Source organism: Capricornis sumatraensis, chromosome 20 (assembly GCF_032405125.1).
Source record: "Capricornis sumatraensis isolate serow.1 chromosome 20, serow.2, whole genome shotgun sequence".
Lineage (NCBI taxonomy): Eukaryota > Metazoa > Chordata > Mammalia > Artiodactyla > Bovidae > Capricornis > Capricornis sumatraensis.
Window position 1 is genome coordinate 39,837,448 of NC_091088.1, and position 132,288 is coordinate 39,969,735.

Below are 132,288 nucleotides of genomic sequence, written 5' to 3' on the forward strand. Positions count from 1 at the left end.
ACCCCCAGCCCTTGAGTGGAGAGTCCACTCTGTGGCCCCATGAACATCCTGGCTACTCCTCCTCTCAGTTCTCTGGTTGATCCCAGAGTCTGACTGTAGCAAGTGCTCAGCATCTGACAGCTAATCTCAGTTTTAAGTGCACAATCATTTTATATTAATATTAGAGTGGGCTTCCCTGGTGGTTCAGAGGTTAAAGCATCTGCCTGGAATGAGGGAGACCCAGGTTCGGTCCCTGGGTTGGGAAGACCCCCTGGAGAAGGACGGCAACCCACTCCAGTGCCGATTCTCTTGCCTGGAGAATCCCATAGAGGGAGGAGCCTGGTAGGCTACCGTCCATGGGGTCGCAAAGAGTCAGACACGACTGAGCGACTTCACTTCACTTGACAAGAGGGCATCAGCCTCAGCTTGAGCACTTAATGTAGTACTGGTAACAGCAGCAGTACCCCAGCTTTTGCTGAGCACTCCCAGCTGGCAGAGTTTTTGTGTCTCCCCCTCCCCTGGCAGTGGGTTCTCAGGGTGACCTCATCCACCTCATGGTACTGAGACGTTTCCATACACTGTCAGTCCCCAAATTTACGTCTCCAGCTCCAGACTCATACATTCAACTGTCCACCCTGTATCTTCACTCAGATGTCCACTCAGGTGTCTACAGAGCATCTCAGATGGAACAAGTCAAAACCTTAAATCTTGACTTCTAGTCCCCCACCCAAGCTACCCATCATCTTCCCCATCTCAGTAAATGGCAGCTCAGTTCTTCCATGTACTCAAACCCCAAACTTTCTGAGTCTCTACTGCTCTCCTTTCTCATCTACCCCAAACCAATTAATCTGAAAATCCTAACAGTTTCACTGTGAAATCTGACTCCAACTTGCCATCTCCACCACTAAGCCCCAGGGCCAAGGACACCATTGTCATTACCTGCACCACTGTTCTGGCCTCCTAACTGACCTCTCTGCCACCCTCGCCCCACTCCAGCCTATTCTGCCACAACCCTGGGAGTGTGGGAAAGGGAAAGATCTAGAGACTGAGCCTTCAGTTGGTTTCTGTATCTAGAAATCTTGCCAAGCAAGCATGATCCCTGGAGTTGTCACCCAAGGCGCCCCAAAGCCAAGTACACTGGGGAGGATTACCTGCAAACAGGAATGAGTAAGGACACTGCCATTTCTCTGCCAAGGACTATACTACATTAGCTATCCTCCTGTACCTGGAACCGTGCCTAGGGTGATTAGGAAAGGCTGGTCATCCTCTGTGACATCACCACAGAAGTGTGCAGGACCGCGTGCTTCCCAGTCAGGAGAAAGAAGCCCCAGGAGCGAAGTCACATGCCCTGTGGGCCCAGGGACCACTAGAGGAGGTGGCAGCATTTAAAAGCAGAAACTTCCAGGCCCAAGCTCAGGGCATTGGCCACACTAGTCCCTCTGAGAGCCTGATACATTTTCACCTCCTAGAGTTCCTTCTGTCTGCTTCTCTCTGCATTTGAGGTACCATGTCCTCTATTAGCTCTGGTTTCATCAGCTTCTAAGGGCTGCTCCCTCTTCCTACCTGGACTCCATATCTGTAGGTGACCTCCAGGCCTTGTTTGAAAAAAGAGTCATTCCAGAGCTTTCCTCTGCCCATCCACCAGGCCCTTCAGCCCCCGGATAATACTTGTCTCCCCTAGGAATGGGGCTAGGGCTAGAGATATAGCCGATTACAGTAAAAACAGCAAGAGCTGAATGACACAGGTTCAAAAACCATTGAAGCAAATGTATTTAAATCATCCAAGCCTCTGCTATTCAGCTATGAAATGGATCATGAGACCCGCTTTCCAGGGTGACTGAGAGCGTAGTGAGCACACAGTCAGTCAGGAAGGCTGTGTTCTATCCTTCTCCTTTGGCTCCTCTATCCCACAGTGAGAGGAGATCTTCCTGCAGGGTCCTCCCAAGACTGTTTCAAGGGGAGATCACATCTTCCCTCTCCGTTCCCAGCCGGGCATGCAGATGCAGCATGGCATACTGGGCCGTACTTCATCTGACAGGCTCTCATCAGGGGCTAGCCAGGTGCCAGCCTTTCATCAGACCCCATCACAGGCACATAACAAGGCAATGCAAGAAAATGGGTTCTCCCGACCTTCTAGACTGGATGTAAGAGATCCTCTGCTGACCGTATGGGACTTACCCAGGGACTCGACCCCAACTGCCTCTCACCAGAGATGCAGAAACTGAGATGCATACTGGGGACTGGACCAGGTCGCCTAGCGTGTTTGCAGCTGAAACGCTGATGCTCCCAGCATGACTCCACATGAAGCGCTCTTTCCACGAGGAGCCTGCTCTCCTCTGTTCCCAGGGAAGACAAACAGCGTAACTATGACCCAAGCCATGTCTTAAAAAAAAAAAAAATTAAGACCTTATTTCTACATGGGGAGGGAAATCCTGAGATGGAGCAGCTGTAGGGCTTTAGTTTCAGTGGTCAGAAATGAACATCACTGAGGACCCAGGTTCTTTCCATCTTCTTGCTCCACTGTAAAATGGCCATTGTAAGATGGCTCCATTGTAAGACTGCTGCATTGTAAGATGGCCAACATCAACCCAGGCAGTGACACAACTTTTCCCAGAAGTTCCCCAGCATGAAGTTCCCAGAAGACCACCCTCATGTCTTACTGGCCAGAATTTAGTTGCATGTCCACCCCTAAGCCAATCACAGTTCAGTTCAGTTCAGTTCAATCGCTCAGTCGTGTCCGACTCTTTGCAACCCCATGAATTGCAGCACAGCAGGCCTCCCTGTCCATCAGGGAATGGTAATACCAGGACTGGCTTACCAAGCTAGTCTTTAAAAGGACAAAGGTTGTTAGAACCTGGTTCCCCCTCAGTCTAAAATGGAGGCAGTGGACAGTCAGGCCTACAAAACCTTCCCCTTTGGCCTGCTCAGTCCTTGTTCTCTGGGCCTCAGGTCTTCCGGAGGACCTCTAAATATCTGAAGTAAGAACTGAACTGAACTGAGGAGTCCCTTTTATGGGGATTCTCTAGGGTTAGTTTTGTTTGTTTGTGTAGTAGAGAAATACCAGCTCACAAGAGTGAGTAGCTAAATATTGAGCAGATTAATGACCCATTTAATCATTGGTAGCCAGCCTGAAATCCATCCTGATGGGAGTTCTACACTGTAGAACTGGCAAACAACACTACAAATCAGGAATTTTTTTCTTTTTTTTTCCTGAAAAGCTGGTTTGCCAGCACACCACTGTATAAAACACACATACAGAAATATGCACAGATCATTAGTGTGCAGCTGACTCTTCACAAACGCAGCACACTCAGATCGAGAAATACATCATGAGCTGCAGCCCACAGCTCCGGCCATGTGCTCCCCCAGCCCCTGCGCCATGCCCAGCTCAACCACTGTCTTGACACCTGTCACTATAAATTTTCTAGGTTTTGACCTTTATATGTTTGGAAGCATACAGGATATTCTCTTTTGGTCTGGCTTTTTTTGCTCAATATTCTGTCATGAGATTCAATGACACTATTGTGTATAAATGTCGATCACTTATTCTCATCACATTGTGTATATTGACACAATGGAATGTATACTATTCCATTGTGTCAATACACCACAAATAACTTATCCATTCTACTTTATCCATTCTACTTTAGTGGACATCTGAGTACTCTTCAGGTTGAGGCGATGAATAGTGAACGTTCTAGTAGAATGCTGCCCAACAGAGCTTTCTGCAATAATGAAAATGTTCTATATCTTCACTGCCCAGTATGATAGCCACTAGCCACTTGTAGCCACTGAGCCCTTGAAATGTGACTAGTGCAACTGAAGACTAAATTTTTTAACTGAAGTACAGCTGATTTACAATACAGGTAGTTTCAGGTGTACAGCTTACTGATTCAGCATTTTTGCGGTTTATACTCCATTATAGGTTATTACAAGATAACGGGCACAACTGCCTGCGTTATACAGTGTATCCTTGTTGCTGATCTATCTTGTGTATGGTAGTTTGTATCTATTAATCCCACATCCCTAATTAGTTCCTTCCTCCTCCCCTTTGGTAACCATAAGTTTGTTCTCTATATCTGTGAGTCTATTTCTATTTTGTATATACATTCATTTGTATCATTTTTAAGATTCTACATATAAGTGACTTCATATAGTATTTGCCTTCCTTGTCTTACTTCACTAAGAATAATATTCTCTAGGTCCCACCCATGTTGCTACAAGTGGCATTATTTCATTCCTTTTTATAGCAGAACAGTATTCCATTCCATACCCTTTTTAATCCAACTGTCTGTTGATGGACACTTGGGTTGCTTCCAAATCTTGGTAATAGTGAATAGTGCTGCTATGAACATTGGGGAGCTTCCCTGATAGCTCATTTGGTAAAGAAGCTGCTTGCAATGCAGGAGACCCCAGTTCGAAACCCCTGAGTTGGGAAGATCCACTGGAGAAAGGATAGGCTATCTACCCCAGTATTCTTGGGCTTCCCTTGTGGCTCAGCTGGTAAAGAATCTGCCTGCAATGTGGGAGACCTGGGTTCAATACCTGGGTTGGGAAGATCCCCTGGAGAAGGGAAAGGCTATTCTGGCCTAGAGAAATCCATGGAGTGTATAGTCCATGGGGTCTTTGTGGTGCACATATCTCTTATAATTAGTGTTTTCATTTTCGTCAGATAAATACCTAGAAGTGGAATCATATGGTAGTTTCATTCGTAGTTTCTTAAGGACTCTCCATACTGTTTTCCACAGTGCCTGCACCAATTGATATGCCCACCAGCACTGAACTAGAGTTCCCTTTTCTCCAAATCCTCTCCAACATTAGTTATTTGAGTTTCCTTTTGATGACAGCCATTCTGACAAGTGTGAAGTGATACCTCATTGTGGTTTTGATTTGCATTTCTCTAATAATTAGCAATGTGGAGCATCTCTTCATGTGCCTGTTAGCCATCTGTATGTCTTCTTTGGATAAATGTCTATTCAAGTCTTCTGACCATTTTTCTATTTTTTTTTTATTGAACAGTATAAGCTGTTTATATATTTTGAACATTAATCTCTTTTGGGGCTCATCATTTGCAAATGTTTTCTCCCATTCTGTAGGCTGTTTTTTCGTTTTGTTGATGGCTCCTTTTGCTGTACAAAAGCTTTTAAGTTTAATTAGGTCCCATTTGTGTATTTTTGCTTTTATTTATTTTGTTTTAGGAGACTAAGCCAAGGAAATATTGCTACAATTTATGTCAAAAAGTGTTCTGCCTATGTTCTCTTCCAGGAGTTTTATGGTTTCGGGTCTTACCTTTAGATCTTTAAACTCTTAAAGTTTATTTTTGTATATAGTGTGAAGGAATGTTCTAATCTCATTGTTTTACAAGAAACTGTCCAGCTTTCCCAGCACCACTTGTTGAAGCGACTGTCTCTTCTCCTTTGTATATTCTTGCCTCCTTTGTCGTAGATTAACTGACCATAGGTGTGGGGGTTTATTTCCAGGTTCTCTATTCTGTTTCATGGATCTATGTATCTGTTTTTGTCCCAATACCATACTACTTTGCTTACTGTAACTTTGTAGGAGAGTCTGAATTTGGCAGAGTTGTACTTCCAGCTTTGTTCTTTTTTTATTTATTGGAGTATAGTTGATTTACAATGTTCTGTTAGTTTCAGGTGTACAGTAAAGTGATTCAATTATACATACACATTCATTCTTTTTCAGATTCTTGTCTCATCTGGATTATCCCAGAACGCTCAGTAGAGTTCCCTGTGCTATACAGAAGGTCCTTGTCAGTTATCTGTCTTATCTGTGTGTACTGCCAGCTTTGTTCTTTTTCCTCAGGACTGTTTTGGCAATTTAGGGTCTTTTGTGGTTCCATATAAAGATTAGGATTATTTGTTCTAGTTCTAAAAAAAGTATCATGGCTATTTTGGTATGGAATACACTAAATCTGTAGATTGCTTTGGATACTACGGCATTTTAATAATATTATTTATTCCAATCTAGGAGCATGGGACATCTTTCAGTTTCTTTGAATCATCTCCAATTTTGAGGAATTGAATTTTTAATTTAATTTTCATTAATTTAAGCAGCTACATGTGGTTAGTGACTACCATATTGGACAGCACTGTTCTAGTATGTGAACATATTGATGCATTTCTGTTGGAGGATTCACTCTGCCCAGGAATGGAATTTCTGCATTATGGGACATCCATATGTTTGGCTTTAATAGATAGGGCTAAACACTTTTCCAGAAGGGCAGTACCAGTCCACTCTCCTGTCATCAATATATGAGTTCTAGTTGCCCTCCATCGTCACCAGTGCTTGCTCTGAATTTTTTCACTTCAGCCATTCTGGAAAATAGTAGAAATATCACCTTGTGGTTTTCCTTTGAATTTCTTTAGTTATTAAGTACAGTGTACTAGCACCCTGGATATCCTCTTTTGTGAAGTGATTATTTAAGCCTTTTGCCCACTTTTTTTTAATTGAGTCTTTTTAGTATTAATTTTTAGGTGGTCTTTATATATTCTGAATACCAGACCTGTGTTGGATATATTATTGCAAAAATCTTCTTCCTCTTTGTGGACCGCTTTTTTATTTTAAGATTTTTTTGAATCTGTTCCTATATTACTTCTGTTTTATGTTTAGTGTTTTTGGCTGAGAAGCACGTGGGATCTTAGCTGCCCAAACAGGGATCAAACCCGCACCCCAGCATTGGAAGGCAAAGTCCACTGGACTGCCAGGGATGTCCCTGGAAGATTTTTTGACTCTTATAACCATGTCTTTGCATTCAAAGATATTCTCAAATTTTTATATAGAGAGTATTTATCAAGTCTTACATATAACTGTTTGCTTTATTCATATTTAAGTTTAAAATTTATAGAAAATAAAATGATATAGAGCATACAGTTAGGGGATACCCTCTTGGACTTCTTAGGAGCAGAGGATCCTGCTGATGCACTTCAAAGAATACATCTTTATAAATGTGAAAGCCAAGGTGGGCACCTTTTAAGGTGGATGGCAGATAGTAATAACGAGTTTTTGTCTATTATTGAAATTTTAGGTGTTAGGTTAAATGAAATTTAAAGAGACTGCTTGTGAAATAACTTAAACTTTTAAATTTTTTCCTTATTTTTTCCAAGATACAAAAGTACCTCTAACACTAAAATAATGACTGTGAGCCCAACAGTTTAAGGACAATTACAGTACACGCGGCTATATACTTACACAGCAAGTCACCAACACTCTCTAAACAATAAGAACAGTCACACTGGGGCACGGCTCTCACATTTTCCTTGCCAGAAAGCACAATGATCAATTACACCTGAGCGATGCTAGCACACTGCCATATCCACCAAGCGTAAAATCCAATTATCTAGGACAACACGACTATCACATTCCCAGCCAGTATGGAATTTCTGAGTCCATATATTCAGAAACCTATGGCGTCTTCCTTAAATTCTTGTAAAATAGGAATTATACTGAGCATTAAAAACACTGAACTAAATAGTCCAACCACCACAGTGGCTGAAATTCAGTGTCTGATTTAACAAATGTTTACCTACCATTTCAAAATCAATTTCTGCCCAATCCTAGCACAGCCAGCACTTCTGCAGTGGCATTTATGTTTAATTGCTCAAGAATGAAAGGCCCTGCTATATACCATAGTCTTATTACAAGAGCCACAGGGAGGGTGTGCCCATGGAGCACACACAAGAGAAAGACATGCCCACCATCATCCCTTTGTTCAACACTGGCTTTGATTTAGAGGAGAGGAGAATGCAAAAACATATCATAAAAACTGAATGGAGATCATGTTTAGTAGGTAAGAAACTAAACTGTTTCCAAGTTTAGTAGGTAATCAAGAGTTATACTTCCACTGCAAAAATCTTTACAGGATTGAAAGTACTAAAGTGACACTACTACTGAAACATAGGTAATCAGAGGTAGCACAGGCTCTGGCGACATGAGTCACCATCAAAAGACAGCCCGGGTAAATATCGCACATTTCCTGTCAGCTGCTGCGAAGACTTGCATTTTTCGAACTGAAAAGGAATCCTGTGGGGCTTTTTACTTCTCACTGACTTGAAGAAAGGCTGTTTTGTTTTAGGTCCCCTCATTGAACATGAGACCAAGATTTCCAAATGAGTTTTCCTCTATCATCACAAGATGCATTATACTCAGTTACTACTGTTTGACATTGAACTCCTGTAGGTGACAGTGTGGCTACTCTCTTGAGTATGCCACCAAGAACTATTAGAGTGAAAGAGCTAATTGTGCAAAAATGGAGGATCCCATAAGAATGTGAAGGCGGAGCTTTCTGTGTCTTGAGATCTATTATGTGGTTCCAGCCACCTGTACAGGCAGGTTCCTCCCTGAGAAGCATTCACCAGTGTCCCAGGGCAGGTTACAAATTATTTAGAAACTCTTTCAAAATCTTCCCCTTGCTCTAGCTATGTCCTTGATCCTGTTCACATCTCAGTCCCCATGCCCCTTGCCCACCTGGAAGCCCAAACTCCCACCAAAGATCTTTATTTTAATATAGTACAATTTACCCATTGTTTCACAGTCAATATTAATACCTTTGTATCCTGTTTAAGAAATCCAAGGTCATAAAGATGTTCTACAGTGTCTTCCTATTGAAGCTTTACTGTTTTGCCTTTCATATTTAGCACTATGTCTAGGGAATGTTTTGTTAAGATTTTAAGGTTTAATTGTCATATATTGAGCACCTACTGTGTTCCAAGCATCCTGCTAAGCAGTGTGCTTTAATTAGCTCAAAGAAATTGCTGTTCCCATTGGGCAATTGAAGTGCTAGAACCTCAGAGGGGTAAACTGCCCAGAGACCACCTGCAAGAGGGAGGGCCAAGATCTGCACCCAGGACTCTGTGACTTGGCAAGATCCAAGGACCAGTTGCATGTCAGCTTTGGTGGCAGAGCTCTGGGGTTCCCCCCACACCACCACTGCCCTGAGGAAGAAGGCTGAGGAGTGACCCTTCTCCCAGAGGACACTAAGCCCATTCACCTCAGACAGTGAATGCTGGTGAATAAAAGGCATTAGGACCGGGGCTGGGGTGCCCCAGCTCAGGGCTGCAAAGCAACCTTGGGGACTGGGGGGATTCAGGACTTCTCCACAAACACTCCATGTTTTTTAGAAATCTACATTCCATGAGCCACACGCTGAGAAACTACGCCAAAGCTCCACAGTTCAGTGTGATGCTGTCAGCCATTTGAGATCATTCGTATCCACTGTGGCCAAGAAGTATGTATCTTTGCCTGGTCTAGTAGTTTTCCTCATTCTACCTACTGAAGTGACATGTTACATTAATAGATTTCGTGGTCTTAAACCATTCTTGCATTCCTGGAATAGGTCATTTCTCCTCATAATGTATTATTTTTAGTACACCGCTGCCCTGGTGGCTTCCCACATGCCCTTGTAAATTCTAGTTGAGGGAACTACTGCAGAGCAGGGGACAAAGTCCTGTGATATGTTCCAGAATCAGAACCCGCAAAAGGCCAGAACAAAACCAAGGATGATAGTACTTGGGGTGGGGGCTCAGCCATTTTGGCCCAAGAACACTTCTCTGGGTTGGCCCAGCCTGGGGGACAGTTGATGATAATTTGAAGCATTCATGAATTTAACATTTATATATCAATTATTCATGAACTTTCTGGAAAGACCACATTGTAGTAAATGGTCATTTTCTGAAGCCACAATTTTGAGGCTCATAATGCAAATGAGGGAGAGGAAAATGGCAACCCACTCCAGTATTCTTGCCTGGAGACTCCCACGGAGAGAGGAGCCCGGTGGGCTACAGTCCATGGGGTCGCAAAGAGTCAGACACGACTGAGCACAGCACGATGCAAATGGGGATGTGACAGCTAATTCCCTAGCTGATGGGTGGGCCACGCCAGCCCCCAGCTCCCATCCAGCTGCTTCTCCACACAGTTCCCCTATGTCCTACACATCAAGCAAGCACAGTGACTGCCGGTGTTATTAAAGCCTGTGTCCTCCATAGAAAACAGCCGAAAAGCCAACTGTAGGTGATGATGGAAGAGTAGAGATAATGAGTTCAAGGCCACTGATGACTCTAGCAAGAAAATGAGACTGGTGGTGTGGGTTCAAGTTGAAAGTCTCATTCTGCTGTGGTTTGATTTTGTAATGTCAGCCAGTTCACCACTTCCTCTGCAGAAACAGGGAAAAGTGGTCTGTGATACTGTTTCAGTGAGTTTTCCAGCCAACAAATAAATTGTTCATCAAACTGGAGATAAAACTTTAGTGAATGATGACAGGATGGTAAGCTATGGAGTTTGGATACGTAGAAGTACACGTGAGTTAATTTTGGTGAGTTTATTGAAATGGCAGAATCTATCTTAATAGTGGAATAAATCATTCTCATATTTATAGAATCATGAACGGCCTGTGGGTGGTCACTTTTATTTTTCCAGTTATATTTTAATGCAGTGGCTAAAAATCTTCTACTTGGCAGTGGAGCACTCTCCTATTAACTCTGATGTATAAACAGAGGGAAGCAGGGCTAGGGCTACTCTGCCTAACATGAGAGCAGAGAACTCCATGATCTACCAAGACTTTCCCCCTGAGCACTGGGGTATTTGTGCTTTCTACAGTTTGAGAGGTTCATTTTAGCTGATTCACATAATGTTCCTAGTGCCTAGCGTGTATCCAAGCAGAGAAGCACTTAGTGAGTACTGGTGGGTGGATGGATGGATGGGTGGATGGATGATTGAATATATGGATGGATGCATGGATGATCAAGTGGATCCTGAGTAGATGCCTAGATACATAAATACATGGGAGGGTGGATAAACGGTTGGTTGAGTGAATTAATGGAGGGGTGGATGATTTCACATTCTAATCCTCAGTTTCCACTATGACCTGCCCCACTTGTAATGCCTCAAACAGCCAAGTGAAACATGTCAGGGCCTTGACATCTTGCAGATATACATTTCCGTTGTAAGAAGAATCCTGAACGCCAAGCAGCCATTTCCCCAGCCTCATAATGCCAGTGTTCATGTGGCAGCCCACAGCCTCACCCCAGGAGCACCTCCTCCTTCCCTGAGCTCTTCTGCGACCTCACCCTTCTGTACTGCTGCCCAGGCCCCTTCCTCCCTCCCCTGCTCTCCTTCTGCTGGTTTATCCTGCAAGACCCAGCCCCTGTGTGGATGTTCCTGACCTGCCCCCAGTGCCCTAATCTCTCTCCATCACAGTCTCCTGGTGACAAGAGGATAGGTATCACCAAGTGGGCTGAGAAGTTGCCCAAAAAAAGAAGGGGATAGGACTCAGAAGCGCCCACGTGTAGTGAGCCTGCCCTGCCGTGTCCCCCTACCCTAGCTGGGAGGCTGGGACCAGCCATTGATGAGCAAAGAAAAGACAGCGCCTGAATCCTCTTCCCCAGATTTTCTCCAATGACTTCACAGCCTCACCCTGGTGGCTTCAGCAGTGGAGAAGAAGTGCACTTCTGAGGCCAGACTTAGGGAAGTGGACCCATGACAAATGTGTTCAGAATTTTCTGTGACGAGGACCATCAGTCAGAACTCTGTCCGTAGCCCCCTTCTTCCTCCAGCCAGCATCTCCAAAGATATGGGCAGAACTGGAGAACTAAAGACGGTGGCTCAGCACCTTCGGTGCCTCGGTGCCCTTCCTTTGCCAGTGGTCCTAGGTGGCTTCAGACTGCAAGAGCAGTCTTCTGATCTCACTGCCTCCACCATTGCGTTCACTGGGCTCCCACCTGCTCCCCTACCCCTTTACCCACCCTTCAGGAAGAACAGTTAAAGATCCAAGAATAAACATCGTTCAGACAGTGAGCAGGTCCAGAGAGAGCAGAGAACATGCCCAAGGTCACACAGAGGGTAACTGGCAGAACCAGGAATGTAGCCCAGTTCTCCCAGCTCTGCCACAAAACCAGGTGGACAAACTTCAGCCCACCAAGATTCAGTGTCCTGTAAATGGGAGTGGCCATGATTTCACACAGAGAGGAGGCAAGCGCCAGACTCGGCCCCAACCCCAGGCCGGGGTCACTGAGGGCCTGACTCACCAGTGGTTCCCAGTCGCAGCCTGGAGCAGAAGTCCGGAGGCGCAAGCGCTGGCTTCTGCCTGGCCCGGCGGCGGCCCACGGACCCAGGCACCATCCCAGCCCCGACAGGAGCCTCAGGACCTCATGCGCAGAGTCGGGAGAGCACCAGGGCTGTTTCTGCGGCGTGCTCACAGTACTTCAGCTTGGCGCGGCGGAGGAACTCTCTCAGGAACAGCTCACCGTCAAGAGCTTTCAGTCGAGCCTGGCTCCACTCAGAGCCCGGGAGCCTGGGCTTCAACCTCCTCCACGCTCCACCCACGCTCCACGCACGCCCCACGCTCCACGCACGCCCCACACTCGCCCACTCACGTTCCATGCTCCACGCATGCCCTTTGCTCTACACGCCGCTCCACCCTCGCTCCACGCTCACTTGGAGCCTGGCAGCAGCCTTCGTGTGTTTATGACATATCCCTTTCTTGGGAAGATTCCTTGGAGAAGGAAATGGCAACCCACTCCAGTACTCTTTCCTGGAGAATTCCATGGACAGAGGTGGCAAAGAGCCACGACTGAGCGACAAACATACACATACACTATCCCTTTCTTCAGCCAGAGGGCGCCCCTAAAACACTTGGACCTAGGCCCCTGGACGTCTCCTCTTTGCCCTGGAGATAAAGGACAGCCTTTCCCCCCAATTTAGATCCGCTTGGTCTTAGTTGCCGCACATGGAATCTTAAGCTGTGTTATCTAGTTCCTGACCAGGGATGGATTCTGGGCCCCCGCATTGGGAGCATGGAGTCTTAACTACTGGACACCAGGGAAAACCCAAGAATGGTCTTTTGATTTTCTAGATCCTCTAATAGTGGACCCCTGCCAGCCCCTCAAAACTTAGCAATATTTGTGCTCAGTCGTGTCTGACTCTGCGGCACCATGAACTATAGCCCGCCAGGCTTCCCTGTCCATGGGATTTTCCAGGCAAGAATACTGGAGTTGCCATTTCCTTCTCCAGGGAATCTTCCTGACCCAGGGATGTTTAGCTATTTAAAGGCTTAGTTTAGCTAACCATGACATGCAATGTTTAGTTGTTGATATACTTTCACCCTGAATAAGACTTAGGTCATGGTCTACGTTGCTACATATAAGGTGGCCAGGAGGAAGCAAAGCTCAATTTAAGGGAGAGGAAATTTTCACTTTAGCAAAATCCCAAAAACATGAGTTCTATCTCACAGTGCCTGTTAGCCACAGACTAGCGTCTTGCCTAAGAGCACAGGGCTTTGGCTGCCCACTGACTTGGGTCCCTCTGTGTGGGCTGTGTGACATTGGACAAATCACTTAACCTCTCTGAGGTCCAGTTTCTCTACCTGTTAATTGGAGTTCCCATCATGGGCCATCATAAGAATTAAATGAACTAGTACATGAAAAGTACCAAGCATGGTGCAGGACACACAGTAAGTGTTCAGCAGAAGTTAGCTAGTCATGCTGGTGTGTGGAGGAAGGGCCACATCTCAGGGTGCAATTTCCTCTTGGTCATCAGCACCTTTGTAGAGGCTACTTGGGAAGAAAATCTAGGCTAGAGGCAGAGCTTGCCTCATTCTCTGTCCTGTTGCAGCTGGTATGGGGGACAGAGAGCCAGAGGGGTGGGAAGGGGTATTAGCATCATGTCATTTTTATGCAGTCATTTTTATCTCGTTGATGAAGTGGACCCTGAATTTGGAAATTGGAAGAATTTCCCTCATAATTTAAAGCAGCGCCTACCTCTGCCGGTCACAGTGACTGGAAGATTAATTTCTCACCAGCCATACAGGCGGATGCCTTCCCAAACTGGCTTCATGCAGGTGCAGGTGTTGCCATCTCCACGCCTGGCTGGTAATGAGCCCAGCACTGCCAGGAGGGTGAGGCTCCCCTTAGCAGCTGAAGCAGGTGGCAGCAAGTCGTCTTCAAGGTGACCTCATGGGACTGGCACCTCGGCAGAAGGCACTGCATGCTGAGCAGGGCAGGCATGCATGCACACACATCTTGCCCTAGGTTTTTATTCTGGGCACCCACAACCTTGCCTTGGCCAGCTTTCTAGTAATCCATCTGCCTTGGATCATGGGGTGGCCAGCATGTCCCAAGCCGTCGAAGCAGCTGGGACATACTGAACCAGTCGAGCGTGGACTCCATACGCTCCTATGCTCCCCAAGGAGGACTGCCTGTCTGACATTCCCAAGTCCTGCCATTGGCTTCCAAGGGGGAGAGGCCACATGGTAGATGGGAAGATGGTGACATTGGTTGGATGGCCAATTGGCTTGTGCTTTATTAGAGATAATATGGTAACAGAGTGGCCACTGGTTCAGACCTAGTCCAAGCCAAAGCCTGATCATTGGCTCAGCAGTGGCAGCACTGTGGACTAGATGAGAGGTGGCCACAAGCTTCGCTTCATGACCAGGGTAATCACTGTGTGAAGTGCTATGTTGGAAAGGATGTTTTAAAAAAGGAAAGGATGCTGAGGCTGGCTCCTGGGCCAAACAAAAAGAGCATGGTTATTAATTAGCCCTATACTGGCTATATGATTGCAGTGGGTCATTTAATATTTTTGAGCCTCAGGATCCTCACCTCCAAAATGGGGAGAACATAGCTTCAGGGATGAAGTAAGCTCTTTAAACAGACCCTACACATAGCAGGGGCTCTCAAAACAGTGGTGTGTGTTTGGCCCCCAAAGAATCCCAGAAATTCACATACCCTGACATTCTCATATCACAGGGTCAAGAAGCACACATGCCCAGCCAAAGCCAAGGGTCTCTCCCTCTCCCCAGTGAATGCACCTGCAGGGGAGCAGCTTACAATGAACTTCAGCAGGCAAAGGCTGCTGAAAGTAAGGCTTTCAAGCCAGCCCCTCCTAATGAATGTTAGTAGGTTTCAAGAGCTACCAGCATGGGCAGAACTGCTGGCCGGGCATCTTCACAGCACAGGCAGCAACCCCGAGTTCCTGTTTCACCTACCTGTCCCTGCCATGGGCTGAATGTGGGAGAGGCTTTTGGAAATGGTGCTGGAAAGGGATAAGAAGGGACAGATGGCCACAGCTGAACTTCCAGCTTCTGATTTGCCTAAGTCCAGGCTCTCACCTGGGAACAAAGCCCTCCTAACAGCATCCTCAGTACAGTATCCTCAAACACCCAAGACAGAGACCTCATTCCCCCGAGGGAGCTCAGGGCCTCCCTGCCACTTCTTTGTCTGGTCTCAAGGCTGGAGCCACCCATTCAATACATGCCTTGGGCACCTTTGGTAAACTTGGACCCAGGGCTGAGCTTGAGGATACAGAGGGCACTCAGACACAAGCCCTGGTAACCGAGCATGATCATACATGCATGATCATACATGACAGATGCAGAACAGGGCCTGGGACCTTGGCTCTGGGAGGGCAGACAGAAGGACCTCTTTCAGAACAGGGCCCAGGAATGCTTGCCCTGCCCCTGTGGCTCACCGAGTGTCTGCAGCTCACTCCCTCTGGGGAGGTGGGACCAGCATGCCAGGGACAGGGACACAGAGGGCAGTGAGCTCTGGACTTCGAAATTGGGGCCTGAGTTCTTGCTTGACTTGACCACAGAGTAACAGAATGACCATGGGCTGGTCACTTACCAGTCCTGAGCATCAGTCCACCCATCTGTAAAAGAGGAAATCCACACCCCAACCCAGCTGAGTGGGAGGGAATTAAGGGGCAGTCTCAGAGACTCACTAATGAGGTGCTTGTTTCTCCCTGGGCAGAGGCCCGTGGATGCTCTTGGCTGACTCTAGCCCCTCCCTGGAGCTCCAGCCCTCGGGGCTCCATCATCTTATCCAGCGGGAGGACAATGCCATCATGGCTCCCAGAAGCCCCCTCTAGTTGCGCTCTCAGGGACCCAGCTGTTGGCCCTAGAGAAGGTTCTTTCATCGTCTATACTCCTGCCATGTCACACCCCTTCCTAGAAGCCCCTTCTTACCTCTCTGCACCTTTGCCCTTGCTCTTCCCCTGCCTGGAATACCTCCAGACTTCTCCGAGAAGTCCTCCCTGATCAGATCCAGCCCCCTGACTTGTCTGGGTTGGTTACTGCCCACAGGCCCAGGCCCGCCTGATTTCCCTGGTGTCCCATGCGTACAATTCACCCCCGAAGCAGGAGACCAGTATGGTTTGTCCTCAAACTCCAATGCCTGAGTATCCTCCATCCCTTCCCAAGACCTTGGCAAAGTCACACTGACCTTCCAACCTTGTGCCTTCTTGGAGGAGAGTCCTGGTCTAGCACTGGATCTTGGGTTCAAGCCTCAGCTCTGCCACTAATTTGCTGTGTGACCTTGAGCAAGTCCACTGCCCTCTCTGAGCTTCCTTTTTCCTATCTGTGAGTTGGCTGAGCTCCCAGGGCAGAGGTTTCAGGGGAGAGGAGAAGAGGTCAACTCTCACTAGTAGAGGCTCCTGTAAATGTAGAGGGGCAGGATGTGGGCAGGGTGCTGCTCCCTTCCTCCCTGGCAGAAGCAGTCAGGATAAAGTCCATGGGCCACAATAGCCTCCATTTACCTAGAGATGAGGGCTTCCCAGGCGGCGCTAGAGGTAAAAAGCCTGCCTGCCAATGCAGGAGACTCAAGAGACACAGGTTTGGTCCCTGGGTTAGGAAGATCTCGTGGAGGAGGGCACAGCCACCCACTCCACTTTCCTTGCTGGAGAATCCCACAGACAGAGGAGCCTGGTGGGCTATGGTCCAGAGGGTCGCAAAGCGTTGGACATGACTGGAGTCACTTAACACGCACACCGAGGGAGGGATAACTCACAGGGCAGCAGGGAGGCAGGAGGAAGGTGTGGGGCAGGATGTTTGTTCAGTGTCTCTCTCTGTTCACAGTAGCTCGGTACAACCGCACCAGTTACTTCTACCCCACGTTCTCGGAGAGCTCAGAGCACAGCCACCTGCTCGTGTCCCCCGTGCTGGTGGCGAGCGCAGTCATAGGCGTGGTCATCATCCTCTCCTGCATCACCATCATCGTGGGCAGCATCCGCAGGGACAGGCAAGCCCGGCTCCAGCGCCGCCACCACCGCCACCGCCGCCACCACCATCGCCACCACCGCCGCCGCCGCCGGCGCCATCGAGAGTACGAGCAGGGCTACGGTGAGCTGCTGCCCGTCCCCGGGCACCCCCAGGCCCCCTGCCCGATTGTCGCCCAGGTGGCAGCAGGGAGGTGGCGGCTCTGCCATGGGCGGGACAGGGTGGTCAGGCTGCATCCTAGAGGTCCTGAGTGATCAGGAAGAGCCCAGAGGCACTCACCATAATGCCTCAGTGGCGTGGGAAGCCCAGCTGTCTGCCAAGGGTGAGGCTGAAGGTCAAAGGGTGGTATAGGGCTTCTTCTCAGCCCTGGCCACCGTGAGACCAGGCCTGCCTGTTCCTGCCCTTGAAGCACCAGCCTGACCCTTGAGGAGCACAAGGCTCCTGCCCAGAGTGTGCCCACCTCCAACAAGGAGCCCAGAACCACCCTCGGCCTCTCCCACCCCAGGACGGAGCCAGTCAGGCCCAGGATGGCCAGCCTGCCCACCTCACAGAGCCCGACCCTTGCCCTCTACTCTCCCTGCTCACCCACCCAAGACGCCTCCTTCCTGCTCCCTCCTGCCTCTGCATGCGCTCTTCCCTGTGCCTAGAATGCCATTCCCCACCACCTCCCCATCTGACAGAAGCCTGCTTGTCCTTCCAGAGCTGGCACAAATGCCTCCTCCTTTTAGAGCCTCTCTGCCCCTCCTCCCGCCCTCCTCAGGCAGGGGTGGTCCCCACTCCCAGGACTTCCTGAGCACTGCACCCACCCCCAGCAGTGCCCTGACGCTGGGCAGCTGTAGCTCTCCTCACACCGAGCTCACAGCCCAGCACGGGCCTAGCCCAGAGGGACCCACTCCACAGCAGAGGAAGTCACCTCCCCATCGCATTTTCCCAGCAAAATTTGTGGTAGCCCATTTTAAAGACCAAGAGCTAGAGGGACTTGTTGAGTGGCTCGAATGTGCCCGAGCCTAAGCCTGGGGACTTAGAGCCCAGGAGAGAGGGCCAGGGGAATTTCCAAGACTGAGTGGAGAGGTCGACCTTGGCCTTGAGAGAGAGAGGCCTCAGGGCAGGCTAGTCCGTCCTGAGTGCGTGGTGGGGCCATGGGGCCAGTGTCACATGAGCAAGTCCCCGGCCCTGACTTCAGAGCAGGTGGGGTGACTGCAGGCCGCCGCCAGGCTGCTCTGGGCTCAGGCCTTTGCTGCCTGATGCTGACTCACTGCAGCCCCACGGCCCTGTCACCGTGGAGACCCTGCTGTGGGGTTCCCGCCTCCCCGCCCTCTCCTCTGTTCTCAGCTCTGGCTTTGGCATCTCCTTGGGGCCTCAGCAGGAGGCCTGGAGGTGCTGATGCCCTGATGCCATCCCCTGGCCTTCAGGGGGTACACCAGGGACTGCCAGAGGCTTGGAAAGAAGCCAGGGGGGAGGGGACACAAGACCCACGACGCTCTGACGAGCAGCAGCCTCCTGGCCGTGGGGGACCCTCTGTCCTTCAGATGCCCTCCCTGGCTCCAGTGACTCAGCCTCTCCAGGTTCTCTCCCATCGCTCTGGTGGCTTCTTCTCAGACTTGCTGGTAGATTCCTGAGAAGAGGAATCTCGAGGTTCCTCAGAGCCCCACCCTGGGCCCTGGGTCCTGAGAGAGGACCCACCCCTGCTCCATCTCACACACCCTCCAGCTCCAGGCCCCACCCATCCTCCTCACCCGATGCCCCAAGGCTCTTACGTCTCAGAGGCACCTCAGACCCAGGGTCCACAGCAGCCTTCATCTCCACTTCTTACCAAGCAGCCTCAGGAAAGTCACTCAGCTCTGTGAGTCATCTATACAATGGGTACATGGGGACCCGCCCCAAAGTTATTGTCAGGTCTAAAATAGCACAGCGGCTGGTTTATGAGTACGTGCCCAGTTCATGTTAACTATTTTCATTATCTCTCCCCCTTGAGACAACCTGCTTCGGGGTCACTAATGCTGCAGCCCCCACAGCTGCCAGCCGGTGGCCTGGTGCCTCCAAGGCCTTCTCCATGGGACGAGCACCATGACTGAACTGTGACCTCTGCTCAGTGCCATGCAGCAGCTCCCCGTTGCCCTCGGGGCAAAGTCAGTCCTCCCCTGCCTGCCCACAGGGCCCTTCTGCAGGCTGGCCAGGTGCAGAGAGAGGCGCCAGTGAATGTCTGAGAATGAATGAAGGAGTGAGTGAATGAAGGAATGAGGCAGAGAGACTGGGGAAGAAAGGTGGGAGGAAAGAAGGAAGAAGAGGGAGAGGAAGAGAGAAAGAAATTTGTTCTCTTTCCGTAAGATGGAAAGATCCTGAGTTTGAGCTTTAGGAGATGGATCTGGCCCTCTCTCACTTGCTGGAGGTTTAGAGCAAGTGACTTCACGTCTCTGTTTCTTCATCTGCAAGAAGGAGGCACCCACTGTGTCCCTCTCTCAAATCCCTGTGAGGGTGAATAAGATCCTGAGGCTACTGCACAGTGAAGCTTATGGATGCAAGTTCCTCCTCCCTGCTCTCTGGAGCCTGTGTAAGGTTGCTAACCTTGGACTGGGGCTGAATAATGAACAGAGGTATACCTTAACTTGGGTAAACAAGGGGGGAGAGAGATTTGGGTCTCCCTGGACTATCTGGGTGCGTGCTGATGAGGAGAACACAAAGGAGGGTAAAGGAGAAGGGAATTTGGGGAGTTCAGGTTGGGGGAGTGGAGTTTCTTTCCAGCTGTTCCTTGAGAGCTCTGCCCACCTGGATGTCTGGGGCTGACCTGGGTCATCGCAGGACTGGGGTCTGGGCTAGGTGAATGCCTCAGGGTGACCTCAGTTTCCCTAAGATGCTCAGCCTGTGGGGGGCCCAAGGAAAGTAACCCCAGGGAGACAGAGGTGAAGAGCAGCGTGGTTCAACCCCGTCGGCCCTCAGGCGTGCCCACCAGGAAACAGCCTCAGCTTTCCCGAGGTCCAGACAGCCCTGGCTGCCCCCCGCCCCAGCACACAGTGGATAGGGCCATGCCCGCCAACTCTGGTGGGACTGGGACCCAGCACTGGAGCCCAGTGGCCAGCCACTGTGCCACTTCTCTTCTCACCCAGTTATTTCATGGTCTCCTCTCTCCTCAGTTTCTTCCCCAACTCCTTCCCCAAATTCTCATTCTTCAGCTTGTGACCTGAAAGGAAACGAATCTCATTTCAGCATCTTCTCAGCATGTTATTGAAGTCCTTTTTCCTAGTAGAAGCATAATGTGTGATCACTGCGGAAAACCTTTAAAATACAGCAAACATAAAAAATTAAGGGTTCTGTTCCTGTCCTCCAAACAGAGCCACTGTTTGGAAAGTTTTCTTCTGAGAGCTTTCGTGATGTCTGTAGATAATCCTGGGATTGTACCCGCAGATGGAGTTTTGTGTCCAGATTTTTCCACTCAACATTGTGTCAAGAGTGGAAAGAGAGTTTGCAGAATGCGAGGAGCAGTCTTTGGGGTTGTACAGACTATGCGTGAATTCCAGCTGCACTCTCTACCAGCCACAGGACCCTGAGCTCTTGGCTATAGAATGGGAAGGGGAACCCAACAGTGGTGTTGACCTCAAAGAAAGGTCGCAACTCCCTCCCAAAGGAGACAAGCCCCGCCTACTTCAGGCCCCACCCTCTGAGGGGAGGAGCTACCTGGGAGGCCAGGGCGGTCTGGAGACCTCACATCTCAGCCATCTTTGCAGCTCCCACTGTCCTCCAGCCTCTGCCAGACCTATTGGAAACTGGGAGGTGGAGAGCTTCTAGGGTTAGAAGCCAGGACATCCAGTCACCCTCTGGCCCTACCAATAATTTGCTGTGTGGCCTCTGTCAAGTCACTGATCCTCTCTGAACCCCAGCTGTAGAATGAGAAGACTGTACTCCGTTGGCATTTCCTAAGCAGTGTTACTAGGTCTAAGAAAATAAGATTCTGTTGGTAGATGCTGCACAAGCACAGTTAAATATGTTTCTCAGCTTCAGGACATTTCAAGAGTCTTTGATGTACTTGTGCGATAAAAACAACAGAAGACAGTGTCGTCTGTGAAGTCACCAGGATTCATCATAGAAGCCCCGTTTTCTCCCTCGGAAACCTAAAGGGAGGGAGACCTAACCCCAGAGACCTCTGCAGTCCTCATTCCCCGACACTTCCTCCCCGTTTGTCATGCCCCAGCCCTTCTCCACAGCTCAAAGCATCCTGTTCACATTACAGTCTTCTTTCTCATCTCCCCACACCCCCACCGCCCTTGACCTTAGCTGTTCTGTTCCCTCTGCCAGGCTTGCCCCGTCCCCCTGGCTAATTTCTAGACAAGATTCAGTTCTGAGAGCCTTTCCTCCAGGAAGCCCTCCCTGACCTCCAGGCTGGGTCGGGCCCTTCTCTGCTCCCACAGCCCTAGTACGACACCTATCAAAGCTCATGATGTGCTTGCTCACGACTTGGCTGTCCCCAGGACAGGCTGCTCGGCACCCTGGGAGCCCCACCAGGCCCGGGCCAGCTCTGCTTCCTCTCTGTGACCACTGCCAACACACACCCAGCAGAGCACTGGCATTCATATTCTGGGGCTCGCTGAGGGGATGAAGGCAGCTCTTCATGGTGAGGGAGGGGCAGGATAGTGAGCTGGAGAGAACAGAATCTCAGTGGCCGCAGGCAGACTCCCTGGCGCCGGCCTGAGACCCAGGCCGAATGTCCATCCATTCCCTGCAGTGTCCGACGGGCACACATACGGCCGCCCGAGCCACAGGATGCGCTACGCCTGCAGCCCCGCCGAGGACTGGCCTCCGCCTTTGGACCTTAGCTCTGATGGGGACGTGGATGCCATGGTGCTCCGAGAGCTGTACCCAGACTCTCCACCCGGGTAAGGAGGCCACGCAGGGGCGGCAGGAGGGCCTGAGAGGGCGGGGCTCCGGACAGGAAGCCCCGCCCCCACGGGGACTGGCAACACCCCAGATGGTACAAATGCAGAACACATCTGCTCAGTGGGCGTGGCCATCTCCTCACCCTCCTGACCGAGTGAGGTGGGGCGTGACTCAGCAGATGTCACCGAGGGCCACTCCAAAAGGCGAAAAGAAGGAAAGTTCAGTTGCTCCAGGATGGGTGAGGAGCTGAGGTGGAGGGTCCAGCCCAAGCCCCTTGGTTGCTGCTCAGTTGCCCAGTCCTGTCCGATTCTTTGCGACCCCGTGGACTACAGCACACCCTACAGCACACCAAGCTTCCCTGTCCTTCACCATCTCCCAGAGTTTGCTGAAATTCATGTGCACTGCACTGGCGACACCATCCAGCCATCTCATCCTCTGTCACCCTCAGTATGAGCCCCTGAAGTCCTGATCACACCCACTGGGACAGGTGTCACTGTCTCCAGTTGCACTCATGGCCCACCAGGTGGCCCTGTCCTGGGGGGCTTCTCTTCTGGGTCCTGTCCTGGCAGCCACTCTCAGGCACCTCACCCACCACTTGCTGCTGCTAAGTCGCTTCAGTCGTGTCCGACTCTGTGCGACCCCATAGACGGCACCCCACCTGGCTCCCCCATCCCTGAGATTCTCCAGGCAAGAACACTGGAGTGGGATGTCATTGCCTTCTCCAATGCATGAAAGTGAAAAGCGAAAGTGAAGTTGCTCAGTCGTGTCTGACTCTTTGTGACCCCACGGACTGCAGCCTACCAGGCTCCTCCGTCCATGGGATTTTCCAGGCAAGAGGACTGGAGTGGGGTGCCATTGCCACCCACCGCTTATGACCTGGAAGGAGCACTTCCCATCCAGGGGACCCCCTTGTGCCCCGCACACAGCCCAGTCCTCCCCATCACCTTTTCACTCTTTACCACCACCACCACCCCCCCACCCCAGGGTCACTGGGAGGGATGGACTTTCCCGGAGGATGGGTGATTTTCTGCCCTGCAGCTTCAGGTTCAGAGGGCCCCCAAGAAGTCCTCCCTAACCCTTGAAGGAGCACTTTGGGGTGACCTGAGACCAAGGAGTGTCTGGCTGCCCCCACCAGCACTCCCCACCCTGGGAGCCCCACCTGGAGATGCCTTGGCAGTGGCAGCTGCTGTTCTAAGAGATCTGGGAGCCAGCATTTGGTGACTCACTCACTTGTGTTCACAGGGACACCAGGGCTGAGTCAGGGCCAGAATCCAGGTCTCAGTGTGCTTGGTGCCCCTCCCCAGGGTGTGGCGGGGTCTCACTGAAGTCAGTGGGACCAAGGCCTGGCCTGCTTCACTCCAGGGCAGCCTGTCACTGTGGCTAGGCCTCTAGCCCTGGGGGGAGAGAACCCACTGCCTGCCACTGGTGCCAGCTCACACAGGGCCTGAGGGAGCTTCTTCTCTTGCAGTTACGAGGAGTGTGTGGGACCGGGCGCCACTCAGCTGTACATCCCCACGGATGCCCCGCCCCCCTACTCACTGACCGACTCCTGCCCCGAGCTGGACGGCGCCCTGGATGCGGGCAGTGGCCACAGCCCTGGCCGACACCAGCAGGCGCAGAGGCCGCAGGGCCAGAGTGGCCTCCGCACTGTCTCCATGGACACCCTGCCCCCTTACGAGGCTGTGTGTGGGGCCAGCCCCCCATCAGGCCGGCTGCCACTGCCTGGACCACAACCAGGCCTGCAGAGCTCCCAGGGTTCGCCTGCCCCAACCCAGGCCCCGGCCTTGGGCCCAGAGCGGATCATGTGAGCAACCTGGTGGTCAGGTCCTGCCGGCCCCTCAGGGCTGAGTCACATCTTTCAGGCACACAGAGGCGTGTATATACACACACACACACACACACACACACACACACACACGTATGCTCACATTGCACCCCCACATGCACACATATACACACAGCTTGGACAGACACACACTGACACACCCATGTGCACACACACATCCAGACATGTCCCTCACGTGTGCAGGCGTGCACACACACACAGGTCTCCCCCGCCAGATACACAATCCCACCTGTGAAGGTTTCATTGCAGATGAAGCTCTCCTGACCTCCAGTCTCCTCCCCAGCCTGCCAGTGACGCCCCTGCAGCCAGTGCTGGGAGAAAGGGGGCAGAGAAGGGGCTGGGGTTCACTCTGCCCTCTCCCCAGGCTGTCTGCCCTGCCCTCGCTGGGCAGGCTGGGCCTCAACACTGACTCTGCCCCCCAGAAGCTGCTCAGCCATCCCAGGTCAGCTGCCTGCCCAAACTCACCTCCCCACCCCCAGGAGGCAGCTGGTCCTCCCAGTTGGCAGGACAGGCCTCAGTGAGGCTCAGCTCCACGCTGTCTCTATGTCCCCACCCCAGGCCAGAAGAGCCACAACACCTGCCACTTAGGGTGAGGGACATGGGACTGGGGACCCAGGGACAACCTGGAGACCATCGCTTCACCCTGCCCCATCCCTAGCCCAGCACCCTCCGTCTGGTGGTGCTAGCGGAGTTATCTCCAAAGCCCCCACTCCAAGCCACAAGTGATGGACAGGGCCCTCAGCGGGCATGCGGTGGTGGTGGGGGGGGGGTGGTAGTGGGTCACGGCTGTGTCCATGTCCGTCCAACCACTGCCTGGGACTGAGGGTCTTCAAAGAAGATGGGGTGGGGCCTGCCTGGGGACAGGCGCTGAGGCAGAGGAGCAGCCCCTTGCTAGGTGCATGCCCTGCCGACCATTCATGGCCTAAGCTCAAGTGGGCTGGAGACGGACCCCAGGAGCAGAGCTGGCTCTCTGGGTGGGGGCTCAGGGTTGGGAGTTGGGAGCCAGCACCTTCTGGTCTGCCCTCCACGGTGCTGGCGCAAATGAAATCAAGGGGATGTGGGCCCCACTGTGCCACCGCGAGAGGACCAGTGGTTGCATCTCAGCCTTGCTGCTGGGGCTACCGCAGAAAGGAGTACATGGGCCTGGTTGTAAACAGACTTAGACCTTGGCCCCTGAATCCCAGCAATTTCCATCAGAGACCGCGCAGGTAACAGAGCTGATAGCTGCAGACCCAGCCTGCACGAGGGTGGCAGCCCTGCGCCCGTGAAGAGTGTCCCCGCCGGCACCACCAGCGGCAGCCCCCCAACCCGCCCCACCTCCCACCCCACCCGCTCCTTACACTGCAGCACCCCCAACCAGCCTCCCCCCCACATTTCCATTCCTCCAATAAAGGGCTAAGACAATTTAGTAATCCCTTTCTTAAGAAGAGAGGTGGCGAGGAAGGCAATCGTGAATCTTATTTTCTGTAGAAATAGCGTTTCTTCTGGTGCAGAACTGAAAGGAATCCACCCAGAGGTTCTGTAGCATCCTGGCGCCCCTAACTCTGCCCGGGGAAGGGACCTTGTTTACACGCCACCTTTGTGGTGTACTGTTCTGTCCACCTTTGTGGTGTACTGTTTTCTAGGCAAAAAAATAATCTCTTGTCTGTTGTACTGTATAGCCTTTAAAATGCACTCCAGGGCTGAGGTTCTTTTAAGAAACGCACCTTGCTTCTGCAACCCTAGAGAGTGCCAGTGTTGCGGGGGAGACAAAAACCCCCACATGCTCATCAGTGTTGAAGGGATGGAGCCCAGCAGCTTTTCTTGTCCCTGGATTAAGCGCTAAATAAGCAACAGTGTATCTTTTCTGTGTTCAAATAAATATATCAATAAAAAATGTTGTAAGAAGTAACCTGAATAAGGAGCCCATGGTGGGGTTGGCACCATCTGACACTTGTAAGGAAAGGGTTAAATCAGCACACTGAAAATGTTACTTTTCTCAAAATCAGCAGTCGCTGAAACCTTTTTATTCTTCTAGGACAGCGATATTTGGGTAGTCGGTGATCTACACCAGTTAATTTTTTGTTGTTTAGCGGTTAGGTTGTATCTGACTCCTGGCGACCCCGTGGACCAGCAGCCTGCCAAGCCCCTCTGTCCATGGGATTTTCCAGAAAGGAATCCTGGAGTGGGTTGCCATGTCCTCTTCCAGGGGAACTTCCCTGAACCAAGGATTGAATCCACGTTTCCTGCTTGGCAAGTGGATTCTTAGTGGATTCTTTAAGAAGCCGTAATTTCTTTTAAACCTCTCTAAAACATGGCATCGATTCTCCAAGACTTGGCCAGTGTAACTGCCGCCAAGACAAGCCATAAACTTGCAGGACTTGGCTCCAGGAACACCAGAAGACTGGCATTTCACTCCACACTCTGACAGCTTTGACTATCAGGAAGCGGTGGGGAAGGCGTGGGGGAGGAAATTAGGCTGAAATGACTGAAATAAGTCATTTTCTCCCCCTCTCAGAAATTTTGTCTCTGCTTTCTATAAGACTTTGCTCTTGGTTGTTGATCCGTTGTCTGACAGGTTCCCTTTCTCTGTCACTCTTCCCTCCTACTCGAATTCAGGTAGAGTCCATTAGCATAGTCCTAAACCCCCAAGTGCCCTGAAAGTGGGGTGCGATCCTGAAGGACGGTACAGCCCTGTCCTGGGTCCCACTGCAAGCCCACACTGCCACCTGCTGGCTGCCTGCCGCCACTGTTCAAAGCCAGTGAGCCAGCCCCTGAAAGACGCAAATTCCCTTCTCCCAGTTTCTAACCCACTGCCTGCGGACACTCGGACACTCGTAGTTGTAACAGAACTTGTTTTGGTCCTGGGCTTTTCCTCCACCCTCGGGATGTTCCATGAGGTTTAAACCGTTCAAGCATTCCATTTACAGGAATCATTCCTGCCGGCTCCCCCACCCCCACCCCGCAGCATCTCTCTGCTGCTGCTGCTGCTGCTGCTGCTGCTAAGTCGCTTCAGTCGTGTCCGACTCTGTGCGACCCCATAGAGGGCAGCCCACCAAGCTCTGCCGTCCCTGGGATTCTCCAGGCAAGAATGCTGGAGTAGGTTGCCATTTCCTTCTCCAATGCACGAAAGTGAAAGTGAAGTCGCTCAGTCGTGTCCGACTCTTTGCGACCCCATGGACTGCAGCCTACCAGGCTCCTCCGTCAGCATCTCTCTAGGCACAGCCAGATAGCTCAGCACCTCTCACGGTGTGCAAAATAACCACTCCCCTGTCCTAAACACCACGGTGCACAGTTCAGGTGCCACCTCTGTACCCTGAGGCCCCTTCTGGGAATGAATGTGGCAGCCTTCATGGTGGTGCTGCTCAGCTCACCTGGTACCCATGGCAATCCCAACCGGAACAACCCCACACCCACACGCAGTTCCAAAAGCAAACAAACTCAGGATCCCACAGCCCCCCAGGGGCTATCAAGCTCAGTGTTCTCCACCTCCTCCATTCACAGCATGCCTTGTGTCCACTCTGACACACTATGGCACCACATCCAAGTTCCTCACACTCCTAGGAGGAGACTGGATGCCTCTCTCTGCCAGGGGGCCCTGAGGAGTTGGGCCCACATGAGCACTGGGCAATGGGGCTCATTGGGGCCCCAAGAAGATGGAAGTGAAGCTAAATTCCCAGGACAGTGGGGACGGGAAGAAGGGCAGGACCAGCCCTGGGACATGATGGGGGTGCAAGGGGTTGATGAGGAAGGTGACCCCAGAAACAGCACCAGGGAGTGGGAAGTGAAACTGGGAAGGGTGGAAAGTCCAGGCAGGGTGTTGTCGAGCTGGTCGCCGCTGTGGGCAACTGCACTCCGTCCCCCTGGCAACTCCGAGAGCCAGAGTGGAGCTTGCCTCAGGGTTAGTCAGCCAATGGGGAGAGAGGTGGATTAATCACACATAGCTCTCAGATTCTCAAGGATCATTGTCTGAGGCTGCCCTTCAGCCAAGCTGCTCCACCTTGTGCAGCTGAGCAGCTCCTCTGGCCCAGGTCTTCAGACCGGAGACCACAGCTGAGGCCATCACCCTGGTCTGTGTGAGCTGCCACCGGGCCATCAAGCATGGGCACAGTGCCCTCCACGGCCTCCGGAGCAGCAGGAATCCCGAGAGAGAGAGAGGAACAGGGCGGATAACAAGCACGGCCGACCACAGCGGCCCCTTGGGACACCGCTGGCTTGCACCAGCCAAGCCCACCACGTATGCACACACAGGGGTCTCTCATATCAACTTCCTAGAGACTCTCAGTGACACACTCGTGTGCAGCATCACTCAGTTCACACTACCTGCGGCACACACAGCTCTCACACACACACACACCGTGCCCCTCACACTCAGAACTCACACACTCAGTTCACACTACCTACAGCACACACAGCTCACACACACACACACACTGTGCCCCTCACACTCAGAGCTCACACACCCAGAGGTCCCACCCCAAGGCCACCCACACTCATGCTCGGGTATCATCGTCAGTGTCCCCCAAAGAATGACCAGGCTTGGGGCACGAGCGGTGGAAGGACCCACAGCGTCATCACCCGAGAGAGCGAATGGCCCATCTGAGGTTTGGCTCTGCTGACCTCACAGCACTCCTCCCCAAGCCCAGGTGAGCTCTCTCGACTGGGACCAATTGCCTGGGGCAGGCCTGGTGTTTCTGGGCGGGGGTGCTGGGCACAAGGGTTGCAGCCCACCTGTGCCCGTTCAGCGTCTCTTCAAGGACTCCCAGGTCTGCAGGCCTCAGGCCCCGAGGTCACAGCCTCAGCCAGACCACAACAAGGCATCCATCCAGCCTGCCTCCTGGGACCTTGAGCCAGTCCCCATCCTTCTCTCGGTCTCAGGGCCCATGCCCCACCAGCCTACCCTAAGTCAAAGCAGGATGCCAAATGTCCACCAGCACTCTCCCATCCATGCTGCCCTATGTCTCCTACCCAGAAGGGTGATCAGATGTGGCCTGGGCCAGTTACCTAATCTTGCCGAGGTTCAGGATCAGGTGAACTAATGTGTGTCAGAGACTAGCATCCCTACCAGTGGACCTCAGATGATGGATTCAGACTAGCCGAGAGACCCATTCCCAAGCAGCCCTCCCACTGGGAAGTAAGTTCCCAATGGGAGGGGTAGGAACGCTCTGGCCACTGAGCTCAGAAAAGGTGGCAGGAGAGTCAGGGGCTGGGAGCAATGAGACCCTGGGTGCAGCCAGCCCAGGTCTGAGGCTGCTCCGAGGCCAAGCACCTGGCAGATCAGATGCCCTTCCTGGTGACTGGAGGGGCAGGAGGCCAGCAGAGCCTCCTAGAAAGCCAATGATGGTCAAGAACCAGATCTACCTCGGCTGTGTGACTGCCAGGTCACAGCCAGCTCGTGCATAGCCACCGTACCTTCCAACAGTCTCTCCAGACAGCGAGCCACTGAGGCCAGGCTCCCATCTGCCTCGGAAGTGTGGAAGGACATGGGCCTCCAGTGGAACTACCCCAAGCACCAGGAGAGAGCCTGGGAAGAACCCAGGGCCTGAGAAGTCAGGAAACAGCACACAGGTTGCCCCTCCTAGGAACTCACACCCCTTAGGAAAGGTCCTAACGCCAAGAAGCTGGGGGATCTTATTTAATCCAGCAGTTCCCAAATGCATTTGGCCACAGGAAATTTTCACTCATGGGAGATTAAGAGCCCCCAGACAAGTGCTCTTCTGTGGAGCACACTTTGAGAAATGCAGATCCATGTGGAAAGAAGGCGTGAGTCACCGAATGACTGAATGAATGAGTGAATCATCACTGAATTAAGTAGTAGGCGAAAGGAAGGAAGGAAGGAAGGAAGGGAAAAAAGGGGGAGGGAAGGAGAGAGGAGAAGGAAGGAGGGAAGGGATGAAGGCTAGATGAGAGTGCACAGGTGATTGGTCCATCTCAACCCCCTCAAAAACCTGTGCCTGATTCAACCTCTGGGTCTAAGCAGTTTATGTGGGAGGTGATCCCAGGAAGCACAGTGAAGGAACCGGGAACTAAGACAAGGGAGGGAACTGAATCAACAGAGACGAACTTATGAGCAGGTTGTTGCTGTGGACATCTGGGGTGGTCCCACGGGGGACCCTCTCAGACACAGGGTAGAACACAACCTCAGAACAATCCCACCCGTGGCAGGATGCCGGGGTTTGCACCCACAAAGCCTCCTTGCTTGGCCGTAGCCCCGGCTGGCTCCAGGATGAGGAGTAGCAACAGCCCAGACAAGGCCCTGCTTTCTCTTTTGCTAACACAACTTCCTCCTGGGCTTCCTGATTGAGCCGTAGGGCGGGACAGAGGCGGGCCAGTCTAGGCGGCCACGGGAGTTTGCATCCAACCCCTCACAGCCGCCATGAGCTGGCCCCAGGCACCGGGCCCCAAAGAGGACGCTCTTGAGACCCTCCTCAAAGACCTCATCAGTTTCTACCTGGACGAGGCAGGAGAGGGCCGGCTCGGGGTCTGCAGGCAAGCGGCTCTCACCAGCAGGGCCCAGCAGCTCCTGGACACAGGGCCCCCTCTTCAACTCTACCTGCCTGAGGAGGTGGCCCCTGACTCGGGGGCTCCCCACTCCGCCCAGCATATTGACCACAAACTGGTGCGGGCGCTGGAGTTCCTGGAATTGGTCTCTATCCACCTGCTCCTGTTTCCCTGGAGGAAGGAAATCAGGTCCCTGAAGGTAGGTGTCGCCACTACCCTGGGAGAGAGGGTCTCGGGGAGTGGCCAGGGCCCTGCCTCAGGGTGGGGGAGGAAACCATGTGTCTGTCATGCCCACTGACATTGGTCCCATTTTACAGTTGAGGAAACTGAGGGCTAAAGAGTTTAATGTAACTGATCTGTAGTCTGAGTCGCTTCAGTTGTCACCAGCTCTTTTCCATCCTACCGCCCTGAGCCCACCAGCCTTCTCTGTCCATGGGATTCTTCAGGCAAGGATACTGGAGTCGGTTGCCCTTTCCTTCTCCAGGGGACCTTCCCAACCCAGGGACCGAACCTGAGTCTCTGAAGTCTCCCGCATTGGCAGGAAGGTTCTTACCACTAGCGCCACCTGGAAATTGCTCTGCGGTCACCAGCTAATACGCAGCCCAGACAGGACTCAGACTCAGACAGTGCGACTGCAAACCACCAGGCTCTCCTGCTTCTCTAAAGAACAGGCAACAAGGAGGCCACAGGAAACAAGGGAAAGACCTGGGCTGTGGAAAGCCACTGGAAAGTTTTCATCGCTTCTGGCTCCAGGCCAGGGCACCGGCTGGCTCCTTCTTCTGCTGTGTGACTTGAGACAAAAGTCCTGCCTCTGGGCCTCAGTGTGTCCTTCTGTAAAATGGGACAGGGGTGACGTGCCTGTGGGCCAGGTTTCCTTAAGGCCCCATGCACTGGCCCTCCTGCTTCTCAGGAGCCTCCGTGCCAGTCTTTGATCCTTCCCCTCACAGCCACTCTGCTTTTGCGTGTCCCACCCTAACGAGCACCCCTGTTTGTTTCAGACGTACACGGGGAGCTTTGCCTACTGGGTGCGGCCTGTGCTTTCAGAACACACCCTGCACACCTTCCTGGGCCGGCTGGGCTATATGGCCACCTCTGAGGTTGAGTTTTCCCTGGTCCAGGCTATCAGCGAGGAGGACACAAAACAGATGGTGTTTGAGATCTTCCTGACAAGAGTCACGTGTGAGGCCGTTCTCAGGACCCGGGGCAGGCAGCTCCTCGGGCCGGGCAGAGAGAGAGTGGCGGGGCCCTACCATAGGCCTGGCTCAGAGACGGGACTGCAGCAGGCCCTGTGGGAGGCCCAGCCTGGTCCGGATCCCTCAGCAGGAGTGACAGCCGAGAGCGCCCTGGCCGAACGCCCTGATGCTCACTGCTCTCTACCTGTGGCCTTGAACCTGCCTGAGGTCTCGACAGCCCCCCTTGGACTCCTGACTGGCCCCCTGGTCCCCTTGGGCTCCCTGCGCCGTGCCAGCACATGCTCCGACAGTGAGGAGTTCCTGACCTGCTACAGTGACCTCGCGCTGCACCGGACACCCTTGCTCCCCTGGGACCAGCCCTGGAGCAGCCTGGAAGAGAAGCAACTCCAGGGCCCAGGCCCTGGGCCCAGCCCCACTCCAGCGGAGGTGGCCGCCTCTGGCAGCAGTGGTGAGCAGCCCCAGGTCCCTGACAGGGCTTCTGAGTGTAGAGGAGCCACCGTCCCCAGCCAGCTCCGCCAGAGGCCCGGGTCCTGTCTGTCAGAGAACTCCTTGGCCCCAAAGCCAGATGTTCTGCCGGATCCAGCTGCCCTTGACACGGACACTGAGCCTCCAAGTGCTTCCTCGGAGATGGAAGAGCTCTGTGAGCACTTCACCCATCTCCTCAGAACCTCAACTCCAGCAAGCTGTCTGGGGGACACCTCTTGCCCCAGGGTTGAGGAGGAGAGACAATCAGAGCTTCTCGTGGGGCCAGAGCCAGCCAGCGAAGGCTGCAGCCCAGATGGTAAAGTTGCTCTGCTCTGGAGGTCTGCGCAGTCCTCCACTTCATGTACAAGAGGCCCCAGTGCTCACTACGTCCCCCTTAAGGGGCCGGAGGAACCAGTTCCCACACGGGGATCCTACACGAGCCACAGATGAGCATGTCACTCTGAGGGAACAGGGGCGGACTCCCTAAGCCAACCACTCTTCTTCCAGGAAGAGGACACTTGAAGAAATGATGGGTCTGGAACCACAGTGGGGACACCAGCCAAATCCCCAGCATGTCAGCCACGGGGACCAGCCTGCTCATCCCAGCTGGCCTCAGGACCCAGCCCTGCCACCTACAGACTGTGTGACTCTGGGCTACTCCCCATACCTCTCTGAGCCATGCTTCCTTGTCTGCAAAGTGGGGGTGATGTCAGATCCACCTCACAGGGAGCTGAGACAGGTTAGGAGGTGTGTGCACACCGCCAACCTCAGGAGTAGGGGCGCTTCCTGTGCCCTTCACATCCCAGCTCAGCGTGTGACCTTGGGAGCACCATCACCCTGCATCTCTGACCGGCAGCCTCCCTTGGGATCCTTCAGGCACTTGTCACAGGGCAGATTATATGACAGCTGTATAGACAAGCAGATGTGTAATCCACCCTCCATCTGTTCAGGGTCGTCTGTCAGCCTCCCTCTTCTCTCAGCTAACTTCTGGTTGACAGAGAGCAAGGCCACAGTTGGGAGCCCAGGATGAGCTCACAGGCCTGCTCTGCACCCAGGGTTGGGGGCTCCATCACTCAGGCTGCGTGGAGTGGGGGTGCCCCTCCACCAGCCTTTCCTGCCCCCACGTATGCATGTATTCATGCACACAAGTGGGTGCAACCAGGGACGTGTACACACATGCACACAGGCATTCCTCACGGTGGCCCAAGAGAGAGTGGTCTCCCTCTCCAGCTGAGAGCCTCTCTATGGAGGGGCAGGTGGCACCCGCCCAGGGCCTGCCCCTCAGCTTTGCTTCTGTCCAGTGGGGAGGATGACACTTACCCCTGAAAGTGGTGGTGAACAGGAAAGTTTATAATTAAGGGGGTGGTAAAGGCCCCTTCTGGGGCTCGCCAAGTGGCTCAGTGGTAAAGAATCTGCCTGCCAATGCAGGAAATTTGAGTTTGATCCCTGGGTCAGGGAGATCCCCTGGAGGAGGGCATGCCAACCACTCCAGTATTCTTGTCTGGAGAATCTTATGGACAGAGGAGCCTGGCAGGCTACAGTCCATGGGGATCACGTAGAGTCGAACACAACTAAGTGACTGGCCATACATGCAAAGGCCCCTTCTGGGTATACAGCAGGTGCTTAATAAATGGTGCCTGCCTTGTTGTCCCCAGAGCCGAGCATATGACTCTACCATTTTCAGTCCCCAGATCAAGGGGGACCACAGGAGGGAAGGATTTAAGGAACACTGGCCCCACCTCCCTCCCAACCCGACAACTGGTCAGGCCCTACACAGACTTTGAGACAAATCGGAAAGCAGTCTCTGGGGAGAGAGAGGCATACTGGTCAGGCATCCATCCATCCATCCTTCCTCCAAGCTACTTGTGCCAATTACTCCGCACAGCACCCAGCCGTCAACACCCAAACTGGTGAGCTGTCAGTGTCTGGAGCCAGTGGAGGTGAGAGTGGTGGTTTTGGAGCAGACCCCAGCCATAAGCCTCCATCCTAGGGAAGAAGAACATCAGGACCAGGCTGGGAACAGGCTGGGCTGGGCACAAAGAAGGTCAGGAACCTCAGGAGAAGGGATGAGGTGAGAGCAGGGATGGGCCTGGGAACCACAGCCACCAGCGCACCTAGTCCTGGGTCTGATTCACAGCCCCTCTCCATTCTCCATTCATTATTTTCTGATTATTAACATAATAAATAGGCTCAGTCCCAAACCACAACAGAACTTTTGCTCTCTCCGCAGGCTCCTGCCCCCAGTATTCCCCACTTACTGGAAAGCTGAAGCCCAAGGTAGACATCCTTCTTGATTTCTTTCTCACATCCTTCATCCAACGATAGTTCTCTGTCACGACAAGAACCAAATCTGACCCCGTCCCTCCTGCTTCCACAGAAGGCTGAGCCCCTGACTGAGCTGCCAAGGCCTCCCACTCAGATCCCTGGAGGACACCAGTCCCCTCCCTGGTCTCCCAGCCTCCACCCTCACCCCTGGCAGTCAGCTCCATCCAGCTGCTGAGGATTCTGTTAAAACCTAGATTCCATCATGACTCGGGTGTTCCACTCCTTCCTGGGGCTCCCAAGGTCATACCAAGCCCCATAGGCAGGGCACGTCCTACCCTTCTGACGTCCCCTCATGCCCCCTTCCCCACAAAACCCCTGCAGCCGAGCTACCCAGACTTCTTCTGGGCTCTTGAACAAGCTAAATCCACCCCTACCTCACAGCCTCTGTGAAGACTGTCCCCTCTGCCCTCTCCCCGCTGCACGCTGCTCCCCACTTCTCTTTCTTGTTAGTCACATCTCACCTTATACGTCACCTTCTCACGGAGGCCTTCCCTGGCCACCAATCACACCAGCTTCGCTCAGCTTTCTGCACAAAGGTATCTTCAATGTGTTTATTCATCTTCCTTTTCACGCACTAGGATATAAACTCCATGAGGGAGACGCTTGTCTCATTCACCAATGTTTCCAAGTCTCCAACAGATGAAACCGTCAAATGGGTAGGAAACGCAGAGAAGACAGGTGAAAGTGAAAACAAAAGCAAAAATGTCCATCATCCCCGCCGTTTGGAGATGCCCAGTGTTATGCTGTGGACGCAGTTCCTTTCAGTCTGTTTTCCTACACAGACGTATATTAAAACTGGGGGATTATAATGTTTATAGTAGTTTTCTGTTTTCATTTCCCATGAAAGGAGTCACTTTAAGGTAAATTTAGACTTAGAAAAAAGTTGCAAAATAGCACAAAGAATTTCCTTCTCTCCCTCACCTGGCTGCCCCTGAAACTGTCATTGTACATAACCACAGTATGGTCATCAAGAACAGGAAACTGATATTGATACAATTATTATCAAACTATGCTGTTTTTTGGTTGGTAAGTCATGTCCAACTCTTTTGCGACTCCCTGGACTATAGACAGCCAGGCTCCTCTCTCCATGGATTTTCTAGGCAAGAATACTGGACTGAGTCCCATTTCCTTCTCCAGGGGATCTTCCCAACTGAGGAACTGAACCCACGTCTCCTGCATTGGCAGGTGGATTCTTTACCACTGAGCCAAACTCTATTTAAATTACACCAGTTTTTCCATTAATTTCCTTCTCTATTCCAGGATCCTCTCCAGGATCCCACATTACCTTTGTGAGTTTTCATCCCTTCCAATCTGTAATAGTTTCTTTTTCTTGTCTTTGATGATTTTATGCTTTTGATCAGAACTGAATACCATTCAGTTCTTTTGTTGAATGTCCCTCAGTTTGAGTTTGTCTGGTGTGTTTTTATGGGTGGAGTGAGGTTAGACATTTGGGGCAGGAATACCACCATTTAAAAAAAAAAAAAAAGGATACTCTGTCCTCAGTGCATCTTATCAAAGGATGTATGATGTCCATGGATCTTGTTACTGGTGATATTTACCTGCTCATCCCTGGAATAAACCACTAGGATCTCTGGTTCCTTGTATTAGAGAATAATGTTTAGAGACCAAGATCTAAGTGCCAGGGCTACACATTGTTACTGGGTGTCACTGCTTCTAAGCCCACTCACGGGACAGAGTTAGGAAACACACGTTTATATACTAACCCATGCATATGCACACATAGCTATATTTCCATATCTAGCTATCACGTAATTTTAAAATCATCAGTTCACACTGAGACCGCGATTCTAATCCAGTACCACAGGGTTTATTCTACCCTTCCTCTTGTTTATAGACATATCTTTCTAACAGCTCTGAGAAACACAGCTCTCAGAATCTACAGATTATTTAGTCTATTGAGTCTACTAAATTGATTCTAGTATAGTTTCAGAACTGCTAAATATATCCCTATGAGAAATACTTGTAATAACTGTATTTCAGCACTTAACGTGAAGTGACTTTTACCTCTACTCCTCTTGTGTCCAATCTAGATACAGTTTTCCAGGGTTACTTCAGTTAGCTCTTCCCAGCACCTTCACTGTGGTCATTACTCGCTCGTGCTTGATCTCTGTTTGCATTCCATCTTCCGTTCCCCCTCTATCCTAGTCAACTGTTTGTTTGGGGTGGGGTGGTGTGTGAGACATTACTATGGTTCTAAAAGTCAAGAGTTACCCAAAATGATTTATTCACTGAGTACATTCCCCTCTCATCCCAGCAACCCTGAACCCATTCAATTTTCTTTCTTTCCAGCCTTTTCCCACCAACCTGCATATTTTCTGGATTATCTTTCCTGTCCGCCCTGTACATCAGTGTATTTTCCTTAGGCTAGCATACTCCAGTACTCTTGCCTGGAAAATCCCATGGACAGAGGAGCCTGGTGGGCTACAGTCCATGGGGTTGCGAAGAGTCGGACACGGCTGAGTGGCTTCACTTTCACTTTTCACTTTCATGCATTGGAGAAGGAAATGGCAACCCACTCCAGTGTTCCTGCCTGGAGAATCCCAGGGACGGCAAAGCCTGGTGGGCTGCCGTCTATGGGACTGCAGAGTCGGACACGACTGACGCGACTTAGCAGCAGCATACTCTAGAAACTCATTTGGACACTACTTTCTTCCCTGAACAGCATGTCCTGGAAATCTGCGTCACATCTGTTCGGAGAGCACCTTCTCATTCTAGTTCACAGCTGCATGCTGCTCCACTGTATGGATGTACCATGGTTTATTTAGCCACTCTCTCATATAAGAGCCTTTCGGCTGTCTTCAATATTCTGCAGTTACGAGCAGTGCTGCAGTAAACAACCTTGGGCATATATATCTTCACATCCTAGAAGCAGGGTTGCTGGATCACAATCAAGATGTATGTACATATGTAGTTTGTCAGGTATGGTCAAAATTTCCCTCTAGAGGTGTTGTACAAACTTGCATACTCACCAGTAATGTATGAGTGTTTCCCCACAGCCGCAACAACAGAATGTGTTGAGATGTGTGTGTGTGTTTTTTTCTGCCAGTCTAGTAAGTATCTCGGTATTCTTTTAATTGCTGTCTTAGTCTGTTCAGGGTGCTATAACAAAATACCAAAGGCTGAGGGCCTTATAAACAACAGACATTCAAATCTCAGGGTTCTGGAGGCTGGAAGCCCAAGATCATGGTGCCAGCATGGTTGGGTACTGGTGACGGTCCTCTTCCAGACTGCAGATTGCCTATGTCCCCCTGTTCCCTCATATGGTAGAAGGGGCTTGGAACCTCTGTGGGGGTCTCTTATCAGAGCACTAATCCCAACTGAGAGGGGTCCACCTTCATGACCTAATCATCCTGCTCCTAAAGTCCCTCTTCCTCACACCATCACCTTAGACATTAGGTTTTCAACATAATGAATTTGGGGGAGACACAAATATTTAGACCATAGCATCTATATTTCTCTGAGTGAATTCGAGTATTTTTCCTATCTTTCAGTGCCACTTTAATATCTCTTTTGTAAATTGTCTGTTTGGACAGTTTTCTCATTTTTCTATTGGAGTTTTGGTTCTTCGTCTATTTTAAAGAATTCTTCAAGAATATTAATCCTTTGTGACATGTTTTGAGTATCTTCTCCATGTCGTCAGATCTCTTTTGACTTTGTTTTCTCACGGCTTTTGTCATAGACATGTTTTAGCCAGATTTATCCATCTTTTTATTGCTGGATTTGGAATCAGTTACAAAGTTCTCCTACCTTGAGGTTTCAAAGCATTCATTCTTACAGTATATGCACAGTTTCATTTTCTTACATGTAGATCCCTAAGCCACCTCGAGTTCATTCTTGGGTATGGTGTGACATATGAGCCATCTTTTTACAAATGATGACTCTGTCGTCTCAGCACCATTTATTTAAAAATCCATCTTTTCTCCCAGTTCTGGGCCGTTTGAGATGCTATAGCTCCTGGTTCTCTAACTTTAGGCCGTCTGAATCCTCTGATGGGCATGTTAAGGCATGGTCTGCAGGGCCTGCCCCCAGTTTCGAATACAGTGGGATAATCATTGAGATGCCACCTTTATCATGTACTTACATCTACTTCTGGGCTTCCTAGTCTATCCCACAGGTCTATTCATGCACCGGTACCACACTGTTTTAATTATAGACGTTTTATAGTGTGTTTCAACATCTAGATCCCTAAAGGTAAGATTTATTTAAAACTTAGCACTTGCCCATGCTCTGGGCCCCTTCCACACATCAGGCCAGTTATCCTCACAACACCAGAAGTGACCAATGCTCCCATTTGACAGATAAGATAAACCAGCACTCACAACAGATTCAGTAAGGCATCAAGTTTTCATGGGAATTCCTGGATGTCCACTTCTAGAAAACCTAAAGCTACGAGAAGTGGTCCTCAAAGCGTGCTTCCTGACCAGCAGCCTCATTATCACCTAGATAGCCATTAGAAAATAAATTCTCAGGCACATCCCAGATCCACTGTATTAGAAACTCTAGGGGCAGGCCCTGCAGACCATGCCTTAACATGTCCATCAGAGGATTCAGACGGCCTAAAGTTAGAGAACCAGGAGCTACAGCATCTCAAAGGGCCCAGAACTGGGAGTCATCAGCAGCTGCAGGCACCCTGAAACAGCGCTTACCAACATGCGTTCCAAGGAACACTCACACCCCTGGAAGTTAATAACCCCCTAAATGAGGGGTCCTATTGTCAAATGAGTCTGAGAGTCCCTGACTAATGCAAATTTCAGAAGGCATTTTTATTGCAGGACTTCAAGACTTTACCTAGGCTAACGTACTTTGTGTAGCTCAGAGAGAGTACCCAGGTGGTGGATCTCAAATTTGATGGACTACAAATCCTTCTTTTCCCAGAGTACCTATTACTATGTCCCCAGACACATGTGTTCCGTGAACCTGTCTTGGAGAAGAAAAAGCCAAAAGATGCAGAAATTCAAGAGGACAGCATTAAGTGCTAATAACCATTCCGATCCCACAAGCTTGGCTTTCTCCTAGCTTCTGTTTAATGACAGCTTTGGCCAAGTTCACCACCTTACGGAAACCAGAGGAACACAGAGTTTACCCCAGCCTCAGGGGGCCCACAGGGTTGAGGTTATTAAGAAAAAAAAGTTGTGTTCCATTGACCCTGGCCTTTGTTAAGTCAGTAATCCACTGCCAAAGCCCAGAGGCACTGGGTGCAATATAATTGTTGTTAGATTCTCAACAGTGGAGGCCTGACATTTCCAAGAGCTTGTCAATTATTTTAATAACTGTTAACTCTTCAGGGTGCAGAGGCCAAGGGAACAAGTGTTACTCATTCTACAGATAATGTAAGCATTTGACGTGAGCTCCCCCACCCGGCTCCAGGAAAATGAGGGTGATGCAGATTTGATAGATAGCATCCAGGGGTAGAGAGGTTTTGAAAACACCTCCTACCTGCTCTAGAGCAATAAATACCTCAATCCTGCCTTCCCCAGGTGGGACGCTGGGAGTCTGCAGGAATCCCAGAAGTGTCTCAACCATGCACTCCCCAGGCAGGGAGGCACTTCTCATCTAGGTGAGGGGTTCTGGTGGAAAGGAGGGAGGAATGGGAAAAACCGGCTGGGTGACATCATTTCCCAGAGTCCATGTTTGGCAAGGGGCTCCTGAGAGCTCCACTGTGGGATCCCACTGGCTAGCGGTGAGGGCATCACAGCACCAGGCAGTGAGGGTGGGTGATGTGAAAGCAGAAGGGAGGGGAGGAGGAGCCCAGAGGCACCACGGAACTGAAACCAGGCCGTGTGGCCCAGCCCTCCCGCTTGCCTGTCCCCCACCTCCGAGGTCTCTAGCAAAGTCCACTTAGAACGTTCCAGCTTATCTTAGTTGTGCAAAAATCACCATCCACATCTGAATTTAGGTGTGAATGGTGGGGGAGAGAGGGCAGTGTGTCCGATGCCAACACTAGACAGAATAGGAGCTCCAGAGCCATCTGGACAGTAAGGCCCCTGGAGGAAGAAAGCCTCAAACCAGGAAGTCAGTCTGGGGACAGAAAGGCACAAAGAGCCTGGGACCCGACGGTCTTGAGCCACCACACCAGCCCTGGACCACCCACAGCTGCACTTCTATGTGAAGGAGATGCATACTTCTATCTTTTGGGGTTTTTTTTATTCACATTTCCCCCCAGTACAGATGCTCAAATTGAGCTGTGGGGAAAACTGGACCATTCGTCTTTAAAGTCCCAAAGCTGGTCCCGGCATGTCCAGGTGGCTGGTAGCAGCGGCCGTGGTTCCTGCTGGTCCATCACTGGCGTCTAGGCTGAGACCCATCCCCGCCTGTGCAACTGGCCCAGGACTGGTCCCTCCAAGAAGGGCCAGGAGACAGAGTGCTGCCCTCCGAGCGCTGCCTCTGGGCCCGGGCCACCAGGGGCACCTCTCACCAACTTACATCAGCGAGTTGCGTGCACACGTGCCTCACTCACATGGAGGCCGAGACGAGGCCTTCCAACCTTCAGGCACACCGACCACCACTCAGGAGAGGCCAAGGCCTGTTCCCCCAAGTTCATGATCAATCCGCACCCCCATGTCTGCACACGGCCTCTGGAAGCTCTCTCCACCCACCTCCGAAGTTCAGGAGCTCCAGTGCTCCAAGAGCCTTTGCTTGCAAGCCCCATCCTTCCCGTCCAGATTGTCCTCGGAGAGAATATTCTTCCTGTCTCTTGCTGCTACTTGACTCAGGAGACAGCTGTGCCTTTGATGCACGGTTACAGCTGAACACAGCTAAGACAGTCTGAGCTAATAAAGATGGTTCACAGTCTGTGGCCCTCGATGTCCCCTTGGATGGAAAAACATTTCAAAAAGACTTAAGGCCACTGGTGTCACTCCCCTGGGCCACAAACTCAGAGAAACTCCAAAGGTGAAGCTCATCATGCAAGCCACTAAGGAGGGAGGGAGCCTCAGAAGCCAGGCTGGCAGCCCCTTGCCCCAGCGTGACACTGGGCACACCAGCCCGGAGGCCACAAACCACTGTCCTGACAGGTCATCAGCAGCCGCTCAAGCATGACCTCTGTCACCAAGGAGACCAAGCACCATTCAGGAGCCAGTGCATACCTCTCCTAAGTCGGGGAAGTCCTGACGAGGTGGTAAGTACCATATCAGCCTCACGCTAGAGAACGGATGAACCCTGGGTTCAAGCCAAACGTGGCTCAATTTTGTGAAAGTCAAGAAACGCCAACTGCCCTCAAGGACAGCTCAAACCATGAGAAAGTGATGATGCCAGCTGCACACACAGCTGGCCCTCCCCTCGCGTGTCTGAGGGTCCCCAGTAGGCAAGGCGGGGCTCTGGGGTGAGGCAGCCTGGGGCAAGAGCTGGGCTGGGAGTCGCAGGAGTCTGAACGGTGCTGACTCCACTGTTACTGGCTGTGTGGCCCTGGGGAGCCTCTTAGTCTGTCTGAGCTTCAACTTCCTCCCCTGGGATGGAAGACCACTACCTCGCCCTCCGGGATGGCCTGAAGGGCTAGAAACCATGAGCCCAGCACAAGTCAGGTGGAACTTCCCTAGCCTAGAAGGACCCAGCGGTGGGAAACCACCAGGAGACGCACCCGGGGAATGCAAGGCTGTGCCACCAGAGGGCATGGCAAACCCATTGGTCCCATTTACCCACGAGGCCCAGGATCCCAGGATGAAGACACTGGGAAAGGAGAGAAGGCCAGAAGGAAGACAACTGTGGGCAGATACAAAGCCCTCCTGAGAGTGGAGTTTTCCAAACTGCTCCTAATAGCTGACTTGGCGGCAGCAGGCATTTCTCCGGCATGATCTCTCTTATCCTATGGACCACGCTTCCGATTCTCCAGAGTTAGGATTCGGTGCCGGTTTTTTTCAAAGAGTTCTAACATTTTCTGCATGTTGTGGTCGGCCTCGATCACCTGGAAATGAAACACAGGGGTCACAGGGCTGCACCTGACCTCAACATCCTCCTCCCTTCACAGAAGAAAGACAGACAGAGGCAGGCAGGATGAGGCAGGGAAAGGCGCAGAAGCCCAAGGTCACAGGCAGGAGAACGAGGAGGTCGGGACCAAGCTACAACCAGTTCTAGGTCAATCCACATTCTCAACCGTATTTTCACTTAAGAACCCAGGACAGTCATCTGAGAATGCATTTTTTTCTCATCATTTTCTATCATCTACTTTTCTATAAAGAGGGGAAAAAATAAACTCTCTAGAAAAATCCAGTAGAGTAAGATCTCACTTTCCAGCAACCTCACTGCCTGGAAGAGCCGTGAGCACAGTGTGTGAGCAGCCCAGACAGATGTCCCCAAGGCCAGGCACACTAGTGGGTGCACAGCCCTCCCTCGGTTCCCACGCTGCTCACACACTCCGAACAGTTCACAGGACCCATCTGCCCGCCTGGAGAAACTCTGAGCAAGAGCAAATCAGAAAATGAGGGCGAGGGAAGCAGGGAAACACTGACTGGGCAGAAGCATCGAATAGTTAGAATTGGTGAGTGTCAGCAGGAGGAGGTGTGTAAGGGGAAAGCACAGGCGCTCAAAGGCATTAGCAGTCCGAGGCAAACAGTCCTACACACCTCAGCACCTCCTAAAGGCATCCCTGTGTGACAGACCAGAACAGCAACTGGCGTTCCTTTGGATGCCCGGGGTCACCATGAAAAGGTGCAATGAGATTCTGGGCCAGCCACCCCCTAGAGGACGGACAGGTGCATCAGGAGGACCACCATCCCAAGCAGTTAAGGCCAAAACCCAGGTGCAGGGGCTCTGGCCACCTGGAACATTCCTCTAGGGCCGATGCTGGATAAGTGAGATGCTACTGTGTCACGGGTGTAGTGACACTGGGACAGGTCACCTTCTCCCAGGTGTGTTCAGCTCACTAAGACTCAATCCAGAAAGGGAACTGAGAGATAGGGCCCCTTCCACCCTCCCTGATTCCTTCTCTCAAATTCTCCAGCTCTGAGGGACTTGGTCCTTGCTTCCCTAGACTGCAGACTGGCCGGCATGCCCGTGGGTCATTCCTCCTTCTAGAGAATTTTTTTGCCCCCTCGGGAACTTACCAGAACGGGGGCTGCCACGGGGAAAAGGCTCCCTTTGATGAGCCACTCCTCGTACAGGTGGTGAATAGCATCCAGGTAGTCCTGTGGGGGTGGGGAACACAAGAGCTGTCAGGAGCAGGGAGGGGGGCAAACCTCTCCCCTTGGGGGGCTCAGGCAGGTGAGGGAAGGTCAGTGAACACGGAGCACCACCCTGGACAAAGGAGCCTGCAACAGCCAGCCTGACTCAGGTGGGCCAGGCTGAACGCAGCCAAGCACCCCGCCGGCCAGCCCCGACAGCACAAGTCCGAAGTGTCCCTCCAGGGGCTTCCCTGGTGGTCTAGTGGTTAAGAATCTGCCTTGCAATGCGGGGGACACCAGTTCATTCCCTGGTCAGGGGAAGATCCCACATGCCGCAGGCCAACTAAGCCTATGCACCGCAGCTACTGCGCTCACGTGCTGCAACTACTGGAGTCCACGAGCCCCAGAACCCATGTTCCGCAACAAGAGAAGCCACTGTAAGGAGCCCACACACAGCTCGAGAGCAGCCCCCACTCACTGCAGTTAGAGAAAGCCTGCTTGCAGCAGCACAAAGACCCAGACAGCCAAAAATCACTAATCAATTTTAAAAAACAGAATAGTTATTTAAAAAGGAAAAAATGGCCACCTTTCAGCATACTCGGCTCCACTGGCACTTCAGACACACCTTCCTACCCGGCTGGTCTCATTTTCTGCCACCTCCCCATCAACCGGGCCATCATGACTGCATGGGGGCCTGGGAAGCCTCTGAACCCTCCCTCCATCCATCCCACCAAGAGGACTTCGGCGGCCCTCACTGGCCCAGGAGCCCCGCTCAGCTGCTCCCACCCCAACAGGCAACTCATAACCTATGGATCCTAGAAGCCTTCAGGACCAACTTCAGCTGGGAGACAAGGTAAGACTCAAAGGAGAAGAGGCCCAGCCCTGCCTCAAAGGCAACCTTGGCAGGACTGAGTGGCACACTGAAAGTGAAAGTGAAATCCGCTCAGTCGTGTCCGACTCTGTGTCACCATGGTCTATGTCCATGGGATTCTCCAGGCCAGCATACTGGAGTGGGTAGCCTTTCCCTTCTCCAGGGGATCTTCCCAACCCAGGGATCGAACCAGTTCTTCCGCACTGCAGGTGGATTCTTTACCAGCTGAGCCACGAGAGAAGCTCAAGAATACTGGCGTGGGTAGCCTATCCCTTCTCCATTGGATCTTCCCAACCCAGGAACCGAATTGGGGTCTCCTGCATCGCAGGCAGATTCTTTACCAAATGAGCTATCAGGGAGGCCCACTCCGGTTGCCAGCAAACACCTCCTCCTCCCAGCCCCGAGGCTCTCAGGTGAAACACACTGCTGCCTCTTTATCCACTCGCGGGTTCTCGGCAGCAACAGACAGGTCTACAGGCCTTGTCAAAACCATTAAGACAACGTTCTGGATAGTGACTTGGGAGGACTCCAGCCTTGTCATTTCTTCCAAACATCTGGCTCACCGCACAGAGCTGCCATGCCCTGGCCAGCACAGTCCAGCCCCACCGCGTTACACCCTTCCTCTATCACTCCTGTCTCCAGGTTGCAAAGTTGCTCAGACCAAGGCTTGGGACTTCATGGCTAGAATCTACCCTCCTGGTGCCCAGGCAGGTCTCTGGAGCTGGACTGGCTGTCTAGACCCCAGTCTAGCTCACCCTGAGCTCAGACTCCCATATCATCCCAGGAAATGGTTGCCCAGCCTGTCTGTTCACCTCCAGTGGCATTCACACAGGACATTCAGTTCAATATTAACTGAGCAACCCCAAGGTGCCAAGCCCTGGGACACATGCTAGGGATGCAGAAGGGGTAAGATCTAATCTGAAAAGGTTCATGGCAGCTTTGTAAGGGATGGGGAACAAACACATAAAGTTTCAGAGTATCTGTCCTAAGGGCTGTGACCATAATAAAGCACAGAGGCTGGGGAAGCATAACAAAGGGAAGGTCAGGGAAGGCTTCCTGGAGGAGGTGATACCTGAGCTGAACCTGGAAGGCAAAAGAAACTGCTATGCAAAGACACATGTGTGTAACTCCACGGTAGGGGGCTTCCCTGGTGGCTCAGCTGGTAAAGAATCTGCCTGCAATGCAGGAGACCTGGGTTTGATCCCTGGGTTGGGAAGATCCCCTAGAGAAGGGAACAGCTACCCACTCTAGTGTATTCTGGCCTGAAGAATTCCATGGACTGTACAGTCCATGGGGTTGTAAAGAGTTGGACACAACTGAGCCACTTTCACATGTAGGGAGTAGGGAAAGACTCTGTGTGTGTGTGTGTGTGTGTGTGTGTGTGTGTGTGTGTGTGTGTGTGTGCGCGCGCGTGTGTAACCACAACTAGCTCTTTACAGCCGGAGAAGACTGTGTGTGTGTGTGTGTGTGTGTGTGTGTGTGTAACCACAACTAGCTCTTTACAGCCGGAGCATGAAAAGGCGGGGAGTGGAAGGGGACGAAGCCCATCATGCAGGATCCGGATGGCATGCTACAAGTGAGTGGCGAAGCACTGAGGGGGTGGGGCTAGGGAACCGTATGCATGGTGTTCTCTATTAGACACCTCGCCGAGCAGCCGTATTGGGCTGGATTTCTGGGGGATGTGAATAGTGAGGGACCAGGCCAGGAGAGCGGTGCAAGCTGGTAGCAACAGCCTGACTAGAGTCGACATGGCCCTGAACCAGCACCTGGAGGGGCGAGGGACTGGACAAATACCAGTGAGTTCCACCTCCTTGCTGGGCACAGTGCCAAGCCCTGGAGATGAAGAAGTGAGCAAGCGGACACATCATAGTGAGGGTCTGGGGGTGAGAGGGCACAAAGGCATGCCATCTTCAGGGGTGGACTGGACAAGCCCTGGGGACACCCGGGCAGGAACTAGAGAAGGGACAGCTCTCAGCATGGCGGTGCCCACCACTGAGTCCAGGGCCATAAGAAGTGAAGTGGACTCGGACACGCACAGGGTCTCCAACCTCAGAGGAAGTCAGAGTTCGCCCTCCCACATGTTCACAGAGGGTGGGGCCAGGCTGGGATGCAGCCCCTTTCCCAGGGTAGAGGGCCTCTCACCAGTGGGATGACCTTCTCCTCTTCCCTGCATCTCATCTTCAGCCTCCGGTAACAGGTCTCAGGAGTGGTTCGGAGATAAACTGAGATTTAAAAATACATATACATGTGGTTTTCACTGCTCCATTCAAAGCTTGGAAGTGAAAGTGAAGGGTGGGAGGAAGGAAGGCACAGTGTCAGGGCGTGCAGAGAAGCATCTGCCCGCAGCGCTGAGCAGGGGACGCAGAGCAGCTGTGCGGCCAGACAGGCATCTGACCCTCGCGGTGACTTCCACTGTCTTCCTGTGTCACAAGCCCTGCAGGGTCACTGTAAGGCTGAATGAAGTCCCATGTGTAGACAAGAGCTTAGCACAGGGCCCAGCACCTGGCTGGTGGTCTCAGTAACCGTTCGGGTTCCGTCCCTCTCCTCTCTCTCTTATGAACTAAGAAAAACCCATCACATCACAGCAGACCCAGGGGAAAGCAGTTTGAGAAACATGAGGTTCTCCAGGAGGAACCAGAAGCCTGGTTCTGCGTGCCCTTGGGGAGAAGGCTGAGTTAACACAGGAAAGAATCACCTATGGAGAGGGCCCCACCCACCACCCCTGCTGGTTGGGGGCCCAGCCAAGCACATCCTCGGTGGGCCCAGGGGAGGGAGGCCAGGGAGGGGCCGTCTCACCTATCAAGTCAATGGACACGTCGATGTTGCTCACAATCCAGTCAAACCATTCCGACAGGACCACATAGTCCACTTCGGGCATTTTCCCACTGCAACGAGAGTTGTGAGGGTTTTATTCTCCTACGATAGCTCCTGGACTACGTCACTCCCCCCAGAACATCTGGGCATGGCTTCTGCTGAAAGGGCACTGCCAGGGGCACCAAAGCAGAGTGTTATCACAAGACACTGGGCGGGCAGTGACGACAGGGACCCTAAGCACCTCCAACCTCCCGCTCCCTGGGACGGTTCGTGATACCAGGTTGGCCAATAAGTTTGTGTCTGTAACACCTCATGGAAAAACCCAAACAAGCTTTCTGGTCAACTCAATAAAATGCAGCAAGTGTCGTGGCACTGCCTGAGGGGAGAAATTCAGGATGTGAACTCTAAGCCAAGGAAGGGGCTATAAAGCCTGTCCCCAAAGCACAGGGACAGCGCCCAGGCTGGGAGGGGGAGCAGCAAACCCGTCTCACCTTTAGAAATGTATTTTATGGAAATGATAGTGGATGCCCACTGTAGCATTCTTTGAAAAATAATGAAAAACTAAATCATGGTGTATCTATGTAACAGAAAAACCATGCAGTCACTGAAAGATGATCCCATAAAATAATACTTTATGACATGGAAAACGCTCATAATCAAGTGCTCATCATTCAGTGAGAACAGCAGGATATAAAACTGTTGCATACGGCATGACCCAACCGTGTTATCAAGAGTGTTCATCCACACATTCTGATGACTGGAAAAAAAACCACCAGGACGTTAACACAGCTTTTCTTTGAACAGTAGGACTATTGGAAATGTTTCTTTATCCCTTTCTGTATTTTCTAAAACTTCACAGCATACTAGCTCTCAAATCGCGACTTCACTTTCACTTTTCACTTTCATGCATTGGAGAAGGAAATGGCAACCCGCTCCAGTGTTCTTGTCTGGAGAATCCCAGCGACGGGGGAGCCTGGTGGGCTGCCATCTGTGGGGTCGCACAGAGTCAGACATGACTGAAGCGACTTCGCAACAGCAGCTCTCAAATCAGGGAACAGAATGGGGGTAAGAATTACTACATATTTAATGTGATAACTGGAAAAGAAGAAAGGAAGGGGACTTCCCAGGCGGTCCAGTGTTTAAGGCTCTGCGCTTCCAATGCAGGGGGCGTGGGTTTGATCCCTTGTCAGGGAACTAAGATCCCACATGCCACACTTTTCAGCCAAAAAAATTAAAAAACCATAGTAATAATTAAAAAAATAAAATGCTATGCTAAGAAAGAATGCCTGAGAGAGAGACAGACCCAGCGTCTGTCCTCTGCCCTGGTGGAAATGAGCATGGAAGAGGTGGAGGTAGGGGCAGCAGCTGGAGGAAACAGACCAAGAGAGGAATTCGGCCTTTCAACATCCGCCACCAGTCTTGACCATCATCTTGGATGGACCCAAATGGGATGACAAGGCCCGTACAGGCGAGTAGAGGTGCCTGAGCTGTGTGTAGCTGGGGGAGCTTCTCACTGTTGACTAAAGAAGGGGAGGTGGGAGAAGAGCCTGGGAGAGAGGGTGGTCTGCAGCAGCCTGCCCCACCTCCCACCCGCTGCCCTGCTGCCAGATGCTGGGCACGGACTCCCACCTGGGGCAGGGGGCAGGGTGGGCATGGAGAGGGGCGCTCTGGAGATGACAGGCTTGAGCAGCCCTGCCCGGGGGCCCAAGCGACAGAGCACAGCAGAGACTGGAGGGGGGCTCCTCCTCTAGCGCTTGAGTCCAGCTGATGCGCTCAGGGTGAAAGAGCTGAGCCTGCCCAAGCAGCAGAAGAATGCGCACTGCCGGGGGTGGGGGCTGGGGTACCACCGGGCTCCCCTGGTGGCTCAGATGGCAAAGAATCCACCTGCAAGGCGGGAGACCTGTGTTTGATCCCCGGGCTGAGAAGATCCCCTGGAGGAGGACATGGCAACCCACTCCAGCATTCCTGCCCCAAGAATCCCCATGGACAGAGGAGCCTGGTGGGCTACAGTCCATGGGGAGGCAAACTCGGACACAACTGAGCGACTAAGCACAGCACGGAGCAGGGTGAGGACCCCCACCCTGAATGAGTGGGGGAGGCTTCGAAGGGGAGGCAGGAGGGAGGAAGTCCTGGGACACTGCAGAGGGGACTGAAAGTCGGGTAGTAGAGGTACCAACTTTGTGATCACAGGCTCTCCTCCAAGACTGCCACACTGGTATGGCTGCCCACCCCCCAATTCCTTTATCCTATCTCCTTAAAAGTAACCCATGATCTATTCAGGGTCCATCCCACAGGCCTGAGCGTTTACCTTCAGGGCAGACCTACTGGTCTCGGAGACATGCTCTCCCCTGGCCAAGGTCACAGGGGCCCAACCTGAGCAGTGAGACAGGAGGCTTTGCTGGGGTTTATGATAACCAGGCTTCCTCACTCTTAGAGGAAAGCACTGACAAGATACCCACCCTGTGGCCAGCAGATGAGAAGCCTGGTTCTGCCACAGCCGTTTTGTCACCAAGAGGGAATCATATATTGACACAAACAAGATAGAGAGTGCTGAACCACAGAGAAACAGCACTCTGCGGCTGTTGTTCAGTCACTAAGTCGTGCCTGAATCTTTGTGACCCCGTGAACTGCAGCACGCCAGGCTCCTCTGTCCTTCACTATCTCCTGGAGTTTGCTCAAATTCATGTCCAATGAGTCGGTGATACTATCCAGCCATTTCATCCTTTGCTGCCCCCTTCCCCTTTAGCCTTCAGTCTTTCCCAGCGTAAGGGTCTTTTCCAATGAGTCAGCTCTCTGCAAGAGGTGGCCAAAGTATTGGAGATTCAGCTTTAGCATCTGTGCTTCCAATAGAAAAAGCACGAGGGCCACTGAATAAAACCGACCCCCAAGTCTAATGTTAAGACAGCCGGTAACACCCTCAATGTTCACACTACTCTGAGCTGGGCTGCAGTTAGCTGCAGCTGAGAGTATTTGATATTCAAAACACCACACCCCTCTTCTTGACATGTTTTCCTTCTTGGGAGCAAAGCTGACTCCAAGCACAAGAAGATTTGCAAAAAGGAAGCTGCTGATCAGCCCCACCCCCTCCACCAAACACAGGGCCTGGGGGACACAGCAGACTGGCAACTCAAGGGCGGGGCAGTGGGCAGCGCGGAGGGAAGGCCGCCCCACAGTCTCCCACATCACTGACACTGGACAGTCTGGTGTCAGACTGCCCGAGGACTTCACCACTGTCTGCGAGGCTCTGTGAAATCCCACAGCTGGGAGGATCCCCTTAGCTGTGACCACCAAACTGAGTCACAATTCAGGACACACATAGCACAGTCCTAACTAAAACCAAACCGATTGACACCTCAGAAGTGCACGTGTGCAGGGGGGCACATGGAGATATGGGGATGGGGTTCATTCCTGAGGGGTCTCTGGGGCCTGAGAGCTGCTGCTTCAGGGGGGTCTCAGGACACCTCCTGGGTGGCCCAGGCGAACCCAGGGCTGAGGGCAGACAGAGAAAGCAGGGCTTCCTTTCCCGAAACTCTCCTTGGAGGTCCTCCATGCAGGTGGCTCCAGGGCAGCCTCCCTGAGGGCAGGATCCGGAAACCTCTTCCAAGATTGCCAGGAGCCATCTGCTGAGGGCTCCAGGACCACTGGCTGCTGGCTGGGCTGAATGAGGAAATGGGAGGTGGCCCCCGTGATTCTGGGGGATTTCAGGCAGCAGGCACTGTTTTACCTGTATCTAGTTTTCCTCCTGGGAGTCTGCCCAGCTCCTCCTGTGTCTGCCTCAGGAATGTGCCCTGAACCACTCCTGAGGCACTGCTTTTATTTCCGCAGAACACACGGAGCGGGTAAGCCTCTCTGCAGACCCACCACTGGTGAGCTGAAGGGGTTTCACCGTGCCTTCCCCTGATCCCAAGGAGTAAAATTTGAGGTCCTGGGTCCACAGGAAAACTGCTGACTGGTCTGTTTGGCACAGTTCGCTGCCACCTTCCCCCTGAGGTCCAGAGAGCCCCTGGTTTGCACAGCACAGGTTAAAACAAAAATCACAGACTCAAATGCCAGCCTCCTGTACACATTACTTACTTTACAAGACCTTGTGCAGTCAATGTCCGCCCCAATTTATAGATGAGGAAAACTGAGGCCCAGAGAAGACTGGCCTAACTCTGCCTGAGAAAGCCTGGCTCACCATGGCCCCCAAACTCATATGTCCCCAGTTGCATCACTCACCCCCGCCTCCCATGTCCCAGGGCATATCCAGTGTCTCTCTGGCCTCTGCCTGAGGAAAGCCACAGCTCTCAGGCCTGTGACCCAGGCAGTGAGTGCCCACTCGGGACTGAGTAAGGAGGAGCCCAAGCCCAGGACCCACTGGGGTGGTGGGACGACCTGCCTGCTGTTCCAAACGCCGGGCCTTAATGGATGTCCCTGATTCCCAGCCCCAGGTGAGTCAGTGTGTCATTTCCCCAGCTGGGCCCCACTCGGTCCCCCTCTATACTCTTTGAAAACGCCAACCAGGCAATCCTGTAAAACCTGTGTGCTCCATGATTCCGCCCACGGGGCCGGGCCACACAATGGCCTGCCTGGCCGCCTTAACTGCCGAGTCTTCCTCTCCACCTTCAGCTGTTCATTCCAGCAGTTGCCCACATCTCAGAAGTTCTTTAGGTCTTTTAAGTTTTTAAGGAGATTGTGGAACCAGAATCTTCCTCGTTGCCAATTAACCCCTGGTGGCATAATTGCACGTTCTGCCCACCCCAAAGCCGCTGGGGTAGGGGTGTGGGCCGAATAGGCGGGTTTCTCCGCAGGGGAGCTCCTCAATTGTCCCAGGCCCAAAAGTTAAGAAGGGCCCTCCAGACATTTTGCTTTCGGGGTTAGAATTCCAGTCTGCGGGCTTCTCTGGGCACTCAGGCCTGCAACTGCAATCAGCAAGGCCAGGCCTGTCCTACTTCCTTCCATCCCAGTCCCTCCAGACTCCAAGCCAAGGCTGCCAGGGCTTCTGAGAAAGGGATCAACCCCAAGGCTGAAGGGGCAGCAGTAAGGGCCATCCCCACACAAGCTCCCAGGTAGGAGCTGACATCCCACACAAGCCGTCTTGTGGTTCCTAGCACCCCGTCGAACTCCCCCGGGAGGGAACCGCAACATCCTATTCTGGGTATGAGCAAAGGATTCAGTCAAACCCAGCTCTAGATGTCACTTGGTTTAGGCTCACAGTGATGGTAGTCTGTATTTGCGAGGAGGCGAAACCTCTCCAAACATCTACCCTCACAGGGCCACTTCACTGGGAAGGCCCGCTGCCTGGAGAGAAGCTGGGTTTCTACCCTTCCTCCCTGTCGTCACTTCTTTAGCTCTGGCCAGAATGCTGTTGACTGAGCCTGCAAAAAGAAAACCCTGAGCGTGGAAGACACCCAGAGACCCTGAGCACAAAGGGACTACAACAAACACCCCAGCAACCAAACTCTGAAGCCACAAACACGAAATGAAGAAACCGCAGGTGGTGCAGGCAAATGAGGAAACCCTGCCCCTGAAGACCTTTCATCTCGGCGGGCCGCCTCCCCCCACGCCACACACAGCCGCTCACAGGACTGGGCTCTTGCTTTCACAACCCCAAAGGTCCAGGTGAGGCCCTGAGGAAGCCACAGGGGCAAAACGCCCAGGGACACCAAACGCCCCCGCCCCCAGCGACACCTGTGTGAGGGAGTCTGCTCGCGTGAGGGCAGATGAGTAAAACTGCAAGTGACCACTGGAGGGGATCCCTCGTCCTCCTCGCTCCTCTCCTCTGCCCGTCCTCCCTGTGGCAGCCCCAGAGCAGAGCGAAGAGCTGTGTAAACCTAGCAGTGGACACCCCTGCTCCATGGACACCCAGGCAGCCAGGCACACACGGGGCTCCAGCATCAGAAATACTGCCTGCCGGAAGGGCAGAGCCCACAAGAAAGTTCTGAGGATGAAGGACAAAGCCCAGTCAGGACTTGCCCTGGCTGCCCACCCCGACCCCACAGCACTGAGGAGGCCTGGAGGGGATGAATCCTCGGCAGCTCAGGACCCAGGGAGAAGCCTTTATGGACCCCTCAGAGGAAGGGGTGAGAAACGGCTGGAGAACAAGTCTGGCTGGAGACCAAAGACCTGCCTCAGGTCCCGACACCCAGCAGGAGTTGACAAGTGTCACCCAGGTGCCAGCTCTGTGCTGGGTCCCAGCTAGGCCAGCAGATCAGACATGCTCCTTGTCTTCAAGGAGCTTACAGTCCAGCTGGTGGGGCATGTGACAGACAAGAAGTGTGTGTATACTAAGCTAAACTGCATGAAACTGCCATTTTTATAGGTCACAGTTGGTCAAGTTTTAACAATTTCATATCGTTCAACCTAATTAGAAGTTGTCTTAAATACTATGAAGGAAACCAACAGAAAGAAGTGATTTTCCCTGGTGGTCCAGTGGCTTAGACTCCATGCTTCCAATGCAGGGGGCCTGGGTTCAATCCCTGGTTAGGGAACTAGATCCCATATGCTGCAACTAAGAGTCTGCATGCTGCAACTAAGGATTCTACATGCCAAGAATTAATTAATCAATTTAAAAAAAGGAAAGAGTAACAGGCTCAACCCATCCAGACAAGGGGGCTGGGGAGGCTGGGGACAGGCGATGTGTAAGACCACAGTTGTAGGTGGGAGAACCAGGGAACTGGGGTGTACAGAGTAGAAGCAAGATACTGAGACCAGCTCTGAGAGGGATGAAGTTCAAGGCAGTAGGAGGCATGACATGGGGGAGATGGCAAGGGGAGGGGAGCAGGCACACAGCTACCAGAAAGGGAGGGGCGGGGAAGAAGCTGAAACTTCGGACCCCAGCCTGCAGCCCAATTCCCCCAAGACCCCTAAACATCAGCAAACAACTGAGCACAGGAGCGGAGGGCCCCACACCTCTGAGGCTGCAGCCCTGAGGGCGCCCAGCCATGTCTGTGTGGTGGAGTCTGCTCCCGTGAGGACAGAAGACATCTTCAAGTGAAAGCACAACAAGTACCACGCACACCGTGCTGGACTGACGGCTCTACTCTCTCTGACTCTCCACCCCACCATGTCTTGTCCCACTCTGCTACGTAACCCAAAAGGGCCCTGCCCCCTCTCAGACTGGGGTCAGCGGATGTGACCTGCTTTGGCCAATGGAGGTCAGCCAACATGAAGTCGAGACCTGAGAAAAAACTAGCGCTTCTGCCCTCTGGCCATCACCATGGGAAGTGAATGCCCAGGCTGGCTCACCGGTCCCGGGAGAGGATCAGCAAGCAGACGAGAGATGAGTCACCCCAGTCACCCTCCCCGGGCCACCCCAGGCCTGCCAACCCCTGGATGTGTCATCAAGCCCAGCCAAGGTCAGCAGAGCTGCCAGGCTGCCCTCCCTGGACGGTCGAGCCATCAGTATGGTTGGTTGCTATACCATGTATCTGTCAATTAGTAAATGAGTTCCAATTTTATTTCTAAAAATTTAATGGTTGAATAAATTATCGACTGTGCAAACTACAATACCTTCTGTACAAGTTTTCTACAAAAACGTATCTTGCACTGTGAATTGACCGCTCCATCAACCGTATAGGCATCATCTAAAAGAAAACAAATGTTATTTACTAAACTCAGGCAGGAAGGTCAGGAAGCCTGAACAATGACTGTTGCTCCCCTGCCTCTGGTCTATGCTGAATACAGAACCGATAGGCCACCGGGGAGGGGTGAGGGTGGACAACAAAGAACCGTGTGTCCAGCCTCCTTGGCCCTGGACCCTCCCTACGCCCTGAGGCTCAGTGGTCAGTGCAGCAAGGCGGGGCGGAGAGCCTGTGAGCTGCAGCCTTTTTCATGGGAGGGGTGAGGCTCTATTGGACTGTGGGTTTGGGGAGTGCTAGAAAAACTGCTAAGTGACGCCTGGGAAAGTGGTGGCAAGTGTAAAGTGTGGTAACTATTAATGACCCAGCAGATGCATCCACGGAAGCAGAGGCAGAACTTTGAGAGGACAGGGTGTGGCTTTCTGCAACCCCAGCAGCAGGCCTGCCAACAGCTGCAGGCTGGTGAGGATCACGCAGTCCTTCACGACTGTAAAGGACCATGACCTACAGCAGGGGAGGACAACACTGATGGCGCCACTCTCCGCCAGCAGGCTCGGACCCTCCACGAGGCCTTCCCTTTGTTCATGGTGTCCCATTGGGAAGGGAGAGCTGCCCTGACTCCAGACACTTGAATGGGCAAACACTGCTCTCACTCAGCCTGCCCATGGCATCCACTGGGACCTGGACCCACAAATCAGAGGCCGATTCAAAGCCACAACCTGATTCAAAGCCATGTCCTCTCTCTCCTATCTGTCCATCCGTCTTCCTTTCTATTCTTCCATCCTCTCCTTACTTCCAACTCTCTCCTACCCATCTTTTGTAGCTCCCCATGTATCCCTCTTTTATCCTCTTTCCTAGTCTGTCCACCTCTCTTTCTCTCTCTCTGCCTCCTTCCTGATACATTTCATTAAACAGAGGAACACACATATGGCCCATTATATGTAGATATACTAGACACAATTTCTGTTTGCAACTGAGTGCCCATTCAGGAAAAAGTAGGGCGAATGCCAATCTCAGATCCTCGGACATGTAACTTTTAGACAGATCTCTGGGCTTCCCTTGTGGCTCAGCTGGTAAAGAATCCGCCTGCAATGCAGGAGACCTGGGTTTGATCCCTGGGTTGGGAAGATCCCCTGGAGAAGGGAAAGGCTACCAACTCCAGTATCTTGGCCTGGAGAATTCTATGGACTGTGTATAGTTCATGGGGTCACAAAGAGTTGGACATGACTAAGTGACTTTCACTCACTCACTTGGAGAGAGAGAAATTCAAACAGTTCTACTTGTATCTTTCTTCATTTTAAAAAACACACAGATTTGTAGAAGGATGAGAGATATGGCTGCAGTGCCCTGTGTCAAGAGACACTGGCCGGTGGATATCCTGTCTCCTGTAAGAAGAGACTCCAAAGCCAGTCTCTCAGGCTGGGCTGCCATTCTGAACCACAGGTGCCAATCTGCATCTCCTCAGAGCCCCTGTTCACACCCCCTGGCTGATGAAAGGGGCCAAAGCAGCCATCTTTGTGCCCAGGTAATTTGCCCCAATACCTGATTGGCCCAATACCTGGACACCGACCCAAGCTGAGCCAATCAGGTTCTTCCTCTCAAGAATCTGAGCCAAGAATGTGAACAGGCCTCCTGAAGTTTAGGTCCACGGTTCTCATGCAAACAAACACGGCTTGCGTTAAAATCACCTGGAGGGCGTGATAAAACCCAGATTGCTGGGCCTCATCTCCAGAATTTCTGATTCAACAGGTCCAGGATGGGGTCAGAAAATGTGAGTTTCTAACAAGCCTCCAGGTGCTGCTGCAGCTCCCAGTCTGGGGGCCACACTTTTGAAAACTGAGTTAAAGGGCATTGAGCCCAGGAGCCAGCAGGTCATGAAGACTTGGGATCATGTGGCATCGCAGCAACTTCTTGGCTAGCTGAGGGTGGGGCTAGGGGCCCTGAAGCCTGGTCCTCAGAGAGCGGCAGGACCAGAGACCTGGACTCCAGAGACAGAGAAGGCTGAGCAGCTCCTTGTAAGGTTTCCCTTCCTGGCAACCAAATGCCCTTCATTTGAAGAAAATTGAAACCAAGCATCTGAGATGTACCTGCGGACGAGTGTGCTGGTCGAGCATGGTGAGCTGCACGTACGTCTGCAGCGTGAGGCCCCATCGACAGGCATCCCGGTACATCAGACCCTGCGGGGTGGTGGGGGGTGGGGGGAGAATGCAGTGCTGGATCTGCAGGACTCCCCGCCTGTGGACCCAGACCCCACCCATCCCTTTCTAGCAGCCAGAGCTGAGCCTTCTGACCGGGAAGGAGGTGGAAGGAGCAGAGGCACATTACGGCCCCTGCTTACTGGGTCCATCCTTGGCAAAGCGCATAGGGCAGCTTCAGAGGGAGCCTGCGGCAGCCAGGAGCATAGCCAAGTGCAAACCCCAACTGGAGGTTTACCAGAGAACCTGCAAGGAGACCTGGGTTTCTTCTAGGAGAGGGTCGGGGTAGAATGAGCAGCTGGAGACTGCTCCCCCACCCCCACCCCACGGAGCAGGGGCGAAGCACTTGCAATGGTTTGGGACAGCTGACAGGAGGGCTCCAGGCTCCTTACACGCCCAGCCAGGCCTCAGAGAACCTTGACCTCAGAACATCAACCTGCCACCGTTTCCCGCTGTCCCCTCGCCCAGTGCACAGCAAGGACACACCTCGTGCACTAGCACCGCCGTTCCCGTACACTTGAGAAGCTGGCAGTTCACACAGGAAACCGCACACTCACCAGAGGATTATGGCCTCGGACGTTTCTCCACTTGGGCACAGGCTCTGTTAACACCTGCCAAGAGAGAAGACGTCAGAGAGTGGCTGCTCCTCAGTTCTGAGCTCCGTGAAGGCGGATGAGTGTTAGGGGTAGGATAGGGACAGAGTCAAGACCTGGGCACCCAGGCTGGGCTAAAACAGTGGAGCAACCCTCCCTGCAAGGTCAGAGTTCCATCTAGACACGGTTTCTGGTGTGACTTCCAGAAAGGATCTAAGACCCACCCTGTCCACCCCGTATACAAGTATACGCACATATCCCCTCCTCTGCTGCCATGGGGGCTCCTCGGGGGCAAGGGGAGTTCTCCCAACCACCCCTCCTGTTTTCCATCCTGTTCCTTACTGCCCACCAGAGGGCAGGCAGGGAGGTGAGAGAAGGCAGGAGGGAGGCTGCTTCGTGCAGCTCGAGCCCAGCTTCTGGTCTGGGGGCTCTGCCGTGACCCTGGCAGTGAGCTCTGCCTCCATTTCCTCTCTCTGATTTCTGCACTGGACACACCGACGGGCAAAGGATCATGTTTCTTTCAGTAGCTTCCCTAAACTGTGCAGGTGAGTTCTGGAAAGGATTTAAATAGTGTTCTTTGGAGCCAAGACTTTGAGAATATATGGGGATATTTGGGGATCTTCAAGTGCATGTGAGCAGGTGCCACAGGTCACAAGAGATCAAAGGAAAGCAATGCATGGGCCCCTTGAGGAGGAACCTCCCCCCACCTTTTACCCCTTTGTGCCTTTGCTCATGCTATTGTTCTGCCCAGTATGCCCACCTCAACTTATTTCACCTCAACTTTCATTACATGGAAAACTCGTACATATCCTTCAAAAGCCAGTTCAAATATCCCTTCCTCTGTGAATCATTCCCAGCCCCCTCCCAACCTTCCTCTCCTTCTTCTGGGTCTTCATTCCATTCCTATCCTGTGAGTAGCAAATGCTGTACCACTCAGGCTCACCAGAGGCTGAGACAGAGGCAGCCTTGACTTGCGCCCCATCTGTGGGACAGTCACTCAACACCCACTGAGCATCTCCCGTGTCAAGTACCACACTAGGTACCAAGGATACAGCAAGAGCAAAACACCCCAGCCCTGCCTTCACGCAACTTTAAAGTGGCTAGGGAAGCAAACATTAATCAGATTGTCACAGAAAGTTAGCACGTATTTTCAAACCCTGAGTAGTATAAAATAAGGATCCACAGGGGCCAGAAGAACCTACACCAGGGAGAGTAACCTAGCTGGGGAGGTCAGAGAGCAGAGCTGAGATCTGAAGGGTGGTCTTCTTAAAGCCAAAACATTTTTGTATGCTGTGGAGCCAAACGAGGGCACAGGCCCTGGAGCAGGCACTAGCCAGGCGACTCTGGCCGAGCCATGTGACCTCACTGAGCCTCTGTTTCCTCCTCTGCAGCTGAAGCGACAGTAGGACCTGCCTCACAGGGACCACTCTTCTAAGGATGAAATCAATTAGATCATCATGAAGCCTCAACACAGTGCCTGGCACAGAGTACCACCCTCATTAGCTGTTAATTCTCACTGCTGTTGGTGGTGGTGTTCATTAGCTCCAAGGTCTTCAGTGAGAATATAAGTGCTTCTAAAGCCAGGGGGCAGGGGGGAGGAATTTCCCTGGTCCAGTGGTTAAGACTCTGCACTTCCACTACAGAGGCAGGGGTTCGATCCCTGGTCAGGGAATTAAGTTGCCGCATGCCACTTGGCTGGGCTGAAAAAATAGAGTGCCAGTGAGAGTTACACTGCTCAGGACAGGTGTGTCAGGAGGCCCCTAGAGCCCCACCTCCCTGGGTCTGAGGATTCACGAGGAGGACTCATAGGATCCAGCACACAGTCATACTCACAGCTAACTACAGTGGGAGGTTACAAAGTATAACCAGCCAAGGAAAAAGGTGCATGGAGCAAAGTCTGGGGGAAACCAGGCCCACGCTTTCCAGGGGCCCCTCCCTCCTCTTACACGGGATATTCTCAATTCCCCCAGCAGCATTTCTGCTGGGTAGGGCCTGGTTTGCACCAAGCTTTTGCAGTTTCCTTCAAACCTAGTGTGGAAGCCGTACCTCGATGTCTGCTGAGTTGGAGAAGAACTCCAGGCATGTTGTCTTCCCACTGGCAATATTGCCCTCAACACAGATCTAGCAAAAGACAAATGCACGTTAGGACCAGAAAGTGAGTGCCTGGGGGAGTATCAGGACGAATTTCTAGGAAAGTACTCAGGTGAACAGCATAACTCGTTCAGTCCAAGACCTCAGTGTGTACAAAAAACCTCCACAGGAAACCCCAAGGTCCGGTTATTAGCAATCAACAACTCAATTCTTCCCACCAGTGGCAGGCTCCAGACCCACCAGACCACCACCCTCCAGGATAGATGCTCCCTTTTGTCACCCCACAGACCCCACAACTTGTCCTCGGCCACCCTAGCTCTGCCTTTCCCTAGCTCAATCCCTCAGACTTAGATTCTAGGCCAAATGGAATATTACTCAGCCATTAAAAAAAGAATGAAACTGGGTCATTTGTAGTGCTATGGATGGACCGAGAGTCTAACATACACGTTAAGTGAGTCAGAAAGAGAAAAACAAATGTCATATATTAATGCATATGTATGCAATCTAGAAAGATGAGACAGATGGCTCTGTTTGCAGGGCAGAAACAGAAATGCAGACGTGCAGAACAAACGTGTGGACACGGGATGGGGAAGGTATGGGTGAGATGAACTGAGTGGCACTGACATATAAACACTACAGTGTGTGAAACAGATGGCTAGTAGGAAGCTGCCGCACAGCACAGGGAGTTCAGCGTGATGCTCCGTGATGACCTGGAGGCATGGGATTGGCCTTCCACGGGCCAGGCACCGTGGACTCAGGGGCCAGTCCCAGCTCCCACTGAGCTCCTAAGTGTGAAGATGGGGACCAAAGTAAAAGGGAATTACAAGGAAAGATGTTCACGGTGCCGTGGGAGCACAAAGCCAGCCAGCACCACTACTCTGGAGAATGTGCCCAAGTTTACCTCCGCCTTCCTCTGCTGTCAGGCCTTCATTCCAACTTCCCATGATTGTAACTGACGCTGTGATGTGCCAGCTATCCTTGTTTATTTTTTTTGGTGGGTGGGAGGGGTTGCACAGCTTGTGGGATGTTAGCTCCCCAACCAGGGATTAAACCCGTGCCTCCTGCATGGGCTGGAAACACAGAGTTTTAACCACTGGACCACCAGGGGATTCCCTATCCTTATTTTTAAATAATAACATTTCATCTTTTCTGAAAACAGATTTTAAGCATTCTCACAATAAGAAATACAGGGAACTGACAAAAAAAAAAAAATCACTCCTGATTCCAGAGATAACCATTATTTAAATGTTTAATCAGAATCAAAGTTTTCAGAGGCAAACAAGTTTGAGCCCCAAAGCCCCCACCGGAAGAATCAAAATATATATTATCCTATTAAAGAGCCTGAGAAATCTGCCATAAGAAGGGAACTTGCCCAAATGTTCAACCAAGTGGGACCCATGCACGAGGGAGCACTGTCAGCATTCAGCAATAAAAAGAAATGAAGTGCTGATAAACGAAATAAGGTAGATGCACCTCAAAACATAAGAAAAATGAAAACAGCTAGTCACAAAGACCAAATGCTGTATGACTCCATTTTATAGGAAATGTCCTGAAAAAGCAAATCCTCAGAGACAGGAAGCAGAGTAGTGGTTGCCCGGCTCTGGGGGAGTGACCATAAATTGGCATGAGGTTTCTTTTCTGAGTGATGGAAATGTTCTAAAATTGGACCGTGATGTTGCACAGCTCCATAGATTTACTAAGAAATCATTAAGCTGTAAACTTAAAACAAGTCAATTTGGGGCTATGTACCTAACATAATAAAGCCATTCTTTAAAAAAAAAAAGGAACACAGTTTAATTTTAATCTAATAGTCAAAAAATTAAGACTTTCCATTCTCACCCCTCAAATTCTCTCTCCCTCTCCCTCATACATACCCACTGTTATGAGTTCCCAACTTTCCTTTAACCAGACTAACAATTTCTTTCCTTCTTTACCCCCTATAGACAGTTTATGTATTATTTCATTTGGATCATACTTTATATATTTTTATCCTTTTTTTCTAATCTCTTACAAAGTGTACTTTCCTAGGTCATTAAGTATTTTCAAAAACATGATTCTGAATGGCTGAATAATATTTCATCACATAAGATATACCATGAATTATTGAAATCCCTACTGTTGAATGGTACATTCTCTCCAGTTGCTTTTATTATAAAATTGTGTTATTTTTGATACAATAACCTGTGCTGTAGTGAGCCTTCTTGTACATAAATCCTTGTCACTGGCTCCAATTATTCCCCTTCAATAGACTTTTAGGAGTATAATCAATGCATCCAAGGATATGTGAGTTTTTATGATTGTTGATGATAATGCCAAATTACCCTCTAAAATGCTGTCTCAATTCACACCCTTTTTCTAAATGAAAAAGATGGATGGAAGAGCATGTGCCTTTTACCATACTGTGCCAATACTGGGCATATCCCATCCTAAATCTTCATTCATTATGAATAATGATGTCTGTCACTAGGCATTCAGTGTTAGCCCCTGTGGGTTCTGTACTTCGCCAACATTGTCACAGTGATCCCTGAAACAATCACAGCTAAGAATTATTTGCATAGATGGGGAAAACTCAGGCTCTGAGAGGTTAAGAACTTGTCTATCTCTACTAAAGAGCACAACTGGGGCTTGAACCATGTTGTCTGATCCACGCTTTCCTTACTCCATTTCCAAAAGCATTTTTCCTCTGTTAGGGAGGTGGAGCACTTTCTTCTGTTTATTCAGTTCAGTTCAGTTCAGTCGCTCAGTTGTGTTCGACTCTTTGCGACCCCATGAATCGCAGCACGCCAGGCCTCCCTGTCCATCACCATCTCACAGAGTTCACTCAAACTCATGTCCATCGAGTCCGTGATGCCATCCAGCCATCTCCTCCTCTGTCGTCCCCTTTTCCTCCTGCCCCCAATCCCTCCCAGCATCAGAGTCTTCCAATGAGTCAACTCTCCGCATGAGGTAGCCAAGTACTGGAGTTTCAGCTATAGCATCATTCCTTCCAAAAAAAACCCAGGGCTGATCTCAGGACCGACTGGATCTCCCTGTAGTCCAAGGGACTCTCAAGAGTCTTCTCCAACACCACACTTCAAAAGCATCAATTCTTTGGCGCTTAGCTTTCTTCACAGTCCAACTCTCACATCCATACATGACCACTGGAAAAACCACAGCCTTGACTAGATGGACATTTGTTGGCAAAGTAATGTCTCTGCTTTTTAAAATGCTCTCTAGGTTGGTCATAACTATCCTTCCAAGGAGTAAGCGTCTTTTAATTTCATGGCTGCAGTCACCATCTGCAGTAATTTTGGAGCCCCCAAAAAATAAAGTCTGACACTGCTTCCACTGTTTCCCCATCTATTTCCCATGAAGTGATGGGACCAGATGCCATGATCTTCGTTTTCTGAATGTTGAGCTTTAAGCCAACTTTTTCACTCCCTTCTTTCACTTTCATCAAGAGGCTTTTTAGTTCCTCTTCACTTTCTGCCTTAAGGGTGGTGTCATCTGCAAATCTGAGGTTATTGATATTTCTCCCAGCAATATTGATTCCAGCTTGTGCTTCTTCCAGCCCAGCGTTTCTCATGATGTACTCTGCATATAAGTTAAATAAGCAGGGTGACAATATACAGCCTTGACGTACTTCTTTTCTTATTTGGAACCAGTCTGTTGTTCCATGTCCAGTTCTAACTGTTGCTTCCTGACGTGCATATAGGTTTCTCAGCTATTACAAATTCCCTCAGGAAAAGTCTGTTCATATTTTGTTCACTTGAAAACATTAGTCACTTCTTTTTAACCCAACTTTGGAATTTATTTTGCAGTTCTGGACAGTGACTCACTCCCCAGCTGTAGCTCAGCCCAGCTATTCCCTGTCCAGTTCAATCCCATGGGATGTCCCATAGGCACCTCAATTCATCACTCCCCCAATACCCATTTACAGCTTCTGTTTCCATTCCTGTCTTCAGGAAAGGCTACACCATCTACCCAGACATTCAGGGCCTTCTCTCCTCACCCATCAACTCACAACACCTCTCCAACCCTCCTTGTAGGAGCAGCCTTCCTTGCTGGCCTTTCCACCTCCAGTCCAGCCCAGCCGGGCCCCCGATTCCCTATCTATGGTCCACCACCTCTTCCTGAGAGGTAAGCCAGATCACATCTGGTCAAGTCTTTCATTGGCTGCGGGTGGTGGGATCTGCCTCCAGTCCCTGTGCCTGACCAAAGGCTCTCTCCAGCCACCTCTCTGGGACAACCACAAACCTCAGGCTCTCACCCCTCTGTGACTTGCCCCTGCAGTTCTCACTGTTCCAACACTCCTGCCTTGCCTTGTCCTCAAGGCTGCCCTCAGTCATCATCCTCGAGAAGCTCTGCCCTACTCCCTGCGGCTCTAGACCCACCATTGTCCTGTTCACAGTCTCCCCCATCAGACCACAGGCTCACTAACAACAAAGGCTGCTGGAGTCCCAGGTCCACACAGGAACTCAGAGGATTTGTATAATTAAGAGCAGCTCTGGACCAGACTGCAAGCTCCACACCACTTCCTATGGACCACCTACTGTGTGTCTGGGGGATATCAGACCACACCCAGAAAGCACCAAGGACAGGCCTGGCTCACAAATCAATACCCACCTGGCTCGACTTACCAACCCCTCCCTCAGCTGTGGTGCCTGTCGCCATACCCTACCCCATGTCTAGTTTCAACAACTTTCCATAAATCTCAAGCATTTTCATCACCAGTACTCTCCATGTGACTGCTCTCCTTCCCAGGCCCTCTCTATCACCCTAAATACCCCCAGGGGGCCTGCCCACACCTTCCACCCTCTACAGACCCCAGCCAAGGTACTCCTGCCCACATCCACCAAGTAACTCCCTCTCCAGCCATTATCTACCAATCTGCAGCTCCCTGAGCCTCTGGACCAATGGTGACCAAAACACTGCTCCACCACAACCAGCTAAAGGCTTAAACACCATGGGCATGTCCAGTTTGACCCTCCTTTGACCTTCAACCTCACACCAGGCACAATCCACCCCCCACCCCGAGCTAGCATCTGGAAGTCACTGCACTGGCGGAACCCATGTCTACAGAGCCCCATGAATTCTTTGTGATCGCCCACTCACCTACCCTTCTCGGCATCGGTGGTCTAGGGGCAGCAGTCACAGTCAGGCTGTCACCTACTAGCAGTCAAACTAACCTTCCACTTTACAAATCCTTTGTAATCATTCATCTATTCAAGTTAATAGTCAAAATTCACCCAGAGGCTATGAATACATGTATTCTCCTACCTGTGCAGATTCTTAGCAAAGAGACACCAGAAACTGGTAACAGAGTTGGTCTCTGGGGAGGGAGCCTGGGGCCCAGGAGTGGACAGCTCTTTATCCCTGGAGATCCCCTTGTATTTGTTCTTTTTTTCATGTGCACATATCCCTTCACTCTTCTCCTCGAAACATGTATTGCGTGTGTGTGTGTGTGTGTGTGTGTGTGTGTGTGTGTGTACTACACATATATAATCCTACACCGGAAAGAGTGCACGTTAGAAAGAGACTTACCACTGATTTTTTCTCTTTTTCATTTTCTCTATCTTTATCTAGAAAAGAAAGGAAACCAATTTTTTAACGCGATTTTAAATAGCTCACTCTTTGGTCATTGTTATGCTTGCTCCCTGGCCTAGAAATGTTTTCCAGTAACACCTGGGACCCTCCCTCGGCAGAGGGAGGCAGACTCACCACTGCTGTCTATGCTTTGAAACTGAAACTGCCGCCTGGATCCTGTTGGCATGTCTAGGCCACCAATGTGCTCAGCTCACAGAGTATATTATGCTTTCCATTGTCCACACTTTTTATATTTATGACTCTCACTGATGGGTGTCAAGCCAGTTAAAACGCAGAGTGGCCTCCACTCGAAGCTCCCAGGTAGGAGAGGTCAGTGGGTATGGACTTCGGCACAGGACTCAAGTTTCTCCTGCAGGCCCCGGGGCTGACATCGCGGCCCACCCAGCCCACGGCGGGTTCTGAGGTGCCACTGAACTCCAGAACTTGGCTACAACGGGGGCTCTCATTTCTGAAGGGCAGGGTCTCCAGTCCCAATGGAAAAGGGAGGGCATTGAACCTACCCCACACCCCCACCCCCGCTTGCTGGCACCTCCCCCAAGGCCGCAAGAATGGACCTAGGAATGGCACCGGAAACCCTCGGGGAGGAGGTTCTTTCCACTCTTTAGAGGGTTCCGCAGCTCCGAACAGGAGATGGGCCCAGAGCCCCAACGCGCCACCCGCTACAGCCGGCCAGGGTCCGGGGCACCTACCACCGACCGCCCCGCCCCTTCCCCAGGCCGCCCAAGGAAATCCCGGCGCCCGGAAGGAGGGGTTTCGGGTTCAAGACGGTTCCACGAGCCAAGGGCGGGGAGTGGGGCTGATGGCCGCATCCGGGATGCCTGCAAGGGAAGCTGAGCGACGCGTTACCCCGAGGCCAGGCCCAACGCTGCGCCCCTCGCGACCCTGGGCAGGAAGCGGGGCTCCCGGGCCCATCGCGGCGCAGCGCCCGGAAAGCCCAGCTCCGCAGCGGCCGCAGCAGCACAGCCCGGCCGCCGGATGCCACAGGCCCAGCCATTCTTCCGGCGCGGGCCCGCGCGAGCGCAGCCGGGAGACGGGGCCCGCCTCCGCGTGCAGCCCGTAGCCCCAGCCCGCCCCGCCCCGCCCCGTCGACTCTTAAAGAGACCTCTTCTCATTTCACCCTCCCCCGAGAAGGTAAGGGATTCGCCGTTTAGCAGCCTGGAAATCTCCCCGCCAACCAGACGCTGGCAGAATGAACCCATGATTTGGCAAGATTCGGGGCTTGGGTGGCCAATAACACCAGCGACTGATTTGTTAATTAACTATTGAAAGTGAAAGTCGCTCAGTTGTGTCCGACTCTTTAGCACCCCATGGACTACACATGAAATTCTCCAGGCCAGAATACTGAGTGGGTAACTTTTCCCTTCTTAGGGGATCTTCCCAACCCAGGAATCGAACCCAGGTCTCCCGTATTGCAGGCGAATTCTTACCAGCTGAGCCACAAGGGAAGCCCTAATTAACTGTTGGAGGTTGCTTGATTGAGCATCTGTTGTATCCAGGAACTAGTGACAACTCACACGCTGTTATTTATTCTTCCCAACAAGCCTACAGATGGGTGCTGTCACTCCCATTCTCCCAGCCGAGCTGATCTTTGGAAACAGGTAACTTTTAAAAAGTAAACAGAAGCATTCATTAAGGGGTGGAGCTGAAATTCAAGCCCATCTATCTTGCTTCACAGCCAGCGCTGTTTTCTCAGAACTTTGACATTTCCAGGATCTGGACTGTAAATATGTTAGATCCCTCTGGAAGCTATTAAAAAACTAGACAACAGGACCCAAAGGACTCGCTTATGCTAAGCCCCACTCACCAACCAAGACTTAATTATAGTTTTGGCTCTCCAGTCAGTCATGCATCATCTGATCAGCACTAGTTAGATCTGCAGTCCCCATCCTTTTTTGGCACCCGGGACCGATTTTGTGGAAGACCTCCCACCCAACCCCCCTGGGGAGGAAGGGAAGGAGACGGTTTCAGGATAATTGAAGTGCGTTACACTTATTGTGTACTTTATTTGTCTTATTGTAATATTGTGCACTTTATTTGTATTATTAGGACATCTGGTCCATCTCAGATCAGATCATCAGGCATTAGATCCCAGAGGCTGGGAACCTCTGAGTTAGGTAACCTGATAGACCCCCTGCCATCCCCTAGGAAAGTAATCTTGCAATAACCAATTTCCTTGTTCCCACTCCCTTCTGCCTTTAAGTCTTTCATTTTGTACACCTCTTCAGAGCTCCTTTCTGTTAGACTGGGCCCTATTTGAATCATTATTTTTGTTGTTGTTCAAATAAAATCTTAAAAATTTTAGTATGCCTCAGTTTATCTTTTATCAAATGTATAATCAATATGTGGTCGTCTGGACAGACAACTAGGAGGTGGGGAGAAGTAGGCCTTCGTAGCTCCCCTGTAGGTTACCGGAAACGCATAGCGCGAACTGAACCCGGCTTTCTGGCTTTCCGCAGAGAGGGAGCCTGTGGCAGGGAGTGGGGGACCTGGCGTGCACCCAAGTGCGGCTGCAGTGACTTGCGTGTGCACGCGCCAGGGCGGGAAGCCTAGAAGCGCTGCACGTGGCCGGGGTGGCCGTTGCAGAGTTGGCTCAGGGCCTGGCAGAGAGGTGCGCTGAATAGGGGGACCCGCGGGAAAGTGCTGCTGCTGGGTCTGCAGGGGCGATGCAGACCCTGAAACCGAAACCAAAGTCTCGCCCCTTCTGCTGCAGCGTAAAAGGCCACGTGAAGCTCCTGCGATTGGTGAGGGCGGGGCCGGGGGACTGGGGGGCGGAGTCCCAGCGCACTCCCCTGCTGGGAGATAAAGCCGCCAAGTAAGAAGCTTATGCTCCCTTCTCTCCTCTCTTTCAGCTTTGTTTCTATCAAGGCCTTCTTAAAGGGAAGGCATTTCGCCTTACACCCTGGGGTTAGAAGGAGAGAAATAGGACAACTGTCCTCTTCATCAGGAGCTTTCTGTACCCAGTAGTAGTAGCAAGGGTTAGTCACTCAGTCGTGTGCCGCTCTTTGAGACCCCATGGACTGTGGCCCTCCAGGCTCCTCGGCCCATGGGATTCTCCAGGCAAGCGTACTGGAAGTGGGTTGCCATGCCCTTCTCCAGAGGATCTTTCCTGGTAGCTCAGACGGTAAAGGATCTGCCTGCAGTGCAGAAGACCCGGCTTCGATCCCTGGGTCGGGAAGATCCCCTGGAGAAGGGCATGACTACCCACTCCAGTATACTTGCCTGGAGAATCCCATGGACAGAGGAGTGTGGCAGGCTACAATCCATGGGGTCTCAAAGAGTCGAACACAACTAAGTAACTAACACTTCACAGACCCACTCATAAAGCAAGCTCTGCACACCTGCATGAATGGCCTACACTTGGACCCCCAAACCAAGTTACCCAGGTTACCATGTGAGGCTGCTACAGTTGTACCATTCAGACGCCAAAGAGGTTAAAACCAAAACCAAAAAAATCCGCTGAGGGGTTTCGGAGGATGCTGTGTTTACTTACTATAACTCAAAAGTTTTTTGTTTTTGTTTTTCCCAAGCTTTATTGAGATATTTCATATATGATAAAGCTTACTGATTTAAAGTGTGACCCCATGGACTGTAGCCTACCAGGCTTCTCTGTCCATGGGATTTTCCAGGCAAGAGTACTGGAGTGGGTTACCATTTCCTTCTCCAGAGGATCTTCCTGACCCAGGGATTGAACCCAGGTCTCCTGCATTGTAGGCAGATGCTTTACCATCTGAGCCACCAGGGAAGTCCCTGATTTAAAGGGTACAACTAAATGTTTTTAGTACACTCATAGGTGTGTAGTGATATTGTGTTTTTTTAATCAATTTTTTTAATTGAAGGATAATTGCTTTACATAACTTTGTTGTTTTCTGTCAAACCTCAACATGAATCAGTCATAGGTATACATATATCCTTCCTCCCTTTTGAACCTCCCTCTCATCTCCCTCCCTATCCCACCCCTCTAAAATAGATACAGAGCCCCTGTTTGAGTTTCCTAAGCCATACAGCAAATTCCCCTTGGCTATCTATTTTACATATGCTAATGTAAGTTTCCATGTTACTCTCTCCATGCATCTCACCCTCTCCTCCCCTCTCCCCATGTCCATAAGTCTATTCTCTATGTCTGTCTCTCCATTGCTGTCCTGTAAATAAATTCTTCAGAACCATTTTTCTAGATTCCATATATATGTGTTAGAATACAATATTTATCTTTCTCTTTCTGACTTATTTCACTCTGTATAATAGGCTCTAGGTTCATCCACCTCATCAGAACTGACTCAAATGTGTTCCTTTTTATGGTTGAGTAATATTCCATTGTGCATATGTACCACAACTTCTTTATCCATTCACCTATCAATGGACATCTAGGTTGCTTCCATGTTCTAGCTATTGTAAATAGTGCTGCAATGAACAATGGGATACATGTGTCTTTTTCAATTTTGGTTTCCTCAGGATATATGAGTAGGAGTGGGATTGCTGGGTTATATGGTGGTTTTATTCCTAGTTTTTTAAGGAATCTCCATACCATCTTCCATAGTGGCTGTATCAATTTAAATTCCCACCAACAGTGCAAGAGCATTCCCTTTTCTCCACACCCTCTCCAGCATTTATTGTTTGTAGACTTTTTGATGAGGGCCATTCTTACTGGTGTGAGGTGATATCTCATTGTAGTTTTGATTTGCATTTCTCTAATAATGTGCAATGTTGAGCATCTTTTCATGTGTTTGTTAGCCATCTGTATGTCTTCTTTGGAGAAATGTCTGTTTAGGTCTTTTCCCCACTTTTTGATCAGGTTGTTTTCTGGTATTGAGTTGTATGAGTTTCTGGTATTGCTTGTATATTTTGGAAATTAATCCTTTGTCACTTGTTCCATTTGCTATTATTTTCTCCCATTCTGAGGATTGTCTCTTCACCTTTCTCATAGTTTTCTTTGCTGTATAAAAGCTTTTAAGTTTATTCAGGTCCCACTTGTTTGCTTTTGTTTTTATTTCCATTAATCTAGGAGGTGGGTCATAGAGGATCTTGCTTTAATTTATGTCATCGAGTGTTCTGCTTATGTTTTCCTCTAAGAGTTTTATAGTTTCTGGTCTTACATTTAGGTCTTTAATCCATTTTGAGTTTATCTTTGTATATGGTGTTAGGAAGTGTTGTAATTTCATTCTTTTACATGTAGCTGTCCAGTTTTCCCAGCAACATTTATTGAAGAGGCTGTCTTTTCCCCATTGTATATTCTTGCCTCTTCTGTCAAAAATAAGGTACTCATAGGTGCATGGGTTTATTTCTGGGCTTTCTATCTTGTTCCATTGGTCTATATTTCTGTTTTTGTGCCAGTACCATACTGTCTTGATGACTGTAGCTTTGTAGTATAATCTGAAGTTAGGAAGGTTGATTCCTCCAGCTCCATTCTTCTTTTTCAAGACTGCTTTGGCTATTTGGGGTCTTTTGTGTTTCCATATGAATTGTGAAATTTCTTGTTCTAGATCTGTGAAAAATGCCATTGGTAATTTGATAGGGATCTCATTGAATCTGTAGATTGTGTTTGGTAGTATAGGCATTTTCACAATATTGATTCCTCCTACCCAGGAACATGGAATATCTCTCCATCTGTTTGTGTCATCTTTGATTTCTTTCATTAGTATCTTATAATTATCTGTGTAGAGTTCTTTTATCTCCTTAGGTAAGTTTATTCCTAGATATTTTATTCTTTTTGTTGCGGTGGTGAATGGGATTGATTCCTTAATTTCTTTTTCAGATTTTTCATTGTTAGTATAAAAAATGCAAGTGATTTCTGTGTATTGATTTTGTATCCTGCAACTTTGCTAAATTCGCTGATTAGCTCTAGTAATTTTCTGATACTATCTTTAGGGTTTTCTATGTACAGTATCATTCATCTACAAATAGTGAGAGCTTTACTTCTTCTTTTCTGATCTGGATTCCTTTTCTTTTTCTTCTCTGGTTGCTGTAGCTAGGAGTTCCAGAACTATGTTGAATAATAGTGGTGAAAGTGGACACCCTTGTCTTGTTCATGATCTTAGGGGGAATGCTTTCAGTTTTTCATCATGGAGTATAGTGTTTGCTGTAGGCTTATCATATATGGCCTTTACTATGTTGAGGTAGGTTCCTTCTGTGCCCATTTTTTTTTTAAGAGTTTTCATCATAAATGGGTGCTGAATTTTGTCAAAGGCTTTTTCTGCATCTATTGAGATTATCATATGGTTTTTATCTTTCAATTTGTTAATATGGTGTATCACATTGATTGATTTGCATATATTGAAGAATCCTTACATTCCTGGAATAAACTCAACTTGATCATGGTGTATTAGCTTTCTGATGTGCTGCTGAATTCTGTTTGCTAAAATTTTGTTGAGAATTTTTGCATCTATGTTCATCAGTGATATTGGCCTATAGTTTTCTTTTTTTGTGTCATCCGTCTGGTTTTGGTATCAGGGTGATGGTGGCCTCATAGAATGAGTTTGGAAGTATTCCTTCCTCTGCAATTTTTTGGAAGAGTTTTAGAAGGATAGGCATTAGCTCTTCTCTAAATGTTTGATAGAATTCTCCTGTGAAGCCATCTGGACTGGGTTTTTGTTTTTTGGGAGATTTTTGATCACAGCTTCAATTTCGTTGCTTATAATTGGGTTGTTCATAAGTTCTATTTCTTCCTGGTTCAGTCTTGGAAGATTGAACTTTTCTAAGAATCTGTCCATTTCTTCCAGGTTATCCATTTTATTGCCATATAGTTGTTCATAATAGTCTCTTATAATCCTTTGTATTTCTGCATTGCCTATTGTAACCTCCCCTTTTTCATTTCTAATTTTGTTGATTTGATTCTTCTCTCTCTTTTTCTTGATGGGTCTGGTCAAAGGTTTGTCAATTTTGTTTATCTTCTTAAAGAACCAGCTTTTAGCTTTATTAATCTTTACTATTGTTTCTTTCATTTTTTTCATATATTTCTGCTCTGATCTTTATGATTTCTTTCCTTCTAATAATTTTGGGGGTTCTTTGTTCTTTTTCCAGTTGATTTAGGTGTAAAGTTAGGTTGCCTATTCAATGTTTTCCTTGTTTCTTGAGGTAGGATTGTATTGCTATAAACTTACCTCTTAGAACTGCTTTTACTGCATCCCATAGGCTTTGAGTTGTTGTATTTTCATTATCATTTGTTTCTAGAAATTTTTTTATTTCCCTTTTGATTTCTTCAGTAACCTGTTGGTTATTTAGAAACGTATTGTTTAATCTTCATGTGCCGTGTGTTTTTTACAAAAAACACTCACAAGTTTTGATCTGAGTGAGCACAAGACCGATAGAGCCCAGAGCAAGGACAGTGGAACTGTGCATTTCTGGGGGTGTCAGACCTGCCAAGAGATTGCAGCCAGTTCTGGATAGAGGTTTAGGAGAGAATGAACTGTCATTTGGAGGATGGTGATCTGGATAGTTAGAGAAGTGGAAACTATCATAGGAGACTATGTTGAAGAATTTTAAGAAAAGGGGAAGGAAAAAAATAATTCTTAAATTTTAAAGAGGTGACCTATAAGAAGAGGGGATAGAAAGTTAAAACCTACAAGGAAACAGCTCCGCTTAATAAGAGAAAGAGTTTTCTATTGGGAAAGTGGCAAAATAAGTGGCCACTTGGGAAGGCAGTACATTCTCAGACAGAAGAGGTACCAGGTGCAGGCAAGTACCTGGTGAGCATGTTGTAATGGCAGCTCAAACTCCAGGTGAGTGGGCAGGACAAACTGCACACAAGGCCCTTCTGCACCAAAGTCTTTGATTCTGAAAAATATAACATACTGCAAGTCAGAAGGCCTGAGGGAAGTTTAGAAAACTACTCGAGTTCAATGGGCTTCCCTGGTGGCTCAGAATCCCTCGTAAAGAATCCACCTGAATCCGCCTGTAGTGCAGGAGACCTGGGTTCGATCCCTGAGTCAGGAAGATCCCCTGGTAAAGGAAATGGCAACCCACTCCAGTATTCTTGCCTGGGGAATTCCACGGACAGAGGAACCTGGCTACAATCCACGGGGTCGAAAAGAGTCAGACATGACTGGGTGACTAACACACTTTGACTTCAAAGAACAGAGAAATTCCCTTGGGTTGGGAGTAAATAATCAGGAAAGAAGTGACTGGAAGGTCTGGGGTTCTGAAAGCTCTGGAACACTGGAGGAGAAACAGGATTTTGTGAGAAAGTTTTGATTTTTGACATATGCATTTCCTCCACAAACATTTTAAATATTTACTGTCTTCCCAGCCCTGAGTTAGGACTTGAAACAACAGACATCCAAGACAAAAGTCCCTGACTCATGGGGTTCTTCAGTTTAGACAGAGTCAGACACACAAGCAGATAGTTTTGGTGTTTGATAAGATGAAGTTAGGGCACAGAATGAGGCATTTAAACAAGGAGGTATCAGGAAGCTTCCTAGCGGGACATGGGTAGGGTTTAAGGGACAGTCACCTGAGTAAAGGCTTGGAGGCAAAAAAAAAAAAAAAAAAAGGCATGATTTATAAGAAACCATAACAAGTTGAGTGCTGCCTTATTTTTTTCCATTCAACAAATATTTATTGAAAGCTGCCATGTGCCAGGCACTGTTTCTGGCTCTTGGGAAGTATCAGGGAACAAAGCAAAGATCCTTGTACTCACAGAGTTTATGTATTGGGGTGGGAGGGAGGAAAAAAAAACAACAAACAGAAAAAATAAATAAATGGTGTAGTATTCTAGAAGGGGGTAGGTGCTATGGAACAAGAGAAAACTAAAGCCATGTAAGAGTATCAGAGAAGGAAGCGTTGGAGAGGATGGTTGCAGATTGCAAGACTAGAATGGTCAGATTAGGCCCTGTTGAGATGACTTCTGAGCGAAACGTTAAGTGAGATGAGAGAGTTAACTATGAATACATTGGGTTAGCCAAAAAGATTGCTCAGTTTTTTCCATAAGATGTTATAGAAAACCCCAAACAAACTTTTTGGCCAACCCAAGATGAAGGAAGACACGTTTTAGGCAAAGAAACACCCAGTACAATGGCCCTACGGCAGGAATGTACCTGAAGCATTCAAGCAGAAGTGAGAAAGCCAGTACAGCGGGGCTGGAGTGACATGGGGACAGTGGGAGATGAAGGTTTTGAATAAAGGTTTATATGATGTGACTAACATTTTAAAAAGTGCACCAGCTGCTATGGTGACAGTAGACTGGGGCTGGGGGTTTGGGGGACAGGAGGATTCTGCAGAGGCAAGGGTAAAAAAAAGAGATGATCAGTTAGAGCTATTGCAGTAATCTGGGCAAGAGATGACTGTGGCTCAGACCAGGCCTCTAGCAGAGTAGGTTATAAGAAATGGTCACATTTGGGATATATGTTGAAAGGAGCCCCAACAAGATTTGCTGATAAACCAGGTATGGTGTGAAAAAGAGAGAGGAGTCCGAGATCCTGCCAAAGTTTTTGGCCTAAGCAGCTGGAAGAATGGAACTGCCATCCACTGAAAGCCTGTGGGTAAAGCAGATGTAGCCAGAGAAACAGAAGTTCAATTTTGGATTTCATTGTTAGAGATGTCTATTAGACATTCAAGTGGCAATACTGAATAGGCATTTGGAATATACAAGACTGGATTGTAGGAGAGATTGGCACTGCAGAAATGTGTGTTAAGTCCCTTCAGTCATGTCTGACTCTGTGCAACCCTATGGACTGTAGCTCGCCAGGCTCCTCTGTCCATGGGATTTTCCAGGCACAAATATTGGAGTGGGTAGCCGTGTTTTCCTCCATGGGATCTTCCTGACTCAGGGATCGAACCCAAGTCTCCTGCAACTCCTGCATTGCAGGCATATTCTTTATCACTGAGCCACCAGGAAGCCACTGCAGAAAGAGGTATTTAAAGTCACAAGACTGATGAGATCATCAAGAGGTGACTGTACATAGACTGGAGAAGAGGACCATGGATTGAGCCCTGGAACACTTCAACATTAAGAGGTTGGGGAGAGGAGGAATAACCGGCAAAGAAGAATGAAAGTGAAAGTCGCTGAATCATGTCCGATTCTTTGTGACCCCATGGACTGTAGCCTGCCAGGCTCCTCTGTCCATAGAACTCTCCAGACCAGAATACTGGAGTGGGAAGCCATTCCCTTCTCCAGGGGATTTTCCCAACCCAGGGACTGAACCCAGTTCTCCTACATTGCAGGCAGATTCTTTTCTGTCTGAGCCACCAGAAAAAACCAAAGAAGAATGAGAGAGAGAGCAATTAGGGAAGTGAGAGGAACCAAGAGTACGGTGTCCTAGAAGCCAAATGAAGGAAGTTCTCAAGAGAATGAACAACTGTGACAAATACTGATGACAGTTCAAATAAGATGAGGACTGAAAATTGAACACTGGAATTACCTTGTAGATAAACTGTCACCAGCTCTTTGCTAAAGTAGACAGGAGCTGAGTCATGGGAGATTCGGACACCATGGTGAAGGGAGGCTCTGTTCTGAAAACCGTGGGGAGCCACGGAAGGATTTTAAACAGGTGGAGTGTTGCACAGATCTTCATTTTAGAAATTTCACTGTGGGACCTTTGTCATGTCAGTTCAAGGAAAAGATACTGAAGAGCAATAATTGGAGTGACTAAGTGGATTCCCAAAATGTTTAGGCAAGTCAGCAGGACCTGATGATTGGTCTGTTGTGGGCAGTAAGTTGGAGCAGTGATCTTAGGTTTCTAGGGCAGGTGAAAAGTTAGATGGTCGTTATCACCAATTAAGATAGTGAATACAGGAGCAAGGGACAAGGTGACATCAGTTTTGCCTACGGTGAATTGAAGATTCCTGTCGGTTATTCTGATGTTCTAAATGGCTGTTTGTATGTGTGAGATGTTGAAGATACACCTGGGATAGAGACTCAGATTTATTGAGCAGGTTGTGGATAGAATCTAAACAAATGTCAGTATTTTAAAGTGATGTGTAAAAGGAAAGCCCACCAAGGCAGAATAGTTTCAGAGGAATAAGATCTCAAAGAGGTGACAGGGGAGTCAAGGAGTAGAAAAGTAGGAAAAAGCCAATAGCAAGTAAGTCATGGGGGTCCAGTAGCATAAGGATTGAAAAATGTTTGTTAAATTTAGTAATTTTGAAATCATTGATGATCTTGGCAAAAGCAGTCTACATGGATGAAATGTTTGAGATATTAGTGAAATGTTGAAAAATTAACTGAAAACGAAGGCCAGGAGACAGGAAAATTATAAGAGCTGTAAGTATGGATTGAGGGAGAACCCCGGGTGACTGAAATCACAGGAAATGTGCCCAATTCCGAGGTTACAGATGATGGGGACCGAAAAAGTGACCCTTGATTTCATAACCCATGAACTCAAGACCTTATCTGGTTCAGTAGAGTAAATGAAGTGATTTGAGATATGTTGCTGATAGTAATTATATTAATTATAAAGAACACGTTATTTAGTAACAAGTTATATTTACTGTAAAAGAAACTGACCAATTTAGAAGTTTCAAAGTAAGCTACTTTTACACTAATAAAGTAAATGATAGAATTATGAATAAGTAGCCTAGATAGATCCGAGGTTAAAAAGAGAATGTGGATGCTGACAGACTGATCATAAGTCTAGTCAGCAAAGACTCCTGCCAAAACCGTTTTCCAAGTACACAAAGACTTTGGATAAAGCTGTATCTCCCATAAGAACATCACAACATCAACAAACTCTCAGGGACCTACCAGCTTATTTTTTCCTTTAAGTCACTTATCATTTCTCTTTTCTATATCTTCATTTGGAAATGAGGAAATTAGATTAGATTAATTATCTTGGTTTTTTTTCACTTACGTTTTTGTTCATTCTGATTGGATTATGTTTAGATAAGAGAAAATATGTTAAAAAGTGATGTATCAGAATTGGTTTGTTTTTTTTTTTCTTTTCTTCTCCACAGGGTTCTTCAGAGAATTGTTTTTTTCTGACACTTTGTTTTAAACTTTCCTTCCCAGTATTTTTCTTTTAAAAAATAATTTTTATTTATTTTTGACTGTGCTGGGTCTTCGTTGCCACATGAGTTTTCTCTAGTTTCGGCAAGCAGGGGCTTCTCTCTAGTTGCAGTGCACAAGCTTCTCATTGCGGCGCTTTTCCTGTTGCAGGGCGCGGGCTCTAGAGCTCGTGGGCTTCCGAAGTTATAGCACGTAGGCTCTAGGCTTAGCTGCTCCGTAGCATGTGGGATCCTCCCAGACCAGGGATCAAACCTATGTCTTCTGCATGGGTAGATGGATTTCTCACCACTTAGCCACCAGAGAAGCACCCCCAATGCTTTTCATGGCAACCTTCTAAGTTTAAAATTGACGGTAGATTCCAGATTTTTGTTACAAGTTAAGGAGTGATGAGGAGGATAAGGAATTATAACAGCCAGTACACAGGCTTTTTTGAGAAGCATTATAGGGAGAAGTAGAAAATGGGAATTTCTGTGGGAAGCAGATGAAAGGAAGGGTTGTGTATGTTTTAAGAGAAGATAACTTAGAGACTTCCCTGGTAGTCCAGTGGCTAAGGCTCCATGCTACTAATGCAGGTGACCTGGGTTCAATCCCTGGTCAGGGAACTAGATCCCACATGCAGCAAGTAAGACTCAGCACAGCCAAATAAATAAATAAATATTGTTTAAAAAGAGAGAGAGAAGATAACTTAGATATGTTGATAAGATGATGAGGAAAGGAGCTAGGGCAGGAGGAGAGAGTGAAGGTGTGAGAGGGAAACGGAGCTATTTAGTGGGAAAAGATCAAGGGCATGGATGTGGGAAGGGATGGCATTAGGTATACAAGTGGAGAACTTAATTAAACAAAACAGGAAGGGACATCTAGTTCTCTAAAATGAGAAGAGAAGTCGACATCCGTGCATTTTAGACCGCCTCTTTCAGATGTGTGTGTGTATAAAGAAGAAACCCGTTTATTTTGTCATTTTAGAATCGATCATTTTTACAGCTTAACCTTGTTCAATCATCACTGAAGAGGTTGTGTTTGTTTTTTTTTTTTCCCCTCTAGGCACTAGCTGCGACATCTATGACCCTTTTCATCCTAGCACAAGCGCCAGAGCCGTACATTGTCATCACTGGATTTGAAGTCACTTCTACTTTCTTTTTCATACTTTTATATATACTCAGACTTGATCGATTAATTAGCTGTTTATTTTGGCCTTTACTTGTAAGTGTTCAGTTTCATTGTTAACTACTTTTTCCTGCCATAGAGAAACATTTTAATAAACTCTGTTGTTTAGTTTTTGTAAACCTTTAAGGAATCTCTAACAGGTTTAGGAAGGAGGAACGCTATCCACTGCTAATGTGCTCTGGGGAGATCCTCAGGGAACCAGAGCAACCGTTGAGCATGGATTCTCCTCGGAGCTCCATCTATCGGTAGATAACGGCTGATGCTTCTGTTAGGGAAATTCACTTAGGGGTAGATCATCAAAATAAATTTAAGATCATGGTCAAATAAAATCATAGGACATTCTTAATCTTTACCTCCCGTTGACGTTCATGTTGATATGACCTCAAAATTAGGGACCAGAGATAGAGCCAGATACACAAGTATCTACATCTTACATATCCCTGATCACTAAATGGAAAATCAAAATAATTTAGAGGCTGAATAAAGCACAATGTTATCTTACTTTAAAATGTCTGTCATCATTGATGCTAAATAACTTTTAACTCATCTTGTAGAACCGTTTTCAGTAGCATAGGGACTTTACCTGTCATACTCACAGCTTTAGGAACAGCTGCCCAGTGGAGTGCCCAAATGGTCCAGAAACTCTTGAAATAGGCAAATTGAAGATATTAGCTAAGATTCTTGGCCTGTAAGCCTGGACCATAAGCTGGTTCTAGGAAAACCGGAGCAACTTCACTGCTCCTCTTTCAACTCTTAGCCCCAGAATCCTGTGTCCTTAGGTCTCCTTTCTGAGACCCCTGCTGGCTTTCTACCCTTTGGCCGGACAGGGAGCTGCACTGGTCTCATCCTTTTGGGTTCCAGAGCACTCGTATCCAAGCTGATAACCCTATATTAGGGGACTTGCCTGGTGGCTCAGCAGGTAGAATCCTCCTGCAATGCAGGTGACCGAAGAGCCTCGGCTTCAATCCCTGGGTCAGAGGAAGATCCCCTGGAGTAGGAAATGGCAACCCACTCCAGTATTCTTGCCTGGAAAATCCCATGGACAGAGGAGCCTGGCAGGCTACAGTCCATGGGGTCGCAGGGAGCTGGACACTGAGCAACTAACACTTCATTTCAACCCATATTAAGGAGAGAGGACTCTAGAGCTAAACATGCCTTAAGGTGGCGCCTTCTGGAACCACTTTTGAAGGCCAATGATGAGCATTTCAGGCTAATCACAAGCTGAGAACATCCCCAAAGTGGAGAGCTGGGGGAAGGATAGGATCTCTGTGGCGTCTCTCCAAACTCCTCCCTGTGCTCCACTGTGGAGCTGGACCTGACTGCAGTAAGATCTGGACAGGAGATGACAAAGCCTTCCTTAGGTGGCCCTGTAACATCATTTAGAGGCAGAAAGGACTCAGCTAAATTATCCCAAAGAGATGAAGAACATGGTTCACATCCTGTTCATCTTATACCCTAAAAGTTATATAGTGCTCTTCACACTGCTTTTCCAAGGTTAATAAAACTAGCACATTTTAGCATTTATTTTTTTCCCCAAACTGTAATAATTCTCTGGAGCTTCTTACATGTCCCAGTAATAAACTCGGAAAATAAATTTCACAGAATACATGGAGAGGGAGCGTGGCCTACGTGCAGCATACTGAAAAGTAGTCTCCAAATCTCTGAGCCTCAGCCTGGGCTGATACTGTACTCTGAGAAATGATGCTATCTGGCCAACTCAGTTATCACTCCATCATGAAACCCAGACTCCTCTCTGCTCTTGAGCCCATGAAAGCATTCATTCAGCAAATGTTAAGTATCTGCTAATCCCAGGTTCTATACTAGGCTATTTGAGAAAACAAAACACAAGTCTTACACCTGACAGGCTTTCCATATAGCCAGGAAGCAAGATTGATGAGCAATTCAGTATAATATTAATAGGTGCTCCCTGGATGGTATGGAGGTTCCCAGGAGGAGAAGGAAACCAAATCATAATAGGCTTGCCTGAGGAAAACTACACCTGAGTTGAGGGCTGGAGGATGAAACGTAGTCAGCTGACTGATCACAGGGCTGAGCATTCTCCCAGTACAGGGAGCAACGTGTGTGTGAGGTTCTAGGTGGAGAAAAAGCTGGGCCCTCAAGGACCTGCAGGAATTCTGAGTGGCCCCAAAGCAGAGAGGGGGCAAGAGTAGAGATTTGAGAATGGGCTGCCGTCTATGGGGTTGCACAGAGTCAGACACAACAGAAGCGACTTAGCAGCAGCAGCAGCAGCAGCAGCAGCAGGAGGAGGTCAGAGCACGCAAGAATTCAAGTGCCCTGGGTTTTAACCCAAAAGCCACTGGAAGCTTTGGGAGATTTTTAAGTAGAGTGACACAATTAGCTTATATTTGAGGAGATCGCTGGTAGCAATGTCAATAATGGCTTGAAGAGGGACAAAACCCGAGGTGGGTCTCATAGACCCCTTAGAAGTCTGTTATCATAATTCAGACATGAAAATGAGAAAGGCCTAAATCAAGGTTAAAACTGTACCTGGAGAGAAAGATTGTTGATGAAAACTGATAGGATCGGGCAACAGAAAAAAATCAAGGAGAGCTGCCATTTAAAGAACCGTCTTAAGAGGGTAACAAGACAGGAAGTTTAGGAGGAAGAATAGGTTTAATCGAGGGGAGAGGTGGATAATGAGTTCAGCTTGAGAAATAGAAGGTTTTAGTGCCTTATGGGACATTCAAATGGAAATGTTCAGGTCTGAGGCTTAGGAGAGAAGTTAGAGCTGCAGCTTTGGGGGAGTTATCACTTCGTGATGGGAAAATGGCTCCGAGGGAGAGTAGAGCAAGATGAAGGCAAGACTGGGAAATATCAACATCTGGCGTGAAAGGGAGGAGTGAGTAGGCAGAGAAGGACAGGAGAGGACCCAAGGGAGACCCGTGTCCCAGAAGTTAAGAGAGGAGAGCATTTCAGAAAGAAAGGAGAGGTGACTAAGGTTAAAAGTAAGGCGAGAAAGCCCAGAAAAAAGTTATATATGTATATATTTTCACTGTATTAACAGAGGCCCCGGTGTGGGCGAGCGACAGTAAAGTGGTGGGAATAGTCAGACTGAGCAGGGGAGACGGCTGTGGGCAGAGGGTCGGCACTGAGCTGAAGAAACCTCCCAGGGACCAAGGAGGGTAACGAACAGAGTGAGGTCCCTGCAGAGTGGCCGGCAGGAGCGAGGCCGGAGCACAACTGGGGACAATGCCTGTACATGAGTGAAGGACACCAAGATGGCAGAAGATTCCAGTTAAGCTACGGGGTTGGAGGAAGGGGGAAGGCAACCTGTCAATACTTCGGAAGATTCCAGTTAATCTACGGGGTTGGAGGAAGGGGGAAGGTAACCTGTCAATACTTTGGAAGATTCCAGTTAAGCTACGGGGTTGGAGGAAGGGGGAAGGTAACCTGTCAATACTTCTATCAATGGCCACTGTCTTCACTGATTAGGAAAGGGCTTGGTCACCTGTGCAGCAGATCTGTGGTGCATGTCATTGTCCCAGAGGTGTAGTACCTAACACAGTTCATAGAGCAGGTGTCCTCTGACTGGTCCCCTCAAGTGCTCCAGCGACAAAAAACACACACAGTGAGGCAACCCAGGTTTTTGTGGTGATATGTAAGAACAGGCTCAAAATTTCTAAGAAACCTCTATTTTTGTAATTAAATTTATAGTCTGCTCCATGGCATACTGATGTTCGGTTTTTAATAGAAAAACAAGGCTTGAAACCACTATTAAGGATCACTGATATTCTGGGGCAGACGCATCCTTCCCTCCCCCCCTCCCCCACCCCCAGCCATTATTCTCTGCCCTTCCTAGAACATCATCTTTATCTGAAGCCATTTATATACACTTACTCAAATTACTACCAGGAGGCTGGCTATCTGTCTGAAGCAGAAGTGTGGTCTGTACCTTGAAACAGCAAAATACCCAGCAGAGAGGAGCAGCTAGTCTCAATATGTCCTGCAGATGAGGACTTTTTTTCTGCCCAAGTGTATCATCTACTCTTGCCCTGTCCCCATTGAATCTCTTCCTGTTTTCTTTGTAATAACTACTTTTCTAAGTTACCAGGGTTTGGAAGATTTCTGTGTTAATAATTCCTTCCTGCTACAGTTATCTGCTAACATACATAAACTATTCCAGAATAAAGACAACTTACCTTTTCCACAGTATACATCCATTCCAAATATAAGTTGCACCTCTTAAAGCCACAGTTCAGAAATGCTTCATTTTAAGAAATTATTACATGAATGAGCTACATCATCAGAAATGATTGCATAATTGGCCAGCTGTTACATACAGATGTGTGGGAGTTTTTCTTTCCCAAAATTAAGTTTATCCTGCTCAAAGTTTTATTAATTGCATTTGGAGTAACATTATAAAGTTGTTTTATGGTGTAGACCACTCCACACTTATTAAAACTGAGCAGTCTGACTTCTACTTTAAACCTTCCACATACAACATACCCAGTCCTAACCAGATGAGTTCTCTCTCCAACTACCTTTCAACAAAAAACAAATAAGCCCTAATAAGGAATTAATGATTGGTGTGTCATACATTAAGAGACCCATTAGACATCATTGTTGACCAAATACAATATACATGTTATTTTACAATAGCAGTTTGACTTCCTAAAACTAATTTATTTAAACTAAACAAATTTGTTTAAAAAAATGGAACGTTCAAAATCTTTAGGGAGCAGATTCACTCTGTTGGTGATCTTCATGTAACACTGATCTTTCTATTCTGTGTTTTCAGGATATTATCAACTCAGTGGTAGCAGCAGTATTTATGATAGTTGTATCTGTGTTGGCACTGATTCCAGAAACCACAATATATACAGTCCTTGGAGGGGTAAGTGGAGGTTCTTTCCAATTTCTCCCTTCAGGTTTGATCAGAATTCAAATTTACTTGAAAAATAGATAGAGGAACAGAAAACTAGATCATTTTCATCCTTGAGGCTCCTATCCCAGTACACAGTACCTAGTGGCTTAATGTTTTTGTGCATGAACACATGCCCTGATTAATGTGAAGGAATATGATTTCACACTAACTTTGAAGTTAACTAAATAAAGAGGTTCCTCTGTATTTCTCACAGATATATAGGGTTCGACTAAACGGAGAACCTACAGTTTAGGAATGAGTTACAATACTAAGCTCTCAGAAACCTGATATCAAGCAAAAATAACAAATGGTGGATGAATTTCATAGCTATCCGTTTTCAAGAAAATGATACATCCTGTTTGTTAAGGAAAGACACACAGTTCTGAGCTCAGTTATTTCTTGTCCAGATCCTGCTACAGATGGAATAAACATGTGTCATGTAAGAGAATGGGTGGTAGGAAGACTTGTAACAAAAGGATTATTTTGAACACTGCTTGAAGAAAAGCTAATCAGTTTAATTTGGAAGGCAAGCCAAAACAAACCAAGAGTCAAGTAATTTAGTTACAGTTTCATCTGATATTCTTCTGAGATTTCTTAGAGGGGGTTCAAAATCATGACTTTTCTAGGTTCCAATTTAGAGAAGTGAATTAGAAAGTTCTTCTTAAATAAATCTCCCTCCAACTTCCTTATCTTTTCTTAGTATGGGCCACTTGGGAGAAGTGGACACATATGTCAGAATCCAGTCCATGCAGTCAGAGCTATGGTTTTTTTCAGTAGTCATGCATAGATGTGAGAATTGGACCATTAAGTAGGCTGAGTGCCAAAGAAGTGATGCTTTCAACCTGTGGTGCTGGAGAAGAAGACTCTTGAAAATCCCTTGGACTGCAAGGAGATCAAACCAGTCAATCCTAAAGGAAATCAACCCTGAACACTCATTGGAAGGACTGATACTGAAGATGAATCTCCAATACTTTGGCCACCTGATGTGACAAGCCGTCTCACTAGAAAAGACCCTAATACTGGGAAAGATTGAAGGCAGGAGGAGAAGGTGATAACAAAGGATAAGATGGTTGGATGGCATCACCGACTCAATGGACATGAGTTTGAACAAACTCCAGGAGATGGTGAAGGACAGGGAACCCTGGAGTGTTGCAGTCCATGGCGTTCCAAAGAGTCAGACACGACTTAATGACTAAACAACCACAAAGGCTTTTCCACTTCACTAGGCCCAAAGCAATTTGATGAGGGATGAGAATTACCCCAGAAATGAGACAGTGCCGTAACAGCAATTTCTCCTAGCTATCTTTAAAGATTATTTTATCCCTCAACTAGGGAGAAAGAAGGAGGAGGCACAGAATTTACTTTCATTTCCTCATTAATTCATTGATTCATTCTTTAAGTGCACTTTGGTAGGTGCTGACAAAGTATAGAGCCATAAGCCACAAGTGGCTGAGCACTGGAAATGTGGCTGGTCTGAACTGAGATGAGCTGTACATGTAAAATATACATTGGATTTCAAAGACTTACTACTCCCCTCAAAGAATATAGAATATTTCACTTATAATTTTATTATATTATTGATATGTTGAAATTATATTATTTTGGATATATCAGGCTGCTGCTGCTGCTGCTACTGCTAAGTCACATCAGTTGTGTCCGACTCTGTGCAACCCCATAGACAACAGCCCACCAGGCTCCTCTGTCCCTGGGATTCTCCAGGCAAGAATACTGGAGTGGGTTGCCATTTCCTTCTCCTATATCAGACTAAATAAAGTATATTATTAAAATTAATTTCACTTGTTTTTTTTACTTTTTAGTGTGGAAATTAGAAATTTTCAGATCAATTATGTGGTTTACATTGGTAACTCGTATTTCTTTTGGATGTCCCCAGACTTGAATGTGACCCCTATCCTCAAGTTGCTTAAAGCCTAATACAGGAGACAAAAGTACAAACAGCTGTATCTAAGTTGTTAGTGGAGTACTATGAAGCACAAGAAAAAGGAAGCAACTTCCTCTCTCTGGCAGGCTTCCCAGGTGGCTTAGTGATAAAGAATACACCTGCCAGTGCAGGAGACTTGAGTTCCATCCTTGGGTCAGGAAGATCCCCTGGAGAAGGAAATGGCAACTCATTCCATTATTCCTCCCTGGAAAATTCCATAGACAGAAGAGCCCAGTGGGTTACAGTCCATGGGGTCGCAAGAGTCAGCTGTGACATAGCAACTAAACAACAACAACAGGACCTCTCTCTGGAATCATAGTTTGCCAGGAATAAAGGGGAAGAAAGGCAGATGCTTACTGGTGGAGGAACCAGCAGCATGCTAGCAGCAGAGTCATGAAAGCATCTATAGTAAGTGTTGGGTTGGCCAAATGGTTGGTTCAGGTTTTCCTGTGACATCTTATGGAAGAACCCAAATGACTTTTTGGGGCAACCAAATACTTGGCATGGTCAGAACCTAGGAAGCTGTGTTTGAGATTCAGGATGGGAAAGGGACAGAGTCTGAAGCCAGACCTCCTGGGCAGTTGGATGGAGCTGGTGATAGCACTGACATCCCTCTCTCCAGCCCGGGTACCAGTTCTCAAATAGGCATCAGAGAACCTAAAGACCATGTTCCAGTTAATTCCTTTTACTCAGTTTTTCCTGAGGCTTATTTAGAGTCTCACCCCTTATGTGGATGTGGCCCAGCCTTGGAGAGGTCACTGTGGATCATCTCATCACTCTAGTTCTCCAAAGTGCTTATCACAGCTTAAACCTTGAGCTGATGTTAACCCTGACATTTTCCTCTGGTACAGTTTGCAATAGAAAAATGGAACAGTTGAACACTGGGTATAGAAATGTTGATTAGTAACTAAATCTTATCAGTAGGGCTTTAAACAGTAATATCGGGGAGCAAGAGATCCAGACAAGTATTTGCGTCAGAGCCCACACCACTTCAGTGTTGGTTTCTGCTCACTTAAATGATCTTTCCCTTTCTCTAGGAAGGTACTGGTTAAACTTGAGAATGCAAATAAAATAATCTCTGAAATCTCTTCCCATTCTAGGATTAGATGACAGCATAGGGAACCCCAACAGGAGAGGAAGCTGGCAGGCAGACCACTTAGAAACCTGTGTGACCGTGGCCACAAGCAGTGACCCTGTGTCTTTGTTTCAGGTGTTTGGACTCGCGGCCTCGGTGTTCTCTATTGCTGATGGGGCACTTATTTACCGGAAGCTGCTGCTTAATCCAGGCGGTCCTTATCAGAAAACTGATGCTCATGACAAACTATGAGTTTTGTAAATTTATATTCTTTTTAGTCGATGCTAAGTATTAAACATATCTCTTTTTCTAACACATACTTTCTGCAGTTCTCATTTTCATCTCAATATGGGAGCTGGAAGAAGAGATTTAGGAACTGCGTGCTCACTGGCACTGTAACTTCCAAGGAAGCGCTGGGAATCCGGATCCCTTTTCCTACTCCTGGGCCCAAGGGGTTGGGGGGCAGGAGGAAGAAAGAGAAAGCACCCGGACAGCCCGAAGTGGTCCCCAGAGCCCACTCCCCTCGGCTGGCTGGCAAGACGGAGGTGGCGGCATTGCGGGGATCTCGAGTTCCCCGGCGTCACATCCCGGTGGCTAAGAGGGTGTCTGGGGGGCTGGGTTTATCCGCGAGGAGCGACAGCTGCGTGCGCCCTCGAGGGAGAGGCGGGCCGCAGCCGTTGGGGCGAGAAGCTAGTTCCCAGGGGAGGGCTGGCCGCCGCCGTGCAAGGTTCAGAGCTGCAGGGCCCGTCAGACACCACCAGGCCCAGGGGTCCACCATGGATGCTCAAAAGCTCAACCCACCTTCGGAGGGCTCGAAATCCCGGGGGACTCTCTCGCGCTCTGTACACATCGCAGAGGGGCCGCATCTCGAGCGCTCGGGTCGATCCACACTCTCCGAGCACGGCGTCAGCGCGGCGCCCTCAGCATCCTTACTCAAGCAGCCTGCGACCCTCAGCCAAGAAGAGAAGGAGGCCATCCAAAAGCGTGCTGAGGGCCGGGCCAAAGTCCCGCCCAAATTCAGGGACAGCATCAAGCGTTTCTTCTTCTCGCCCACAGGAGCCTTGAAAATCATTAGGCTGGTGAGCAGAGAGAGCTGGTGACCCGCTGGGCGGATGCAAGGGTGGAGGCAGGCCGACTTCGGCCCCTGGGAGTGAGTGATTCCCAAGGGTGCGCCACCTCGGGGGAAGCGTCCCTAATTCCCTTTGCCAGTCTTCACCTTTCTTCCCCCTATCCCCTGACTCCTTCCACGCACTCAACCCTTGCTACTAAATTTGGCACGCTACCCACCCACCCCTAATCCCTCACTTATATTTCTCAGGTTTTCCCTCACAAAGGGAATTAGGGAAGCAATGAAGATAATAGCAGGAAAGTGTAAGTTAGCAAACAAAGGTAATAGAATTGACCAATAAAACTGATAAGCCACTGGTCCCTATAACAGGAAAAAAGGGGGTGGGGTGGGGCAGGACATATATTTAAAGTTAGAAACCAGAAAGGGAAAATACTGCGAACTGGGAAGGATTTACAGGATACTGTAAACTGAAAGGATTCACAAGTTACTTTGCGAAAAAAATATGAATAATTGGGTCAAAGAGTTGATTTTCTAGGAAAATATAAGTTACCAAAACTGATCCCAGAATAGAGACAAATCAAAACAGACCAATATAAGCACAGAGAGGAAAATGAGAGTATCTTTCAAAAATGTATCAGGCCCAGAAGATTGAGGGCAAGAGAAGGGGGTGACAGAGGATGAGCTGATTGGATGGCATCACCAACTCAATGGACATGAGTTTGAGCAAACTCCAGGAGATAGTGAAGGACAGAGAAGCCTGGTGTGCTGCACTTCATGGGGTTGCAAAGAATAAGACAAGACTTAGCAACTGAACAACAACAATCAGGCCTAGACTTTTTCGCAGGTTAACCCTTTCAAACCTTCATAGGATGCAATTCTGATACTATTCAATAAAGTCAGTGTAACATTGATCTCAGACCTAAATCACTGCAGATGGTGACTGCAGACATGAAATTAAAAGACGCTTACTCCTTGAAAGAAAAGTTATGACCAACCTAGATAGCATATTCAAAAGCAGAGACATTACTTTGCCATTACTAAGGTCCATCTAGTCAAGGCTATGGTTTTTCCTGTGGTCATGTATGGATGTGAGAGTTGGACTGTGAAGAAGGCTGAGCGCCGAAGAATTGATGCTTTTGAACTGCGGTGTTGGAGAAGACTCTTGAGAGTCCCTTGGACTGCAAGGAGATCCAACCAGTCCATTCTGAAGGAGATCAACCCTGGGATTTCTTTGGAAGGAATGATGCTAAAGCTGAAGCTCCAGTACTTTGGCCACCTCCTGCGAAGAGTTGACCCATTGGAAAAGACTCTGATGCTGGGAGGGATTGGGGGCAGGAGGAGAAGGGGATGACCGAGGATGAGATGGCTCGATGAACGTGAGTCTGAATGAACTCCAGGAGATGGTGATGGACAGGGGGGCCTGGCATGCTGCGATTCATGGGGTCGCAAAGAGTTGGATATGACTGAGCAACTGAACTGAACTGAACTGAACATTGATCTCAAACCTGACCAAGTTCAGAAAAAGAAGAGAAATCTCACTAGTATCAAACCAACAATATTAGCATGTTAACAGAAAACATTCATTGGTACTTCTAAAAAACACATCATGAAGAAGAAACATAAGGATGATTCGATATTAGGACTCTGTTAGACAAATCTACCATAAGTAAAAGGAGAAAAAATTAAGACACTCTATCAAAGAGGATATAGAACACATTTGACAAAATTCAACATTCATCTCTGATTGCAAAAAAAAGTGAGCAAGGGAAGAAGAAAGACCAGTCAACTAGGAATATATAGATATTTCACTGACATTATAAAATAAACCCCCAAATCAGTATCATAAATAATTAAACCTCAGAAGTATTCCCATTAAAATGAGGGAAATATTCCCATTAAAAACAAAGAAGATGCCCGCTATCAATGCTGTTATTCAGTGTTTTGCTGGAAACACTAGTCATCACAATCAGACAGGAAAAAGGAATAAGTAAGACTATTTGAAAAGGCAAAATATATTATTTAAGATGTAAAAATAAAATCGACTGGAAAACACGCGAGAACACAATAATTTCTACTAACTCAGTAGAAATGAGCAAACAAGCACTTAGAAGAAAATATTTCTCTTTACAACAACAATCAAGATGGTAAAATATCTAAGATTAAATGAAATAAATTTGAAAGACCTATACAAAGAAAACTTTAAAACTCTATTGAGAGATATTTTAAAAACCACTTAAACAACTGGAGAGACATACTTTGTTCTTGAAGGGTCAGACTAAATTTTGTAATCTTTCCATATTATACGTTAAAGGAAATTCCAGTTAAAATACCAACAGGCTTAGTTTGGGGAACTTGATCAAGACAAAAATAAGAAACATAAACAACCTGAGAATGAGTACTGAAAGAGGGTCCAAGTCAGACAAAAATACAACATGAAATAAGACATGTGTCTTATTAGAGTGTCTTAATTGCTTGTAATTTCAAAAGTACTAGAAAAGAAGTCAGCAACTCAATAGAGGAAAAGAGTTTCAAAATCAAATACATATGAGAATTTAGTATATGATAAAGTTGGATTTCAGATCAGTGGTGTTTCCCAACAAATGATGTTGGGATAATCAGCAGGTGTTCGGAAAGAAAGAAAAGTGGGACTTTAATCTCACTCTTTCTATCAAAATCAATATGTATTTACTTCACTTGGCCTGTATATACACAGTTATTTCTGGCATGAAATATACACAGTTAACAGTGATTACTTTTAAGGAGCTAAACTAGGGTTAGGACAAGGGAGGAGAAAGAAGCTTCTGTACTGTGTGCATTTTTTATTTGTGTGTATTATTTCATTGCTTTAAAAACATAAGGAATTTTAAAACTAACATGTATGTGCCAAACAATACAGGCCATTGCAATATAATCAGATTTGCATTCTGGCCATTTATGGTTTTGTTCTGTTTTTTTGGTTTTTTTAATAGCCTATTTGCATTAAAACAAATCCTGTTTGTTTGTTTACCACAGGGCCTTCTCATAGGGGCATTCATTTTTTTCATCATTGCCGAAGCCCCAGAGTCCTACATAGCAATCACCATTCTGGAAACCTGCATCGTTGTTTTTTTCATTCTAATATATATGCTAACCCTTCACCACTTGATGACTTATTTACATTGGCCCTTACTTGTAAGTGTTCCTTTTCATAATTTGCATATAAACTTTGCCCTCGGCCCCAGGGTAAAGGCTCTCCTTGACTGAGCACAATAGAAGGATCTCTTTGGACAAGCACATAACTGAGCTGTGACAGTGTTGCCCTAATTCCAGAGAAGAAGCTAGCCTAAGTCCGGAAAGATTCCTGGAACCCCTCTGTGTATAGAACAACCAGTACACACACCTGCTTCCATCTGATTATGGCCCTGAACATGTGGTACTTTTCAGCTGGTCCTAAAGAAAGTAAAGTTTTTACTTAGTATATTCAGCAATATCCCTTTCTCCTCTCCGTTCATGCTCAGTCATGTCGGACTCTTTGCAACCCCCAGGACTATAGCCCACCAGGCTCCTCCAGCAAGAATACTTGAGTGAGTTGCCATTTCTTCCTCCAGGGGATCTTCCCAACCCAGGGATTGAACCCGCGTGTCTCTTGCATTGGCAATCTCATTCTTTACCACTGTGCCACCTGGGAAGCCCATATTCAGTAATATATTGCTTTATGAAATAGCACATGCTTGTCCTGCTTTTCAAACAGTGCCCTCTCTAACAAATTACAAACATCTCTCTGAAAAGCATGTTTCTACAGCATGGCAAAGTTTAGGAAACTGTCATGTGTGCCCTGATAGATTGCAAGAGTCAACTTTTTCATGTGTGCTAAGGGTCCATCTTCCCAAAGGAGTGCCATATGGTGGGGAATTCAGGAATAGACATTGCATAGCCTTCTTCAATAGTTTTCTCCCCCAAATCTCATCATTTTTACCAGCTGAGAAATTTCCGAAGCTAATTCCTGAGGTCTCAGAAAAATAGTATTTATTTCGGAGCCTGAGACTGTGCATCCTCACAGACTAGAGACGTAGCATGGTTTTGGTCCAGACACAGACATGGACCCAGTTCCTGGCGCTGCCACATTCCTAGCTGTGAAAACTTTAGCCTCAAGTTTCCCCATCTAGGAAATTAAAGGAAGGAAAAGATGATGATAGAAACTGTCTAACAGGGTTCCTGTAACTTTAAAGGTGGTTAAAGCAAAAATCACAAAAGGCTTGCCACAAAACTAAACATTCGCTACAAAGTGTCCGTGGACCCCAGGAGGCAGTTGGGTGGCTTTTACCCTTTTATCCTCTGCACCTTGAACCATCCTAACTCAGAATGAACTCACACCTCTTCCACGTTTCACTTTCTTAAGGTGCCTTTTTCTAACCACAAAGTAGGATTGGTTGTGTTGACTTAAAAAAAATTGCACAACTTGTGAGTTGTGAGTTAAATTTTATTTGGGGCCAAATAAGGGCTGCAGTTTGGGAGACAGCATCTCAGGTAGCTCTGAAAAACTGCTCCAAAGAGGCAGGAGGGAAGGTCATGTGACTCTGGTGAAGGGGAAGTACATGCCATCAAGCACGTATTTTTCCAGACAGTTTCGATTAGTCTCATGACGCTTTTGCTAGTCATGAGGAAGTCATCACTGTGAAGGATTTTAGTGCTTTTCCAGATATGAAGAGGAACAAGAATTGGACTCATATAATCAGCTCCTGAAAATATCTATCTGAAGAGCTGTCCTGCCAGTTTTTCCCTGAGTACAGAGTGCCTCGTTTCTGCTCTCCACCCTGAACTCCTTTCAGGAGGTGTTGAAAATCAGCAGCTGCATGATTTAATCCTTGTAGAGGCCGACAGCAAGTGCTGATTTGTAGCTGATGGTTGCTATTAAATTGAAACTCAAAGGACTTTCTTCGAGTATCTGAGGGATTTTCTAAAAAGGCCGCTGAGCTCTCTCTGTCCAACAGAGTGCTGAGCGGCAGGAAGCAGAACAAGCAAACTGTGAGCAGCTTTAATTGGCCGCATGGAAAAGCCTCTCCGTTATGGAGAGCGATAACCATGGAGAGGTTTCTGAGGGGAAACGAAAATCTCTGTCCATGGAATTTTCAAGAAGGGAAGGTAAAGTAACGGTTTTTGAGGACATTCCACGTACCAGGTACCTCTTCATACAGATTGCCTTATTTCATCCTCACAACAACCCACTGAGGTTGCGATCACCGCCCCGCCCCCCGCCCCCCACCCCCACTACCCGCTTAACGGATGAGAAAATTAGATTAAAGAGACCATTAATGTGACCATTACCCATGGTCATATGTAGGCACGTGGAAACTCAGATTTGAGCCCAGGTCTGTCTGACTCTAAAGCCCAGACTCTTTCCAGGCTTTATACCCTTATTGCCTCGTCATGTTTTCTCTCAACCCTTTTTCCTATGTCTTCGCCCTCCTCACATTTTCTAAACCTTTTCTTCTCTGAAGATAGAAAGGACTCAGTTCTCTCATGGTTCCTTAAGATGTGGAGCAAACCATGAACTGATTATTCTGGGGTGGGGGCAGGGTACAAATTTTGGGGGGGTCGGCAAATGAGGGCTCCACAGCACCGAGGTCAGCAGCTGTGGTCAAGGAGGACTAGAGCCCTCTTAGGAAAATAGTCCGCAGCCATAATGCTGGAGAGAGCCTCAAGGCCCTGGGCTTTGCTGGGTGGTCCAAGGCGGGTGTCCAGTAAGAGTCTCAGGGAGAGGCAGGAGCAGGGTCTCCTCAGCATGAAAAGGAAAGTCTCATAAGAGGAGCTGTTCCCACAGTCGTGGGCAGCTCAGGCCAGCCTGTGTAGGGTTGCAGGCCTTCACTCAACCCTGGTAAAGCCAGGCCCCCTTTTGCTACTTCACTCCTTAGAGGAGAACTTTCTCTTTTCTTTGGATAGCTATGGGACCCCAGAGTGTGATGCAGAGCCCCCAGGGGGTGGGCCAGGCCCAGCTCTCCTCACCCTACCTGTGTTGGAATCACTGTCTTCTCTGTTAGATTTCATTATCAACTTTACCCACCCTCATCCAGTGTCATCTATCAGTATACCCAAGAAAAGTATGAATTATAATCACTGTCTTCTAAATAGTCCATATTTTAACACTTCTATTTCTGCTTTATTGACTATGCCAAAGCTTTTGACTGTGTGGATCACAATAAACTGTGGAAAATTCTGAAAGAGTTGGGAATATCAGACCACCTGACCTGCCTCTTGAGAAACCTGTATGCAGGTCAGGAAGCAACAGTTCGAACTGGACATGGAACAACAGACTGGTTCCAAATGGGAAAAGGAGTACGTCAAGGCTGTGTATTGTCACCCTGCTTATTTAGCTTATATGCAGAGTACATCATGAGAAATGCTGGGCTGGATGAAGCACAAGCTGGACTCAAGATTGGCAGGAGAAATATCAATAAGCTCAGATATGCAGATGACACCACCCTTATGGCAGAAAGTGAAGAAGAACTAAAGAGCCTCTTGATGAGAGTGAAAGAGGACGGAGAAAAAGTTGGCTTAAAGCTCAACATTCAGAAAACGAAGATCATGGCATCCGGTCCCATCACTTCATGGCAATTAGATAGGGAAACATTGACTGACTTTATTTTTCTGGGCTCCAAAATCACTGCAAATGGTGATTGCAGCCATGAAATTAAAAGATGCTTACTCCTTAGAAGGAAAGTTATGACCAACCTAGACAGCATTTTAAAAAGCAGAGACATTACTTTGTCAACAAAGGTCCATCTAGTCAAGGCTATGGTTTTTCCAATAGTCATGTATAGATGTGAGAGTTGAACTACAAAGAAAGCTAAGTGCCAAAGAATTGATGCTTTTGAACTGTGGTGTGGAGAAGACTCTTGAGAGTCCCTTGGACTGCAAGGAGATCCAACCAGTCCATCCTAAAGGAGATCAGTCCTGTGTGTTCATTGGCAGGACTGATGTCGAAGCTGAAACTCCAATACTTTGGCTACCTGCTGTGAAGAGCTGACTCATTTGAAAAGACCCTGATGCTGGGAAAGATTGAGGGCAGGAGGAGAAGGGGATGACAGAGGATGAGATGGTTGGATGGCATCACTGACTCAATGAACATGGGTTTGAGTGAACTCTGGGAGTTGGTGATGGACATGGGGGCCTGGTGTGCTGTGATTCATGGGGTTGCAAAGAGTCAGACATGACTGAGTGAATGAACTGAACTGAATTGAACTAACACTTCTACACTGTAAAAAATATATATATTTCCTGACACAGTCAGAGAAACTGAATTCTGGTCAAGTTGATTTTTTTTTCCAATAGAAAACAACTTAGAAAAAACATAATGAAACATATTTACTTAAAACTCCATCAAAGGGATGATTCCAAAACTCTCCACAATATCTTTATATTTATAAGTAAAAGGTATCCATTTTAGAATGTCCCCTTCAAATTAATGGAAAACAATTGTGGTCTGATTAGGTTCTGCCATGTGTCTGGAGAACTCCAAGGCACAAACCAGTGAAAGCTGTTGTTAGTCAAATACCATGTACTGTTTATTGCATATACATTCTTGTTAACAAATACCACATTTTGTGAAACAAATTGTAAAATGTTTGATTCCTTCCTAATATTCACTGATTAAAAAATAATAATAACCGTTCATCATCAAAGCATCTTTTCCCCCAGTTTTAATTTGACACAATTTTGTTATCTCTGGGAACAGTTTGGGCACTTTATGGAAAAATAATAGTCAAGTCACAAACCTATCATTTCATCAGAGGCAACTTTTGAGTCAATAAGGTAATTTAGTCAAAGAGAGAAAGAAAAAGATGATGAGTAAAGATGGCATTTATGGGGAAACTAGAAGTGCTTTTGCACGTGGTAAGATTCAGCTGCAGTTTTACTTCATCTGAGAAGACATACCTTTCTCTCTGTCAAACATAAGGCCAACTTAGAGGGTCTGTGTCTAAGGCAAAAGGGAGTGGGGTTAGTCAGGAGAAGGCCCTTGGAGTGAGGAGGATCATAGCCACTTACTGGCTGAGCAACCCCAGGCAAGTCGCTTACCCATCAGTAAACTGGGGATGATAAGAGTTTATTGTGAGAATCAAATGAGATCACATATGAACACCCTGGCACAGGATGCAACATATAGCAAGTGCTCAAGAGATGTGAGCTATGATAGAAATGTTCCATACAAAGCAAGCACTGCCGCCAAGAGACAGTTCAGGACAGCACTTCCCAGCAAGAGTCCAAAAGTCCAATGAGGAGATGGAATTCTGATGAAACAGTCAATGATTGATTAGAGAGATCAAGGCTGCATGTATTATTATTATTATTAATGCACCTTCATCCAAATTTTCAATGATGGAGACAACAGTTAATTATTATTTTTAAAAGTTCACACTCTGCTTTGATGTCCCTGTTCACATCTTTGAATATCTTGGTTTACACAATCTTCAGGTGCTATGCTTCCTGCAAAGTTGCAAACCGTTGTACCTGCCCCACTGTGGGCAGACCTGCACCAGTGTGCCCCCGCCAGTGTTACCTCTCATGTGCCCAGATAGCAAACATTAGTGCCTTTCTAAGAAGCAAGTCCCATTCCACAATAGGGCTCTTTGCTCACCAATCTCAACAGGAAGAACACCTGGAGTTCACGGAATGTTTACTCTCTCTGCACATTTATGGGCAGATTATCAGGAATCTGCACTTTGATGCATTCCCACTACCAACTAGATGCCAGGTACCTCATCTGATGCTTTCAGATTCATTATGCCATTTAATCCTCAGATGAAGTCAATGAATCCCAATCATTATCCCCATATTCACCATGAGCCTGTTGGGGGACTTCCCTGGCAGCTCAGTGTTTAAGATTCCATACTTCCATTGCTGGGGGCATGGGTTGGATCACTAGTCAGGGAACTAAGATCCGACATGCAGCATAGCTAAAAAGAAAATGAGCCAGTTGGCACAGAGGGCAATAAAACATGCCCCAGATCATACATCTAGTACGTGGTAGGCCAAAAGAGTTGATCAACAAAAAACACCCTCACCTTGCTTGTCCCATGCCACTTTGACCATCCATTACTCATTCCACAGAAAATGCCAAAGACAGGTGCTACACTTCCAACCTAGGGGGACAGGTCATTTCCTCCTCATTTGGGTGTCCGTGATGGAGGGCAATAGTGAGTTGAGTCCTGATTCGACTCCTTGGCAGATATTCAATCATAGGCAATTTAATGATCTTCTCTAAGCCTCTGTTACATTCTCTTAAAATGAGGATTCTAACAGTGGCTTTGTGGAGGGTGTTTGTGAGGGTTAAATGAGATAATGACAGGAAAATGCTCAGCACACCATGGAGCTCCACTTAGACCCAAAATGATTAGACAGCAGGGCTCCAGTACTGACATCCAAAAAGAAGGACACAAATAGCCTATAGATGTCTAGACAAATCAATTCTGGCCAAGTTTTAGGAAAGAGAGAAAGTCAATTTCACTCCAGAATACCAGGTCAGCTCCTCAGATGGGTTCCTGTCTTCTTGGGATGTGTGATCCTACAGAATAAATATGATCCACCTTCCAAAGTTTCAGTTCTAGTGATCTGCAGATTTGGGAGTGGAATTAAATCGGTCAAATGTTAATTTAAATTTTTATTTTTATATTAAAACAAATGTATTATGGAATAGAATGCAGAATTTACATTAAGTTAAAATACAAAACTTCAATAAGATTGTATTTATGGCGGGTCAGTCTGGGTCAGGCCCTCAGACCTCTGGGTTTTTTTTCTTGTCCATTTCCCTATGCACTTTAAAAAACCTGATGGAAAAATTGTTATAAAAGAGTATTTTTTAAGGAAGTTAAACCTCTTTCTGTTGACAGTCCTATCCAGGACCTTATAATCACATAAATTCACATCTCCGGAAGATATAAGAATTATGCTGCCGAGGGGTCGTTCCTGTTAATATTAATAAAAGGGAAAGTTTTTAAAAGGCATTCATCCTTAGATACGTAACTGACTAATTTAAAGACTTTGACATTTTCATGTAAACCTGACAATTTTCAATTCTGTGTTGCAGGATCTTATCAACAGTTTCATTACTGCAGTGTTCCTTGTAATAGTTGCCATCTTGGCGATACAAGAAGAGGAAAGAAGGCATTTGTTCTATATTGGAGGGGTAAGTAGAAGCCTTCACAAGTCCATTTAAGATCAGTATTTCAAGATTCTTTGAAAAGGGAAACTAGCAGACCATCATTATCACATTTACAGAACACCTCCCACCAACCACCCCTGCTCTTTCTTGTGCTCACTTCTTCAGAGACTTGAAGTTGCACAAGCTCTAAGCTCATGAAAATCTTCATTCTAATACTCATTCTCCAAATAAGTACAAAAACAAGTCTATGGAAACTTTTCTGAAAATCATACACACTACTTTTTTAAATGTTGCCAAAACATATTCCAAAAAAATGATTGTAGAGAAAAAAAAAGTGCATTGCCAAAGTAAGCAAGGAAGACATTCCCACACTAGGCTAGGCATCTTCTGTCTTAATCTTTACAACTCTCATTTTTACAGATAAGGGAATGGAGGTTAAATACCTTACCCTGGGTCGCAAGGCTGGGACAAATCCTCATCATATGAAGAGCACAAGAAACGGCAGATTAAATGCCTAGAAGATAGGGGGTGGGAAATAGGGTGGTGAGACTTTGACTCAAAAAGTTAAGTGATGGGAATAGAAATTAATCCAGAAAACAAAAATCAAAAAAAAAACTGTAAGTTCTTCAAATTCATCCTATGATCTGTGAATATTTGTCAATCCCATTAGACTGTGCCAGGTCTGAGCTCAGTGTTGGGGACTGAGTCCCTTCCAACTTAGGGAGCTCAAGATTAGTTACAATAAGACCTACCTAGGAAAAGTTCATGAAAGCAGCCAGGGATTAAGTGACCACAAAGAGAAACTGGCAAGCTACAGTCTGTGGAGTCACAGAATTAGACACAATTTATGCGTTTCCCAAGTGGTGCATGTGGTAAAGAACCTGCTTGCCAATGCAGGAGACGTAAGAGATGAGGGTTCCACCCCTGGGTCGGGAAGATCCCATTAAGGAGCGCATGGCAACCCGCTCCAGTATTCTTGCCTGGAGAATCTCATGGACTGAGGAGCCTGGTAGGCTACAGTCCATGGGGTTGCACAGAATTGGACAGGACTGAATCGACTTAGCAACCCAGAAACACAAAGAGAAACATACAAGGCACACAGGAACTGAGGAGTACTTGGAATCTTGGGTGTTATAGGCCATGATTCCTATCTGTTAACTCAGCCATCACACCTTCTCAGGAGTTCCCACCCCCAGGTCTCCATCAATACTTACCTGGGTGGTTGGAACCACCCCACCCCCACCCCAATCCCCTCAACACATACACTGGTCTCCCTGCCTCCAGCGCTGGTCACTCTCCATTCATCGTGGGACAAACAGGCTTCCTGAATCTGGAACCTCCCCTCCTCTCTTGATGAAGTCCCAGATTCTGCACCTCCCCAGCCTCAACTCTGCCCCCTCCCTCACCAGCTCCACAGGTCTCAGGCACACCAGATGGAGACCCCAGTTGGGTACCTGGAATTCTCTTCCTCCCAGTTTGTCTCTTTGGAAACAACTACCTGCCCTTTCAAACATAGCCCAAGAGTTCTGTCCATCCAGGGGCCTTCTCAGGACTCCACTGCCACCTGGAGCCCCTTAGGATCAGTGCCCTTTTCTCCTCCTAGGGCCTCAGGCCTTAGGCAAGGTCATCCCTGGTGGTAAAGCCCATGTCCAAAAATCCTTTTTCTGGTAATGCCCCAATGGGCTTGCAGCCAAGTGGGCAGACACCAAAGAGGTAGTGGAGGGTCAGTGGGGGGCAGGGGGCCACCCACAGGCCCCTCCCCACACTCTCCCACACCCCAGGATAAGGAACACAGGTTTCTGCGGAGCTGCAAAATAACCCCATCTTTCCTTCCTGCGTCTGGTCTTGTGTCTGCCAGGCCCTGTGTCTCACAGCAGCAACCGTGTGTGTCATTGATGCGACTCTGGTCACCAAGACGATGAGGAATAACTTGAAAAAAGCCCTGGGAATCAAAATGGAAACCAGTGGACCCATGGCCCCGGAACCCACCCCACCCACAAGGACACCCACAAGGGGAGGCCCAAACGCACCTACAAGGGCAACTGTGAAGCAACGCAGCCGGTGGCAGCCACCCTCGAAAGCAACCTCGCAGGAGGAACCCTCGGGGACGCCTATGAAAAAAACCCCGCCAACTCCTTCCTCTGGCGGCTCTCGCCGCTGAGCTCTCACGCTGTCACCCATTTCCGCCCGCATGTGATCATAAAATCGGGACTGCTAAACCGGTAATATTTCTGCTTGTTCTTGCCGCCTTGCGTAAAAGTCGCGTTGCGTTTGCCGGCGTAAACTTACAGCCCTGGGCCGCCTCCAGAGGCCTCGCGAGGTCGAAGTTGCGAGGGGAGTTCAGCGCGGCAGCTGAACCACCACCACCACCTGAGCCGGAGTCGGGCGGGCCCGGAGATGGAGATGCGCGCGGTGCTCCGGGTGGGGCGCGCCCGCCGGAGGGCGGGGGCCGGGGGCCCGGGGCGGGTAGAGGGGACTCGCGTGGGGAGGCCAGGCGCGCGCCAGGAGGGCGCCAGGCGTTGGCTTTTCGCTCCTCCTTCCTGGCAGTTGGCTGAGCGCGGCCTCTAAGTAGGTCGGTGGGCATCTGGCTCGCGCAAAGGCCGAGCCTGGCCAGGGACGGCAAGAGAAATTGGGCAGGTCGTGAGAACCTGAGAGCTTCACGGTCAGATGGCTGATAAAAAGGACAAACCCGGGGAACCGGCAGCAGCAGCCCCAGCAGCCCCAGCAGCCCCAGCAGCACCTGGAGCGCAGGAGGCCGAGAAAAAACCAGCGGAGCCCAAGAAAAAGTCAGAGCAGCCCAAAGATGAAGTGGGAACGAGGAAGGGGTGTCGCCGTTACAAGTGGGAATTCAAGGACAGCAATAAAGAGTTCTGGAGTGTGGGGCACGCTGAGGTCAAGCTCATTAGCTTGGTAAGTTGGGCCTGTATCCCTGGGTGGGAGCGGGATGTCCAAAGATGGGAGGAGGGAGGAGGGAGAAGGAGTGGGCTCCCTGAGGCTCCTGTGGCCTGAGCCCTTTGCCATGGCTCAAAGGGCATGTCTCCTGGCAGGCCTGCCTAATAGGTTCGCTGGTAATGTTCACGGGGACCACTGTACACCCCATCCTGACACTCATCATCACCATGGAGATATCCATCTTCATCTTCTTCATCATTATCTACACCTTCGCCATCCAGAGATACGTGCCCTTCATCCTGTGGCCCATTTCTGTAAGTGAGGCGTGGTGGGGAGTGGCTGAGCCTGGTGTGACATCCGTGCATGTGTCTTGGCACTTGAAAAGTGACTGAACAAAGAGATACACCTCATCTCTCTTATTGTGTTCCAGGCATGGGCTTAGCACCTTCAGGTGGGGCCAGAGCAGGGGCAGCTGAAGTTAGGTAAAAAAAGGCTTCCAAAAAGCTCAGCTTAAGGGTGGAGGGCCCCATCCCTACCTTGTGGTCAAAGGAAGAAGTCTGCTTTCCTGAAGCTTTGCTCTCCTTGGCAGCAAGGGGCGTGTAGCAACCAGTGGTTCCTGCCAACCCCTATGCCAGCACACTTGACTGAAAAGATCACTTCAAAGGTACCCTGTTGCCTGAAATCCAAGAAAGAAATCAGTCATATAAAATGAGAATTAAAAAGAAAAATCACTTGTAAAGTAGCACCAGATCTACGGTGACTGTCCTTGTAAAGGGATGCTAAGTCCAGAAAGATGTTCAGCCCAAAGCAATCATTCACTGGAATGGGACTGAGCTGGGCAAGTTACCACTCCCAGACTCTGTTTCTTCATCTGTAACATGAACACAGTAATAATCTTGTATTAGATTGTTCCTAGAGAGGAAAAATAAAGTGCCTGATGCGAAGACTCACGGAGCTGAACCCTTGCCCATTACCTAGGTAATCATAAAACTTACCTACCTAACTTCCAACTAACCCAAGGTCCCTTGTTCATTGCTTGATCACAGCATGTCTCTAGAGTCCTACGCTCACCGTTTTCACTCACTTTATACACAAAATAGGTTCAGAATGGCCAAGCAACTTGCCCCCCAGGTAATTCAGGTAGTAAGTGGCAGAAAAAGGATTCAAACCCAGCCTTTTTAGTAGAGTCTGAGTCCATAACTGCAATCTGTCCTGCCTACTTGTTAAAAGTTTTTAGAGTCCAGTGACCCACAGGTCTGGAGAAAGGAAAAGAGGGCCATAAAGCTCTTGGGAAAGGGATAAGCAGAGGACACATTTCCAGCCAAAGTCCTTGAGAAGATACTGGTAGTTCCCACAAGATGAAAAATCACTGAACCCTGAAAATCCTCCTGCTGTACTTACATAAAACTATTAGTGGGGAAATGTAAACACTATTGATTTAACTGAATGGCTGAGTTGGCAAAAGAAAAAAAAAGGGGAAACGCACAGATGCCAGAAATGGGAAACAGGAGCAGTGATCTAATCAGCTGCTTCAGTGTGGGTGGAGATGGCCCATGAAGTGTTAGCCCGGGAACTCTGAACATGGATTCTCACGTATTCTCAAGTTAAGAGATGCGGCCTTGGTCCTAGGCAAAGTGGAGATTTAGAACCAAAAATCCCATACAAGGCCAGCACCCTGCAAAGACTGTACCCTGAGGGAAAAGACAGAGGAGACACCTTTTCCTTACACAGAAGAACAAGAAAGCATACTCATCTCTACCTGAGTTTTCAGTGAGGAAAAACCACAAAAGACCTTGAGAACTATGAACCTTGAGCTTACACTTTGTATGTGTGTGTACCTGCTAAGGCACTTCAGTCATGTCTGATTCTGTGTGACTCTATGGACTGCAGCCTGCCAGGCTCCTTGGTTTATGCAATTCTCCAGGCAAGAATACTGGAGTAAGTTGCCATGTCCCCCTCCAGGGGATCTTCCTGATCCAGGGATTGAACCCTCATCTCTTATGTCTCCAGCATTGGCAGGTGAGTTCTTTACCACTAGCACCACCTGGGTAGCCCTTTGTATAGCTTTGGTCTAAGTTTTCCTCCCTTCAGCCTGGAAACCTTCATGAAGTTTAGAAAACACAGTGCCTGGAAACTGTCATAAAAATCAATCCCAATTTGATAATATTCTGAAGAAATCCATAGGATTCCTGACAAACAAGTGCAAAATCATAATCAAAGCATAAACAAATCTCACAAGACAGGTTACAGGAGTATTCAGTTCAGTTGCCCAGTCATGTCTGACTCTTTGTAACTCCATGCACTGCAACACGCCAGGCCTCCCTGTCCATCACTGACTCCTGGAGCTTATCCAAACTCATGTCCATTGAGTGGGTGATGCCATCCAGCCATCTCATCCTCTGTCATCCCCTTCTTCTCTCGCCTTCAATCTTTCCCAGCATCAGGGTCTTTTCCAATGAGTCAGCTCTTCGCATCAGGTGGCCCAAGTGTTGGAGTCTCAGCTTCAGCAGCAGTCCTTTCAATGAACATTCAGGACTGATCTCCTTTAGGATGGACTGGTTGGATCTCCTTGCAGTCCAAGGGACTCTCAAGAGTCTTCTCCAACACCAGAGTTCAAAAGCATCAATTCTTCAGTGCTCAGCTTTCTTTATAGTCCAACTCTCACATCCATACATGACCACTGGAAAAACCATAGCCTTGACTAGACGGACCTTTGTTGGCAAAGTAATGTCTCTGCTTTTTAAAATGCTCTCTAGGTTGGTCATAACTTTCCTTCCAAGGTGTAAGCATCTTTTAATTTCATGGCTGCAATCACCATTTGCAGTGATTTTGGAGCCCAAGAAAATAAAGTCAGCCACTGTTTCCTTTGTTTCCACATCTAGTTGCCATGAAGTGATGGGACCGGATGCCATGATCTTAGTTTTCTGAGTGTTGAACCTTAAGCCAACTTTTTCTCTGTCCTCTTTACTCTCATCAAGAGGCTCTTTAGTTCCTCTTCACTTTCTGCCATAAGGGTGGTGTCATCTGCATATCTGAGCTTATTGATATTTCACCTGGCAATCTTGAGTCCAGCTTGTGCTTCATCCAGCCCAGCATTTCTCATGATGTACTCTGCATATAAGTTAAATAAGCAGGGTGACAATATACAGCCTTGACGTACTCCTTTTCCTATTTGGAACCAGTCTGTTGTTCCATGTCCAGTTCTAACTGTTGCTTCCTGACCTGCATACAGATTTCTCAGGAGGCAGGTCAGGTATCTCATATTCCCAACTCTTTCAGAATTTTCCACAGTTTGTTGTGATCCACACAGTCAAAGGCTTTGGCATAGTCAATAAAACAGAAATAGATGTTGTTCTGGAACTCCCTTCCTTTTTCAATGATCCAGCAGATGTTGGCAATTTGATCTCTGGTTCCTCTGCCTTTTCTAAATCCAGCTTGAACATCTGCAAGTTCACGGTTCATGTATTGGTGAAGCCTGGCTTGGAGAATTTTGAGCATTACTTTACTAGCGTGTGAGATGAGTGCAATTGTATAGTAGTTTGAGCATTCTTTGGCATTGCCTTTCACTGGGATTGGAATGAAAACGGACCTTTTCCAGTCCTGTGGCCGCTGCTGAGTTTTCCAAATTTGCTGGCATATTGAGCGCACCACCTTCACAGTATCATCTGTTAGGGTTTAAAATAGCTCAACTGGAATTCCATCACCTCCACAGCTTTGTTTGTAGTGATGCTTCCTAAGGCCCACTTGACTTCACATTCCCGGATGTCTGGCTCTAGTTGAGTGATCACACCATCGTGATTATCTGGGTCATTTTTGTACAGTTCTTCTGTGTATTCTTGCCACCTCTTCTTAATATCTTCTGCTTCTGTTAGGTCCATACCATTTCTGTCCTTTATTGAGCCCATTTTGCATGAAATGTTCCCTTGGTATCTCTAATTTTCTTGAAGAGATCTCTAGTCTTTCCCATTCTGTTGTTTTCCTCTATTTCTTTGCATTGATGACTGAGGAAGGCTTTCTTATCTCTTCTTGCTATTCTTTGGAACTCTGCATTCAGATGGGTATATCTTTCCTTTTCTCCTTTGTTTTTCACTTCTCTTCTTTTCACAGCTATTTGTAAGGGCTTCTCAGACAGTCATGTTGCTTTTTTGCATTTCTTTTTCTTGGGGATGGTCTGATTCCTGTCTCCTGTACAATGTCATGAACCTCCATCCGTAGTTCATCAGGCACTCTGTCTATCAGGTCTAGTCCCTTAAATCTATTTCTCACTTCTACTGTATAATCATAAGGGATTTGAATAGGTCATACCTGAATGGTCTAGTGGTTTTCCCTACTTTTTTCAATGTAAGTCTGAATTTGGCAATAAGGAGTTCATGATCTGAGCCACAGTCAGGTCCCGGTCTTGTTTTTGCTGACTGTATAGAGCTTCTCCATCTTTGGCTGCAAAGAATATAATCAGTCTGATTTCAGTGTTGGCCATCTGGTGATGTCTATATGTAGAGTCTTATCTTGAGTTGTTGGAAGACAGTGTTTGCTATTACCAGTGCGTTCTCTTGGCAAAACTCTATTACCTTTGCCCTGCTTCATTCTGTACTCCAAGGCCAAATTTGTGTATTACTCCAGGTGTTTCTTGATTTCCTACTTTTGCACTGCAGTCCCTTATAATGAAAAGGGTGTGTGTGGGGGGCAATCAAAAATGAATTCACAGTTCAAAACTACAAAACCCATGACTAAGAATCAAGACCCAGCAAAAATAACAAATGGGAGGATTAGAGCCCTTAGAATATGAGATAGTAAAAGAACTGTCTGAAAATAATTTATAATACATTTAAATTATAAAGACATAAATAAAAGCCTGAAGAAAAGAATAAGACATTAAGAGGTCAGAATAGACAGATTTTTTTAAAAATTATAAGATATAATGTCTAGAGCCTGAACATATGGTTATGGAAATAAAAATGTCAATAAATTGGTTAAAAAATATATTAGACAAAAGCTGGGGAAACAATGAGCCTAAGAATGTGGGAAAATTACCCAGAATATATTACTGATGGATAAAGAGAGAAAATATGAAGAGAGAAGTTGAAACATAGAATATGGAATGAGAAAGTCCATCATAAACCTAATAGGAATTCCAGAAGAAGACGCACAAGAGAATAGAGAATATTCAAAGTGATAGTAACTGAGACCCCTCCAGATTTAATGAGTGACAGCACTAAAAATGGCAGAGTAGGACTTTCCCTGGCGGTCCAGCGACTAAGACTTTGCTCTTCCAATGCAGGGGCCACAGGTTCAATCCCCTGAGATCCCACATGCTGTGCAGCCAAAAAAAAAAAAAAAGGACAGAGTAGGGAATTCCAAATCTCTGTCCTCCTAGAGCAATGATTAGGCTCTCAAAAAGTGTCAGAGTCAACTTTTTCAGAACTCTGAAATCTAATTAAAAACAAAATGCTTAATGGAGAAAGAAGTTACTGAATTTGGGTAAGAGAATTTTGTAGCCTTATAACTTAACCTGCCTGCCATCCCTCAATCCCCAGCTTGTCAGTGGACATGAAGATAGCCCACAATCCTGACCATATTCCTTGCTGGTGGCAGAGGGAACAATACAAATCTTGTTCCCAAAGAATTAAGTTGTGTGCTTGACCTATCTGGTGGTTCCCTGAAGGACTGGCCAGGGACTTGCCTTTGTGTCACCTGCCTCAGAGTTTTCTCAAGGCTGAAGTAGCCTCCTAGATAGCATTTGTTAAAAGCATTTAAAGGCATATGTACTAATCATAGAAACCTGGGGCAAGGTTTTCCAAGAAGTAGACAGATCAGAAGTTTGGGAAGGAGATGCATGGGAGAAATAAGAACTTTGAAAAGCCTCCACCTCTACCAGGTAATCTAGGACAGCACATGCCCAGGAAAAAACAGAAAAAGAACTAAGCTTTCGCCTTTGGCTGACCTTTAGGCTCTGCACAAGCAGCAAGTAAAAACTAAGAGATCTAAACAGCTTGGAGAGGTATTGAAGGAGTGCCCTAATATAAAGCCAATTTGCAAAGAAATTTTGTTTCCAATATTTAAGGAAATATCCATCAAATAGTCTCCTGATTATTAAGCTGATGAAATACAAAGACATCAGTGGCCACACAAGAGAAAGAATACAATCTTTTAAAACATAGTTTAGGAAAAAACAATAAACACACAAATGACTTAACTCACAACAAACAGCAACAACAAACTCTAGAGAAGAGAGGCAATATGGTTTTCAGAGTAACTATATTATATTCAAAATGCATAGTTTTCATAGAATTATAAGGCATGCAAAAAAAGTTTGGCCTATTCACAGAAAAAATATATATATATTAATAGAGACTGCTGTTGAAGAAACCTAGATATTAGTCTTACTAGACAAAGACTTTAAATGAACTGTCTTTAAAACACTCAAGGAACCAAAGGAAACCAAGAGAACAATCATGAACCAAATATATAATGTCAGTAAAGAGAAGTTTAAAAAGAAACCAGATAGAAACTCTGGAGCTGAAAACTAATATAACTGAAGTGAAAAATTCACTAGAGCTTTTTAAACAACAGATTTGAACAGGCAGAAGAATGAATCAGTGAACCTGAAGACAGGTCAATTGAGACCATTCAGTTTGAGAAACAGAAAAAAGAATGAAGAAAAAATGAACAGAGTCTAACAGACCCATGGGACACCATTAAGCATACTAACATAGGCAGAGTCCCAAAAGGGAGCGAAAGGGACAGAAAGAATATTCAAAGAAATAATGCCAAAATCTTTCCAAATTTGGTAAAAGATAGGAATCTATGCATCCAAAAGGAACCAAGTAGGATAAACTCAAAGTGATCCACTCTGAGACGCATTATAATCAAACTATCTAAAGATGAAGACAGGATAAAGTCTTGAAAGTTAAAAGAGAGAAATAACTCATCTTGTACAAGGGACCCTTAATAAGATTAACAACTAATTTCTCATCAGACACCATGGAGACCTGAGGGAGTGGAATGATGTACTTATAGTCCTTAAAGGGGGGAAGAAAAAAAAAACTGTCCACCAAAAATTCCATCTTTTAAATGTGCTGTCTGTTAGGGGTTGAATTATGTACCCCCCAAGTATGGTGATGTCTTAACTCCCAGTTCCTGTGAACATGACCTTATTTGGAAATAAGGTCCTTGCCGATGATCAAATAAAGATGAGGTTATCAGAGTGGACCCTAATCCAATGTGACCAGTGTCTTTGTAAAAGGGAGGAACTTGAACACAGATACAGATATAAACAGAAAGAAGACAATGTGAAGAGACACAGGAAGAAGATAGGAAGACAAGACAAGAAAAGGAATGCCTCAAGCTACAAGAAGCTGGAAGAGAAGCCCAAAACAGATAGTTACTCTAGCATCTTCAGAGGAAGCAGGGCCCTGCATACATCTCTATTTCAGACTTCTGGCCTCCACAGCTGAAACATTAAATTTATGTTGTTCTAAGCCATGCAGGTAGTAGTACTCTATTTTCGCAACTTCAAGAAATGAATACAATAACCTTCAAATTTGAAGTTGCCCTTCAAAAATTACCATTCAGAAATGAAGGTGAACCTTTAAAAATATAAATAAATAAAAATGAAGGAGAAATGATGATATTCCCATGTAAACAAAAATTGATGGAATTTGTTGCTGATATACCTGCTCTACAAGAAACGCTTCAGGCTAAAATAAAAGGACACTAGACAATAATTTGACGCCATAAAATAACACCAGTAAAGGCAACTGCATAGGTAAATATAAAAGCCAGTATTCTTGTATTTGGGGTTTGTAACTCTTCTTTCTTTTCTGATATGATTTGAAAGACAAATGCATAAAACCATTTAAATCTATGTTAATAGACCACCATGTACAAAGATACAATTTGTGACAATAATAATGAGTTTATGTGTACTACTGAAGCTCAGCTGGTATCAATGCAAATGAGATTGTTATAAATTTAAGATACCAATAATAATTCCAAAGTGACCACTAAGGAATTAACTAAAATATATAGACAGAAAGGAAATAAGAGAATAAAATTGGCACATTTCAAAAATTTAAATACAAAAGAAAGTGATAATGGAGACATTGAGGAACAAAGAAATATGAAATATAGAAAATAAATAGCAAAATTACAGAAATAAGTCATCAGTAATTCTTAAGAGTCCCTTGGACTGCAAGGAGATCCAACCAATCCATCCTAAAGGAGACCAGTCCTGGGTGTTCGTTGGAAGGACTGATGCTGAGGCTGAAACTCCAATACTTTGGCCACCTTATGCGAAGAGTTAACTCATTGGAAAAGACCCTGATGCTGGGAAGGACTGGGGGAGGGAGGAGAAGGGGATGACAACAGAGGATGAGATGGCTGGATGGCATCACTGACTTGACGCACATGAGTTTGGGTGAACTCCAGGAGTTGGTGATGGACAGGGAGGCCTGGCGTGCTGCGATTCATGGGGTTGCAAAGAGACACAACTGAGCGACTGAATTGAACTGAATTACTTTAAGTGTTCATAGATTAAACTCTTCAATTAAAAAGTAAAGATTATCAGAATATATTTAAAAAAACAAAACATAATTCTCCTATATGAGGATCACAAGAGAATTCCTTTAAATCCAAAGATACAAATAGGTTGAAAGTGAAAATGGAAAAAGATACTCTATGAAAAGAGTAACCAAAAAAAAAAACTGAGTGGCATATTAATATTAGATTTAATGAGAGACATGAATTCTCGAAGAGGGACCAAGAAGAATAAATAAAAATAAAGCCATACCTAGACATGTCATAGAGGCACAGCTGGTCATCAGAGGCAAATGAAAACAAAAATCAAACCAACAGAAAAGACACTTTACCTTAAAACAGAAAGCTCAAACTATTAGACTAACTTCGTATTTTTCAACAGCAACAAAAGTGGCCAAAAAACAATGGAATAATTTCTTTAAGAGACTGAGGTGGAAAGAGTAAAAGACACAATTAGAATGAGGAAAAAATGTTTCCCTTTCATTGACCCTCACTGAAGGAACTAGTGAAAGACCTCAGGAAGAATGAAATTACACCCCAAAGAAATGTTTGCCGTGTAAAACAGGAACAGTAAACAAAGAACCTAGTAAGGCTGTGGATTGACTTTAAGCATTTTGACCAAGGTTGCTTGGTTTTTAAAAACTTATTAATAGCTTTATCGGCGAGAACACTAAACCAAGGTGGAACCAAAGTAGCAGCAACACAATAGCATGTAAGTCTACAGAGGTGGCATATGATAATGAAAGTCCTTTATTGGGAGGAGCGGTAGATTTGGTAATAGTATTAACATTAATATATTAAGACATAATATTGTTTTGCTGAAGAATAGAATTCCAGGATATGTGTGTATGTGTGTGTGAAGTTGCTTCAGTAGTGTCCGACTCTTTGCAACCCCATGGACTGTAGCCTTCCAGGTTCCTCTGTCCATGGGATCTCCCAGGCAAGAATACTGGAGTGGATAGCCATTCCCTTCTCCAGGGGATTTTCCCTGACTCAGGGAGAGAACCTGGGTCTCCTACATTGCAGGTCAGATTCTTTACCATTTAAGCCACCAGGGAAGCTGCAGAATTCCAGGATATGTAACCTCCAACCTGTTGAAAAGAAAAGGTGAAAAGAGAATCGAGGGAAATGACTCAGTAGAAGGTAAAAAGGGGAAAATAAAAAGGAATGTGTTCAGTTCAGTTCAGTCGCTCAGTCGTGTCCGACTCTTTGCGACCCCATGAACCGCAGCACGCCAGGCCTCCCTGTCCATCACCAACTCCTGGAGTTTACCCAAACTCATGTCCATCGAGTCAGTGATGCCATCCAGCCATCTTATCCTCTGTCATCCCCTTCTCCTGCCCCCAGTCCTTCCCAGCATCAGGGTCTTTTCCAATGAGTCAACTCTTTGCGTGAGGTGGCCAAAGTATTGGAGTTTCAGCTTCAACATCAGTCCTTTCAATTAACACCCAGGACTGATCCCCTTTAGGATGGACTGGTTGGCTCTCCTTGCAGTCCAACGGACTCTCAAGAGTCTTCTCCAACACCACAGTTCAAAAGCATCAATTCTTTGGCACTCAGCCTTCTTCACAGTCCAGCTCTCACATCCATACATGACTACTGGAAAAACCATAGCCTTGACTAGATGGACCTTAGTCGGCAAAGTAATGTCTCTGCTTTTGAATATGCTATCTAGGTTGGTCATAACTTTCCTTTCAATGAGTAAGTGTCTTTTAATTTCATGGCTGCAAATATATCTTAAATGATGGCAAATATAAATGGACTATATCATTCCTTTAAAAGAGAAAGGACTCTAAGAATAAATTTTTTAAATCCGACAATGTACAAGGCATGTGGAGAAAGGTTGTAAGAGATAGAAAAAAATTAGAGGAAAATACTAACTAAAAAAAAGCTAACGTAACTCTACCATCATATGAAACAAATTTTATGTTTTAAAAACTAAGTATGTAAAGAGGATTACTACATATAGCAATTCTGAATTTGTATGTACCTAACAATGCCTGTGTGCTCACTCAGTCATATCCGACTCTGCGACCCTATGGACTGTAAGCCCGCCAGACTCCTCTGTCCATGAGATTTTTCCGGCAAGAATACTGGAGGAGGTTGCCATTTCCTCCTGCAAGGGATCTTTCCAACCCAGGGATCAAACCCACACCGTCTTTTGCATTGTCTTCTGCATTGAGACATTATCTTCTGTCTTTAGCACTGAGCTACTGGGAAAGCCCACATACCTAACAATATAGCTCCCTGAATATAAAAGACAAAAATGAACAATTATAACCATAGTGGGAGATTTTAACATGTCTCCTTCAGTAATTGATAGCTTGATCCACTGCCGTGTATATGAATAGGACATATAGAACCCTACACCCCAGACTAACAGGCTACACATTCTTTTCAAGCGTACTTGGAACAATCACAAAAGTTATCCTCAATGACACCACAAGGCAAAAATGAACAAATAACAAGGAAGTGACATGATATAGACCACATTCTCTAACTTCAGTGCAATATAATTAGAAATAAATCAGTAAAATTTAAATCTTTATGTATTTGAGGGAAATTTAGTGGTTTTCCCCAAACACATAGGGATTTAGTTACATGTAGTATTAGCAAATACTATCTGTAGGATGCAGTTAAGCAATCCAAATTCAAGTCTGTATACTGAGAAAAGAACAATGAAAATTAACAATTCACATATCTATATCAAGAAGGAGACAAAATAAGATGAACCAAAAAAGAATTATGAAGGCAGTGTCAAAGAGCTAAAATTAATGAAATAGGAAACAGAGGTCCATAGTGAGGACTAATAAAATCTAATTCTTTGAAAAGACTAATAAAGGAGATAAACCATAAACCTCAAGAAAAAAAGAGGACAAAGAAAAATATTAGTATAAACAAGAGGTTTTAAAGATCATAGGGAAAATATGAACCTTTACGCCAGTAAATTGGAATATAGAGTTAATTTCTCAGAAAAATATATGATGTATTTCGTGGTTCAGGTGCGGGTTGGAAAAGAATTTCCAGAGATGAGACAGAATAAGAGGGAATGGGGAGGGAGGCGGGAGGGGGGTTCAGGATGGGGATCACATGTATACCCATGGCGGATTCATGTTGATGTATGGCAAAACCAATACAATATTGTAAAGTAATTAGCCTCCAATTAAAATAAATAAATTTATATATAAATCATATTTTTGATATGCTGCATGCCAAAAAATGTCTACCTGTTCTGGGGTAGAGGGAAAAAAACTACTATTCTACCTTATTGTTAGAGTTTAGAGAAGGCTTTTTTGGTTTAGTTTTAAAGGTCAGCGAATTGCCTGTTTCTGAGCATTTGTCAGTTATTCTGTTTCAGAACAGTTCAGAACAATCCAAATGAAAGTGCAGTGCATTTTTACAAACTAAGCGACTCACTCCCAAACCCCTGGTAGTCATCCTCATTCTGGAAGGTCTCTGAGGTCTCTGAGCACAGACCGCTTTGTCCTGGAGCACCAGTAGGCGACAGGGAGGGGCCTGTCACAACTGCCTTCCCGTGTGGTGCTCTGAGCACAAGGCCTGTGTGTGTGTGTCGCTGGTGTGACAGGCACAGGTATGTGTGTGCGCGTGTTGCTGGTGTGGCAGACCCAGTTGTACCAGAGACGGGAAGCTTGGTCGCATATCAAATGGATCAATTGTTTGCTTTCTATTTTATATAGGAAACTGTTTTCTAAAGCTAAAATACTTGAATTGTCAGACAATGTAATCTCGGTGTGTATCCGTTTTTGAGTGATCCCATTGAGCAAGTGTATCAATCCATGAAATGTGAATAAATGGAAAGTAAACAGAAAAATAAAAAATAAATTAAAGATTTTAAAAAATTTATTAGAGTGGGGGATGCTGTTAGAACAGTGGACCAGCTCAAGGGAGAACCGGCATTGAACAGGAACCCTTAGTCCACTTTTATACCCAGGGTGCAAGGAGTGGGATAGGGGTCTTGCAGGTCATTTGCTGATTGGATGAGGCACGTATACTGGTGGAGTAAGAGTAAGGCGAATACCTTCTCCATGTGTGGGGTAGGAAGGGAGACAGGTTATACTGCTCAGGAGGACCTGAAATCCGTTAATAGTTACAACATGCGGGAGGGAAGGACGATAAGGGTCTGGTTTTTCCGTTCCTGCATTCCAAGACCCTCCTTGGTTTTAGATAAAACCAAGCAGATGCTCTTTAGTCCTTGGGTCACCACAGTGTACAAAAATTGACTCAAAAAGAAATAGAAAAATAGGTTATAAAGCAATTCACCCATGTTTTCACCTGGGACTTATTTCATTTCTTACATTTAAATCTTTTCATTTATGTGGAATCGTTTGGTAGATGGTGTGAACCATGGCTCCAGCTTGGTATCCTGATGGCTCTCCAACTATTTCCCCCTGTCACTCAGTTTATTCATTTACTGAACGGTACACCCTTCCCCTCTGCTGATTTGAAATGGCATTTTTGTTAAATGCTAAAATCCCATATGAGAGACTTCTTTGGTGGTCCAGTGGTTAGGAATCCATGCTTCCACTGCAGGGGGCATGGTTTTGATCTTGTCAGAGAACTAAGATCCTGTATGCCACATGCAGCCAAAAATAAATTTTTTTAATCCCATATGCAGTTAATTTCTAGACTTCATATTCAGTTCCACTGGTCTGTCCCTTTTTTCTCTTTAAAAAATGGGGAGGGGGAAGGTTTATAATATATCGTACCATCTGGTAAGGCTTTGATCTTAAAACCAGACCTGATAAAGAAAGTAAACTATAGGCATATATTATTTGAGTATAGCAATAAAAATTCTCAAAAAAACACTAGCAAACTAAAGCAATGCATAAGCAAGGAGTGACATCATGGCCAAGCAGGGCATCTGCCAGGAATATAAAGGTGGTTTCATCTCAAAGTTCTGTTAACATAATTCACCGTCTTTTATTTAAAAGAGAAAACCATTTAATCATCTCATAAGCTGCAGAAAAATTATTTAGTAATATTCAACACTACTTTTTGAAAGCCTCTTAGCAAACCAGGAAAAAGGGGAACTTCCTTAACTTAATAATAAATACCTACCCAAGCCTAAAATGAACATTGTATTTCATGGTAAAACATTAGAAGCCTTTCCTTAGAGATGCCTACTATCCCCACTTCCATTCAACATTGTGCTGAAGATCTTAGTACAATATGACAAGAAGAACAAATGGTATATGGATTGGGAAGGAGAAAAAAACTAGCATTACTCATTGATAATATGATTCTCTACACTGAAAATCCAAGAGACTCAAATTACTAGAACTGATTGGGTTCCACAAGGTAATCAGAAACAAAGTGTTCCCCGCAGCAAATAATGAGAAAATGTGGCTTTTTAAAGAAACCATTTAAAGCAGTAACAGAAACTATGGGTGTCTGAGAATAAACCCGTTCAAACACTGTAAAACTTCATGTGGAGATAACATTTTGTTACTGGACATAACAACAAAAAAAAAAATCTAAGTAAGAGAAGAAATACACCACAGTCACAGATGTGAAGAGTTAGTATCATAAAGATGTCAATTTCATTCCAAAGCAGTGTCCACATTAAATGAAATTTCAACCTAACAGAGGTTGTTTATGGAACTTTGCAAGATGATTCTAAAATTCTCATGGAAGAATAAAGAGAATTACAAGGATGGACCCACCCAAGGAGATATTAGAGTAAAGCTTTGGTACTAGCTCAGGGGTTGACAAAAAGACTAATCAAATTGTAATGGACTGAATGTATACGTACCCCCAAAATTCTAATGCTGAAATCCTAATCCCCAGTGTGCCTATACTTGCAGATGGGGCCTTCAGAGTGGTAATTAAGATAAAATGAGGGGCTTCCCTGGTGGCTCAGTGGTAAAGAATCTGCCTGCCAATACAGGAGACCCAGGTTTGATCCCTGGTCTGGGAAGATCCCATATGCTGCAGAGCAAATAAGCCTGTGCACAACAGCTATTGATCCTGTGCTCTAAAGCCCATGAGCCACAACTGCTGAGTCCATGTGCTGCAACCGCTGAAGCCCACGCGCCCTAGAGCTCCACAACAGGAGGAGCCATCACAGGGACAGCCGCACGCCACAGCTAGGGAGAGGAGCCCCCACTCACTGCAGCTAGAGAATGCAGCAGTGAAGGCTCAGCAGAGCCAAAAATGAACGGCAGTCAGTTCAGTCGCTCAGTCGTGTCCGGCTCTTTGCGGCCCCATGAATCGCAGCACGCCAGCCTCCCTGTCCATCACCATCTGCCGGAGTTCACTCAGACTCACGTCCATCGAGTCGGTGATGCCATCCAGCCATCTCATCCTCTGTCGTCCCTTTCTCCTCCTGCCCCCAATCCCTCCCAACATCAGGGTCTTTTCCAATGAGTCCAACTCTTTGCATGAGGTAGCCAAAGTACTGGAGTCTCAGCTTCAGCATCAGTCCTTTCAATAAACAACCAGGGCTGATCTCCTTCAGAATGGACTGGTTGGATCTCCTTGCAGTCCAGGGGACTCTCAAGAGTCTTCTCCAACACCACAGTTCAAAAGCATCAATTCTTCGGCGCTCAGCTTTCTTCACAGTCCAACTCTCACATCCATACATGACCACTGAAAAAACCATAGCCTTGACTAGATGGGCCTTTGTTGGCAAAGTATAAAACTATTTTTAAAAAATAGGTTAAATGAGATCCTAAGCATGGAGTCCTGATCTGATAGGATTAGTGTTCCTATAAGAAAAGATAACCAAGACCTTGTTCTCTTTCCCTTCCTCTCCCGTCTCCTCTCCCCACGTCCTCTCCACCCCTACCTTGCCCACCACAGAAAGGCCATCTGAGAAAATGGTGAAAAGGCAGCCATCTGCAAACCAGGAAGAGTCCTCACCAGAAACTGACTTTGCTAGCACTTTGATCATAGACTTCTAGCCTCTGGAACTGTAGGAAAATAAATGTCTGATGCTTAAGCCACCCAGTCTGTGGCATTTTGTATATGGCAACATGAGCAGACTAATAACAGGCATTTGAAAAAAGAGAGAGAACCCAGAAATAGACCTATATACATATGGCAACTTGGCATATGACACAGCTGAATGGAGTATTTAATAAAGGTTCATTCTTGCCTGGGAAATCCCATGGACAGAGGAGCCTGGCAGGCTATAGTCCACGGGATCACAAAGAGTTGGACACAACACGACTGAACACTCACGCACTTGGGACCATGAGAAAAAGAGAAAAACCATGTATATCATTAAAATTAAAACTTTCACAAAAGAAGACATCATAAAAATTTAAAAATAAGCCCATAGAAAAATGGGGCAAGGGATCTGAATAGACAGGAAACCCCAATGTCTAAAACAAGTTTTAAAAAATGCTTCATTAGTAACCAGCGATCTGAAAGGTAAAACAACAAGGGACCATTTCAATTCATCAGATGGGCAAAGAAAAATAAGACTGGTAATCCTAGGCCTTGGCAAGGACATGGGAAACAGGAACCCCTATATATTTGTGGCCATAAGTGAACACTGACACAGGTCCTTTAGAGAAAAGCTTGACAGCACCTCAACAAGGAAAAAATGTTCATCAGAGGCACAGACAAAAGTGTTCACTGCAGGCACATTTGGCAATAATAATTTCCTAAAAGGCAGAAGTACCCTAGTGTCTCTAGTTTGGTTTATTCATACATCAGCTAAAATTAATGAATTCAGTCTCACTCATCTCAATCTCATCTATTTCTCAAGATGGGTAAATCTCAAAAATTGTTAAGTTTAAAAAGCACATGCTATAAGATACATCTTTTATTGAAATTTAAAACACAAAATACTATATATTTTTTATGAATATATAATATCATGGTAATCCAGGTCTATGCCTGACCAGTAATGCTGAAGAAGCTGAAGTTGAATGGTTATATGAAGACCTACAAGACCGTTCATAACTAACACCCAAAAAAGATATCCTTTTCATTACAGGGAACTGGAATACAAAAGTAGGAAGTCAAGAAACACCTGGAGTAACAGGCAAATTTAGCCTTGGAGTACAGAATGAGCAGGGCAAAAGTAATAGAGTTTTGCCAAGAGAACACACTGGTCATAGCAAACACCCTCTTCCAACAACACGAGAGAAGACTCTACACGTGGACTGTGCCAGATGGTCAACACCAAAATCAGATTGATTATATTTTTTGCAGCCAAAGATGGAGAAGCTCTATGTAATCAGCAAAAACAAGACTGAGAGCTGACTGTGGCTCAGATCATGAACTCTTATTGCCAAATTCAGACTTAAATTGAAAAAAGTAGGGAAAACCACTAGACCATTCAGGTATGACCTAAATCAAATCCCTTATGATTATACAGTAGAAGTGAGAAATAGATTTAAGGGACTAGACCTGATAGAGTGATGAACTCTGGACAGAGGTTGGTGACACTGTACAGGAGACAGGGATCAAGACCATCCCCAAGAAAAAGAAATGCAAAAAAGTAACATGGCTGTCTGAGGAGGCCTTACAAATAGCTATGAAAAGAAGAGAAGTGAAAAACAAAGGAGAAAAGGAAAGATATACCCATCTGAATGCAGAGTTCCAAAGAATAGCAAGAAGAGATAAGAAAGCCTTCCTCAGTCATCAATGCAAAGAAATAGAGGAAAACAACAGAATGGGAAAGACTAGAGATCTCTTCAAGAAAATTAGAGATACCAAGGGAACATTTCATGCAAAATGGGCTCAATAAAGGACAGAAATGGTATGGACCTAACAGAAGCAGAAGATATTAAGAAGAGGTGGCAAGAATACACAGAAGAACTGTACAAAAACGACCCAGATAATCACGATGGTGTGATCACTCAACTAGGGCCAGACATCTGGGAATGTGAAGTCAAGTGGGCCTTTGGAAGCATCACTACGAACAAAGCTAGTGGAGGTGATGGAATTCCAGTTGAGCTATTTCAAACCCTAACAGATGATGCTGTGAAGGTGGTGCACTCAATATGCCAGCAAATTTGGAAAACTCAGCAGCGGCCGCAGGACTGGAAAAGGTCCGTTTTCATTCCAATCCCAGTGAAAGGCAATGCCAAAGAATGCTCAAACTACCACACAACTGCACTCATCTCACACGCTAGTAAAGTAATGCTCAAAATTCTTCAAGCCAGGCTTCAGCAATACGTGAACCGTGAAATTCCAGATGTTCAAGCTGGATTTAGAAAAGGCGGAGGAACCAGAGATGAAACTGCCAACATCTGCTGGATCATCGAAAAAGCAAGAGAGTTCCAGAACAACATCTATTTCTGCTTTATTGATTATGCTAAAGCCTTTGACTGTGTGGATCACAATAAACTGTGGAAAATTCTGAAAGAGCTGGGAATACGAGACCACCTGACCTGCCTCCTGAGAAACCTATATGCAGGTCAGGAAGCAACGCTAGACCTGGACATGGAACAACAGACTGGTTCCAAATAGGAAAAGGAGTACGTCAAGGCTGTATATTGTCACCCTGCTTATTTAGCTTATGTGCAGAGTACATCATGAGAAATGCTGGGCTGGATGAAGCACAAGCTGGAATCAAGATTGCTGGGAGAAATATCAATAAGCTCAGATATGCAGATGACACCACCCTAAAGAGCCTCTTGATGAAAGTGAAAGAGAAGAGTGAAAAAGTTGGCTTAAAGCTCAACATTCAGAAAACTAATATCAAAGCATCAGTCCATCACTTCATGGCAACTAGATAGGGAAACAGAGGAAACAGTGGCTGACTATTTTTTTGAGCTCCAAAATCACTGCAGATGGTGATTGCAGCGAAGAAATTAAAAAATGCTTACTCCTTGGAAGGAAAGTTATGACCAACCTAGAGAGCATTTTAAAAAGCAGAGACATTACTTTGTCAACAAAGGTCTGTCTAGTCAAAGCTATGGTTTTTCCAGTAGTCATGTATGGATGTGAGAGTTGGACTATAAAGAAAGCTGAGCACTGAAGAATTGATGCTTTTGAACTGTGGTGTTGGAGAAGACTCTTGAGAGTCCCTTGGACTGCAACGAGATCCAACTAGTCCATCCTAAAGGAGATCAGTCCTGGGTGTTCATTGGAAGGACTGATGCTGAAGCTGAAACTCCCAACACTTTGGCCACCTGCTGTGAAGAGCTGACTCATTTGAAAAGACCCTGATGCTGGGAGGGATTGGGGGCAGGAGAAGGGGGCAACAGAGGATGAGATGGTTGGATGGCATCACCGACTCAATGGACATGAGTTTGGGTAAGCTCCATGAGTTGGTGATGGACAGGGAGGCCTGGCGTGCTGCAGTCCATGGGGTCGCAAAGAGTCGGACACAACTGAGCCACTGAACTGAACTGAACTGAATAGAGAAGAAAATACTGCTATACATCTGGGAAGACTACCCGTAGACTTGGAAGTCATGCAAAAGGCAGGGAGAGGTATGGAATGGTAAGACTGGCTCATCCCATGAAGCTTTTTTGTTTAGGGTTTTTTTTTTTTCTTTTTGTTTTGAGGGCCATGAGGCAAATACTGCAAGACATTAACATCTGTTTAATCTCAGTGGTTCATGGCCGGTGGAGGTGGGAGCAGGGTTGGGCTGTTCTATAATTTTCTGTATGTTTGAAATGTATTAAAATCCCGAACACTGAAGAGGAAAAGAAAAGGCCTGAGACAAGGTGGCCAGGGAAGGGCAACCCACAGAAAATGGCATCAGAGAAATCAAGGGGAAAGATGGCACTGCCTAGCTCTGCAGGGTCAGCCACTGCCCACAGGGTTAAAAGGATGCACAAGCTCTGGGCCTCAGGAGTGATGGGGGAGAAAGCCAACTTGCTGTGGCCCAGGTTCGGCCAACTCTGAGTTAAGTCTGGCTGTGCCAGGGAGCCACAGTGGGTGGTAATTGAGGGGAAGACAGCATAGGAGGCAGCCCTTTTGCTCAATCTGGGAACATCTGGACCTTGTCAGTATAGGGTCACGGAAGCAGATATGGAGCAAGGGCAGGACTGCAGCCACAAGGCATAGGAAAGAGGGTGGATGATGAGGAAGTGATCTGGCCTTGCAAAGGCTCAGGGGAGGAGTGGGCAGAGGGTGAAGACGTCGCTGCCAGGCTTCCAGCTGAAGGACCAGAGTCCAGCAGAACCTCCTGTGAGCAACGCAGCCCACCCTGGATTCAGAAAGAGGCACTGGCCCCGAGGGTAGAAAGATGTTGTGTATTGCAAATCTATTTAAGTGAGCATTGGAAGTGGGGAAAAGCATAGCTAAAAACATAGCCACCAAATGTGTGACTTCACAGGATAGTAGCCAAGGCAGCCCATAATGGCAGTTAAGCATCCTGGACTTTGTGTCTCAGCTCAGAGTTCAGCAACTCAGAGTCCAGCTGTTTAACTACAGACATGTCCCCTAACCCGCTAAACATTCATCTTCCTATATACCTTCCTATGTCGTCTGACCCTGGTGGCCCAGGTGGTAAAGACTCTGCCTGCAGTGCAAGAGACCATCTACAATGCAGGGGATGGGGTTCGGTCCCTGGTTCAATCCCTCATCTCCAGGGAAGATCCCCTGGAGAAAGGCATGGCAACCCACTGTAGTACTCTTGCCTGGGAAATCCCATGGACAGAGGAGCCTGGTGGCCTACAGTCCATGGGGTCTCAGAGTCGGATACCGCTGGGCAACTAACACACACACTTTAGATGGAGCAGAAGTTTGGAAACCATTCCCTTTGGCAGAAGCTCAGTCATTTTTAAAACTGTTCCCCTTGGCGGAAGCTAGATCAGCGGGTGTTGCAGGGGCCTCAGCCCTGTTGAGAGCTGACTTCTCTCTCCCATGCTTTCAGGATCTTCTCAACGACCTGTTTTGCTGTGGCTTCCTCGTGGGGGGCGCAGTCTTCGCTATCAGAAGTCGGCAAACAGTGCCACCGAACTACCTTATCGCTGTGGTGAGTCTTGCACATTGGGCTGTTTATTTGCTCAGAAATCAGCACTTCAGGAGAACAGTTATTTTCCCAGAAGGAAAAGACCCTGTTTTCACAAAATTTTGCCATCCAAGCAAAGTTTGAAAGTAAAGTTGGTGTTTCTCGTGGAAAAGCCATTTAAATAAAGATGGTGTACAGGGAGCCCACCGAGCTAATGGTTTCCTCTTCAAAGCAGCCTGCGGGCCCCAGAGCAAAGGGCCCCACCCAGGCCGGGCCTGCAGAGAAAAAGAAGAGGCGCTGCGGCGAGGGACAGAAGGGATGGGGCTCAGCTGAGGAAGCTGAGGCCAGCGGGTGGCGGGGCAAACCGGAAGTCTCTCTGGGATCTGGCAGCTTGAGGGGTCGAGGGAAGGGGTCAAGCAGCAGCGACTGATCAGGCAAGTCAGGAAGGAACGCTGGCATTTTGAAGGAAAGGCCCCCAAGTAACGAGGATTCTTTTGTTTCCCAGGTCTTTATAGGTGTGGCCGCCCTTTTCGCTTTAGTGGACGTTTGTCTTCAAAAGAAACACTTCAAAGGCAAGAAGGTCAAAAGGAATGTGCTGGTTCCTCCACCACCAAAGGAGCCTGAGAAGCCGAAGCCTGCAGAGAAAACAGGGGAGGCAGGGAGAAAAAAGGAGGCAGGGAAACCGAAGGAACCCAAGGCAAAGCCAGATGCCAAGAAGGGGGAAGCGGACAAGGGCAAGGCAAAGGGAGGCAAGAAGTGAGGCGGAGGCGCGCGTTGTCACAGGTGGCCGGGCGTCTCACCACAGAACACGCTCCCACTGTCTGGCCTGTCTGCTCTCTAGAATGGTCTTCTTATCCATTTCAACCACCATCTCTGATTGGAAAAGAAATTTCTTCTTAAATGGATTCTGAAAACCTTAAAGTTGACATAATGGTTATTTTGTTCATTCAACAGGAGTAGCCAAAAGTTTTGGTATGGAGGGCAAGGCTGGAGGGGGGCCCGGGGATTTGGGGGGGCCAGAATTGTGGGTGGTACCCACTGTCCACACAGCCAGCCAGAGTGGCCAACGGAAAAGCAGAGACTGGAAAACAAAAGGCTGCATTTTGTTCACAGTGACCTTTTCATGTCACATTTCTGTGCATTTCAGGAAGAGGGAAAAACAGAATCAACTCAGCAGGGTCTCTGCCCAGAGAGGAAATAGAAAGCAAGAGGCATTGGCAGAAAGCGGTTAAAACCTCTGGAGGTGGTTTAGCACCCTGGAGGTGGTTCTTGCTTTCCCTGTGTCAAAATATTATCAGGCAACACAAGATGGTAAAGCAACTATCCTCAAATTAAAAATAGATTATCAGGAAATCCAGACCAAAAGAAAAATAAGATTGTCAAGGGTAATATAAAAATAACCTGATTTTTTAGGACTTGAAAATATAACTAAAGTGCAAGTGCCTAGAAGGAGATGAAAACGGCAGAGAAGGACCCTGAGCTCAAGAATACATCAAACACACATCTACAGGTGGAGCAGTCCTCACTGAAAACAAGCTGGAGACTGGCAAAAAAGAGCCTTCTATAACCAAAGCTGTAGAATAGATCCCCACAGTGTTGGCTAGAAGGAAACAGAAGCAATGAGGTCAGGAGCCATACTCCTGGGAGGAGACACAGAAGAGGCGGGAGAGTTACATGGGCTCAGAGATTCTCCTTGAGGGATGAGCAGTTCAAACCACATATGGGGGCACCCCAACCCTGGGGTCTGATACCAGGAGTGTCTATTGTGCAGTTGCTCAGTCGTGTTTGACTCTTTGTGACTCCATGGACTGCACCAGGCCAGGCTTCCCTATCCTTCACCGTCTCCTGGAGTCTGCTCACATGTATGTCCACTGAATTGGTAATGCCATCCAACCATCTCATCCTCTGTTGCCCCCTTCTCCTCCTACCCTCAACCTTTCCCAGCGTCGGGTCTTTCCCAACGGGTTGGCTCTTCACATCAGGTGGCCAAAGTGTTGGAACTTCAGGTTCAGCATCAGTCCTTCCAGTGAGTGTTCAGGGTTGATTTCCTTTAGGATGGACTGGGAGTCTCCATAGCACGTTAGAAAACTACTGAGACTTAACAGGAAGACTAAGCAGGGGCTTCCTAGGCGGCTCAGTGGTGAAGAATCCGCCCGCAGTGCGGGAGACCTGGGTTAAATCCCTCAGTTGGGAAGATCCCCTCAAGGAGGGCATGGCAACCCACTCCAATATTCTTGCCTGGAGAATCCCATGGACAGAGAAGCCTGGCAGGCTACAGTCCATGGGGCCACAAAGAGTCACACACGGCTGAAGCAACTGAGCACACACACGCATGGGAGAAACCTAGACCCCACTGGTGAAGAGCGCACACATGCTCACTTACTCCTAGGAACAAGGCAAAGGAAGCAGATTTTTTTTTTTTAATTTTACTTTACAATACTGTATTGGTTTTGCCATACATCAACATGAATCCGCCACGGGTGTACACATGTTCCCAATCCTGAAAGGAAGCAGATTGAAACTGCCCAGAGCTCTAGCTGGTTCCCCACAACTACCTTGTGTGTACCCCCACCCACGATGAGCCCCTACTCCTGCTCCTCTTACTTCAACACTCCTCCTCTCTGGGGTGAAGGTGTCAATATTGGGATGGGAGAGACGGTACCCTTAGAGGGAACCTGAACTTCAGGGCTTCTGCTCTAGAACCTTGGGACCCTCTCCGACCCCCAGTAGGGTGGTGTCAGGCACTGAGCAGAGGAGAAGCACTGGCTTCGAGTGGGCTCTGGCTCTGGCCCCTGCATGTCCAGCCTCATCTTCCACCAGGATGACAGCTGACAGCACACCCTGGGAGGGACATGACCTGTGCTCGTTTCAAACCCAGCTCTCCCATCACAGCCACTGGGCACACAGAGTTTGCACAGGGATGCTCCTATGACCAGAATGAGTAACTGTTTCACCTAATTTCATAGAGACAGAGAAATTAAAGCAAATGAGTGATAGAGGAATTTGTTTCAAGTGAATAAGGGGAAAAAAACTCTGCTGTAATAGCACAGTAGCACAGGAAACTCCACTCATTACTCTAATAGCCTATCTATACGGGAAAAGAATCTTAAAAAAAACAAGTGGGTATATGAATATGTATAACTGATTCACTTTACTGTACACCAGACACTAACACAACATTGTCAATCAACTATACTCCCATAAAATTAAAAAAACAACAACAACAAATGACACAGGGATAACTTACCACCTAAAGAGTTCAATGCATTTGTTTTTGCAAAGCATTTGTAATGAGTGCTATCTGAATCAGGAAAAAGAATAGAGGAACGCAGAATTGTTAACAAGCAACTAGAAAATATAAAGAACCAGTTAGAGCTGAAGAGTGAAATAACTGAAATGGAGAACACACTAGAAGGAATTAGCAGCACATAGGTGACACAGAAGAACGCGTAAGTGGCCTGGAAGGTCGAAAAATGGAAATCACCCAACCAGAATGGCAAAAATAAAATTTTTTTAAAGATGAGAATAAGGGACCTCTGGAATAAGATCAAGCACACTAATATTCACAGGAGGAGAAGATAAAAAAGGGTTAAAAAAAAAAAAGATGAAATTATGGCTAAAAACTTCCCAAACCTGAAGAAACAGATATCCAGGTTCAGGAATCACAGAGTTCCAACAAGATGAATTCCAAAGAGACCCACACCAAGATATGTCACAATTAAAATGGCAAAAGTTAAAGACAATTCTAAAGGCAGCAAGAGAAAAATAAAGACTCATACACAAACCCACTCAAAAGGCTACCAGCTAATTCTTCTGTAGAAACTTTGCAGGTCAAAAGGGAAGTGGCATGACATAGCTAAAGAGCTGAAAAGGAAAAAAAAAACCTATAATTTAGGACTCTCTATCGAGCAAGATACCATTCAGAATTGAAATTAGAGCATCTTCTTACACCATATACAAAAATAAACTGAAAGAGGACTTACCTGGCATCCCAGTGGTTAAGAATTTACCTTGCAATGCAGAGGACATGGGTTTGGTTCCTGGTTGGAGAACTAAGGTCCCACATGCCACAAAGAAACTAAGCCCAGACACTGCAACCACTGAGCCTGCCTGCCTGCCTGCAAGGAAAGACCCTGAATGATACAGTGAAGATGCTGCTTGCCACAGCTAAGACCTGACGCAGCCAAGTAAATATTTTAAACAATAGATAAACTCAAAATAGATTAAAGCCCTAGATGTAAGACTGGGAACCATAAAACCAGAAGAAAACATGTGCAGAACACTCTGACATAAATCATAGCAGTAATTTTTGTTTTTTGGATCTGCCGCCTAAGGCAAAGAAAACAAAAGCAAAACCAAGTAACTGGAACCTAAAGCTTTTGCACAACAAAGGAAACCATCAACAAAGTGAAAAAACAACCTACTGAATGGGAGAAAATATTTGCAAATGATATGATTATAAGGGGTTAATATTTAAAGATATAGAAACAACTCATACAACTCACTATCAAAAAAACAACCTGATTTAAAAATGGGAAAGACTAGAGATCTCTTTAAGAAAATTAGAGATGCCAAGAGAACATTTCATGCAAAGATGAGCACAATAAAGGGCAGAAATGCTATGAACCTAACAGAAGCAGAAGAGATTAAGAAGAGGTAGCAAGACTACACAGAAGAACTGTACAAAAAAAATAATGACCCAGATAACCACGATGGTGTGATCACTCACCTAGACTAGACATCCTGAAGTGCAAAATCAAGTGGGTCTTAGGAAGCATCACTACTAACAAAGCTAACGGAGGTGATGGAATTCCAGCTGAGCTATTCCAAAAAAGATGATGCTGTGAAAGTGCTGTACTCAATGTGCCAGTAAATATGGAAAACTCAGCAGTGGCTACAGGACTTGAAAAGGTCAGTTTTCATTTCAATCTCAAAGAAAGGCAATGCCAAAGAATGCTCAAACTACTGCACAATTGCACTCATCTCACATGCTAGCAAAGTAATGCTCGAAATTCTCCAAGCTAGGTTTCAACAAACAGTACCTGAACAGAGAACTTCCAGATGTTCAAGCTGGACTTAGAAAAGGCAGAGGAACCAGAGATCAAATTGCCAGCATCTGCTGGATCATAGAAAAAGCAAGAGAATTCCAGAAAAACATCTGCTTCATTTACTACACTAAAGCTTTTGACTGTGTGGATCACAACAAACTGTGGAAAATTCTTCAAGAGATGGTAATATCAGACCACCTGACCTGCCTCCTGAGAAATCTGTACGCAGGTCAGGAAGCAATAGTTAGAACCAGACATGTAAAAATGAACTGGTTCCAAATTGGGAAAGAAGCATGTCAAGGCTGTATAATGTCACCCTGCTTATTTAACTTCTATGCAGAGTACTTCATGTGAAATGCCAGCCTGGATGAAGCACAAGCTGGACTCAAGATTGCCGGGAGAAATATCGATAACTTCAAATAGGCAGATACCACCGCCCTTATGGCAGAAAGCGAAGAGGAACTAAAGAGCCTCTTGATGAAAATGAAAGAAAGTGAAAAAGCTGGCTTAAAGCTCAACATTCAGAAAACTAAAATCATGGCATCTTGTCCCATCATTTCATGGCAAATAGATGAGGAAACAATGTAAACAGTGACAGACTTTATTTTCTTGGGCTCCAAAATCACTGCAGATGATTACTGCAGCCATGAAATTAAAAGACGCTTGCTCCTTGGAAGAAAAGCTATGACCAACTAGATGGTATATTAAAAAGCAAAGACATTACTTTGCCAACAAAGGTCCATCTAGTCAAAGCTATGGTTTTTCCTGTAGTCATGTACGGATGTGAAAGCTGGACCATTAAAAAAAAAAAACCTGAGTGCTGAAGAATTGATGGTTTTGAACTATGGTGTTGGAGAAGACTCTTGAGAGTCCCTTGGACTGCAAGGAGATCAAACCAGTCAATCCTAAAGGAAATCAGTCTTGAATATTCATTGGAAGGACTGATGCTGAAGCTGAAGCTCCAATACTTTGGCCACCTGATGGAAAGAATTGACTCATTGGAAAAGACCCTGATGCTGGGAAAGATTGAAAGCAGGAGGAGAAGGGGACAAGAGAGGATGAGATGATTGGATGGTACCACCGACTCAATGGACATGAGTTTGAGCAAGCTCTGGGAGTTGGTGATGGACAGGGAAGCCTGGCATGCTGCAGTCAATGGGGTCACAAAGAGTTGGACACAACTGTGTGACTGACCTGAAAAGATCTAAATAGACATTTATGTATACACACACACTCACAGACATACACACACACTCATATATGTATACACAATGGAATATTACTCAGCTATAAAAAGAATGAAATTTTGCTATTTGCACCAACATGGTGGATATCAGGGCTTCCTTGGTGTCTCAGACAGTAAAGAATCTGCCTGCAGTGTGGGAGGCCTGCGTTTGATCCCTGGATTGGGAAGATCCCCTGGAGGAGGGCATGGCAATCCACTCCAGTATTCTTCCCTGGAGAATCCCATGGACAGAAGAACCTGGCAGGCTACAGTGAATGGGGTTGCAAAGAGTCAGGCAGCTATCCTTCAATAAAAAAATTTAAAGAAAAAACAAAAGCGTCAGACAGGACTGAGTGACTAAGCTCACAGCACAGTGGATACTGTGCTTAGTAAAAGAAGTCAGAGAAAGACACTGTATGTTTTCACTTATCAGTGTGATTGAAAAAGTAAACAGGACTCCCCTGGTGGCACAGTGGATAAGAATCCACCTGCCAACTCAGCGGACACAGGTTTGATCCCTAGTCCAGGCACGTGTGCCACAACTGCTGAAGCCTGCACATTCCAAGGCCTTCAAGCCGCAACTGGCTAGCCCTCGTGCCCTAGAGCCAGCAAGCAGCTGCTACCAGGTTTATGCACCTGGAGCCTGTGCTCCAAAACAGGAAAAGCCACCACCACGAGAAGCTCACGCGCCTCAACGAGAGAGTACCGCCCGCTGTCTGCAAGTAGGGAAAGCCTGCAAAGCAGCGAAGACTGAGCACAGCCGAAGTACAACAGTTGATTAATTTAAAAAGTTTAACAACAGATTTCAAAATGAATGAATGTAATAAAACAGACTCCCAATAGAGAAAACAAATTAAGGGTTACCACTGGGGTGTGGGACGTGGCAAGGGGCAAGATAGAGGTAGGGGATTTAAGCTTATAAAATAAATAAGCTGCAAGGATATACTTTACAACAAAAGGGATATAGCCAACATTTAATAATAATTTTAAATGGAGGATAATCTATAAAAATATTAATACATACACCTGAAACTAATATAATATTGTAAGTCAACTAGACTTCAAAAAAAAAAAAGAACAAGGAAAAATATAGTGAAAGAAATGGAAACCATAGTTCCTCAGGAGGTGGAGAATGGAGATAGATTACGAAGGGGCAGGAAGGAGCTTTTGGGAGCATGAGAAAGCTTTATATCTTAACTGGAGGAACTGGTTACACAGGTGTATACATTTGTCAAAGCATCCAACTATATACTTAAGATCTGTGTGTTTCATCATAGGTAAATTTTATCAAAAAGCGTGAGCTAGGGACTTCCCTGGTGGTCCTGAGGCCAAGATTCCACAGTCCCAATGCAAAGGGTCTGCGTTTGATCCCTGGTCAGGGAGCTAGAGCCCATATGCCACAACCAAGACCCAGTTCAGCTAAATAAGTAAATATTATTTTAAGAGCATAAGGTAAATATGAATGTGCTCATAATCCAATGGAAAAGGGTGGACCTTCCTAAACTTCTCTGTGTAGCCACTCCTCTCAACCCCTGGCAGTGGCTCTCGGAGCACAGTTTTTCCACACCCAATCAGAGAAGGCACAATACACTGGCAGCCACTTGTCATGCTGAAAAGAGGACCCCAAGTCAGGGATGTGGTCACCAGAGATTGCAGGAAGATACCCCTTCAGAGCAAAACCACACCAGGTATCTGCCAGGAACAGCCTGGGAGTGCACATATCACCTATGGAACTAGTAGCAATGTAGATTCTGAAAAATCCTAACGAGTACATTCAGAATAAAAATGGGGACTTCCCTGGGAGTCCAGTGGCTAAGACTTGGAGCTCCCAATGCAGAGAGCGGGGGTTCGATCCCTAGTCAGGGAACTAGATTCCATATTCTGCAACTAACATTTCGCATCCTGAAACTAAAGATCTTGCATGTTGCAACTAAGATCCAGCACTGCCAAAAAAAAAAAAAAAAAGAATAAAGATGGATGCTGTGTCCTTAAAACAAAAACTGTAATGGGTATGAAAATCTGTTTTTTCCACCAAATATCTCAGTTGATAGAGTATTAATTTTTTGTACATTTTCCAAAGCATGTTAATGAATGTTTATTATTTGTATACACAGAGAAGGGAATGGGTACCGCCTCCTGTATTCCTCCCTGGAGAATTCCATGGACAGAGGAGCCTGGTGGGCTACAGTCCATGGGAATGCAAAGCAACAGACACAACTGAGTGACTAACACTTTCGCTTTTCATACTCCCCCCAAAAAACTTCAGCAATTCTCCTCCTAAGCATATGTTCAACAGAAAATATTTATTTACCAAAAAGGCATTGACTAGCCTAATAACACAATTCATAACAGCCCCAAACAAGAGACTAGCCAAAACACTAGTAACATTAGAATGAGTAAGCTGTGGTCTAGTCACACGACGATTGCCATAAAGCATCAACAGCTGCAAGCAATAAGGATGAATCTCACGAAATGTTGGACAAAAGTTGCCAGACACAAAAAAAGTACATACTGCATAATTCTATTAACATAAAATTCAATAGCTGATGGAACTCATTTTTTAATAAAAAGAGTGTAAAAAGGGCAACAAGCTAATAGTTTTCTGGGGGGGTGGGAGAAACATTTTTAAATTAAATAGACGGGTTGGATACAATAGAAAATCAGTGCTCCGAAAAAATTAAGTCCAGGAAATTTTCCAGAAAGTAAACCAAAAAAGCCAAAGAGATAATTTTTGAAGAACTTAAGAGAGACAGGGAGGATAAATTCAAGAGGTTGAACAATCATCTAAAAGAGATACCAGAAGGTGTGAACAGGAAAAAAAAAAAAAGTTGCGGGGGTGGGGCGGGGGGGGGGGGGGACCGGTGAACAAAGAAACAATAGGAAACATTGTTATATTAATAAAAAAGCTAGTCTTCCGATGTAAAGGGGCCACCTGGTGGTGAGCAAGTTTACTGGAGAAGGATCCTCACATCATATTTCTTGGTGAAATATGGGAAACTAACGCTAAAGATGCAGGCCACCTGATGCAAAGAATTAACTCATTGGAAAAAACCCTGATGCTGGGAAAGATTGAAGGCAGGATGAGAAGGGGATGACAGAGGATGAGATGGTTGGATGGCATCATTGATTCAATGGACATGAGTTTGAACAAGCTCTGGGAGTTGGTGCTGGACAGGGAAGCCTGGTATGCTACAGTCCATGGGGGTTGCACAGAGCTGGGAGCGACTGAACTGAACTGACTGAAAGATAAAGAAAATCCTTCAAGTTTTGAATGAGAGAAATCATAAGTCTCTTGTTACTGACAAGAGGAAAATAGCAAATATCAAAGGTCACCCTGAATATTAGAAAACAATGAAGCAGTAGCTTCAAAACTGGAGGGAATTAGCAATTGAGAAAGCAAATAAAAATCTCCATCCCCTTCAGCCCAGGTAATGACTCTAAGATTACCACTGACAAACATTTGCTAAAAAATTAATTAATTAAAACACAGGATTTCCCTGGTGGTCCAGTGGTTGGGAATCCAGCTGACGCAGGGGACACGGACTCTATCCATGGTCCAGAAAGACTCCACATGCTGTACATGCTAAGCCCGTGCACCAGAACTACCGAGCCCATGAGCCTTGAAGCCCGTGCTCTGCAACACGAGAAGCCACCTAATGAGAGGCCTGTGCAGCAACTGAAGTGTGGCCCCCACTCGCTGCAACTAGAGAAAGCCCATGCACAGGGATGAGCAGCCACAGATAAACAAATTTTTAAAAAATAAAAGGGATAATACAACAAAAAAAGTTTTTTTTAAATTCTAAGAGAAACGTCTTTTTGTCTAATCCTTTATTTGCTTATTAAAAAAAGCAAAAGAAGAAAACAAGAAAAGAACTGCACCTCAGGGTTAGACATATCAACTTGAAATCTATGGTAACATACCCATACAATTTACCATTAGTGACATCTAGTATGTTTACAGTGTTCTGTAGCCATCAACACAGGTCTAGTTGCAGAATGATTTCAGCACTCTAAAAAGAAGCCCTGTACCCATTAAGGCATCATTCCCCATTCTTTCCTCTTCCCAACCCCCGGCAACCAGTAACTTCCTTTCTGTTTTTATAGATTTGACTACTTTGGGTATTTCATGTAAATGGAGTCATACAATATGTGACCTTTTGGGTCTGGCTTCTCTCAGCCTGTTTTCAACTTTTGTCAATGCATAGTATGTATCAGTAATTTTTCCTTTTTAAAAAGGAATGTTTAAAATTTTTATTGAGGTAAAGTTTACGTAATATAAAATTAACCACTCTAAAGTGAACAATTCAGTGGCATTTCTTACATTCACATACTTGATGTATGAAGAACCAGACAATGTCTCATGAAGCAAAAGGCAATCAACAGATAATAATTCTAAGAATCACACAAATGTTAGGAGGATTAGATGGAGATTTTAGAGAGAACATTGTAACCATGCTGTAATAATACATGAAATAAATGGAGCCTTAGAGAAGAAATAGAAGATTATTTTTTAAAAGAAGCAAGAGGAAATTTTAAAACTTATAACAATAATCAAACTATGTAACTCACTGAATGGGCTTAATAGAAGATTGGAGGAGATGACAGAAGAGTCAGTGAACTTGAAAAAAGTTCAGTAGAAATAATTGTGTTTCACAAAAGGGAGTAAAAAGATAAAAAGAAGAGTGTCTCAGGGACTTTAGCGATAATTCCAAAAGGTCTAACATTTGTATAAATAGGAGAAGAGAAAGTGAAGAGTCTCTTCATGAAAGTGAAAGAGGAGAGTGAAAAGGCTGGCTTAAAACCCAGCATTCAAAAAACTAAGATCATGGCATCCGGTCCCATCAATTCACGACAAACAGATGGGGAAACAATGGAAACAGTGGCAGACTTTATTTTCTTAGGCTCCAAAATCACTGCAGATGGTGATTGCAGCCATGAAATTAAAAGACACTTTACTCCTTGGAAGAAAAGCTATGACCAACTCAGTTCAGTTCAGTTCAGTTCAATCGCTTAGTCATGTCTGACTCTTTGCGACCCCATGAATTGCAGCATGCCAGGCCTCCCTGTCTATCACCAACTTCTGGAGTTCACCCAAACTCTTGTCCATCGAGTCAGTGATGCCATCCAGACATCTCTTCCTCTGTCGTCCCCTTCTCCTCCTGCCCCCAATCCCTCCCAGCATCAGGGTCTTTACCAATGAGTCAACTCTGCATGAGGTGGCCAAAGTATTGGAGTTTCAGCTTCAGCATCAGTCCTTCCAACTAGACAGCATATTAAAAAGCAGAGACATTACTTTGCCAACAAAGGTCCGTGCAGTCAAAGCTATGGTTTTTCCAGTAGTCATGTATGGATGTGAAAGTTGCATCATAAAAAAAGCTGAGCACCGAAGAACTGATGGTTTTGAACTATGGTGTTGGAGAAGATTCTTGAGAGTCCCTTGGACAGCAAAGAGATCAAACTAGTCAATCCTAAAGGAAATCAGCCCTGAATATTCATTGGAAGGACTGATTCGGAAGCTGAATAT

The 132,288-nt window shown here is 47.2% G+C and overlaps 4 protein-coding genes across 7 annotated transcripts; 3 read left to right on the top strand and 1 right to left on the bottom strand.

Moving 5' to 3' along the window:
• Nucleotides 1–21,733: 21,733 nt before the first annotated feature.
• BEAN1 (brain expressed associated with NEDD4 1) lies at nt 21,734–31,269 on the top strand. Of its 2 annotated transcripts, XM_068993335.1 has the most exons (3): nt 21,734–21,846; nt 28,657–28,679; nt 31,157–31,269. In XM_068993335.1, exons 1-3 carry the CDS (start codon nt 21,734–21,736, stop codon nt 31,267–31,269), a joined length of 249 nt encoding a protein of 82 aa, XP_068849436.1. The 2 variants fall into 2 exon arrangements, with proteins under 2 accessions (XP_068849436.1, XP_068849435.1); XM_068993334.1 differs by lacking the exons at nt 28,657–28,679; nt 31,157–31,269 and adding an exon at nt 23,316–23,655.
• Nucleotides 31,270–40,373: 9,104 nt separating this feature from the next.
• Nucleotides 40,374–65,432, bottom strand: TK2 (thymidine kinase 2). Of its 3 annotated transcripts, XR_011146422.1 has the most exons (11): nt 65,096–65,432; nt 64,919–64,956; nt 59,351–59,425; nt 57,269–57,322; nt 56,604–56,693; nt 54,449–54,522; nt 46,940–47,028; nt 46,286–46,365; nt 43,216–43,296; nt 42,736–42,849; nt 42,030–42,077 (listed from the first exon to the last, which is right to left on the bottom strand). XR_011146422.1 is itself a non-coding variant. In XM_068991799.1 (10 exons), the coding sequence occupies exons 1-10, from the start codon at nt 65,145–65,147 to the stop codon at nt 41,979–41,981; spliced, it is 732 nt and encodes a 243-aa protein (XP_068847900.1). In that variant the 5' UTR covers nt 65,148–65,432; the 3' UTR covers nt 40,374–41,978. The 3 variants fall into 3 exon arrangements, 2 of the variants coding, with proteins under 2 accessions (XP_068847900.1, XP_068847901.1); XM_068991799.1 differs by lacking the exon at nt 42,736–42,849 and having other exon boundaries at nt 40,374–42,077; XM_068991800.1 differs by lacking the exons at nt 42,736–42,849; nt 59,351–59,425; nt 64,919–64,956; nt 65,096–65,432 and having other exon boundaries at nt 40,374–42,077; nt 57,198–57,284.
• A 2,212-nt stretch (nt 65,433–67,644) lies between these two features.
• Nucleotides 67,645–99,341, top strand: LOC138096750 (CKLF-like MARVEL transmembrane domain-containing protein 1). The gene is made up of 4 exons (XM_068993026.1): nt 67,645–67,722; nt 82,837–82,932; nt 97,106–97,204; nt 99,039–99,341. The coding sequence occupies exons 1-4, from the start codon at nt 67,645–67,647 to the stop codon at nt 99,339–99,341; spliced, it is 576 nt and encodes a 191-aa protein (XP_068849127.1).
• Nucleotides 99,342–99,847: 506 nt separating this feature from the next.
• Nucleotides 99,848–121,251, top strand: CMTM2 (CKLF like MARVEL transmembrane domain containing 2). The gene is made up of 4 exons (XM_068993027.1): nt 99,848–100,090; nt 100,228–100,386; nt 120,414–120,515; nt 120,997–121,251. Exons 1-4 carry the CDS (start codon nt 99,848–99,850, stop codon nt 121,249–121,251), a joined length of 759 nt encoding a protein of 252 aa, XP_068849128.1.
• Nucleotides 121,252–132,288: the final 11,037 nt, after the last annotated feature.

What these genes read in the sequence shown, in the direction of transcription:
- BEAN1 (XM_068993334.1), top strand. Translation starts at nt 21,734, where the DNA reads ATGCGCTACGCCTGCAGCCCCGCCGAGGACTGGCCTCCGCCTTTGGAC. An exon ending in TACCCAGACTCTCCACCCGG is followed by an intron (nt 21,847 to 23,315) that starts GTAAGGAGGCCA and finishes CTTCTCTTGCAG; the next exon opens with TTACGAGGAGTGTGTGGGAC.
- TK2 (XM_068991799.1), bottom strand. Translation starts at nt 65,147, where the DNA reads ATGCCAACAGGATCCAGGCGGCAGTTTCAGTTTCAAAGCATAGACAGC. An exon ending in AGGAGAAGGTCATCCCACTG is followed by an intron (nt 43,297 to 46,285) that starts GTGAGAGGCCCT and finishes CCACCCCCACAG; the next exon opens with GACTACCTGGATGCTATTCA. An exon ending in CCGTGGCAGCCCCCGTTCTG is followed by an intron (nt 42,078 to 43,215) that starts GTAAGTTCCCGA and finishes TTTCATTTCCAG; the next exon opens with GTGATCGAGGCCGACCACAA.
- LOC138096750 (XM_068993026.1), top strand. Translation starts at nt 67,645, where the DNA reads ATGCAGACCCTGAAACCGAAACCAAAGTCTCGCCCCTTCTGCTGCAGC. An exon ending in ACGTGAAGCTCCTGCGATTG is followed by an intron (nt 67,723 to 82,836) that starts GTGAGGGCGGGG and finishes CTGTGTTTTCAG; the next exon opens with GATATTATCAACTCAGTGGT. An exon ending in ATTTGTTCTATATTGGAGGG is followed by an intron (nt 97,205 to 99,038) that starts GTAAGTAGAAGC and finishes TGTGTCTGCCAG; the next exon opens with GCCCTGTGTCTCACAGCAGC.
- CMTM2 (XM_068993027.1), top strand. Translation starts at nt 99,848, where the DNA reads ATGGCTGATAAAAAGGACAAACCCGGGGAACCGGCAGCAGCAGCCCCA. An exon ending in AGGTCAAGCTCATTAGCTTG is followed by an intron (nt 100,091 to 100,227) that starts GTAAGTTGGGCC and finishes GTCTCCTGGCAG; the next exon opens with GCCTGCCTAATAGGTTCGCT. An exon ending in TCATCCTGTGGCCCATTTCT is followed by an intron (nt 100,387 to 120,413) that starts GTAAGTGAGGCG and finishes CCATGCTTTCAG; the next exon opens with GATCTTCTCAACGACCTGTT.